Raw genomic sequence first — 130,401 nt, forward strand, 5'->3', positions numbered from 1 at the left:
GAACAATAGTAAAGTGTGAGGACAACATTTTGGGTCCTAGTTGTGGCCAAGCTATCTGGAGAATTGTCTAGTCAAAAACACAGTGGAGTATCCACATCTTTAGATCTTTTTGGAAGGTGGACAAGGTGGGTGCTAGTCTAATCTCCCTAGGGAAGGAGTTCCAGAGCCGGGGGCCACCACCAAGAAGACCCTCTCTCTCATCCCCACCAACCGTGCCTGAGACGGGGGTGGGAACAAGAGAAGAGCCTCCCTAGATGATCTTAGAGATTGTGTCAGTTCATAGGAGGAGATGCGGTCATGAAGATAGGCATGTCCCGAACCGTTTAGGGCTTTATGGATAATAATAACCTATGCATGTGCTCACAAAACTATTTCAAGAACTCCTGTGGTTTTCTTTCCTTGAAAGTTGCTTTGGTGAGTTATTAATTAGTTTAGCTGGCTAATAGTTTGTTGTTCATTTAGCTATTTCTGAATTTCTCCCTACTTGAGAACAAAAAGAAATTCAATTGTGGTGGTCTGAGAATATTGAGGGTGTCCAAAGTACACACTTTGCAAAGTGCCATATTTGCAACTATACCATGGAATATATTACAGAACACCTCCCACTTCCTCTTTCAGCATGAAGCAAATACGGCAGACAGGTAGTGCAACTCAACCCCATGAGATCAATGGCCAGTTTGACACTTCTCTGGAAAAGAAGGGTAAGGGGGCATTTTGGGTGCCTTGCCTTCCATGGGACTCCGCAGGGCTCTGGGCCTGAGTCAGGCTATGCTTCCCATTTGGAGCTCTCTCTGCTTGACACAAAAGAGAAATAGCACCAGCATGTCTTGGTTTGCATCTTTTTTAAAAAATGTGGAACTTAATTGACAGCAAGGCAATGCTGTTCCTCATTGTGGCAAGGCCTCCTGTTTCTCAGCAGGCTTGCTTGTAGGACTGAGCTGCACTGCATTAGTCACAGCATTCATTGTACTAATATCTGTGGGAGTTAATTGCGGAAGCCGTTCTGTTTGCTTCCTTGGGCGCTGAGGTACATTCAGTTCAGGTGTGATCAACATAGCCACAGTTTGTACTGAGCTGTTGTCTCATGCAATTTGAGTTTTTCTGCAACCTTTGATGGCAACCCAGGGTCAAACTGGGGGCACCCAGCTCCCTGGATAGTTCCTCTGTGTAGTAGTGGCATCTTCCTCTTTCCTTCAGTCTCTTCCAAAGAAGAAGGAGGCCAGATTCATTTGTCTGTTTGAATCATGTTGTACAGGAACCTGTGTTTTGAATGAGATAGAAAATAATATTTAGAAAACAAAAACATTTCAGATCCTATCTGATCAGAGCAAGCAAAAGCTGGAGAAAAAGTGTACATAGTGTATGTAGAATATCCTTGCCTATGGTGCTGTGCTTGCAAGCAGCTGAACATGGGAGGGTATGTCAAAAGAGAGATAAAAATGAAACTGGCACTTTGGAAAATTGTAAAATTGAAATTTCATGTGCTTCAAATGCTGGATAGTTTTAGCAGTAAATTATCGAATACAAGAACGGTTTAAGGTAGAAATGGAGAATATTTGACTCCCCAGGTGTTTTGCCGACAATTCCCATCAGAAACACGTCACTGGCAATGTTAAAAAACCTTGGGGTGTGGTCTAAAAACAATAATAAAATGAAAGCTCCAATATCCATTATAACACTGGTGCTTTTCTCCCTTACTGAGGCTTTCAGAACTAATGTAACCTCAATGGGGGGCAAAAAGAACCTGAGGGACCACTTTCAGGGGAATTAGGTGGAGGGAAAGTACATTTAGTACTCCTCTAGCCTGCTGGACCCTAAATCACCCCACTCTGTTATATCAAAAGAAGCAGAATGTATGTTAGCCTTGGAAATTATTCTTTTGGGGAGTTTACCTCAATTTATGCATGTGCTAATTACTTTTCTAGATTGGACCTTCAGAATTCTCACCCCCAGAAGGAGCAATGGCTGTACAGTCTGGAGAATTTGGGGAGTTATCGTTCAAAGAAATATTTTTTTCTGAGATATGCTTTTGATCATCTACAGAAAAAGTACAACCCTGGTTGAAAACAGTGGCCACACTCAGGAATCATGCCAAACAACAGTGTAAATGCAGTGTTTCCAACTCCAGTGTTGCTGAAACACAGTTTGTTACATTTGTCTGAATTGAGAAACTATGGGTTAAGTCATCTAGAATGGTAGCTCTCAATACTTTTTTAATGTGTTTCAAAGTATTTTAACTGTTACTTTTTAATATGATTAACATTTAATTCTGTTTTATTGTTCATGTATTTTTAGGTTTCATATTGTAGTTCATTTGGTTTTTCTATAAGCTGCTTTGAGTCTCTTTTGTATTTATTTATTTATTTAGCAATTTTGTATACCAGTCTTCTCCCCTCTATTGGGGGACTCGGGCTGGTTTCCAACAATAAAATCACAAAACAATCATTAAAAACATCATATAACATATTTAGTTAAAACGTTATAACAGCAAAATGCATTCACATAATAACAATGGTCAGTCCTCATAGTGAATTTGTAGTCCATCATTCATCGTCATCTATCCAATCACAAAAATATTGATTCACTCATCGAAAGCCAAACCCCATAACCAGGTTTTCACCCATTTTCTGAACGACAGAATGGAGGGGGCGGTTCTGATCTCCAGTGGGAGAGAGTTCCAGAGTCGAGGGGCCACCACCGAGAAGGCCCTGTCCCTTGTCCCCACCAGGCACGCCTGAGAGGCCGGTGGGACTGAGAACAGGGCCCCTCCAGATGATCTTAACAACCTAGATGGTTCATAGGGGAGAATACGTTCGGACGGGTAAACTGGGCCAGAGTCGTTTAGGGCTTTATAGGTTAACACCAGCACTTTGAATTGTGCTCAGAAGCTAATTGGCAGCCAGTGGAGCTGGCGCAACAGAGGAGTAGTATGCTCCCTGTACCCTGCTCGTGTTAGAATTCTGGCTGCCACTCGTTGGACTAGCTGGAGCTTCCGGGGCAGTCTTCATAGGCAACCCCACGTAGAGAGCGTTGCAGTAGAGACAGAAAGCAGGGTATAAATATAATAATTATAATTATTGGGGGGGGGGGGGAAGTATGGATTGCCAGTGTTGCAATCACAGGTGTCAGCAAGATTGATGAGAAGCAACTCAAAAAGCTTACTTGATATGAGGATTTAAAGATCAAACTGCAAAGACTCTGGCACAAGCCAATAAAGGTGGTCCCAGTGGTGATTGGCACACTGGTTGCATTGCCTAAAGACCTTGGCCTGCACTTAAAAACAATCAGTGCTAATAAAATCACCATCTGTCAGCTGCAAAAGGCCATGCTACTCAGATCTGCATGCATTATTCGCCGATACACCACACAGTCCTAAACACTTGGGAAGTGTCCAACATATGATCCAATACAACAGCCAGCATAGTGATCTTGTTTGCTGTGTACTAATCCTGTTGTGTATCAAGTAATAATAAGAATATTATTATCCTCACTACCTCTGAAGATGCTTGCCATAGATGCAGGCAAAACGTCAGGAGAGAATGCCTCTAGACCATGGACATATATTTATTTATTTATTTAAATGTTTTGTATACCGACCTTCTCACCTCTCTTGAGGGACTCAGACTGGTTTCCAACCATAATATCACATACAGTTATTACAACCATAATATCACATACAATATCACATATAGCCCGAAAAAACCTACAACAACCCAATAATAAGAATAATTGAACCTATGGCTGATTGCATTTGACTAAATCATGGTTAATCATATAAACAGTTTATTATTTTGAACAGCACAAAGAACTATTATTAACTAGAACTGGAAGTTCCTCCTTGCAATATTACAATTGGAAGGAACCTCAAAGGCCACCTAGTCCCATTCTCTGTTCAAGCACCTGTGGGAGGTGGCCATCCTACATTTGTTTGAAATTCTCAAATTAAAGGAGAGTGCATTACCTCTGTTTGTTCCCCTGGCAAGCACATCCTACTGTCAGAGGATGTGAGGTGAAGAGAGGTGCATGAGCTTGAGGCTTACTGCAGATCATTATGGCTGATTCACATCGTGCTAGACTTTGGTTTAACCTGACACTTCGCTGGAGCTAGCAAGAGTTGTTGCCCTCAAACCTGAAGAGGAAATCTAGGCCTGGAAAAGTTATTCCCATTCAAGGCCCTGGTCTCCGCCTCCACTTGCCCATGAAAGTGCCAGTTTGGATGAGCGTACTTGTCCGCTTAGAAGTAAGCAACGTGTCTTTCTAGTTCAAGCCTGAGCAGATGTGACCTACATTTTTTGGCATTGGGAGCAGCAAACAGGAAATTTGGAAGGAGCTCCAATAAATTAATAAAAAGAGGGGCAAAGGATTTATTGAATTAAGCATGGAAATGACTAGCCCAATCAAATCATCATCATCATTCTAAGCCTCGTGTAATGTAATTAATGCATCATTGTCTCTAAAATTTCAGCTTTGAGAGTGACACAGAAGGATGCATGGAAATCAGATAACCTTGTTATTGGCTCTGAAAGGGATGTTTAAAGAAAACTGAGTGTAGTTCAAAGAAAGATCCTCAAGTTCAGAAACTAGATGTGTTGGTCTTATAGTCAGCAAGCTGGGCAAAGAATACAACTGAGCACTGACTATTTACAAAGAATTAGTTAAGGCCTTCAGACTTTGAGGTCAGTGGGACAAGCAACAGTGCTCAAGCATATTGTTAGATTATATGCTTGCATCTTAAGACAAGTTCGCATTAATGTGCTTACAGCTCGAATTTGGATGTGTTTATATAATTAAAGTATCCTGGTGAGATAAACCCTTGACTGTTCTCTGATTTGTATCAGATTAACCAAAAGGAAAAGCACCTCGTCCCACAACTCTATAACAAAAATATGCAATTTTTTTCTTCACTGTGTGCATTCAAATTGATCTGGGTTGTGTGCGAGACTGAGAACTTGCCTTCTATAGAAGGAAGAGGTCAATTTTTGAAGACCCTAATTCTGAAAATTTCCCTTCTCTGTAGTTCCTCTTATTCATTTTCAGTGGGCTGGAGAAGATGTGAAGGGGAGTTTTTTTTTCTAGACACCAATATCATGATGATGATAACGATGATGATGATGTGTGTTTTCAAGTTTTAACATAATTCAACATATAATTGTATAAACCTGTTAACTGTTCTATTTCACAGTAATCACAAACAATATTATATGAGTTTTTGTACAACCACTCTGAAATGGTTTATAACTTTGTAAGTACCTTTAAATGTGTTTTAACATATGATGTTTAATGGATATATGTGTAACAAATGTTGATGTATATAAAAAGTGCTAAGTTTATAACTTTGCAAGTATCTTCAAATGTATTTCAGTATATGATGTTCAATATATATATTTGCAGAAAATTCTGATGTATATAATAATTTTAGTCCATGAGAGGAAGGCCTGGAATAAGTCTGAAACTGGTCGTGGACAGCTGATTCATATGCATTCAACATAAGAAGACACGGCATTGATACCATTTCAGAGTGACCATACAAAACCTCATATAATATTGTTTGTGATTACTGTGAAATTGAACAGTATAACAGGTTTATACAATTATACATTGAATTCTATTATTTTCTATTTTTTATTTTCTGTTTAAGTGGGGTATTTATTGAGCTTACTAACTCAGGAACCCATTCATGTTGTATTGCTTTCAAGTTTTGTCTGGCATATAATAACTCTAGGTGAACCCATCACAGGGTTTTCTTGAAGCCGAAATCAGCTACCCACTTAAGGAGTGTTGTGGATCCGTCGCTCAGCACACCATGCTACCTTTTCAGCCAGATGATAAAACGCAAACCAGGTCTGAAGGCAACAAACAGATATTTATTAACTTTCAGACCTGTCTGTCTGATACAGTCCCCATTCAAAAGATATTATATTCCCAAAAGACTCCCCACCCCCACCGCCGATTTGCTTAGAAATTATCAAGCCAGGATTCGGGCTTCTATGGGCTGGGATCTCCCACTGACTGGATGGAGTTTCGCCCCTGGTGGGAATAATAGAAAGCTATCATTTGTCCATTTGAAGTTGAAAACATTCAGAGCGCCCACCCAGACTTGGGCTTAATCATATAGTTTAAGGCAATGTAAAGAGTCCATTTATTTACTGTATTTATATCCCACCCTTCTCACCCTGAAGGTGACTCAGAGCGGCTTACAGAACACATATACGGCAAACATTCAATGCCAATTATACAATTAACAAGGACAGACAACACAAACAGAGGCAAAGGCAGTTTGTTCCCATCTTATTTCCGGCATCTTGAAGGCTGTGCTCGTCTCCGGACAATGGGGGAGGGGGGTGTACTGTCACTCCATCTTCTATGCCAAGGAGCTTTCCTCCATGGTAGGATCATATGAGTATACAAAAGGAGCCAGCCTCAGAAACAATGAAGAGGCTTATGTAAATATAGATAACTGAATGGAAAACCTATAGAACAATACAAATTATATTGAAGCACAGTTCATATTGATATTCCTGAAACACCTGGATGTTTCCCTGGAGACTGATCTCGAGTGCATCTTAAGTGGGATCTTTTCCTGTTTGCTATGCCTCCCTGTGGGGATTTTCTATCAGCAGGACACCAAACCTGTTTGCCAGTTTTACAAACCCCAACATCATATGGTTCTTCGGTGTGCACTGAATGACACCCGTTGGTGCTCCTGCCAGTGCATCCCAATTCCAGGTAATATAACACATATATATAGGAACACCCCCCCCCCCCCCCCCCGTTCATGTTGTTAAGATTACATGCTCTGGTTTATAAGAATATTTATAATCCCTGCTCTCTATAACGGCGTGTTTCATTTCTGAAAGCATTTGACTCACTTTAAAGAAATTACTCAAAATGAAGCACCAAGCCTGGCTTCAGCCTGCTTCAGCACAGAGATATGATGGCATCATCGATGCACTTTACTGACTGGAGAGAAAGAACTCTTTCAAGTCGGCCACACATTAACCAGTTAATGCAGCTCTTTGTTGTCATCTTGAAAAGGTCAGGTCAGCCAGTTCAAACCAACAATCCCCCCACCTCACCCCTGCCAACCAAATCCATTTGTAGCTTCTTACAATGAACTAACTTAACTCAGCAATCTAAGCTTTTAGGCTTTTACACAATATCAGTGCTAAGATGCTATGGAGAAACGATTGCCCTCTATTTATGACTTGCCACAAAGGTCCTATAATTTGTAGCCAGGAAAGCTAACAATGAGGGATTATGGAAGCTGAGGTCGAAATAACATCCTGGAGGGCCACAGGCTTACATAGGAGTAAATCCCACTATATTAAATGGGTTAAGTGTGTATTATATTGTAGACAAGTGAAAAATCAGTGTAGGTCCCTAATTGATTAGTACCATGCTCGTTCATATTCAAAGAGGAGTAGGAATCATGCTGTTCTCCAGATGTTTTTGAACAGTAAGTCCCAGCAGCACCAGACAAGTGGGTGAGGAATAATGGGAACTGCAGTCCAACGATGTTGGAAGCTGCAGTCCAGCAAGTACTGGATAGTCACAAGTTTCCCATCCTTATAACTAAATGATAATGGCTATTGAGCTGTATTTCCAGTTTTAAAAATCTTGTGTCCTAGTACCCTCTGTGGTTAGTTAGATATAACAGAAGAGAACTCAGGGCTTTGTTGTAACACCTCACATATAGAATGCCCTTCCAAAAAAGTTACCTCACAGCACCCAAACTACCATCTTTTCTATTTGAAAATCTGTTAGGGCCCTTCCACACAGCCCTATATCCCAGAATATCAATCTCACGCTCAGATAATATGGGATTTTCTGCCTATAAATATAAATTCTCAGATATAGGACTGTGTGGAAGGACCCTTCATATATAGGGTTTTCAAACTGCTTGGTTGGCAGGAGCTAGAGCTAACGCCTTATCGTGAAAGTTTAATCAGATATACAATTGTTTAGCCCATTGCACCACCACACCCCCTATATCTGATTAAACTTTTTGGGGTTAAACAATTGAACTGTTCAATCTGCTGACCTAAAGGCTGACCTAAACGAACCCATGGTCACCCAGTTAGTTTCCATAGCCAAATAAGGATTTCAACACTGGTCTCCCAGTATCCTAACCCAGCACTCAAACTACTACACCATACTGCTTTCTAAGGCCTACTTATTTATTCAAAATATGATTCAGGTCTCACCTTAATTACAAACTCAGTGTTGATCTGGTTCATCATTGAGATAAGTTTGCAGAAGTTTCACACTTCTAATTCACATGTATGATGGGAAATCTAGTGTTTTTCTCTTTCCTTGCTTATATATATACTTCCTACGTGTTTGTTGTTGACCACGCGGTTGTCTGCTTAAGGGTGGCCTGATTGCAAACCTATAACTTGATAGAGGCTTTCCAGCTCCTTTTCCCTAAATAATTTACTTTTCAAGCAGGCAATGAAGAATGAAGAAATGTGAGAAAAATGTCAACGCACTACATCATCTCATGGGCAGATAAATATCTTCATCCTGATGAATAACAGCTGAATGGAACAATTTAATTCTGTACTATTAATAAGATAGAACTATTATTATCAATTATGCATAGTATTCATAGCAAAGCCCAACAGAGACTTCGAAAGCAGAAAATGGAATAGCTAACATAGTAGCATACAGCTGTCTGTTGAGAATTATAGCTCTTTGAGCCTGGTGGTTCTTGGATGGAGGTCTGACAGAAAAAAAAACCCCAAAGTTTTGGAATGGTTTGCAAACCTTTCATTAGGAGGATCTTCCCACTTTTCAGTTCTGCATCTTGACTCTGAACTCAGTTGCTCTCCTGCACATAGTCTGCAGCATTTTCCCACAACATGCATTAGCAAAACTGAATTATTACTAATTTATACTGTCAGTGCAAAGCAACTCACAGAAGTTCAAATAGGTAAAAGCAAATAGCAGAAAGCCATATATGATATGTAGGAAATCAGGAGTTAGGTAAAAAGCATCCATTTATATTTTTAAAGACTACAAATTGAATACTTGGAAGAATAAAATTGTCACAGATGTGATGCAGCAAAAATTCTAAGTTAGCAGAAGATGAGTCTTCCAGAAGAGTCCATTCCGAAAGTGGGGTATCACAACTAAAATGTTGGAACCTGTATTACTTCTGGGCATTTGTTGAAAATCTCTCAAAATAGGATGGTCAAAGATTGATGTTTGGCCAAATTCGCCAAACGACAGCTCCCAGGATTTCTGAGCAGAATGGCAAATGGCTTTGTGGGCTCTGAGATTCTGGAATTATCATCCCTCCCCCACAGGAAAGCAATTTTTTCAAAGTCTGCCTTTGACACTTAAAGAGCAGGCAAATATCCCAAAGTTGGAATTGATCTGGCATATCATCTTGCCTGGTAAGTGTAAGACTGTGGTCCTTGACCCGATAGCAACTTTGTGTCATCTTACCATATTGCATTGAAATTTTAAAATAGCATGTTCAGGGATTCACTCATGATGGTTGTGAAATTGTATTAAAATGGTTTTGCTGAAGGCTTTCATGGCCGCCGGAATCATTGGGTTGTTGTAAGTTTTCAGGGCTGGATGGCTATGTTCCAGAAGCATTCCCTCTTGACGTTTTGCTTGCATCTATGGCAGGCATCATCAGAGGTTGTGAGGTCTGTTGGAAACTAAGAAAATGGGGGTTTCCTAGCAAAACTGTGGAATGTCCCGGGAGGGAGAAAGAACTCTTGTCTGTTCGAGGTAGGTGTGACTGTTTCAGTTGGCCACCTTGATTAGTATTTAATGGCCCAGTAGCAACTACCATGTCAGACTATACAGAGAAGACATGGCACCCCACAAGCATGTGGAAAATTTCAACAGAAAAGAAGAAATCATGAAAATGAACAAATTCTGGCTATCAGTATTTAAAAAACTCTAAAATTATAACAGTAAACAAAGAACAACACTAAAAAAACAGGGGAAATGCAGACATCTAAAATTTTGTAGCATTTTCCTCTTTGCTTCCCTTAGTACATTATATTTTTCCTTTACTATATTACTTATTTCCCTTTTAATGTTTTTCCTCTCAATTTCCATATCTATTCTCCTCATTTGAAATATTTCCTCTTTTATTTCTTCTTTTACTGCTATAATTTGTTTGTACAACTCTCCTGCCACTTTTTTTCTCTTCTCTCTGATATTTCCTAACCCCTTTCGCAAATGAATTGTCCTGTTCTCTAATTCTCTCCCTCCATCTATAGTTGTTTGGTCTTATAGTCCAAGATCTTCCTGTTATGAGTGCAACTAGCACCCACTCTGGGGGCTCTTTCACACAGCCCTATATTCCAGAATAACAAAGTAGAAATCCCACATTATCTAAGTGTGGACTCTCGGTGGTTCCAGACAGCCCTTTATCCCACAAACATCTGCATTAAAATAACACGGATGTTTGTGGGGGGCTATCTGCACCCACGCCAAAAAGCGCACACTTTCTGGCATGGGTGTCCAGACATTCTCTCAGGACTAGCCTAAGAGAATGTACGGAGGCCCTACCCCCCCCCCCAAGCCCCTAGACCCCTTAGAAAAGTAGTAAAGACTTACCTATCCTCCATTAGAAACCTCGGCAAGCTCTCCCAGCTTGTGCCAGGAGAGCGGGGGGGGGGGGGGAGGAGGCAATTTTCCTCCCTCCTCCCCCCCTCCTGGCACATCATTTCTATGTGCCAGGAGAGCTTTCCAAGGCTTCTAATGGAGGATAGGTAAGTTTTTACTACTTTTCTAAGGGGTCTAGTGGCTTGGGGGGAGGGGTGGGTATTCGCACAGTTTATTGGGCTTATTTAGACCTGGAAGTACTGGATTTATCCCATGCCTTCCAAGAAGGCGCAGAATAAATCCACTAGCAAATTAACAAACCTATTAATTCGACACAAACCAGGCTATTCCTGGTTTGTGCTGAATTAATGCAGGATTGCCCAGAACGTTGTCTGGACAGCCCCCTTTTTATTGCGGAAGTTTCCACAATAAAGGGGCTGTCTGGACAGACCCTCAGATAATCCAGTTCAAAGCAGACATTGTGGGATTTTCTGCCTTGATACTCTGGGATATAGAGCTGTGTGGAAGGGCCCTGGAAGAGGAACACGAAAGTGCATGATTTGAGGCTGGTCTTTCAAGGGTAAAATGAAGTCTTAATATTTCCAAAGGGGTAACAATACATCAACGTGCATGTTATTTCCTTTGAAAAAAGAGAAGAAAATAAAGTCTCCACCCCATAAACAAGAAGGAAGGGCTGGGACCAAACATGTTTACTAGCCTGCGGGAGGTCACAGTAATTGTTTTTCCAGCTGAATTGCTCTGGATTATCAGCTGCCCCAGCCCAGTGCTCTCTGACTGGGGACCCTTTGTTTGAAGCATCCCAGCTTCTTCATTTAATAACATGCCACAGCCTTCCAGGAAAACACAAAGGAAACACCATGTCTGCCAGGAAAGAAGACCTGTCCTAATTCCCAAGGAGGCTTTTTTTTTTTCATACAGTGATGCCCCCATGGAAATCCAGTAAGAAAAAGAAGTAAATTGGAGCTGGGATGCCACTCTGAACAAACATAGTGTGTCCTTATTCGGTCAAGTGAATTAACATGTCTGTTCCTTTACTGCATGCCTGTAACATGGTGTCACATTTATTCACATATCTTATGTATTTCAGACAAATTTATCAGCAGCTGGTTTAAGAGAGACATTTTATTTGCTAGCTGATGCTGATAAGATGAGACAGCAGAGGGAATCAAACCTGAGGGGGAATAAAACCTGAGGACTGCAGAAGCAACTACGAAGTGTGTTATAGAAAATGTGTGTTAGAGCACTCTCTCTGCATGTATGTGTGTGTATCTGGACCCAAGGTAAGAGTAAGTTCACTGGAACCAATGGGGCTGGTGTTTTTTAGTAACTCAGAAGCCATGGGTTTACTTTAGGCATCACCAAAGGTAGACTCAAATCAGGTTTGATTGAATGGTTTCCATCAGTGGAGAGGGAAATGGGTTAACCCCCCCCCCCCCACACACACACACACACACTTCCCAGCCGCCCCCAGGCAACCTCAAAATCTAGTACAAAGCATTGAGGGACTAAAGGGGACTGAAAGCAGAGAAAGGACTCCAATGATAACAGGATGAGAAAGATCGGTCACATAAACAGACATCTCCTTGATTTTGCCCTACATGTAAATCCAATTCTTTCTTTAGAAAGCCCTGCTTTCCTCAAAAAGAGCAAGAAAAATAGTGGTCAAATTGATATTAGTAAGTTAAAGGTTTTCCCCTGACATTAAGTCCAGTCGTGTCCAACTCTGAGGGTTGGTACTCATCTCCATTTCTAAGCCAAAGAGCCAGCGTTGTTCGTAGACACCTCCAAGGTCATGTGGCCAACATGACTTCATGGAGTGCTGTTACCTTCCTGTTGGAGCGGTACCTATTGATCTACTCACATTTGCATGTTTTCGAACTGCTAGGTTGGCAGAAGCCGGGGCTAACAACAGGAGCTCACCCTGCTCCCCAGATTCGAACTGCCTGAGATATTTTTATGTGATCCCAGGTATATATGTATATAAAATAGGTATAAAAACCAAACATTTATGGATAATAAATCAGCATCTGTAAGTCTTGCTAAACAGGATAATTTTCCTTCTTGTAGAGTACAGCTGGAGCATTTTGGCAGAGTTCACTGTAAACACTTCACCATAATTCATTGTAAACACTTGGATTATGTGATTTTAACATTTTTATTAATACTAGCTGTACCCGCCATGCATTGCTGTGGTCAACCATCCCTCCTTTCTCTGCTCCTCTCTTTCCCTCTATCCTTCCCTTTTTTTCTTTCATTTTCTCCTTCCTTCCTTCCTTCCTTCCTTCCTTCCTTCCTTCATTCCTTTTCCCCTCCTTCCCTTTTCTTTCCATTCCTCTTTCTCCCTTTTCTTCCTTCTCTACCTATTCTTGACTGCAGCTCCCAGCAGTCTTCCTGACTGATCTACCTACCTATCTATATCAAATCAATCAATCTATCTATCTATCTATCTATCTATCTATCTATCTATCTATCTAATCTATCTGGAGGATTACTGGGAGTTGCAGTCCAAGAATAGGAAATTGGAAATATGCAGGGATTGGGATGGTCTCAAGTAAATCCAAGGAGAAGAAAGCTTGCAGCTTGGAGGCAGTGCATTTGGATCATGCTTCTCTCCTAAAGGGCCTGGTCTAGGAAATGCTGGGAGCTGGAAGAGAGTGCGGCTATGCTATCGTGTGTTTTGTTTGCCGGGGGGAGTTGTTTTTGTGCATGCGCTGTAGCATCTTTTTGCTTTTTTTGGCCTTTTAAGTCCCTTCTGTTGTGTTTTTCAGTGTTTTTATGAGTGATGGTCACTCGTTGGCCTGATAGGTGTATTGTGTCTGAATTTCGTGTCAATTCATCCAATGGTTTTTGAGTTATGTCAATCCCACAAATAAACATTACATTTTTATTTATATAGATGTTTTTAACTTCACGTTTTCATGTTTACATGTTGTTATGTTATGTTATGATCTAATTGATATTTATGTTATTGTTGTTTTATGTTAGGTTTCATATGTATATGAGGCATTAAGTTTTGCCATAAATATGTTGGAAACCGCTTTGAGTACCCCCCCCCCCCCCTGGGGTGAGAAAAGCGGTATATAAGTTAAATAAATAAATAAATCCATGTTGTTGCTAGCAGATTTGCATAAATGGATACTAATAATAAATTATTATTTATTATTATTCAGAAACGTTTTACTGTTGGCAATTTTATCATGACCCCAACATTGAGCTCAGGGGAACCCACTTGGGGTTGGGACCCACAGTTTACGAAGTAGTGGTCTAAAAGAAGGAGTGATCAGCATTATTCTGATGGGAATCTCAGAGAATCACCAAAAAATGTCCTGATTCGACACAGAGGAAAGTGTTGTGGAACTAAAATTGGTACCTACATTTATATGTTAATATTATTTTCCAAGAAAAGCTTGAAAAGAAAATTGCAATGACTCCTGCATATTTTCCCCTAATTTTAGTAATACCTACTGTTTTCATTTCATTTCACTATTGTGTGATCTTCGACAATGATGCATAATTTCCAGCAGGTCTGTTGCTAAATTAAACATACAACACTTCTTTCATTGACAGAATGAGTACTACATTTTGTGGTTGACTCCCAAAAAGAGATGGCTGCTATAGAGAGTTTATCTCCAGTCTTTTTCAAATTAATCTCTCATAAAGACATTTGCATAATGTGGCAAATTATTTTAAAGCAAACTTCCAAAGTTCCCAAAGTACTGTATTTTCTGGCATATAAGACTACTCTTTAGCCCAAGAAAATATTCTCAAAAGTCAGGGGTCGTCGTATACGTGGGAGTAGCCTTATATATGGGAGTCGTCTTATACAAGGGGGTCGTCTTATACACAGGGAGTCGTCTTGTAGAGCGGGTGCTGAAACTTCCAATTCGGATTGGAGAATCTGTGATTGCTGCATATGGTGGGGGGAGCTCAAAAAAGCCAGTGGCCACGTCCCTGCCATATGCAGTGACTGTATGAAAGCATTAAGGGCAACGCTGTACAAGTACGGTAGAAGAAAATCCATTCATCAGGATTCGTGGACTTAAAGTGGTCCTGATGGTGAGGTGAAGGGGCACCTCACCGGGAAGGTGTAAGAGAAGGGCAGAGCAAGCTGCAGGCGTCCGGGGTGCTCGGGGTATGAAAAAAAGAGATAGAGTGGCTCTGGGTCCAGAAAAACACACCTCTTTTACCTGTCTGGCCCGCCCTTGTATCCTATTACCGTACCTCCTCCTCTGCCTTTCAGAGCTCGTTCCTGAAGACTGCAGGTGTGCATGTGCGAGATCTGAGAGGCAGAGAAGGAGGTACAGTAAAAGGAAAATTACCATATTAAAATCAAATCTTATGCTTTTTAAATTTTTATTTGGTGTGCTTTGGAAGAGGGGTAGTCTTATACGGTGAATATAGCCCAAACTCTATATTTTAACTGGAAAATTTGGCGGTCGTCTTATATGCCCAGTCATCTTATTTGCTGGAAAATACGGTAGTTCCTGCAATAATTCTAGATTTGGTGATGAATTACTTCCAAATATTTCCCATTTTCCTACAATTAAAAAAGCCCTCTTCTTGAAAATGTTGAGGATCCCTGGTCTAAGGTACGGTATGTCCTCAGTTTTTGGTCATTTTGGCTTCAAGTGTTTGCTCAGGCTTAATTTACTCTTGGATCTATTTAGCTATTTCTTTGGCAGTGCCATGTTTCAAATGTGTGGCCAACTTTATTCACTGTCCAGCTTTCACAGCCATACACAGAAGTTGGAAAAACTACTTAATTACTTTACTTACTTAGACGATCCCTTGTAGTCCGAGGATGATTGTCCTCCAAATGTAGTGTCTTGGCAGTGGGTCCGTAGGTGGCTGTGGAGCTCTATTCTTGATCCGCATGTTCGCCTGCAGTGAGAACATCTGTTTCCATGTGGAAGGCAGTCGTGGTCAGGGTTCGCTTAAAGCACCTTTCTCTTGGCACATTTCTCCCTTTCGCCCTCCATTTGTGCCTCTTTAAATTCTGCAACACTGCTGGTCACAGCTGACCTCCAGTTAGAGCGCTCAAGAGCCAGGGCTTCCCAGTTTTTGACGTCTATGCCACAATTTTTAAGGTTGACTTTAAGCCCATCTTTAAATCTATTTTCCAGTCCACCAACATTATATTTCCCATTCTTGAGTTGGGAGTATAGTAACTGCTTTGGAAAAACTATTGCATGGATGATCCTGACTTTATTATTCAATGATATATCTTTACATGAAGGAGCTTATCTAGTTTGTTCATAGCTGCCCCTCCAAGTTTTAGCTTTCTTCTGATTACTTGTAATCTCCATTTTGATTAATGACTGAGCCAAAATATAAAAAAAATCTTTAACAGTTTCAATGTTTCAGCTGTTTCAGTTTCATCGCCCACTTTAAAGTTATGTAAATAATCTGTGAACACATTTTGTTTTCTTAATATTCAACTCTTCTTTGGCATTTTCCTCCCTAATTTTCATCAGCCGTTGTTCCAAGTCTATCTTCTGCTGGTAATATTGTGCCATCTGCTTATCTTAAACTGGATATCCTCCAACTGTCCTGATGCGACATGAACAGTTACAATTAATCTTTTGTTGTTCCACTTTTTCAGCTGCTTTTAAAATGTCCCAGTTTCATTCTCCCCCTTCAATTTTCAGAGGAGACCAGAGAGGAACTGGTGGAAATTTTCCTTTTCCATTACACTCCAACAAAAGCAAATGGCAGCTTCGCTCCTAGCTTGCCTTTTTTTCCTCATTGATATTTTTACCTTCTTGACCATACAAAAAAAAGTTATACAGGTCAAAGTTTTCATCAGTGAAGTGTGGGAAAATGTGAATTTGCTGGTGTTCCTTCCCACTATTTTCTCACAACTTTCCTCCAAATTGAATCTTCCTTTCTATGTGATATGTCCAGTGTATAAACTAAACAGATATAGTGGAGTAGCTAAATATTTGTGTTGTCCATTTGAGTAGGCTCAGGTCAAATGTCAAGTACTGTCTACCTAGGTGGTACTTTTCACCTTTTTCTTTTTCTATCATCCACTAGTATATTATATTTCTAGCAACAGGGGAGAAATTGATTCTTTTTTTTTTTCATTACACAAAGGTGAGGCTGTTGCCAATGCCTTTCATTTTTCTATATGGATGAGCTATACTCTCACATAACTATGTTCAGATTTAAACCTGGAAACATAGTGGTAGAGTTGTCTTTCCAGTTCCAGATACTAGATATGAAACAAAATAAACTGAAAACAGACACGAGCATTTCAATTTAGAGAATATAAATGTATTTTATCTATTACCAAAGTATATACAAGATCTACAGTCTTAATTCTCTACTTTTGGCTCTTCTGTTGTCAAAAAGTCAACCCACACATATCAGGGAGATATCTGGTAGCTTATGGAAAATCACAGTATTGCCAGGTCTTATGTGAAGAATACAAAGGAGTGGTTTTAGTTTGGGGATAGAAGCTAGTAGGAGCTGTTGGAACAACTACACTGTGGAATTAATGTAGTTTGGCACTACTTTAATTCCCTTAACTCAATGCGTTGGAATCCTTTTACATAGTCTTTATCCTTTGCCAAAGAGTGCTGGTGCCTCATGATACTACAACTCCCATGATTCGATAGCATTGAAGCATGATATTTAAAGTGATGTCAAACTGTATTAATTCTAAGTATAGATTAGGGTTGTGCACAGATCCCATTTTCTGTGGCACATGCAGCACCTTCAGGAGCACGTAATGGAAAGCCCACTCCCAGTACAAAAATCATCTAGACACAAAAGCAAGTGGGAGCTGATCCTGGCTCCTCGCATGCTTTTTGTAAGAAGACTCATTTCCTTGGAAAGTGTGTGTGTGTGTGGTGTGCAGGCCCAGAATGTACACATGCCTGCCTGCAGCCAAACCCCTCCTCTGGAGTAAACTTACCTACTTGCTTTTGAAAGTGTGTGTGGTGTGCAGGCTTAGAAAGTGCGTGCACCTGCCTGCAGCCAAGCACATCCTCTGGAGTAAGAGAACTTGCCTTCTTGCCTTGGAAAGTGCATGTAGTGTGCAGACCCAGAAAGCACACATGCCTCCCTGGAGCCGAGTGCCTCCTCTGTAGTAAACTTGCTTCCTTGCCTTGGAAAGTGCATGTGGTGTGCAGACCCAGAAAGCACACATTCCTGCCTGCAGCCGAGTGCCTCCTCTGGAGTAAACTTACCTCCTTGCCTTGGAAAGTGTATGAAGCGTGCAGGCCCAGAATGCACGTGCACCTGCCTGCAGCTGAGTGCCTCCTCTGGAGTAAGAGAACTTGCATCCTTGCCTTGGAAAGTGCATGTGTTGTGCAGACCCAAAAAGCACACATCCCTGCCTGCAGCCAAGTGCCTCCTCTGGAGTAAACTTGCCTCCTTACCTTGGAAAGTGTATGTGGCATGCAGGCCCAGAAACCATGTGTGCCTGCCTGCAGGCAAGCACCTCTTCTAGAGTAAGAAACAGGTAAGAAACCTCCTTAAAGCATGCAACTACCTCCAGCTGAGTGCTTCTCCTCTAGAGTAGAGCTTAAATGCCTAAAATGATGGGAAGGGGGCCTGGAAAGCCCCCCCCCCCCACCATAATGGGCTGATAGAAAACAGATATCTGCCCTCCTGATTTCGAGAGATTCTCAAGAAATGGATCGGGGGGCCCACCAAAAGCCAGGACATGAAATGGGTCAAGGTTTATCCGCTTCACAAAAGCCTAGTGTAGATGAACCCTGAGTAACTTTGTCAGGGGCCAGGGCTGTGTTTTTCTAAAGTCACACACTGTTCTATTTTTTAGGAGGTTTTACTAAACATAAGTTGAAGCCAAGTGCACATAGTGCTATTTCCCATGAAGATTGAGCATAATCAGTGGCTCCCAAAAGGGTCACACCAAAAAGTCACTTAGGAGATAAAAATGGAATGTGGGGATCCAGCCTGAAGCCCAGTTTATGAGTTTTGTTTCATTCTCAGTGTGGATTAAGAAATGGTAGCAAACGACACTTTCTACTGCAGTTTTGAGAACAACTGTATATTAAAATTAATGGTTGAAATGTGTAGATGCCCAGTAGTCTGTTGGTGCATGTTAAATAGAGAAAGGTGAAAAATCCTTTTATTTCAAGCAGTCAGTATGGCTATGATGTAAAACAAGCAGCAAGAGCTTTTCTCTCACCTGACTGGAAACATGGAGCCAGGAAACTCCCCCCAAGCCGTCCAAAAGACCCTTCCTCCTTCACAGGGTTATCACCAAACTATATTCGCCCCCATCTACTAGACAGGGATTTCTAATTCTTTCCATATGAGTGCTATTTATTTAGCTTACTGACTAAACCAGCTGCTCCCGCCTATAGATATGAACCTTTAAAGTCAGGGCCGAGGAAAGCTTCCCTCTGCTTCCCAGAAAATGCATAAAACGCTCTTTGTGAAAAGAGCTGTACGCTGGGATTATACAGCCGCAGAAACAGGCATCCAAAGAGGAAATGAAAATGAGCTTTGCTTAGAAGGGATTTCTGTTGGATATGTTATTTTCAGTATGGAATTCTGTTCTTTTCTTTCTTGCCCGGGTGGGATGGTGAGGAAGAAATAAGGGAGTTTTGGGGATGTTATCACTGAAAGAACCTAATTAAATGACTGGAGGAAACTTGTGGAGGAAACTTGTGGAAAAATAAATAAATCGGATATTTATGACTGCTTGTCTTTCATGATGAATCTGGAAGACTGTTCCTTGAGAAACTCAACACACATGATTTAAAATAAAACAAATTGAATCAGCAGTCTCAAATGCACAATTCTGCTTCTGCCACCAACAGTTGGATGCAACCATTGTGCATTGGGTCTTTTTAAAAAGATACAAAACACTGCTCATGCGTAGCACAACTTCCAGCTGTTAGATATCAACACAGTGCCAGCCAGAAGGTATACCATAGGAGATGACAGCTCAGAAAACAGCTCCAGAAGACTCAAGGAAGCAAGACAAGTCATACATTACATGGAAATCAAAACACAAGGGAAAATCCAGGATTGGTTGCTGTCTGGCCATCAAAGCATACAAATAAATTAGGCAACAAATCAGTTATAAGGAAACCAAGTAATATACACAGGTTTCCTATGCAACATGCTCCCCTTATCCACAGATTCGATATCCACGGTTTCACTTATGTAGGGCCCTTCCACACAGCTATATCACCCAGAATATCAAGGCAGAATAACCCACAATATCTGTGGCCCCTTCCACCCAACTGAATAAAATCCTACATTATCTGCTTTGAACTGGAATATATGGCAGTGTGGACTCAGATAACCCAGCTCAAAGCAAATATTGTGGGATTTTCTGCCTTGGTATTCTGGGTTATATGGCTGTGTGGAAGGGACCTGGATTATCTGAGTCCACACGGGGCCCTTCCACACAGCCCTATATTCCAGAATATCAAGGCAGAAAATCCCAAAATAACTGTTTTGAGCTGGGTTATCTGAGTCCACAATCAGATAATGTGGGATTTTCTGCCTTGATATTCTGGAATATAGGGCCATGTGGAAGGGCCCACTGCCATATATCCCAGTTCAAAGCAGATATTGTGAGATTTTATTCAGCTATGTGGAAGGGGCCGCAAACTCCAAAAACTATCCCACAGAAGCATTTGTAGAAGCATTGCACCTCTCTAGGGGTGCCTCTACACTGCAGAATTAATACTTTTTGACACTGCTTTAATGTGATGGAATACTTGGATTTGTAATTTTACGAAGTCATGCTTCTGGCCCACATATAGTCCAAATATAGAATTCCCTATTATCCACCATTTCAGGTGTCTACAGGGGTTCTTGAAAGGTATCCCCATGAAAAGGGGGGTCATATGGCATTCACTCCTCAGACTAAAAGAGCTTCATCTTCAAGAATGTACAGAAATTTTTCTTTTGTCATTTTTAGATATTTGTGCAATGGGAAACCATCTCAAAGACAACACCTTTCCTTTAAGCAATGAAAGGAACAGACACATACCCCAAAGAATTACAAATCCTCAAAAACTATTTTCATTTGCAATGAAATTTAATTACATTTCTGATGTCAGAATGTTGTGGACTGGGATTTTATTTATTTATTGCCCTTTGGTCACAGTTTAATGGTTTTAACATAATTGTCCTGATCCACTTAACCCGTTTTATGAGCTTCCAAATGCCTACAAGGGTTTCCAGCAGTTGCTTCTGCCTCGCAGCTGCTCTTTCCTAAGCAGAGCAATCTGTTTTTTAAACCTGGGAAATTAAAACAAAAAACTTTTTGCAACAAAAGTATGCTATTTTTCAGCCAAAGTTTTGCTTGGATTTCATTGTCATAATCTCTGGGCTCTGCAATCAACAACTTTTAAACAACGACAAAAGAACTGCCTTTGGCAGGATTGTACCTCATGTTATTATTATGAAATAATTTATATATCTTTACATTATTATTTAGGAATATCCCTGATAAAAGATGTTCCAGTTCCATGATAGCTCAAGAAAGGGCTGAAAAGGTTGCAGGACAATACAGACTAAAACTTCTGAAATTTAGTAGTCATACTGGCTGGTGGATTCTGGGATCTATAGTCCAAAATAAGAATATTTCCAAGATCTGAACTGAACCAGACTTGGAGTCAGAGGAGAGCTTGATACTATTATTGGCTTCAAACTACAGGAAAGGAGATTCCACCTGAACATTAAGAAGAACTTCCTAACTGTGAGAGCTGGTGGAGGCGCCTTCTTTGGCAGCTTTTAAACAGAGGCTGGATGGCCATCTGTCAGAGATGCTTTGAATGCAATATTCCTGCTTCTTGGCAGGGGGTTGGACTGGATGGCCCATGAGATCTCTTCCAACGCTATGATGCTATGATTCCATGATTAAGCTAGTAGGCCAATAATTGCCTGCGTCCCTCCACATTTGAAATATAGTGGCATCTACCCTTTCTCTAGTCTGCAGGGACTTCACTTGTTCTCCATGAATTCTCAAAGATCATCAGCTGAGATTCTGCCTGAAAGTTGCTATAGCTACTTTGGATGTAGTTCATCTAGCCCTCATATGTTTGAATTCATTTAAAGTACCAAGGTGCTCCTACACTAGCTCTTTGCCAATTTTAGGTTGCAACTTCCTCACTGAATCATATTCTATTTTCATCGACTTGAGTGCTGTTTTCCTGTTGGGAAAAAGACAAGCAATTCTGCTTCCTCTTGTCACCTGTTACTGCACTTTCCTATCTTCTCCACTCAGCAGACCTGCTGCTTTCTTGTTCTTTCCCTCTTGCTCTGACCATCAGTGGAAAATCTCTTGTTTTATTTTTAGACTGTCTTACAAGCGTTAGCTCATTTTGAGCTGAATCTCTCCTGACCTCTTTAACAAAATCGGCTGCTCGTTTGTATTTTTCTTTGGAGAAAAACAAAAATACCAGCCAAGCCCATTATAGATTTCCCATGTCTTATCAAATTGCCAGTGTTTTTTAAAACCTTTCTCCTATTGTTTGTGATTGCTTTGATGTCTTCTAAATGAATTCCATTATGCTAAGAATGTGTCAAAGCTGAGTCCAAAAATGTTTTAGGGTTTTTTGTTTTGGAAGGGAGACAATAATTTCCAGAATCCCCAGTCAGCATGGCCAGTGGCTGGGGAATTGTGCGTATTTGTTTTACCTATAATATTTGTGCTGTCGCACGCTGGGCCTGTGCATAAGACTGTAGACAGGGCATAAATTCTGTGTGCCCAACGGAACTGCCTCAGATTAAAGGCCCTTCGATTTCCTTAAAACAGAGTCTTTAGACTGCTTAAAGGTTCAACAATGTTCTTTATTAATGAAAACAAACAGGTACTTTAAATCTTTCTTAACAGTCTATTGGCTCTCTCTCAATCTTGTCCACAGGGAACAGGCACTATCTTCACAACTATAATTTAACTAATGGGGAAATCCTTAACTTCTGATCTGGGCAGTCTGTCTTTGCCTCTGTTGGCGTGGAGCCTCTACACCCGGTGCCAACTGCTTCTGGCTTCCGCAAGTGACCCTTACCAAGCAGAGCTTTGTAGACTTTCAGGGAAAAAAGAAGGAATTCGGGCTTCGGTGATGGTTGACTGAAGTCCCTCAGCGAAAGAGCTGTAAGGCTGTATAATCCTCGGCCAAGCTATGGGACCTTTCTCCACTGCCAAGCTGTATGAAAGGCTTTTCTGTGTGGACTGGCCCAAAATGGCTCCTATTCCCTATAAAACCCAAAAAGGGGACAGGACCAGGGAACCTAACGATAATTGAAAGGTGGCTTGCCCTATGATTGCAGCCAAAAGAAGCCACCTATCTGCAGAGTCTCTGAAACTTAGGACTACAACAAACATTCAATGCAAATGTATTGTGCTGTACCTGCACAATATTCATATTGACAGAAGAATTCTGAAAATTGTAGTCCTGCCTATCACTTCAAAACCGAGTTTCTGTATATTGTCGAAGGCTTTCATGGCCGGAATCACTTGTAGGTTGTAGGTTTTTTGGGTTGTATGGCCATGTTCTAGAAGCATTCTCTCCTGACATTTTGCCTTCATCTGTAGCAAGCGTCCTCAGAGGTTGTGAGGTTTGTTGGAAACTAGGAAAATTGGGTTTATCTGTCATATCATATATAAACCCAATTTTCCAGTTTCCAACAAACCTCACAACCTCTGAGGATGCTTGCCACAGATGCAAATGAAACATCAGGAGAGAATGCTTCTAGAACTTGGCCATACAACCTGAAAAACCGACCACAACCCTGAGTTCCTGTGGTTGCTTAACATCTACAATCTTATCCCCATATTTGTCTTCATATCTATGACACCTACTCACTCTTAGATAGTCATGTACCCTCTGCATAGGTACATGGCAGGACTGCTGACTGAAAGGTTGGTGATTCAAATCCGGGCAGCAGGGTAAGCTCCTGTCTGTCAGCTCCAGCTTCTTGTGCGGTGATATGAGAGAAGCCCCCCACAGGATGGAAAAACATCCAGGCGTCCCCTGGGCAACGTCCTTGCAGATGGCCAATTCTCTCACACCAGAAGCAACTTGCAGTTTGTCAAGTCACTCGTGACACAAAACAAAACAAAACCTGCTGCATTCATCTGGAGTGTCATTTAAAACTCCTAATACTGTCTATTGAATTGAACAAGTTCAACCAGTAGTTTACCATCACTAGTATATGTTTTTAATGTCAGGCCTGAGCCTTCTTTAAGGAGGAAGAAGAGGAATACAGAACCTACAAATAACTGAAAACTTTTCCTTCTTGTTGAGTTACCCAAAACAACCTCCTGAAATCCTTTTTAAAAGTACTAACAATAGGATTAGCCATTCGCAAAATGAGGTCTTCAGTACATGTCAGACTACAATTCCAATTTTTCCATATGCTATAACATGCTTCATGGTAGGAGCTGTACTCCAATGTTGAAGATGTGAAGTTGGCAAAAGCTACAGTACTAGGTGGATGCACTGGATAAAATATATTTACATTTCACAAGGTATAAATGGCTGGATCCAGTTATTAATTCTAACTTGCAGTCAATGGAATTGACATAAGTGTGGTTTTACCAAATTCTCCTTGTTGAAATTGGTTTATTGGTTGGTGCTAACTACAGGTTTTTGGCCCAGCAAAATTGACTAAGAGTCAAAGGTCTTCTATAGAGGCCCTGCATTCTGTCTCTTCAGTGGGCACCATATTCTGTGGGAAGATATGGGAGAAGGGTTTATCTGTTGTGGGACTCTGTGTATATCTACACAGTAGAATTAATGTAGTTTGGCAACATGCAATGGCTCAATGCTGTAGAATCATGAAAGGTCTTTAGTCTTCTGTGTCAAAGAGGACTGGTGCCTTCCCAAACTACAAATCCTATGATTCTATAGCATTGAGTCACAGCAGTTAAAGTGGCGCCAAACTGCATTACTTCTACAGTATAGGTCAGGCATGAGAAAACTTTGCCCTCCAGGTGTTTTGGACTTCAACTCCCACAATTCCTTAAAGCCTCAGGCCCCTTCCTTTCCCCCCTCAGCCACTTAAGTGGCTGAGGGGAAAAAGAAAAGGGCCTGAGACTGTTGGGAATTGTGAGATTTGAAGTCCAAAACATCTGGAGGGCCAAAGTTTTTCCATGCCTAGTATAGATGCACTCCTTGTTTGTAAAACCCTCTTCACTCTGAGGCCCAATGGACACCTATATCAGTTTCATTCTGGCACCAAGTCAAGACATGACTTTTATTCAAACTAGGGAGGCATTACTAATTCTTTCCAAAATATGCACATGCAGAACAGAGTACAGGGTTACAAACTGTGCTGGATGGGGATACATTCCTCTTGAAGGTTTGCATCTTAGAGTCCTCCTGGACTCATAGCTGAGCCTGGAACCTCAGTTGTGGCAGTGGCTAGGACTGTGATGGCAAACATATGACTCGCGTATCAGCATTGACATGCGTAGCCATTTTCGTTGACATGCAGCTGCATACAGAGAAGTATGGGGCGGCATACCAAGAAGTATGTTTCATTCTCGGCTCCTGCACAACGAGGTGCAATAGCCGAGGATGAAACATTTGCTGTAGTGCAGTGTAGACACTCTGTGCAGGAGATCTGTATGCCAAAATTACAGAATTCCAGCATAGAGTGTCTAGTTCTGGGACTTCTGGGTAGGCCGTTAGGGGATCTGGGTAGGCCGTTAGGGGATCTTTGACTTCACTTCCGGCTGGCGGAGCAGGGAGCAGTGGAATGCTGTGGGGGACGCATCTCTGGGGGGCCTGTGATTGCCACTACCAGCAACCACATAACCACAGCAACCATCATCCAATCTACTGTTCTGTGGTGTCGTGGATTTCTAATTGACCATCATTACTGAGATAAGTGAGGGGGAGGCGAGAGCATATGCTATGGGTGCCATTTCCCACCATTAGAAATAGTAGCAGTTAGTAGCGCTTACTTGGGCTTGAAGTGTACAAAATACCAACCTTCAATTGAAGATTTAATCAATGAAATTCAGCAACAAAAATAGTCACAAATAGGCAGGTTAGTTAAAGAATTTCCCCTCCCCCTCACTTATCAAGACCAACAAAAGAAACCAACTGACTGATGAACAAAGAAGTCACTAAGCAGGTAAGTTAAATAGTTTTTGGTTTGTTAAGTACAGTTATATATTACAATCATACATTTTTGTTATTTAAACTATGAATATCATGAAATTATGGTGTTTTTTTCCCCTCAAAGTGACATTCCACCCAAGTTATGCTCCTTTTTTTGTGAATTTTGACACACCAAGCTCAAACGGTTGCCCATCATTGGGCTAGGGGGCTTTTGCACAATTGAAACTTGTGCACCTGTTGTGCCCGTACTTTGAGAAGTCAGACCATGGTAGTCCATACTCTTTTTACATCCAGGATGGACTAATGCAACACGTTCTACGTGGAGTTGCCTTTGAAGACTGTTCGGAAGCTTCAAATAGTCCAGCGAGAGGCAGCCAGGCTAATAACTGGGGTGGCATACAGGGAGCACACAACTTCCATGGCTGCCTGTTTGCTACCAGGCATAATTCAAAGTGCTGGCTTTGGCCTACAAAGCCCTAAACAGCCCCGGCCCAGTTTACCTGTCTGAACTCAGTTCCCTTTATGAATCACCGCAAGGACTAAGATCTTCTGAGCAGGCCCTGTTCTCTGTCCCGCCACTGTCACAGGGGTATTTGGCAGAAATGAGAAAGAGAGGGGGGGGGGCTTCTCAGTGATTGCCCCTTGGCTATGGAACTCCTTTCCTGTTGAGACTACATCAACCCCCTCCCTCCTGTGGAGCAGAAAGATGGTAAAAACCTTTGGGACAGTGCAATAAGGCAATAATACGAAACCTACTCCACAGACCAGAGTTGGCATGGTGTTTTGAGATGGTTTAAAACACTTGATTTTAAAGTAGATACAATCTGATTGTAGTGTTTGTGTATATCTTTAGTTATTTTGTGTTCTGGCATGGAATGCTTGCCATGTATACATTGTGCTCCGCCCCGAGTCCCCTTCGGAGTGAGAAGGGGGGAATAGAAATGTCTCAAATAAACAAATAAATAACGGTTTTAAAGTCATTGAACATTTTAATTTTATTTAAACTTGTTGAATCGTTGGCTGTTTGTAATGGTTCAATTTACTTTAATCACTTCAAATTTGAAAGCATGGTAACTGTTGCATTAAATGTATTTGTACATGTCCTTAAGAACCATGATATAGCGTGGGAGATAATTTTTTCAAATGTAAAGTTTTGAAAAAACAGAAATCTGATAGTGTTAACCCTGTAGCTATCTCATTTACAAGAAACTGGATTTGCTTAAACCCACAGCAAAAGAAATTTACTAGTTAAAGATAGTTACATTTCTGCCAGTGAGAGTGACTGGTGACCCTGAAAGAAATGTAGCATGTATTCCACGGGATTACTCAACCTTTGGGACTGATTTAAGCCTTTTGAAGGAATGCTACTTTCCTTCCTATGTAGCAACTTTGAAGTGAAGCCACAGAACTGATTAGTCTGGAATGTTGATTGAAGGGTCTTATTTTAAGAATGGCTCCAGTTACTCTGTCTTCAAAAGATTAACAGTATTCGAACAGGACAAGTAACCAGAATGTAACAGTTTTATTTTAAAATGGAGTTACCTAAACAAAGGGACAAAATTACACATACCCATGGTCTTGCACATTTTAGAGGAAAAAAAATCATTCATTTCCAAAACAAATAAGTTTCCAGAAATTAAAAGATTTCTCCCTTTAAAAAAGTAATTAATTATGTATCTCAATTATGCTAATTTGAAGTAAGTTGAAATGAAGTTCTGAAGTTTGGATTACTGCAAAGCCATCCCAGGCAGACCCCATGAATCCAACAAGTGTCGCTATTCCAGGAACAGAAATACAGAAATATGAACTACTAGCCGCCCCCTGTCATGCATTGCTGTGGCCCAGCCTGTGTATATGTGTTTTGTGTGTGTGTGTGTATTTGTGTATATGTGTATTTATGTGGTTGTGCACATATGTTGTAATGTAATGTATTTTTTTTTTGCTTTTTAAGTCTCTTCCACTGTGTTTTTCAGTGTTTCCTTCTGAAAATAATGAGCCCTCCTCCGTAAATTACCTGCTTCTCTCTTTTATCTCGCCCGAGTTTTTAATTAGTTTTAATCAGTTTGTCTTTTAATCATTACATGTAGTCCACCCATTGTTACTGTGCTTGTGTATATTGTAATTTTTATATTGTTATGTATTCATATGTTTTATGCAACTGTGTTATTGTTTATTGTTCGCGTTTTTGGTTGTGTTTTGATTTTTCTTTATTGTAATTGTCATTTGGACTTGGCCTCGTGTAAGCTGCTTCGAGTCCCCATCGGGGAGATAGTGGCAGGGTATAAATAAAGATGATGATGATGATGATTATTATTATTATTATTATTTGTGTGATGGTTACTCATTGGCCTAGTAGGTGTCTTGTGTCCAAATTTGGTGTCAATTTGTCCAGTGGTTTTTGAATTATATTAATCCCACAAACAAACATTACATTTTTATTTATATTTACATTTTTTTGGGTTGCTGTGAATTTTCCAGGCTGTATGGCCATGTTCCAGCAGCATTCTCTCCTGACATTTCACCCACATCTATGCCAGGCATCCTCAGAGGTTGAGAGATCTGTTGGAAACTAGCCAAGCGAGGTTTATATATTTGTGGAATCATGTCCAGGGTGGGAGAAAGAGCTCTTGTCTGCTTGAGGCAAGTGTGAATGTTGCAATTGGCCAGCTTGAGTAGCACTGAGTAGCCTTTCAGCTTCAAAGCCTGGTTGATTTCTGCTTAAGGGAATCCTTTGTTGGAAGGTGTTAGCTGGCCCTGATTGTTTCTTGTCTGAAATTCCCCTGCTTTTAAGTGTTGTTCTTTAATTACTGTCCTGATTTTAGAGTTTTTTAAAATATTGGTAGCCAAATTTTGTTCGTTTTCATGGTTTCCTCCTTTCTGTTGAAATTACTTGTGGATTTCAATCACTTCTCTATATAGTCTGACATGGTGGTCAGACTACAATTGCAATTGCAACATTGACACTTGCCTCAAGCAGACAAGACTTCTTTCCTCCCACCCTGGACATTCCACAGATAGATAAACCGCACTTGCCTTATTTCCAACAGACCTCACAACCTCTGAGGATGCCTGCCATAGAGGTGGGTAAAATGTCAGGAGAGAATGCTTCTGGAACATGGCCATAAAGCCCAGAAAACTCACAGCAACCCAGTGATTTCAGCCATGAAAGCCTTTGCCAACATATTGGTTTTTCTGCTTGTCAAGGAGCTGTTAAAGACATGGGCTATTTATTCAAATATAAGAGACAGCTCTGTGGATGTTCAATCTATTTTATAGGTTCCCCAGTGGTATTATGTAACAGCGTCAACGGCGCCAGCAAAATATATTTGTATTGGGACTCTACTGAGGCGATACCATGATTCATTTGGAAATGTTTTCATTCAGAATCTTCTTTAAGAAACGCCACCAGGTTATTCAAGGGAATTGCTGCTTTATGGGTATAGAGTGCCGTGGTATTACATCTTTATTCCAGTGGCCTATCTTGGGAGAAAAATAGGGTATAGATTAAATCAGTCAGACAGTCAAATCTTGGATTTTCTTTTGCAATGGAAGGTTTAGTTCCCTTTCTAAATAATACTGGGAATCTTTAATTAAAAATTCTTACACAGCATTTCTTTAAAAGTATCTTCTCATTGGGTAGCTGAGTTATCATGGTAAGATGGCTGTGTGCTCATAGACTCCATAATATGGGTGCTAAGGCTTCCAGGCCCTAAAACTAGGCTGGAAGGCAAGCCCAATGAGGCTCCTGAGACCTCGTGGTTTATCATTCTCTGGAATTATCAGAAGAATTATCCCACACTAAGAAATACATAGAAAGTTATGATCATTGAGTTCACTCATGAATGGGAACTTACTTTGGAGTTTATATTGAATATACGAGGGACACTTTTGAGTACACACTGTGTTTGAAAAGTCTTCATTTTTATGTACATTTCAATGACAATGGTTGGGGAAAGTTATTTGCTCTTCACCCTGCAAGTAAGCGCCATTAGTAACAACCTGCCAGCTGGTGTTGAGCCTCTCCACCTTTAAAACAGTTCCACAGTTTCGGCCACAGTGCTGTCATGGGTGCAACGAGCCAGACCTTGAAACTGCAAGGCCATTAAATGCTGATCAAGGTGGCCAGTTGCAACATTAACACTTGCCTCAAACTGACAAGAGTTCTTTCTCCCAACCTGACATTCTGGCGATCAGTATTTTAAAAACTCTCAAATCATAACAGTAAACAAAGAACAACACTCAAAAAAGGGAATTCCAGACAAGAAACCATCAGGGCCAGCTAATCATCTCCCAACAAATGATTCCCCCAGACAGTAAGAAGTCAGACCTTGAAACTGCTGGGCCATTAAATGCTAATCAAGGTGGCCAATTAAAACATTCACATCTTCCTCAAGCAGACAAAGTTCTTTCTCCCACCCTGAAGATTCCATAGATATATAAACCCTACTTTACTTGTTTCCAACAGACCCCTCAACCTCTGAGGATGCCTGCCATAGATGTGGGTGAAATGTAAGGAGAGAATGCTTCTGGAACAAGGCCATACAGCCTGAAAAATGATCAGCACTTTTTTTCTGTGTCAGGAGCGACTTGAGAAACTGCAAGCTGCTTCTGGTGTGAAAGAATTGGCAGTCTGCAAGGACGTTGCCCAGGGGATGCCCGGATGTTTTATCATCCTTGTGGGAGGCTTCCCTCATGTCTCGGCAATGGGGAGCTGGAACTGATAGAGGGAGCTCATCCGCATTCTCTCCGGATTCGAACCTGTGAACTATCGGTCTTCAGCCCTGCAAGAGTTTAAGCCATTGCACCACCAGGAGCAACCCACTGCTGCCAAGCTATTTATTCCTTACCAACATAGCAAAATTAAATTATTTTTAAAGAATATAGAATAGGTCCCTTATGAAAAGAAACCATCCACTTAAGAGATAACAAGTCCCTATCAGTTTCACTAAACTGATGAGAATTTTCTCATACATTCCAAGCTAAGCTGTGGCAAACTGAAATAAATAACAATGCCTCCCATTACTTTCTCTATAGGTTTTTCTGTATGTTTGGGAAACCAAGCTTCTCTATGCAATCTGAAACAAAGGAGTAATAGTCCAAAGCGTGGAAGCAAAAGAGAGCAGATTACACCACCTTGTGGTGGCATTACTAACAAATACACCAGCATGCTCAAAGAGGACACTGATGGTTTATGGGACATGTGAAGTAAACTTGTAAAGTCAGAGTTAAATTACTCTTACATTAAAATTACTTCTCACGGAAGATACTGTTCTGAATTGGTTTCAACATCTGCATCTCAACTAGTCTCTAAACTGGTTTTCTCAGGTCCATGATGGTAGGCCGTGACTGTACTACCACCTCAGTCTTACTTAGAGTAGATCCATTGAAATCAATGTGACTTCATCACCAGAACTCAACTGCTTCTGTCCCGTTGACCTCAATTGCTCTACTCCAAATAGAATTAATATTGAATTTAGACCACAACCCAATAGTAGCAGTGTAATTTGATTTAGACTAATGTTCACAACAGGGTATTTCGTACTCTGGAATCTAATTTGGAGAATACTTTTCTGTTTGATAGTCCGCATGCCCACCTAGTCCTAATTTTTGATAGAAGTTTAAAACATTTACACAGGACTTCCTTTTTACAGGGAACATATGTATATTTGTGTCTTGTATATGGCAAAATTGTGTATTGTATATATTTTGTTTTATTGTAGTACCCCACTTTGAAATGTTTAGATCAGCCCATTATTTAATTTAGATCAATCTTTACTATATTTTCTGAAATTAAGGCTTAGAGAGCAAGCTCTAAACTTTCTATACCTATGGGAGCAATTCTCATGGTTTCAACAGCATGCATCAACTATGTCCTCTCCAGGAATTGTCTAGGTCCACTAGGTGATTTTATGGGACACTTCTGCTGGAAGTTGCCATAAAATCTAGGACTTAGCATACTTCTCTGGGAATTTTCTATGTTCTCTATGGCTATCCTATGGTAAATTTCAGCAGGTCATTTCACTATACTAGAGTCACCCCATTGAATCAGGATGAGTTACATAAGTATTGGCTCACTGATCAACATTTTGGTCTACTCTAGTGCAAATGAGAGTGCCATTATGGTGTAGCAATCTGCGTGTTGGACTAGAACTCCGGGATGCCAGAGTTCAGATCCCTTAACCAAATCTCTCTCTCTCTCTGCCTCAGGGATTAATAAACCTCATTTGCAGAAAGGTTGGCAAGAAAACTTGAAGTCAGAGTCAACTTTGGGGCTCATAACAAGATGTGGAACTTACCAATAAGACTCAGGTCCTAAAATTTTAGTTCCATGTTCAAATATTTTAACCAAAAGGAAAATTAAAGAACACAGAGTAAAATTTGTAAGATTCTGGTTTCTAAATCAAAATTGTTGCAGCTTTTAAAATGTATGCACATGACGGTCTTACAGGAACTTATTTGTAAACAAGACTCATCATCCCCCAAAATGGGTTCTTCCCCCCCCCCCCCCCCACTGTGTTACAAGCAAGAGGACTCAGCACCACAACACTGAAGGGATGATTCAACTGCTTTGCCAATAAATATTTTCCTCCTACCTTCTTAAAGTCCACGCACAAGGTTGAAATTAATGCAGAAATTCTTGGCTTTGAAACAAGCTTTTAGTGATGCCAATAGCGGTTTTAAGTGAGGTTGCTCTGTGCTCGCTCTATGCTTGGAGAATTGGAATCATCACTAGACTGCAAGGGCATTCACTACCCTTTACATTTAAATAATACAGTGTCAACTTCTAAAATAATTATTTCAAGACAGGACGATATAAGACTTGGAACCACGGAGAAGAAGATTGGGAAGTCAGAAAACCCTTTCACAACCTCTATGCCCTCTCTCTTTTTTCCTCCCCAGATACCCTTTATCTTTTCCCAAGACTTTCCCAACCCTCCCCTATCCAGCACGAGCCCCGGACCCTAATCCTCTAACCCTTTTCCCACTTCCTTTTCCCTTATTTTACCTTACCCTCATTTCTTCTTTTGTTTTTTATTTTTTAATCAAACAACTGTAAGAAAAACCCTTTAATAAAAATTATTATAAAAAATAAAATAATTATTTCCCTTATAGCTCTAAGAATCTCTCACTTTTTTAAAGAAACATCAAGTTGATTGTGAACTATTACTCTAGCAAGCCTCTACCAACTACATAGGCTTGAGCAAAAGGCAAAAAAAACAACACACACACACACACAAAAACAACAACAACAAATGGAGAAGGCAGGATAAAAGTAGTTGTAAATATGGGGTGAAAGAATGAAGAGGAAACACCAAGGCTGATAAAGTATACATTTGGATTTTTTCAGTTTTGTTCGTGTGTGTCTTTTCTCGGTTTGCTGGAGTTATGAGTTTGCATTCATAGACATGTGCCTGAAAACACCCCTTGTGTTTCTATCAGGGAGCAATCTTGCATCTTGTGGCCACAGCTCATGTGGCTGAGATATACACCACTCATATAGTCTTCTGGCCACACAGGTGTGAAGAGGACTTCTACATTGTGTAGCAGTACATGATAAAAATCTTAGCTTTTAAAAATATAGAATGGAATAACTTTGTCATTGTACATTGTACAACGAAATCAAATGCTTTCCCTAGCACACATCACAAAAACAACTCCCAATTTGCTCCAATATGCTGCATTGTAACTTTTATGTTGTAATCTCCAAAGTAAGTCTCATGTTCTTCTATGAATGCAGAGCTCCTTCTTATAAAGCCTCCTTAGCAATCTGCACGGAGGACCTTTAGCAATATATATATATATATATCAGTTGCATATCCTGCACTTTATCCCATGCCCTCTCTCCATTATTGGAGCTGGCACTTATTTTATTCCTAATGTTTACAGCTTGGCCATGTTTACCACCAGTTGAAGTTTTATATGTGCATGTGTTTTATTTTATTGTATTTTATATTGTACTCACTTTTATGTTTTGTTTTTAGGCACTTTGTGCCATCTGTAAGCCACCCTGAGTCCCTTTGGGGAGATGGTGGCAGGATATATGGCCAGTGTCCATTGTATCTTAAAGACTGTCTCTCCTTCTACCATCATTGGATGTCGCCACGACCATCCCAACGCGATTTGCTCTATATACCGGGTCCTAGGGAAGTGCACTTGGAAAGCACCATACGCAGGGCCTTCTCTATTTCTGCCCCTGCCTTATGGAATTCCTTGCCTCCCTATTTGAGAGCCATGCGTGACTTAGGGCATTTTATCCTAGCACTTAAGACCTGGCTTTTTACTAGAGCATTTGACCCATGTTAATTTTAATATTTGTATGTATTTTATCCTGTATAATTTCTGCAATATAAATCGCCTGGAGCATTTCGGATGGAGGGAGATTAATAAGTAATTAAAGATGATGATGATGATATAAGAATATGAATAACTGTGAGATCAAGACTTTTGGGAGTAGGTTTTGATAGTTTTTAATCAGTTTTATTGTTTTCATTGCTCATATGTTTTAGCTCTTTTTATAATTTGATGCGGTGTGTTTTATTATGTCCATCTGGCACTGAATTTTGCCAGAGTTTTCTAAGCCTCCTTGAGTCCCCTGCAAGGTGAGAAAGGCCAGGCAAAAATGAAGTAAACAAATAAAGTTGTTATTACTATTACTATTATTACATACACTGAGTCCTTTCATATAGGGATGAGAATGTATGGCTTACATGTATTTATTTAATTCTAAGACACACATTAATTTCAGTATCATCAACAGAAAAAGCTCTGTCTCTCCAAAACCTCCAATTCTAAGGTGCATTCTATTTACATATGTGTTTATAAGGGGGGGGGGGGGAGGGAAATGTCTTAAGAGTTGATGAAACACAGTAATAGAGGGAATGAATGTAATGTATAGTAAGCCTATGTGGGGTTGCAGGTCATTCTCATGTTTTTTCACCTGAACCATTCTTAGGCCTTGGTGAGTTTAACCACCAGGTCAACAGGAAATTTATGATTATGTAAAATGAATATGCAGGACTAAAAAGCAGAGGGACATTTCCTCTGTCCCTTTGCAAGGAATATCATAGAAATGACTATCGCAAACCACTGTACTAGGTTACACATTCATTACCTTCCATCAATGCTCTAACAAGCAAATGTGTGACCATACTGAAAAACATTGAGCTCACCTTGAAATGTGTCAAAAAGCATCCCTTCATGAGCTGCCAACTTCAGAGCATCCCATCAGGTGACATTTAATTTTGATAATGTCTTTAAGGGTCTTGAATGATTTTTTAAAATATCCTTTAATTTCTATCCGATTTTAGTTTTGAATGTGATTTATACTAATATTCCACATTTTATGCCATGCACTGAGTTCAAGGAAGAAAAGATGGAGCAAAAATTGAAGGAATGAAATGTGCCGCCTCATTTCAAATTCCCACCATTGGATGACATTACCATCCTTTATGATAACCTTTACATGGGATTAGCTTTATAACTGCAACCTTCAAAAACCTACCAAAACCCACTCCCAAACCTGGAGAGCAGTACTGAGGACATGAGACCATTCCTTGTCCTGATGTTCTTCTGACTCAAATGAGATTTTTTTTTTCAGTGGGAGGCAGATAGCTGTAGGAAAAGGAGGACTTGCCCCCTTCATTTCTCAGGTTATTTTACCATCCAAATTAATAACAACTATACAGCGGGCTATGCTCTGATTTATATGTCTCCTAAAGTTGGATCTGTTTGATTCAAGACCTTTTCTAGCTTCCTACTGTGGATTTTAAAACTTTTCAGATTTTGCATGCTTCAGTTCAATATAATTGTAAAAGTGGTCTAGGAATTACATAAATGCTGAATAAATGAGTTGAGTCATCATTTCCAATTTTTATTCACACTACCAAGACGCATCTTACCAAAACAACGTGAGAACAAACTGTTACAAATGCTATAATAAATGTGTTTAGTTGTCTTGAAGCTGCCACAGCACCTTTTGTTTTGTGAGAGAAAAGGTAAAATGTCTGCTTGAGCTTCCTGCTTCATGACACCTATTAATACAACAGTCTATTTCGCAAGGCTTCTCTTGATGAATGGGGGCTGGTTTTAAAAAAGAAAACAAGAGATGAAACCCTATGATGCATCTGAATTAAATGAACAGAATGTTCTATAACATAATAAGAAATCTAATGACTAATGCCATCCCAGGTTATTTGAAACATAAAAGCTATTCAGCTTTAGCAGACCTCACGAAGCTTCACATTCTGGAGGATGAGATGCTTATCAATAAGCACCAAGACTTGCAATAAAGAAGGTCTATTTAGTTTTATATCTCTGCTCAATTATAAATTCCCATTTTTATTGAAACATTGCTGCGCATTTCCATTTATTCAAGTCTCTTGATTTCAAAATAACAATAGAAAACAATCCTTTATATCATAAAATTACAAAACTGAGCTTAAGTTCTATAGCATTTCTGTTACTTTATTTACAAAGATAAAAGGCGAAATCCAATTTCAGTCCTGGATTTGAGATAACCCATAGAAATCAATCAGTATTGCTTAATAAGTCTCATTTTAATTGCTTAATAAGTTTCATTTTTGTCCTAACATAGCTGCAGTTAGGACAAAAACTGGATTTAGCTCAATGTATTACTTGAAAAAGAGGAAACGCAAGGTTTCTGACATGCCCAGGTTCTTCTGGAAGATTTAAACATTATTCTTGCATTATAGAGCAAAGGATGCAATAATTAAATCATTTGAACAATTTCTGCTTGAGTAAAAAAAAACTTCACAGATGAAGGCTCAGGTGACATCTATATTATATCTAAATGTAGACTAAAGAGCGGTTATCATACACAGAAGGTTTAAGTACCGTGCCATTGATCTCCAGGCATTGATCTCCTAAGACCCCTTAGGGCAAACTTCAGCCCTCCAGGTGTTTTGGATTCAACCTCCACAATTCCTAACAACTTACTGACTGTAGGAATTGAAGTCCAAAACACCTGGAGGGCCCAAGTTTGCTCATGCCTGCCTTAAAGGTTCCAGCATCCTTGAAGGATAATCACATTTTTTCTTAAACTGACAAACTGATGTCACAAACTATATACAGAATCAAAAGCAGAAAGCCAACATGAACACTGAAAAAGATCTCAGTCATTCAGGAAATTAAAGAGATTTTTGATGAACAGGATCTCTGAAGAATCTCTTCAGTTCCCCAGAAGTATTTTCCTTCCTGGGAAACCTGTATTTGCAGCCTGCCAGAGACTGAGCTATATTCTGAGTTTTTAAGTGGCTAATTCTTTCAGTGATTCAACAAACTCCAAGGAGTATGTGTCATCAACACCAAAGTTATGTAACAATATTAACATTAGTAAGGTTCATGGTCTTTTTCAGCCAATGTTATGAAGAGATGCAAAACTTGATTCAACTACAGACAACCGTTGCTCCAATGCTTTCAATATTGTTTCTGCCTGTTAAACAAAAGAAAAGAATTTTATTTCATTATATATTGCTCGATGCTAAATAATAAAGAATAAAGCAGGATTCTGGACACTGGGGGAGTTATTTACTCTCTGAAGGCCAAAGTAGCCGATTTCAAGATGGACATCAAATGCCACTTCATCCAAGCAAAACCCAAGCTTCCAGCACCAACTTGGACAAAAACTCATTATGGCATTTATGAACCATTTCAAGCAATGTGGCTTGAAACAACAACAAAAACTGCCAAGAGTTGATATTCTATAGCTACCAAAAACATTCTAAGTAATGCAATTGCAAAACAAAGTGAAGTGTTGTTGTGAAGGAGAATATGTTACTGTAACAATCAAGTGAAATTTGGACAAAGATTCCGCTATTGTTTTTATTTTGAACTAAAACTTGTCAGGTTATGTTAATGTGCCAATCTATACTACATGTCACTGGCAATATTCCTTTGGACAAAATGCTGGCATTAGTTAATGCCACCATGCCTAACATTTAACCATACCCTATAGCACGCAATAGCTTCAGTCTCAATTTCTTCTAGATTAGTTGTTCATTTTGAAAAATGAGCCCTGCCCCAATATCTGTTTTATATTCAGTATGCAAACTGTTTCATGTTTTTATCACAAAGTGCAAAATTCTTGTATATTCCGCAGCTAATGTATTGCTTCTTTAGGTCTCTCCGCTAAGGAGGACTGAAGGCAACAAGAGGAGTCTCTGCCACATCTTAACACACTGTCCGAGGCAAACAAAACTACCTCTTTAGAACTAGATTTTTATGTGCAGATCTTCACCCCATGTATGCACAAGCTGAATCTTTTATTTCTTCCCACAGTATTTGTTAAAAAGTGCTACTGGCATACTTCGCTCAATGGTAAGTTTTAGAAAATAATTAGCTCTACATAATTCGTTTCATGGGGGGAGGGGGAGAGAAAAATGCAAACATAAATCACTAGCTTACCCTTCCTAGTGATTCTTCTAAACTAGCTCGACTTTCAAGGGTGAGAGGTTCCTCATCAATTTCAGCTTTCTGTTCTGAGGATCCTAAGATGTAACTGAGGCAAGATATGGTTAAAAGTAGCATCACAATCACACAATACAAACTTGAAATTAAACCAACTGAATAGTCATTTGCTAGTAAATAATTACATTTATAGCAGAGATACAGAAAAAGTACCTATTATATCAGAGGTGGAAATAAGGGGGTCTTCGAGAAATTGTTACACTATAATTCCCAACATTCATCTCCAAAAGCCATGCTTATAAGATCCGATGGAAGATGCAGCCTAATATCCAGAAGGTTGCATTAATTTCTTGATCGCATTAATTTCTTGATTGTTGGGCCACACCTCCAGGACTATAATATCTAAGTGGCCAGATTCCCTATACTTCATGTAACACCTCTGGCAGAGCTGGAATGAACAGTATAATCATATGGCAGACAAGGAAATTAATCCCATCCCAATATTTAGAGGCAAATATGGAGTATTTGTACTATCTGCCACTTACTAAGGTGAATCTCCCACAAAGAAATTGAGGGTTATCTATACAGAGTTGGATTGGCAAATTGCTATGACACAAAACCATAAATTTCAGTGTTATAATTGGAGATAATGATTAGTATTTTGCAGCTACAATGCCTAAGACTAATAGCCATTGAACAATGAACAAAAAAAATGTCCCAGTCCTTGAACAACTAGAAGACTTTACTAATGAAGTGCAATAGTTATGACAATGCACCCTCCTATCATTCATGTTTTAGTTTTTTTCATCCAGAAGCAAAACAAGAATTTTAAGAATTATTACATGCTATTAAAATTATAGTTAGCTCTAATAAAAATACTTACCTTGTTTTATAAGTACAAAGGATTGAAATGCCAGCAAAACTAATGAAAATTGATTGTTTCCTAGAATACACATCTAAGAAGTATTTAAATAGCCAGTAATGAAAGTATGGAAACTACATTTGCTTCAGAAAAGGCAGCACATGGCACAGTATTGTCTTTTCTTTAAAATACATTTTAGTTATCTATTATCGGCAAAGATGCACTAAGGATACCAGAAAGGGCAACAGACAGATGTTTCTTTCATAGCTGATTCTGATATCATCATCTGTTATTAGTATAGGCCACAAAAATGAAGTAGTGCCTTGGGAAGAGCATTAGCCTAAAGAACAATTCTCCATAAATTTAAAGAAAGGAAAAATGCATAATTTTCAAATGTCATGCAAGGAAGAACCAGCTTGAAAGAGTTCTTACAATTTAAATACTAATGTTCAATATATAAAAGATAACTGGGCAAGTACATATATCTAGAAAACAGAATGAGTGCTTTTCTCACCTGTCTAGGGAGTCAACATTCAAGCAAAATAAATCTCGTTTATAGTCCAGATGTCTTGGTGTGCATCTGTAAATGCTTCCAAGTGTCATCTTGCATCCAGAGCAAAACAAGGTTTCAATCATGCTGTAAAACAAAATCTTTAGCTTACATTTCAAAACATGCCTACATTCTACTTCAAATATTTACGAAGAAATGAAAGAAATAGTATCAAGGAATAACAGCTGAATCATCAATTCTTTCTCTACATTTTACACATAATATATATTTTATTCTCATAAAAACCCTGTGAGGCAAGTTAGATTAAGAAACAGCAATCAGTTTCAATTCAGCCGTCGGTAGAAGAGAACTTGACCCTGGGTTCCACCAGCAGGAAAACATAAAAGTTTAACATTTTGTACTACAACTTCCAGTCTCCCCCAGCCACCACAGCCACTGGCCATTAGTCATGAGCCTGAAATTTGTCCTATTCGTTTCATTCGTGTTTCTGTTTTGTTCCGTCCATTCAGATGGCATGAAGTGGAAAGGCCCCTCCTGAAACGAAAATGCAGTCAATACAGAAGATAGACGGGCCTACTTTTTGGATGGATTGTGTGGGGCCTGGCTTGGCCTGCAGCCACGCACTGAGTAAGGAATGCTCCTTACTTGGTGCTCAGCTGCAGGCCCTGAGAGGCCCGGATGCGTAGGCCCATAGCCTGCACCCATAGGCCCAAAGCCCGCACCTGTAAGTGAAGCTACCACCCCCCCCCTCAAATAATGAAAATGAAAAAGAAAAAAAATCTGACCTCTCGATTTTGGGAGGCTCAGATGAAAACGGATCAGGGTTCCCACCAAAAGCCGGGACATGAAATGAATCAAGGTAAGTCCCGAATGCACATGACTACTGGCCATGCTATCTGAATGTTCTGGTATTTGTAGCCCAAAATGGTAAAATGTGAAACTTTAATCAGAAACTCTAGTGGCTGTATCATACTAACTTCTATTTCAGGGATAATTTCTTTCTTCTTAAATATGTACACAAAATGGTGATGGGGTGCACAGATTTATGTGTCTATATTTAACAAACAAAGCCTAAGAATGTTGCCCTAACATGTAGGTAAATATAAGGATACAAGCATTTAGGTTTAGAGAGAATGGCAGAAATTTATACACACTGCATCCATTTCAGTCCACACAATTCAAACAGTCACAAAAGCCACCTATGGTTTTAAGGACAAAGCCCATACAAAACTTGGCTCAAAAGAACCAGCATGAGTCTCTACACAATCTCTATTAGTTTGCACAATCGGTTTAAGTAAAAGATTGATCTAAAATAATTTATTTCCTGCTTGAACAGAAAAATTACTATGAAGATGTTGACTGCTTACGTACCAGCCATATTCACCTGCCTGGGTCGAAAGTTTTTGCTCTTTGTCCACAGAGACATTGAGGGTGACACCTGAATTATTAAAGACACAAATTAGTAACAACATTGAACTGTCCTCATAAATATACTAGATTTGCATAGCTTCTGGGTCATAAAAACAGACTGCAGTGTAGTATACTGAATCTATGAAAATATTTGCATCCCTTTGGCTGGTAAAGCATCACTTGAGAGATACTTGTAACGTGACTGCTATTATTTTAAAAATACAGTGCAATTCTAAATCTTATGGGATCTAATGGGCAGAGGTCTGCTGAAAGAAGTGAACATATACCATGGTATTAATGTATATGCACCTTAATTTCTCTAAAACAGCTGGTTGGTTTTACAGTATGTTCCCATCCTGCACTGTACCTGCATCTGATAAAATGAGCAAAAAGAGCAACAATCCAGAAAAGTGTTTGCTATAATAAAAATGTTGGTAAAATGGGCCCTTGGTATTCTCTGGGGTTTGGTTACAGGACTTGTGTGGATACCAAAATCTGTGGCTGCTAAAATCCCATTATATAAAATGGTGTGCTAAAATGGTGCCCCTTACACAAAATTACAAAATCAAGGCTTACTTATAGGAATTTTGGGGGATATTTTGAGGCTATGGATCATTGAATCCATGGATACCAAGAATTGACTGTACATAAATACGGGGCTACATTCATTACCTGGGTATATATTTGTGTGTGTGTGTGTCTGTGGCTCCTCCTTTCCTTCCTCCGTTTTCCTCATATACCTTCTTCCTCTTTCCTTTCTTTTTCGCTTGCTTTCCACTCTTCTTTCTTTAGAATTTTTGTTCCCTTCCTTCTTTCCTCCGCTCATATCTTTTCCCCTTTCCTCTCTTCCATTTTTTTCTTCTCCCCCTCTCTTTCCCTTCTTTTTCTTTCTTTTCTCCCTTCCGTCATACACGTTACCTAGCAACAGCCAATCCACTTCACTTCCTTCCTTTCCCAGTATCACAATGGGCCACTTCACCTAGCAACATCAAAAATGCTTTGGTTCTTTTCTTTCTCTCTGCTGTGGGTCCAAAAGGAGTGAATTTTAAAAGACTCAACCCCCTCATGGACACCATGAATATGGACATGCTTACACAAAAAATGTCAATTATCCATTATAGAACTGACTGGAGTAAAGTTATAGAATTCATAAAAGAAGAAAACTCAGGAAGTTATATTATTAAAACATAAACGAAACTCAACAGATCTGTCTGTGAATCAGATGACAAAACCTAAACAAGACTGAGGAGAAATCAAGGAATCTGCAACCTGGAGAGACCTGGAAATCTTTTTTTTCTTTTCTTTTTTTGAGTCAGTCTTTACTGCTTCTTTAACTTCCTATTTTTCCTTTATTCACATTGTTCCCATCTTTTTATGTAATGAGATAAAACTGCCCCCTTTCTTAGGGAACTACTATTCTCAATAAAAATAATTTTAAAAAATTCAACCCTTCAATTATGTGTGCCAAGTTTGGTCCATATTCATCAGGCCATGTAGGAGCCTTTGTGGTGCAAACCAATCAACATTTATAGCAGCTTTTTAATATACTGTATAGAGAGATTACTTTTTAAACTGTGAGTTGATTTGGGTTCCAATCTTGGGGGGAAAGTAGGGTATAAATAAATAAATACAAGCAGTCCCTGAGTTACAAACAACAGATGACTCATAGTTAAGAACAAGGGTGAGACAGCAGTAAGGGAGAGAAATCTCCTTCCAGGAAAGGAAATTAACTCCTGGAAGAGTAGATGGGTATAAATAAACATCATCATCTTCGTCATCATCATGATGGAAATGGATATTAATTGGAGTTATTAATTGGGGTTTTTAATCTGGTGCTATTGTTTATATGTACTTTTGCTTTAATGTAATTGTTTGGGACTTGGTCTCATGTTAGCTGCCCCGAGTCCCTGGTGGCGGAGTATAAATAAAGTTTTATTATTATTATATTATTATTACAAGAGTTCTTTCTCCCACCTTGGACATTTCACAGATATATAAACCTTACTCTCCTAGTTTCCAACAGACCTCACAACGTCTGAGGATGCCTGCCATAGATGATGATAATAATAATAATAATAATAATAATAATAATAATAATAATCTTTATTTCTACCCCGCCACCATCTCCCCGATGGGGACTTGGAGCGACTTACATGGGGCCAAGCTCGGATAGATGTGGGGGGAATTCTTCTGGAACATGGCCATACAGCCTTTAAAACTCACAGCACCCCAGTAATTCCGGCCATGAAAGCCTTCAACAACACAACAGCAAAGAGTCTCAATGTGTTTGAATGACAAGCATATTTATCATAGCACAAGTTTTTATGTACTACTAGCCGTCCCTTGCCATGCGTTGCTGTGACCCAGTCTATGTATGTGTGTTTGTGTGTGTATATATACATACATGTGTATGTATATACAGGGTGAGGCAGCTTAACTTCCTTTTTTAAAATGCGCACCAGTTGGTTGAAGATGTAGCGGAGCGCTAGTAGTCTCGTTTGAGAGGCGGGAGTATAAAGTTTTGTCCTGACAGTTCAGTCGCCATCATGCGTTGGAACAGTGAGGAGCGTGCTTTTGCCTTTGAGGAATATTTTTTGAGCGGATTTGGAGTGGCTGGCCCGCTCTCCAGATTTGGCCCCTTGTGATTTTTTTCTATGGGTTTTTTTGAAATCCCGTGTTTATGTGAACCGTCCAAGGACCCTACAAGATTTGAAGACCAACATCCAGGAAGAAATTGCCAACATAAAACCTGCTATGCTGGCAAGAGTCATGACAAAAGCCAGAAATCAGTTTACTCAGTGTATGGAGAATGGGGGACGTCATCTACCTAATTTGATCTTCAAAACTACGTAAAACAAAACTTTAGGTATTCATCTATATTACAAAAAAATAAAAATTTCTGATTCATACAATGGGTTTTATTAAGTTTTGAAAAAAGGAAGTTATACTGCCTCACCCTGTATTTGTGTATATGTATATATGTGGGCTTGTGTGTATATGTGGGTTTGTGTATGCGTTGTAATGTGTGTGTGTGTGTTTTTTTGTGGTTTTTAAGCCTCTTCTGCTGGGGGGACATGAGAGAAGCCTCCTCGCAGGATTGCAAGACATCTGGGTGTCCCCTGGGCAATGTTATTGTAGACGGCTGATTCTCTCGGTCCAGAAGCGACCAGAAGTGACTTGCAGCCTCTTCTGCTGTGTTTTTATGAGTGGTGGTCAGTCGTTGGCCTGATAGGTTTATTGTGTCCAAATTTGGTGTCAATTCGTCCAGTGGTTTTTGAGTTATGTTAATCCCACAAACGAACATTACATTTTTATTTATATAGACTAGCCATCCCCTGCCACGTGTTGCTGTGGCCCAGTCTGTGTATATGTGTTTTTGTATGTTTGCATTTGTGTTTATGGGTATATGTGTGTTTGCGTACACGTATGTGTGTGTGTGTGTATGCATGTGTGTATGTTGTTTTGCACATGCATTGTAATGTATTTTTTAATTTATGGCTTTAAAGTCCTTTCCGCTGTGTTTTCCACTGTTTTTATGAGTGATGATCACTCGTTGGCCTGATAGGTGTATTGTGTCCAAATTTGGTTTCAATTCATCCAGTGGTTTTTGAGTTATGTTAATCCCATAAACGAACATTACATTTTTATTTATATATATATAGATTATTATTATTATTATGATTAAGAGCAAACCTACAGACCCTCTCTTGTTCGTAACTTGGGGACTGCAGGAAGAGGGAGGGGGGAGGGGGGGCTGGAAAGGGCCTCTTCGTGTCGTGATCCTGCCTGTGACCCAAGCGAGGGGAGGAAGGGCCTGGCTCTCTCCCCGAGGCCCACCCCGCTGGCGCTCACTGTTGAGGAGGACGCAGCCGCTCTCGTCGTCGTGGGCCTCCCAGCTAAGGCTGTCCCCCACGGGCCGCTTGCAGCCGGCGCACAGGAACACCATGGGCGGCTCCTCCGCCTCGCCGTCGGGGCCCTCCCGCTCCCCGCCGGGCGCCTGGCTCTCCCCGGCCGCGGAGAAGGTCGACTCCTCAGGAGCCAGCGCCGCCATTGCTCCGTCTTAAGGCGCGCACCAGCCCACCCGCCAGCCCGGGCGCAGCCACGCCCCGCCCCCTGCTCCGCGCGCTCGTAGCGGAAGTCAGGGGCGCCGCTCTAGCACGCACACTCGCTTTCCTCCCTGGGTTGCCAGGCGACCCTCCTGGGAAAGGGTGCCCCTTTTCTAGCTGGGATGTTTAGAGGAGCGCCAAATATCCTTTGGGAGAAATGGCACCCTTGTTTATTCCTCAGCTGGGCAGTGTGTCCCTTATAAGGCTGGAAGGAATCATAGAATCAAAGAGTTGGAAGAGACCTCATGGGCCATCCATCCCAACCCCCTGCCAAGAAGCAGGAATGTTGCATTCAAATCACCCCTGACAGATGGCCATCCAGCCTCTGTTTAAAAGCCTCCTAAGAAGGAGCCTCCACCACACTCCGGGGCAGAGAGTTCCACTGCTGAACGGCTCTCACAGTCAGGAAGTTCTTCCTAATGTTCAGATGGAATCTCCTCTCTTGTAGTTTGAAGCCATTGTTCCGCGTCCTAGTCTCCAGGGAAGCAGAAAACAAGCTTGCTCCCTCCTCCCTGTGGCTTCCTCTCACATATTTATACATGGCTATCATATCTCTTCTCAGCCTTCTCTTCTTCAGGCTAAACATGCCCAGCTCCTTAAGCCGCTCCTCATAGGGCTTGTTCTCCAGACCCTTGATCATTTTAGTCGCCCTCCTCTGGACACATTCCAGCTTGTCAATATCTCTCTTGAATTGTGGTGCCCAGAATTGGACACAATATTCCAGGTGTGGTCTGACCAAAGCAGAATAGAGGGGTAGCATTACTTCCCTAGATCTAGACACTATGCTCCTCTTGATGCAGGCCAAAATCCCATTGGCTTTTTTTGCCGCCACATCACATTGTTGGCTCATGTTTAACTTGTTGTCCACGAGGACTCCAAGATCTTTTTCACACGTACTGCTCTCGAGCCAGGCGTCCCCCATTCTGTATCTTTGCATTTCGTTTTTCCTGCCAAAGTGGAGTATCTTGCATTTGTCACTGTTGAATCCCTCATTATAAGGCAGGCACGGGCAAACTTCGGCCCTCCCTCCAGGAGTTTTGGGCTTCAACTCCCACAATTCCTAACAGCCTCAGGTCCTTCCCTTAGGGCAGTGTTTCTCAACCTGGGAATCGGTGTCAGAGGGGTTGCCAAGGAATATTAGAAAACACAGTATTTTCTGTTGGTTCTCTCTGGGAAGTTTGGCCCACTTCTATCCTTGGTGGGGTTCGGAATGCTCTTTGTTGTAGGTGAACTATAAATCCCAGCAACTACAATTCCCAAATGTCAAGTCATGCTATCCCTCTATTCTGCCTTGGTTAGACCACACCAGGAATATTGTGCCCAATTCAAAATCATAAACAACTAATGAACAACTGCTAGCTATGCAGTTGTTCATTAGTTGTTTATGATTTTGATTGACATAACACACATGGGATCCTAACAATGGCACAACTATGGCACAAGTATGGTCTATTGCTCTCTGACCATGACTGTATCTTATCTGTTAGTCTGTTGCAAAGATGGCTTCAGAGCGACTGGGAAACTTGGGGATTTGAACTAGCCACATGCTAGCTGGTTTTGTCTGGATTTACTGTTATCCTTGGATAGTAACTTCTTCTTTGGAGCACTGATTTCTCAAACAATCAGCATTTTCTGTGAACATAGGCCTACTGCAGAAATAGGCCAATATGGCGGTAACTCATGATATATAGGCATTGGGAACATCTCTGAAAATTCCCTTTTTTAAACCATGTCCCCTCTACCATGAGGAGTGGCTTAAAGAGCTGGGCATGTTTAGCATTCAGAAGAGAAGGCTGAGAGGAGATATAATGGCCATGTATAAATATGTGAGAGGAAGTCATAGGGAGCAAGCTTGTTTTCTGCTTCCCTGGAGACTAGGACGTGGAACAATGGATTCAAACTACAAGAAAGGATATTCCATCTGAACATTAGGAAGAACTTCCTGACTGTTAAGAGCAGTGGAACTCTCTGCCCCGGAGTGTATTGGAGGCTCCTTCTTTGGAAGCTTTTAAACAGAGGCTAGATTGCCATCTGTCAGTGCTTTGAATGCAATATTCCTGCTTCTTGGCAGAGGGTTGGACTGGATGGCCCATGAGGTCTCTTCCAACTCTATGATTCCATGATTCAAGGTATATTTCCCCAAACCCCACCAGTGTTCACATTTGGGCATATTGAGTATCCGTGCCAAGTTTGGTCCAGATGCATCATTATTTGAGCCCATAGTTCTCTCTGGATGGAGGTGAACTACAACTCCAAACTCAAGGTCAGTGCCCACCAAGTCTTTCCAGTACTTTCTGTTGGTCATGGGAGTTCTGTGTGCCAAGTTTGGTTCAATTCCATCGTTGGTGGAGTTCAGAATGCTCTTTGATTGTAGATGAACTATAAATTCCAGTAACTACAACTCCCAAATGACAAACTCAATCCCCCCTCAACCCCATCCAGGCCCGTAGCCAGGATTTTGATTCGGGGGTTAGGGTGAGTTTGATGGTGGGGGGGGGGGGGGCTGAGTTTGAGTGAAAGAGGGTCTATCCTAGCAAACCTTTTGTATTGTTACCCCGATACCCCCATGCATATGGGATATATTGAGCATGGTGATTGGGTCATGATATGAATAAACATAACAGCATAAATAATGTACCAGTAAGGCCTATTCGCAGACCCCCATGAGAATTTGGGGGGGGGGGCTAAAGCCCCCCCCAACCCCCCCCCCCCCCCGACTACATGCCTGACCCTACCAGTATCCAAATTTGGGCGTATCAGATATTTGTGTCAAATTTGGTCCAGGGAATGAAAATACATCCTGCATATCAGATATTTACATTACGATTCATAACAGTAGCAAAATTACAGTTATGAAGTAGCAACTAAAATAATGTTATGATTGGGGGTCACCACAACATGAGGAACCGTATTAACGGCTTGCGGTATTAGGAAGGCCGAGAAACACTGCATTAGGGAAAAGAAAGGACCTGAGAAGCTGTTAGGAATTGTGAGAGTTGAAGTCCAAAACAGCTGGAGGGTCCAAGTTTGCCCATACCTGTTATTATAATAATAATAATAATAATAATAATAATAATAATAATAATAATCTTTATTTATACCCCGCCACCATCTCCCCGATGGGGACTCGGAGCGGCTTACATGAGGCCAAGCCCAAACAACAAATTGCAACAGAGTAAAACCGAAAACGCAAACACGAACAATAAACAACAACATCATAATTACATAAAATATGTGAATACATAACAATATAAAATTACAATAAGCACAAACACAGTGACAATGGGGGGGGGGGGCTACATGTAAGGGATAACATTTAATGACTGGGAAGTCCATTGACAGCAGACTCTCAGTCCCCTTCCACACATCTGAATAAAATCCCACATTATCTACATTGAACTGGGATATATGGCAGTGTGGACTGAGGGCCCTTCTACACAGCCCTATATCGCAGAATATCAAGGCAGAAAATCCCACATTATCTGTGTGAGATCTTGGCAAGTAATTATATATGTACATATATACCCATGATGAAGTAGAGGTCATTGTAAACTGGCTTCGGAGGAATGCAGAAAATGCAGATAGTATTAATTAGGTATTTAAATCCTTGCTGTGTTATAGATTGCAAATAAAAGAGAATCATAGCTTGAACTTTGGGAAGGGATGATCTTGTGTTATTTGGCACCAGGCAGATGTTGTTGCTTGTTGCCGGCATGAAGGTCAGGCTGAGTGGTTCTGGAATCCAGGCATCCTCTAACAACCTGTCAAATAAACATTATTTACATGATTATACAAGCCCAAGTAGGATTTAACAGTATTGTGTGTCAGGGGTAGAGTTTTCAGCTGCCTGGGATGTTTTTGCAAAATGGCTAACAGAACTAATATATCTGATTATATTTGGTCTTATGAATATTACATGGATTATTTAGACCCAATTCCAGTTGATGCAAGCAAGCTGAAGGCAAACAGACGTAAGTATGTTTCTTTTCTCTATCTGTGAAGCAATGTGGTAAAATAATTATAACTGAAATGAAAGTGTAAACCCTTCTCCCGTATTATTACATGATGTAATAATGTTTGAAAAAATATATTCCTAGTTTGAAAGTGTTATTTCCTGTGGTACTTCTTTGAAAGAAGTTGTTATACTCCAGAAACTTTGTTTTTCTGGCTGCCACAGACTAGGTTGAATTGGTTGAGACTTTATGAGATATTCATTGAAAAGCTATAGCAAAATATGCTGCAGGATGTCTACAAAAACAAAGTTTTTGCAGTTTAATAAATGTTTCCCATGTGTTTTTTTTTTAAAGATAGAACCGCTATTGCATAGCATACTGTCTAGGAATGGAGTCAGTTCAGGAAAACTGGAAATGTAGCAAAAGGTAGATCTCTACCACTACCTAAGGCTTGGGACCCTTCCACACAGCCCTCTATCCCAGAATATCAAGGCAGAAAATCCCACAATATCTGCTTTAAACTGGGTTATCTGAGTCCACTCTCAAATAATGCGGAATTTTCTGCCTTGATATTCTGGGATATAGGGCTGTGTGGAAGGGCCCTAAGCCATTACCAGAATTATGTTTGCAATTGGTGATCAGCTACCAGGTGATTGCACCAAAGACCGATGTCTCTATAAACTCCATGTGATTAATGCTATGATCTTGTTTCTTCTGCCATATCCCTTTGTGGCTGTTACACATATGGAAACCTATTTCTGCATGTGGATTGCTTATTTGGTTTGTAGATACTGCATTCATGTTAAATAATCATTAGTTAACATTTAGTAATAAATTAAATATCCGATCCTATGTAGAATTTGGTAAGACTGATTTCTATATATGCATTCATATTATTGGATTGTAAGAATATTTACTGTTTTTAACTTTTTATATTGTATCCAGAGTTACAGTGCAATTATTTAGATCTCTCTTAAGAGTTCAGTAGAGTATACACAAAGGCCGTCTTAAGTCAGAGCTGGGAATTGTGTGGCTTTCCAGATGGCATTGGATTGCAACTCCCAGCAGCCCTACACAGGATAGTAAATAGTGACGAAGTCCTGCAGAGACAGCTACACAGTTCTCAGCTCTAAGGTAAAGCATTGCAATGTTAGTTGTGCTGGACTTAAATACAGTGAAGTAAGTGAGCCTTCATTTAGTCCTATTTCACTGGGTCTACTCAGAGTATAATTAAGTTGTTCTCCAACCCAGTATTCTTATTTGTATTATGAAATTACTCTATTAGAACATTTGGATATGTTTAAACTTTATTTAAAAAGCAATTTGATTCTTATTGAAAATTGCATTCAGACAGAATCTTTAGACATCTCTTACATCCGTCTGAACACTATAAATTACATTTTGATTTTCATTTGAGAAGTTCTATATTTTTAAAAGTAGTATTGAAATGTAAGAAGTATTAGAAGAAAAACTTATTAAAATAGTTTTACATGCAATAAGATTTATAATTGTCACATTTATTTTTGACAGATTCGATTATCATAGCTTTTTGGATTGGGCTGGCATCTTTTGTGGCATTTCTCTTTTTCATTTTGTTCTACATGTCGCAGTCTGATTCTCCACTGGGGAAGTAAGTGTTTTCACGGATCATGAATCTGTTTCCCAACATTTAGGAAAAGGTTATACAAGGGAAGGAGTGCTTGTTCCTAACTCAGAAATGATTTATGGATCCTGAGATGATAATCCAAACTTCAAATTTAGTAGAATGGAAAGACATAATAGTTTTTGTCTGGTTTAGTATCCACTAATCTGTATTGTAGCACTAATGGAAAGAAATGTGCTGCATAATTTTTGTCAATGTCTACATTAGATGCATTTTCTTTCTCAAAAGTGCGACAATACCCCTTTTCATATCAAACTCCTAAGGTAATTATTCTAAGATAATGTATAAAATACATATTATCTGATGGCTTAAATATGTTTTCTATGTCACCTGTTAAGTTCATTTATTTTGAATTATATCAAGTATGGTCTTTAAAATTAGACAATAACTTAGAAAAACCAAGCAGCAAACCACAAGAAAATGTGCTCAGTAATGCAAAAATTGTAATTCAAACATATAGAATGAAAACATGACAGGAAAATTACATCAGGTATAGGAATCATATGGGCCTCTAGATGTTGTTGGTTTGATACTCACAGCATCTCTTATCATTGACTATGATGGCTTTGACTAGCTGGTGGACCATATCATTCCCACCCCAGGTTAGAGCAACTTAAGTCAAATTTTAAAACTTTTTTTCCCCTCCACTTTCATTTACTTTCTGTGAAATCTTAGCTGCTTGGACTGAGAAATCAATTATTTTTAGACAGCAAAGAGATCCTTGATTTGCAATTAACTAATGCAGGGATTTGTCATTCAAAATGTAGAAGTTTGCTGCTTTTGGAAATAAAAATTATGCTGATGTTCCTCTTAATTACAACATTTCAGGAACATTTTACATTGAATTGTTGAGAAAAGAATGCCTACCTGCCTACTGTCACATTCCCATACATGAGGCATTTCTAAAGGCACATTAATATTGCAGGTGCTTATATGGCCTGCCATTTCCAAACAATAAGGATCAGGAAACTGTGGCTCTCCATATCAGCATTTTGAGTTCCCACTGACCTTCTGCTGCCATATATTTTACTAGCCGTCCCCTGCCACGCGTTGCTGTGGCCCAGTGTGTATATGTGTTTTGTGTGTGTATATATTTGTGTATATGTGTATATATGTGTGTTTGCATATGTGTGTGTGTGTGTAGTTTTGTGCATGCATTGTAATGCATTTTAAAAAAATGGCTTTCTAAGTCTCATCCGCTATGTTCTTCAGTGTTTTTATGAGTGATGGTCACTCGTTGGCCTGATACATGTATTGTGTTTAAATTTGGTGTCAATTCATCCAGTGGTTTTTGAGTTATGTTAATCCCACAAACAAACATGACATTTTTATTTATATAGATGGGAGACTATTATTCTCCCATATTTGTTTACAGGAATCGAAGACTAGAGAAAAGATTTCTGAGAAATTATTCAAAGAATATCCATCAAAATCTTGGCACAAACCACGATAGACCAACTTCTGATGACAACAGAGTGGAAGAAACTGAAGGGATCTGCTCAGATAGTAGGTCACCATGTCATAGTCTGAATAATATGGTTTGAACGTTCATCAAAGTTTATACAAAAAATATATTACAATAGAAGTTTCCTAGAAGGAGCTTCATTAAGAATAAGTAATCAATTTAGTATACTTGTTTGAAAGCAGAAGTTGCAAAATGACACAATCAAAATTACCTAAGGTGTACAGTGAAATGACAATTTTTCAATTTGAATCAGAAGCAGATTTAGAATAATAAGCATGTATGAAATCGGTTTCATTAATCCCCCACAGAACAAATATTGCTAATTTCTTCCATTGTTACTCAATGTTTTGTATAATATAATCTGTTCATGACAGACTACCCTGGAAATATTTGATTGCCTGTCCTAATTTATTTTCAAAACATTAAATGGAAAAAAATTGATATGGATTTTATTTTTATTGGAATATGCTGCATTCTTCCTTACTTGTTCTATCATAAATGCTTTTAAACCATTTAAAGTTACTTTTGTTTTTAATAGGTGAATTGAATTTATTACAATTGAGTTGAACTGCATTCTGTCTTGATCTGTGTTGTGAATTGTCTTGGATCTCACATTAGAAGCTCAGCTCACAAATAAATGAAATAAAAGTAATGAAATGTTACCCAGCTGGAGTATGTGATGTTCTGAACCTTTGTTTATCAGAGAAATTATGGTAAATTATGGCTATGTGTATAGTGCATAATATGGGTATAGATCCCTTTTACCCCACGAAACTCCCTTTCCTCATCTTCTAACTCAAACACAGGCAAACTTTGGCCCTCCAGGTGTTTTAGACTTCAATTCCCACAATTCCTAACAGCCTACCGGCTGCTAGAACAAGTTGAAACCCATAATATCTGTAAGGCCAAAGTTTGCCCATGCCTGTTCTAACTGGAAATTGTTGATTATTTTGGGGTTTGTTTTTATACCTTTGGGATAATAGGAGATGGTGAAGGAGCACTAGGGAGGTACAGGCTTTCCGTGTCAGGTTGCAGCAGTGTGTTTGGAATAAACAATGCAAGAAGCTTAAGTTATGAAAGAGTAGTATAGACCTATGAAAGAGTAGTATAGGTTCTCAAGGTGTGCTCTGTGAAGCCCTTTGGGGCTCCACGGTTCCCTCCTCCCTCCCTCCTCCTCCTAGCTTTTCTTGCTCTTTCCTGTTCCTCCTCCTCCCCCATGACCCTTGCCCTCAAAATTCTTTTTTCCTCATTGCCCAAATATTTTCCCCTCACCTTCCTTGCTTCCAAAGCCCCATTTCCTTCCCAACACACAGGGGGTGCTTTGATTGTACATTTCCTGCATGGCAGAAGTGGGGGGTTGGACTGGATGGCCCCTGGGGTGGCTCCTATTGTTGTTGTTGTTACTATTACTACTACTAGTAGTAATACTACTACAAAGGCTGGATGGCCATGTGTTGAGGATGCTTTGATTGTGTTTTTTCTGCATGGCAGAAGGGGGTTGGACTGGATGGTTCCTGGAGTCTTCTAATGAAATACTTCTACGTTTATGATGGTTTAAATTGTTCTTCATTTTAAATATTGTTTTGTTCTCTATCTTTTTTCGAACTACAAACAAGATATGTGCAGTGTGCATAAGAATGTAACTCTGAAGGAATGTTATTTTGATGCAATGCCACAAGTTTATTTTACTATTTTGGACTCTGCTGAACAAGAGTAAATTTGCTTTTCCTCTTTTGTGTGTTGCTCCTGTGTCTTTGATGGACAAGCTTCTGTATTAACTGTAATAGGTTCTACTGGCAATGTTATACATATCTGAAACATGGGCAATAACAAAGTTAAAGGAGGAAAAACTGGTGATGACGCAATGAACAATGGAAAGAAGGATGTGTGGTGTGACAATAAAAGATAGTCAGCAGTAAAGAGCTGTGTCAAAGAACCAGGATACATGGCATGGTCAGTGAGATCAATGAAGCAAAAAGAAGTTGGGCAGAGCATATAGCACAAACAAAAGACAACCGATGGACATGGTGACTGAAGAACTAGATACCAAGAGACCACAAGTGGCCCTTGGGCAGACTTCATACTTTATGAGACAAACCAATTGTCAGGCAAGAAATGGAAAAGAAAAGTACAGGTTCGTATATTTTGGCAAATGATAGATTTGTGTGAAGCCCAAAGGAGCAGATCGACGACAAATCAAATAGAATAGAACAGAATAGAATAATTGATGGGAAACTGCTTTACAAGCTGGGTATTTTCTGCTGTTTTATAAAAATTGTATAGCATATATCCATGTGTGATTAAAATAGCATCTTTGTTCTTATACAACCAAATATGTTTACATTACAGATACAATTTAATTTACTTTAAGGAAATAAAAATGATTTTTAAAAATCTAAACAGTTTAAACCTAGAAAATATTGCCTCAGCAATTGGATCGTTTTATTAATTTGCTGCCTTTAACACAGTTTTTTCCTCCTTGGGGTGTGCTGTATATTTCAGTTACAGTTATTTATCACCACACTGACATTCCTTGAGAAATAGTTATTTATAATTTATAATAACTGAATAAGTAAACAAATAATTGCAAGTAACTTCCAGGCTAGTACAATATAGCGGCTCATGCTATGCTTTTGTAGCAGTTCAACATTTATTTAGTTTTCATCCAAAAATTCCAACTTCAGGCATTATACATTGTTTCTGTAGCAGCCAAGAACAACATAATATTATAAAAATGGTCCTAAAATCCAGCTTTGACAACTTCTGTAAAAATTAAAAGAAAAATATATTTAAAGTACTTTAAAAGGTACAGAATTATTTTAATGTTGCTTCTTTACAAAATATATGTTATAAATACAAAAGTTATTTCCCGTTGGTTTCCCACATAATTTTAACTATTAGACAGTATGATACATTCAATAAATTCTTAGGACTGAAAAATGGGCAGTGAGTAGAGATCTTTGCACAGAGAAACCACTGGTTCTTCACATTCCCATATTTCTTGATCCTTGTTTTGTTTACTGGCTGTTGCTTCATGTATTAATTTGATATGATTTATAAACATATCTGGCTGCTCTGCTCCCAGCCAACAGTCTCCAATGTAAACAGAAGTGAGAAACATGCCTGCAGCTAGGAAAGAAGATAGTCATAATCAAATTCTAGTTTTTAGCATTTTATTTTTCATACTTTATTTGTTGTTTATTAAAATATTTATACCCTGTCCTACTTCAAAAGATCTTAGTGGTTCTTACAGATAAACTGAACAAGTTAAACAGATAAAATCAATAAAAATAACCAAAATAAACTATATATAAAACATCAAAATGAGTTTAAAATACACTGCATATTTTACATAACAGTAATAGCATTATTTTTTTTTGAAAATAATTTTTCACTCTAGGAACCACCATTTTCTTTCCCCATATTCATGAATATTAATTGATATTCATTAATATTCATATTAATGAATATGCAGGATATTTAGAATGTACTGTCTGACTAAAAATTCTAAAAACAGTTACACCAGAAACTTAACCATATTTGCCAGACCTAGACAATTGATTTTCTCTTCCAAAATGTAATTTCAGTAGAAGACACTGTTTTATATCACTAATGCTAATTAATCTGTTAATACATTTCAGGAGGATATTATTACATTACAATAAGGGGCAGATTTCAAGAAGTGTTATGCGATAAGTAGAAAAGTGCATTTTTAGTTTCCATACTGATTTCTTGCTGAAAGCAAAGTAAGTTACCTTTCTTCATTGTGTCCTCCTTTGTCATCGCAGAAAGATAGAACTTCTTCATAATTTCATGAAAATCCCCTTTGTTTAATTCCGGAGAATCGAGCAGTTGAAGCATGATATCATTAAGCAGAGAGAGATCACTCAGTTCCACCGTTTTGTCCTCATTGCCCTTCCAGATGCTGTTGTAAATCTTAAATATACAGTTTCTCAGAATTCCATCTTTAAGAATCATCTCTACCACTGTGCTGTTTTGTAATACACTCTTTTTAAGCCACTTGAATGTCAAAAGTACATCTTGTACATTAAGGGTGCTGTCAATATTGGACTTTACTAGCCAATTGAATACTAAGTAAGCAATCTTATATGTCAGATCCGGATTACTATATCCATTCTGCTCTTCTGAATACTTTTCTGGTGTGTCAAGAAACACAGGCTCCCAGTGGACAAGTACAGATCTTAGAACTGATCTGCAGTCATCTAAATGCAATTGCTTCCTGTCCAAGGCAGTTTCTGTTTCAATTATATTATTCTTCTGAGGAAGTCGTAATGATGTTCGGAAAGGCATCTCTGGTTTCTTTTTTTCTTTAATATTTCCTGTACAGGAAAAAAAAAAGAGGGGTGCAGAAACCTCAAATAATTGAGAAAATCAAAAAGGGGACTTTTTGGAGAAAGGACATGAATTAATAATTTGATAATGAGGCTGAGAAAAACAGATTTAAGATAACACTGTTACACAGAACCATTTTCTAGCGGACTGTGGTGGTAATCTAGAAAATTTCGGTTACATTGACTCAAAAAGATAAATGCCTCATCACCAAAAGTCCAAATGTGAGCTATTGTCTAAAGTGCAGATGGGTTTTTACACACAACTTATTTTTGGACAGTAGAAATTATCGTATTCAGATAATGAGTTGGTCATTCAAATTCTGGTATCCGGTAATGAACCAACTCAGCCACAACTTTTTGTGATCAAGCCTTTGGAGAACCCATGCAGTAGATAGATATGGAATTATGTGCAATGACTATTGGAACAGCCCAGATTACGATTGCAGACAGCGTGGTTAATGGTGCAGCTATTGTTTTAAATGTTTTAAAATATTTTAATGCATTTTATCATTCTATTTTAAAATGTTTGTTTTAATTTTGCATTGTTTTAAGGCATCAAATAGTTTCCTACATGTAAAGCCGCCTCGAGTCCTCTCCGGGGTTGAGAAAGGTGAAATAGAAATGTCGTAAATAAATAAATAAATTTTGAGGGAGCTGGAATTCAACAAATGTACATCAGTTACTCAAAAAAGTAAAGAAAATGTTGTTTATTGTACTTTCTCCATCAACCAATCCAAAAATTGTTCAAGTACTTCTTAAAAACAAAATAAGAAATAGGTTCTTGTGGGGATTTTTGGGCTATAGGGCCATGTTCTAGAGGCATTCTCTCCATGTTCTAGAATGCCTCTAGAACATGGCCCTATAGCCCGAAAAAACCCACAAGAACCTAGTGATTCCAGCCATGAAAGCCTTCGACAATACAAAATAAGAAATCATATATCCCTCTCATTAATGTTCAGAAAAGGAAGAAAGTGATTTGTTGGACTCCCACTGGCTTTGTTTTATTTCAAAAGTACATGCCAATAATGTCAAATGCCACTTATCAGTTTAAACCAAAATATGGATGGGAAGAAGTTATACTAAATGAAAAAAAAGCAGAAAGACAGGAACTGCAGGCTGAACATGAAATAATCCAAGTTTAATTCATTTAAATGCTTCCAGGTGTTGCAATAGGAATCTAAACAATCCTACAAAAGTCAATGAAATGTACCTTTCTTTTCAAAGACATAGTCATGTTAGTCTGGAATATCAGTATGCAGAGATTGTGTAGCCAGCTCTTTAAATATTAACTGAAAGTCTGTTTTCTCAGATGCATGATCCTATTGACTGTATTATGCACAATTGCATTTAAAAGATATACCTTTTTAAAAAAAATGATGTTATTAATTTTTATTTCCTTTCAAACACTGATTGCTTTAAGTTTCTGGCTCCTAGAAATTTTCAAAATTATTTGCCTGATAGTCACAATTCAATATAAATCAATAGCTTATATTAAACCAATGGCATTTTTAGAACTTACTAAGCAAGTCTTTAATTTGGTACTGTTGTGCAATTAGTTGCAGATTATCTTGAAGTTCCAAATTTTTGCCGATGATGCTCCATTTGTGCAAGAGCAGCAGGACATCTTTGTTGGACAGGACATGCTTGTTCACAGTAAATCTGCCCATTTCTCTGAAGGCCTCAATGACCAGAGCACGGTATTGTAGGACAGAACTTAATGTGCTGAAAAACTGAATCAGGTTAGGAAAATCCAAGCTGGCCCTGTTTCGGAAAAGAAAAAGAAAACAGTTTAACTTTGCAAACTAAAGGTGCGCAAAATGCAGTTTGTTGGCTACATACAGCCTCCACGTTTCCTTGTGGGGGGCGGTTCTTGTCCCATGTAGCCCAGGAACACCCCTGGCCTCACAAGAATGCTCAGGTGAGCCTTTTGAAAACATATGATTCTAGAAAAATGTTAGAAGGGAACCCAAAAACAAGGCAAAATGACTCCTAGGCTTAGAAATGCCATTGACCTAGTTTTTTGGGAAGGGAAATGGCTTACTATTGGGAAGTAGGGCGTACATAAAAAGTAATGTGCTGGCACCAGTTTACACACACACATACAGATAATATAACTTTATTCAACTTGTATAAAGTCACTGTTTTTTCTTAAATAACTTTTGTCATGAAGCAAGTGAACATTATATTAATTCCTGCCCCAGACCAAAATAAAGAAAAAGAAAGAAAGAAATTGAGGAGATCAGTTGTAACAAAGGAATGCAGTAAAATAAAAATGCTACTGGGTTCACTTATGCTTTCTTATGAAAGCGCAATCGCACTATTTTTTTAAATACAGGAGTTCACATGCTGAATGTGCACCAGTAACGCATCAATTTTCATACTTTCCAAAACCCATTTTTCTGCTGTGAGAATACAAAGTTATTCAGTCAACAGTACTTACATATTTCATACATATTCTTTTTGTCTGAGGTCAATTGCCTATGTCTCTGCTGTCTGACCATATTGTATTTTAAACAGAAAACAAATCAAGAAAGATCGGTCTTAAGGGAAAATTTATCAAGGACCAAGATCAGAGAACTAAGGCTTTAAAAAATCTATTCCATTGAGAAGTCACAGACTGAAAAATTAACTTCAACAGAGCTTTTCCTCTGCTCAGAAAAGTATTTCAACACTAAGGCCATCTTGATTATATTTAGAAACAAAAACAAACATGGAGTACCCAAGGCAAGCTTCAAGTGAACACAGATCAGTACACTGCTTAGGCCTTGGAAAGATAAGGTCAATTCAGCAAAACTATTTCACAATATTCTAGATAAGCCAATTGGAAGGAAAAAAAAAGATTTGCTGCCATTCATAATGAAAAACAAGGTGTTAATTATCAGGGATTGCAATAATTAAAAACAGTATGGAAATGTTTAATGTTAAATAGTAGTACAATTGCATGACACCTTTGAAAATAGGATACCTACCGAATGTGTTTAAGAAGAGTGATCAAAATGTGGAGAAATTCACTGATGAACTGGAGGGGAAGGAATTTCTGATTCACCAGTTGCTCCTTATTGTGAGGCAATCTAAGAGCCTTTAGCTTATCTCCCAAATTTGTGACCCAAAGACTATGGACTAAGGAGATTATTTGATTTAACACTTTGTTTTCTAAAAACCTAGGAAGTATATAAATAAAAATAAATATAAACTTTTTTTATTTACAGACTCATTCTGTCTTGTTTATATATACTTCTACACATGTGTGAAAATATAAATATACATTATTTCATAGTAAAGAGATCTTTTGAAAGAAGATTATTCTTTCAGAGCTTAAGTTCACAAACAGAACTGAAGTTCACAAAATATTATCTTTAAAGATTTTGATTCCCCTTTAATCAATTGATGTAAAGAATTAGACTGAAAAAAAAGCTTTAAAACACACATCAGGATTCTAATGAACATTTATGCCCCCAAATCTGCAATCTGAATCTTTACAGTGTATACATTAGAGCAGGGGTGTCAAACTCATTTTCACCGAGGGCCACATCAGCCTTATGGTTGCTTTCAAAGGGCTGGCTGTAACTGTAAGATTATATAACTATATCACTCTGACAATGAAATCCTCATGGGCCACATAATATGACATGGAAGGCTGGATTTGGCCTGCAAGCCTTGTGTTCGACATATGTGCATTAGATAATGCACTGTATAGTGTAAAAGATGCTATGAAATTAGACATTTATGCCTTATGAAATCAAACTTCTGATAACTCTCCACAATCTGCTTTAAATGTGTGCAGAATCCTCAAGACAAGGAGTGGAAAGGTGCAGATGGAAAGAGAATAAGGAATTCCACTTGGGAAGGCTTTAACCACAAATTTAGGGCATGCAAGTGGTATTTTAGGAATTGGCAATGCAGTCATGAAAAGGAAACCATGTTAAGTAGCACAACAGAAGGGGTGGAAATTGTATGGTCATCCAGACTTTGGAGAACTGCAACTCCCACAAGTTCTAGCTACTGCTGCAAAAAGGGAAAAAGGTTTACAACCGCAATGTTTTATCGATGCAAGCCCAGAAAGTGTTGGCTGCTTATATAAGTGTTAACTGTAGCAGTGGAAGTGAAGGTTTTGTCAGCATGGGGAAAGGGTCTCATTAGAGTAGAATCATAGAACAATAAGAGTTGGAAGTGACCACATGGGCCATGTAGCCCAACATCCTTCTGCCATGCAGGAAAAGCACAATCAAAGCAAGTAGTTGGTGTACCAGCTGAATCTTATCCTTGAAAACTGCTTGGCAACATCTGGGTGCAATTTGCTTCAATTTAGATTTATACAGCTCCTTGTGAATAAAGTCTTCTGAAGTTACTAAGTGGAACAGCTGTGTTTCAGTAGCACTGGACAATGCCATAGGAGACACCACTGCTAGCAATTTGACCTTTACGGAAGATGTTAGCAGATACTGATTTGATCTTTAAATCAGAAAACATGGTCCTTTCAATTTAAAATTTTGAGAAGACAATAAAAAGATTGGGTTGTTGATATTGGATTTTATTTGTTCCCAGAAACTATTTAGGCTTTTAAGGAAATATTATTAAAGTAAGTTGTTTAGTTACTATCTTATTTCATTCCATTTCAAGGACATTTAAAGTGTTACATCATCCCCTTGCGGTAAACAAGGAAAATGGAACACATGTGCATCAATAAAATAGAATGCTTCTTCTAAGAATGGTTCAACAAAATAAGCTAACATAGCAGATTGCTCTTGACTCCTTGGATGTGTAATAATAATTTTGCAGGTCCATCTTAAAACATAATACTTTGTGTCATAGGAATACCAACTTCAGAATAATGTCTACAGACTGAATTTTCAACAAGGTCAAGGATTTGAGAACAAATTTTGAACTCTGCTGTGAACAATCGCTCTTTATGGGGATTGTAAAAAATCTCTATATAACAGAAGTGCGTAAATGGCTTAAGGTTGTTCTGACTGCAAGCAATGACCTACATCAGCAACAAAATTACCTCACGTGTGTGTTCATTTAAAATGTGCAAAAAAAAAAAAAGAAAGAAAGAAAGAAAGAAAGAAAGAAATGAGGTATCTTGAATCTACCTTTTCTCTAGGACAGATAATATCCAAGTTAAAAGACTATGATCTCTTATGAGAGTATAGGCCGCTTTTGTGATATATGCTGCATTTTGGAGTATTTGTAGAATCTGGTACTAGAAGACAAAACAACAGATAGTAACTTAAGAAATAATAAAAGAATCTGTAGTTCCTTAAAACTAACCAGCAAGTGGTTGTTTACCAGTGACAAACTGAATCAGTCATCAAATAATCTGACCCTGAGGTTTCAAAAGTTAGAGGTTGCATCCAACTGTGTCCCTTTGCTAAAGGAAAGCTCCTTGCTCTATGTAAGCAAATAAGTGAAGCATTCTGTGAATAAATGGTGGAGAGGGGCAACTTTTGCCAATTCCTTTTTCTTGTGGGCTTCATTGCCCTCTTTACTCCCCCACTTCATTCCAATCCAGTGGAGAAGGATGAGGAGGCAAAGAGGCTTTTCTGTGACCAGCTTTTCTGTGATCAAAGACACACAATCAAATGCAACCCACAATATCTGGCAAGATATAGGACATTTTACTTTAAACCTTATAATTACTGTATGCACAGCATAAATCCCCTCTTTCTAACCAAAAGATCAGGTTGCATCATAATTAGAGCAGGAAATAGAGAAGCAAAAGCTAATTCGTCATGAAAAAAATACGTTTTCATTCATCTCCTTTTCAAGAGTACATAATAAAAGGTTTTTCTATCATAATTAGAATGTTCCACATTTTGCACAGCAATTTTCCATTGATACAAAAGCATAATCTTTTTAATTATTTCACGGCAAAATACCACCAGAAAACTGTTTACAATACCTTTCTTTCAAATGAATACAACATGAACATAGTATACAGTGGTAATTTGTGAGCCAACTTAGGAGGGTTACTTCGAAACGGCGGAGGGAGTCAACCCCCTCATTCCATAGTACAGTGCCTTGGTGCCATAATGTAGAGTAGATTTACAAGAGCAGCTGATGACTTCTATTATACTTCCAGTTGTTTATGTAAGTATACCACAACCTCTTTGCATCTAACGTTTTCAACAAGTTTAATATGTTTTCATTTGAACAGACTCCTGAACTCTATGTGAGAAAGTATGGTTCTCTCCTTTTTAGAGTTTTGAGTTTTCCATTAGTACATAACATATACAACACAATAAGCAAATTACAGGGTTCTATTTATTTCCTGTTTAGAGAGCCAATGTGGTTTTAGAATTGGCATATTTCTTTGGAAACTAGGGTTCAAATTCTTGTTTGGTCCCGAAAAGTCACTGGGTGACCTTGGACAGTCACACTCAGCCTCGGAGGAAAACCATGGAAAACTCCCTCTGACTAAATCTTGCTAAGAAAATACTGTTACATCCACCTTGAAAGAATTCTTCTGTTTAGCTGATTAACACTCTTCATAGCCTAATAAGCAAAACTATGCAAATCTATTCCAAGTTGACATCACATTATGCTCAACAAAGATTAATTATGGAAACTGCAGACTTTCAAAACAAACCTAGATATGATTTACAGAAATAATAATCAATGACTCCGTCAACAGATTTTACAATTTCTAATACACAGTAAATGCTAGAATACTCTGTACAAGGTATCATGCTGGCCACAGAAGTGAGAATACTTGACATGTAAAAGCTAACTGGATTACTTTCACATATAACTGAACAAGAGTAGTTTTAATGTTGAATTAATTCTCTATTACCTGCGTGGCTTCATCACACAATGGGCTATGGAAGAATGACAGGATGACATGGAAAATTCTCTGGTAATCATATAGCTCATAGCAGGGTTTGTCTCTGAGTCCTTCGCTAATAATTGCTAGGGACCATTCACGTTCCATTTTGTGCTGCAACATAAAAAGGAAACAAAGCATTTAGAGAAACAAATACAAAACAAATAAAACATGGTGGACGACGGAGAGGCTTTTAGGACCAGCGGGCCTCTAAATTTAGTAAATTCATAATAACGGGCAGAATGTCTTGGAAGCAGCACAGATTTTGCATGGATCCTGCATGGACCGGCACAATCCCAGTGCCTTCAAGGATGGTAGGACCGAACTCAAAGCTGACAATACTGACCTTCTCTGATGAAGTCCTAGCAGAATCCATTGGTACAGTGACATTAAGTAGATGGTAATGAAGAGTGCAAAGCAATGTGTGTAAAGGTTTTGAAAAGAGGCCTGTTCTGGATGGCGAGATCAGCCATGTTGATCTGACCCAGTACATCCGTGATGGCACATGGAAAAAACCCGAGGATCTTTGTGTGGGAACTGTACAAAGCTTTTGCAGGGAGGGGGCTTAGGGAAGAAATCTAGTGCTAGACATTTTCAAAGTTAGAGGCAAATCAACATTATCCACATTTCCTTATTTTAATTTTTTTAAACCCTCCATTTGCATTATGTTTTCAAATAAACAGTGAAATGGTAGAAGAAAAAAGACAACTTAATGTTTGTCTAAGGCAGAGGTTCTCCACCTGTGGGTCCCCAGATGTTTGGCCTTCAACTCCCAGAAATCCTAACAGCTGGTAAACTGGCTGGGATTTCTGGGAGTTATAGACCAAAACATCTGGTTGAGAACCACTGGACTAATAATTGTCAGAAGAGCATAAAATACATATAACTAAACAATTTGTGATCTTTTGCAATGCTCAGTATATAGCACTGAAGATCTTGAGTGATGCCTTCATCCATAAACTTAAAACTTAAAAAGAGGTGTTCACTGCAGCAGATAAATCAACATACAAAAACACTGAGTTTCTGAGACACACCTGACAGGTACAAAATTTTTCATTACATTCCAGATGCTCTAAATTTCAATCAAAAAGCGTTACTCTCTTTAGTAATGGCAGTTCACACAATATACATTTCTAATTACCTCTAAATCAAAACTGTAGAAAAGTTGAAAAAATCCTGGCACTTTCTTCAGATCTAAAAATTGGTGAGACAGCAGGAACTTGTTCAGCTTTGTATACATGTGTTCCTCTGTGGGAGGCAAAAGTAGAATGGTTATTGTAGCATACAGATTGTAGCATACAGTGAGCAACCTGGCTGCCATCCATTGGACTGTTTGAAGCTTCTGAATAGTCTTCAAAGGCAACCCCATGTAGAGTACATTGCAGTAGTCTATTCGAGATGTTGACCACCATGGCCAAATCTGACTTCCCAAGATATGGATGAAGCTGGCACAAATCTTTACATACTGTATGTTTCTTATTTTCCTATGAACTTCTTGTTGATCTATTCCACAACAATCCATTCCTAAATCATTAGAGTTTATTCTTGAGCATTTGTTAGAGGCATTGAACTGCATCTACAAAACATTAAGCCACAATCAATTTACTAATCTTTAAGAAAGCACGAAACACTTAGTTGTTTTTGCTGAAATAGAGTGACATAGCTGCCTCTCATGAAACTGTTAGCTCAACCTCAAAGTCATCCTTATCATTTAAAGAAATAAAACATACATTTTAAAAATCAAATAAAAGGTTATCAAAAATATTCTTCTCTTGTAAAGAAAAGATCAGAGGAAAACAACGTAGCTTCTTTTCTGTATTACCTGGATTCAGCATTTGCTGAGCTACTCTAGATATATAGAGTGTCAGAGGGAAAGTAAATTTCAGATTTGGTTGTCTGATTCCATTTTGTACAACATCCATAAGGTAGAGCAACTGCAGTATTAAAGAAAGAGAGAGAAACAATTAGAAAGCAGGTTGCACGAGCTCGGCAATTGCTCAATTACGCTAATGAAATCAGAGGTTTTTAAACATCAGGATTTTCTTTACAGGAAAAAATATCCTTCAATGCATTGTGTCCTCCATATGTTTGGAAATTAAAATGAAATAACTCAATCTCAATTCAAACATAAATATTATAACCCTGAAGTAAGATAAAAGAAACCATCCCCACATTACAGGAAGGAAATAATAAATTAAATATTCAGATTCACTCATATGATGTTGTACACATACACTGAAAATCTGGAGAACTTCCTGGGTGAAGGAAATTGTACAACAAAATAGAAATCAGACATATAATCACATGTCAATAGAGGAAAACGAGCACAATGGAATCTAAAGAGGTGCTTTCTAAACTGGGCAAATATTCAAATGGTTACATACAGCAGCTGGTGGGAATCCTGCAGCCAGTTGCTAGGCATCATATCCATTGGTGAGGAATGCTGGGGGTTGCAGTTCACAAGTATTTGGAAAGCTGTATGATTGCCATTTCTGGCATGCAGGATGCTGGAGATGCTGCAGTAAGCAGGACTCAATTTTCATTGGAAACGGTAAAGTTTCCCCCTTTACATTAAGTCTAGTCATGTCTGACTCTGGGTCATGGTGGTGCTCATCTCCATTTCTAAGCTGAAGCGCTGGCGTTGTCTATAGATGTCTCCTAGGTAATTCGGCCTGCATGACTGCATGGAGCGCTATTACTTTCCCGCCGGAGCGGTACCTATTGATCTACTCAAATTTGCATGTTTTTGAACTGCTAGGTTGGCAGAAGCTGGGGCTAACAGTGGGAGATCACCCTGCTTCCAGGATTTGAACCACTGACCTTTTGGTCAGCAAGTTCAACAGCTCCACAGTGTAATCCACTATGCCACCGGGGCTTAAAAGAACTAAAATGTTAACTTCTTCTTACCTGTTTTTGTTCTCGAAATCGAGCCCCTTCCAGATGAGAACGAAAAGCATTCAGGACATAGTATGCTGCTGCTCGCATGTTAGGATCATAGCTGCTAAGGGCTGCTACTACTAGGCCCAGAGCATTGACATCAACAAATTTCTGGCAGGCGACCACACATTCTATGGGGAAGGAGGAGGGAAATCATTTTAAGAGGTTTGCAACAGCAAACGCAAAAGATAATGCCTTTACAGATAAGTTGTAGATATGCACCTTAACATTACAGCACCTCTTCTACAGATGTAATAAAGGTCTGGGTAAAAAATAGTTCTCTTTGCTGTATTATGCTGGAACAAGGCAAAACTCAGTGTAAAATCACACTGAACTGCTTCAATTGAAGTGACTGTCCTCCCCAAGTCAAAGGACGTAACCTATTTTGCACCTAATTTCTAATGTGTCTTGTACTCTAACTTCATATGTAGCCCTATCATTCATTTTCTTTTTCCTCCTCCTATGATCAATGAGACCAGGTATTTTATTAGAAATGAAAACGGATCACTTATAACCACACCACTGTACATGAGGGGATTATTTTTTGTTATGTATCTTCAAGTGAACTTTGGTTTATGTCAACCTTATCAAAGGGTTTTATTGAGAAAAGGTTTGCCATTGCCTATCTCAAGGTTGAGGGAGTGATTTTTTTCAAAGCCATCAACTGGGTTTCCTAAGTGGGGATTCAAACCGTGGCATCTAGGGTCCTATGTCCAATATTTAAATCATGATTCACGATGAATACAAATAGCTAGAAAGGTCTTGTATTCATGCCTATGTGTGGAGTAGTTATTCCAATCCAAGCAAGTGATTGTGAGCCCAGAGCAGTTGACAGCCCTGTCTCCGTTACAATCCCTCTGCCTTTTTGAGAGGGACATTGTGTTGACAAACAAAGAATTTTGTTCTTTCTTTTATGAAGAAGACCTAAATTAACTAGCTGAACATTAATGGGGAAATCTGAATATAGATCATGGAAGGAAACAGTTACAAGAGGATCTGTCATTTAAAAATGAAAGCAACACTGACCATGCAAAGTAAGAAGTTTAATTCTTGTTGGACGTGCTGTTGTTTACAGAACCTTGGAGAGCTCAGAGGGGAAAGCGGTTGCGATAACTATTCTAAATATTGCCAGAGGGATCTCTCCAAGCTCTGCTCTTATTTGTTGTATAATTTGGAGGTTTTATACACCGTGGTGAGCAATTATGGAACATTTGCCTGCAGGGTGCTGCTGTAACACACGCAGGAAGTAAAAATATAACAGAGGTCCTTCAGGCCACCTGCTGAAACAACCCAGGATGTTAAGGATTGTTTTGTAGGTCGTGATCAGAGTGAGGGAAGTTGTAGTACATTCAAAAGCTTGCATAGGAACATAATTTTTGTAAAAAATAATTATTTGCATAACAAAAGAAAGCATTGTGGCATACAGTGAGTGCGGGGAAGCTTTTGTGATCTGATAAATAGACCAAACAAGTTCTGTAATTTGGATGGCATTACTGAAAAAGACAAAATGCAGGAAAGATAATTTGATAAATACTCAGCTTTGGCTGGAAATGGGATTATTATACCTGGAACCTAAGCTATAGAAAAGTAACGTTTTCACATCATATTCATAAAACACCCAGTGAAAGGAAAAGGTAAAAGTTTTCCCTCAATATTAAATCGAATTGATTTTGACTCTGGATGGTGGTGCTCATCTCCATTTCTAAGCCAAGGCGCTGGTGTTGTCTGAAGACACCACGTAAGACATGTGGCTGACATGACTGCATGGAGTGCTGTTACCTTCCAGCTGGAACAGTACCTATTTATCTACTAACATTTGCATGTTTTTGAACTGCTAGGCTGCTAGAAACTGGGGCTATCAACAGGAGATCACCTCATCCCATCGATTCGAACCGCCGACCATCTGGTCAACAAATTCAGCAACTCAGCAGTTTAACCTGCTGTGCTACCACGGCCCCCAGCTGCTAACACCCAGCTGATCAGAAAAGAATAGGCCTGGGAGACAAAAACTAAATGTGAAAGCAGAGACTGCAGTAATAAAACTACTATTCTTCCCACCTCAAAAAGAAAACTAAAATAGAGGGGAGGGGGGGGTGCAAAATCCTCCATGAAAACAGGATATGAAAAGAAGCTACGTTTTCCAAAAATAAGCATGGTGGGAGGAGACTGACAATCCAAAAATGGAAATCCCTTGCCCCCTCACCAGATGGACTCGTCAGGTTGGGGGGCTAAAAACTGTTACCAGCCCACTTACTTTGAGGACCACATGCCCCAGACAAATGTGTTGACTACACAATGTCTCAATCTTTCCTCATACATTCCCTTGGTAATTATGCCTGCTGTGCATCTATCTCAAAACACAGCTTGTATGACATGTCCCTTGCCAGCAGCTCTCTTTTAATTCCATGCTTGTCCTCAGTCTTCAACACCGCCAATTCAAAGTTGGTAGGATTGGGCTTTTCAATACCCGGAGAGCCTTCCACCCCCTCAAAATCAATCCGTGGTCAACCAATATTCCTCCAATCATGATAACCTTTACATGGCATTCTATCTAGCCATCCCAAACTCCTGTACCCAGAACAGTACCAGGGTAGGACAAGGGACCTTGGAAAATTGTAGGGGAGCAGAGGAAGAGATTTCACTATTAATGATAAGTGAAGTGAGAATTTTGATTGGGAAAAAGAGGAAATCAAGTAGATGTGATTCAAAACCAAGAACTCCCAAGTACATTATGGTTGCCCTTTGCAATGTACTCCCAACACAGAACACTGTAATGATGCCACATGAAGTCGGCTTTCTTCTTCAACAGATTGCAGACTCTGATGGTTCTTCAACCACCTTAGAAAATCCGCCTCTGCCCTACCCTGTTTACAATTAACTTATTCCCCTTAACAGATTTTATTTTTAAAAGAACTGACTGAGATGGTTTCATACAACCCTGTGATTAATTGACATTTACATTAATGTTGAAAGTTTAAAAAGACAACTTTTTTCCTGGTCAATTTTATATTTGATCTCTGCTTATTAAAACTATTTACACTTCCTTTTAAAGGAGTGAAATTATCTGTTATGGTTAGCCATCTGTTTTAGGAGATATCATTGCTACTGGGCAAATGCAAACCAGATGTCATGATGTAGTGTTTACTCAGAAAACAATATAAAGGAGCAGCTGGAAAACTTGCTGAGAATGAATAGCCCACTAGTTTTCATACATTTTATAAATATGCATGGCTAAGCAAATGGATAGAAAGAGTTTACATTTAAACCCCTTTCACATTTTCCCCAAAAATTAAAACCAAATTTTTAAAGTGCTTGAGGTCTGTATCCATTGATCCATTGATCTCAGGAACTGAAAATGTGATAGCATCTGCAACCACACAGCATACAAAACAGCATACAAAACAACTATTGTGTGGCCATTAATAGTGTGTTTAGGACCAGGATGGTGTAATTTAACTCTTTAAAACCATGAAACACAGCATACAAAACAACTATTGTGTGGCCATTGTTGTGCTACATGTTCTGGCTTTAAAGTACAGATAGAGCCAGCCATGATATCATGAGATGGATAACACAGCAACAAGGAGAAATAGGTTAACAAATAACGAATGTGAGATCAATATCACATCCTTAACAATTTCAACACCAATCTTTTGGAAGGTAATGGATTTGTTAATAGATCACAAAGAGAAGTGATTACTCATATGAGAAAGGTGACTATTACTTCTACTCAAAGGAAGGGGAAGAAAATAAGTCCCGACCTGAGAAGCAAAGCACAAGCAAGTACTTTAACAAAATTCTAAATAAATCTAAAATTTGACTCTGAGCTAAAAGTAGTGTGATTTATCTGGTTTTCTGGAATGAACCACTCATATACTCTAGAAGACTAGTACATGTTTATCATACTTACATACCATATATACTTGAGTATAAGCCAACCCGAATGTAATCCAAGGCACTTAATTTTACCACAAAAACACTGGGAAAACTTACTGACTCAAGTACAAGCCAAGGGTGGGAAATGCAGCAGCTACTGGTAAATTTCAAAATATAAACGGATAGCAATAAAATTACATTAATTGATGCATACAGCTTCTCCTGTGCGCCTTCCTCTCCTCCTCTCTCAGCACAGAGATCCAGCTGGGCTGCTGTGCCGAAAGGGGAGGAGGCACTCAGCTGGTAGAAGGCCTGCAAAGGACTTCTTTCAGCCCCATGCCTTCCCGCCAAGATCCTCACTCGAGTATAAGCCAAGGGGGCATTAAAAATGTGCTGAAAAACTAGATTTATGCTCAAGTATATACAGTATTTGTTCCAGACATTTCAAGAGACTTTCACCCCCCCAGAAATCTAAACACATTCTTTTCATGGAGTCTAATGTCTACAGATTCACATTGCCATATGCCATGACAACTACTTCCAATACCTGGTCTCAGCAGTTCACTGAAGAGCTGAAGGAGGAAACATGGGTCATAGAGATCCTTCAGAGAGATATCATTTTTGCCTTTGCTTATGAGCTCCGGTTCTTCCTAAAACACAGAGCACAAATCAATGCATTAGTAATTTTCAAAGAACTGTAGTCGCTATAATTATTCCCTCCCAGAGTCTAGCATATAAATACTGCTAAACATTGAAGACCTAGATAATGACTGCTAAAGCTCTGTGTTAACTGTTGCTATGGTTTTGGGTTCTGTAGACTTTGTTGGCTGACCTGCCTACTTCTTTCTTCTCCAAGAAACGTGTTTATAATGTTTCATCAAGAGTCAATGCAGTCAGTCAGTGAACTTTGCATAGGAACTGAATGATTTATTCCTTGATAATAAATTATATTGTTGGTTCAGAGTATGAAACCTCTTTCAGTCCACCAAGAGGCATTTTTGCAATTCAAAGCAGAATATATGCAGGTTGAGTATCACTTATCACAAATGCCTGGAAACAAAATGTTTGATATTTTGGATTTTGGAATACACATAAGATATTTGGTAGATGGGCTCTGAGTCTAAGCATGAAATTCATTTATTTCATGGTAAACTGAAGGACATGCTATTTTAAAAATAATGCTGTACATGAAACAAAGTTTGTGTACAGAGAAACTATCAGAAATCAAAGCCACCCATTTGAATAATTTTCATTTCGGAATAGTCAACCTCCATAGTCATCATGTTAAAAGAAAACCAGTTAAGAAAAAGGATCTTACATAAAATCCACAAGATGCTACCATTGCCATGATCCCACTTGCAAGAAATGTGACTGTGTATTGTTGAAGGCTTTCATGGCTGGAATCACTGGTTTTCCGGGCTGTGTGTCCATGCTTCAGAAGCATTCTCTCCTGATGTTTCACCTGCATCTATGGCAGCCAGCCTAAGGGGTTGTGAGATCTATGTAGACATGTCCACAGATGCATGGTATATGGCGAGAGGATCCCTCAGCAAAGGACAATAAGGGTCCCTCCACCTCTGCAAGAGTCTACCATATACCATGCAGTTCTGGACACATCTACATGGGACCACCAAATGCAGCATTGCCCAAACATGAATCAAGGAACATGCAAGGCACTGCAGACTACTTCAACCAGAGAAGTCAGCCATAGCAGAGCACCTGGTGAACCAACCTGGCCACAGCACATTATGTGAGAACACAGAAATGCTGAACCACTCTAACAAACCACCATGTCAGGCTACACAGAGAAGCCACTGAATTCCACAAGCATGTGGACAATTTCAACAGAAAGGAAGAAACCATGAAAATGAACAAAATCTGGCTAACAGTATTTAAAAACTCTAAAATTTGAACAGTAAATGAAGAACAATACTCAGAAACAGGGAAATTCCAGACAAGAAACAATCAGGGCCAGCTAATCACCTCCCAACAAAGGATTCCCCCAGGCAACAAGAAGCCAGACCTGGAAACTACTAGGCCATTAAATGCTAATCAAGGTGGCCAATTGAAACATTCACACCTACCTCCAACAGACAAGAGTTCTTTCTCCCACCCTGGACATTCCACAGATACATAACCCCCTTTTCCTAGTTTCCAACAGAACTCACAACCTCTGAGGATGCCTGGCATAGATGTGGGTGAAACGCCAGGCGAGAATACTTTTGGAACATGGCCATACAGCCCAGAAAACTCACAACAAACCAATGTTTCTACCGCGTATCAATAAGGGCAGATACATGCAGTCAAGTGAGGACACCTCTAGCGCCAGAAGATGCCGGTGCTGGGGGAAATTGAGAATGGTCCGCATCATCATTTCTCGGTCCAGCAGACACAGAATTTCCTCCATGCTTGGCTGCTGCCACAATGACTTGCCCAAAATCTTGCATGCCTTGTGATGCTCCACAGCAGCTGGGCCCCAAAGTAACTGGACTCTGCAAATCACATTGGGAGAAAATGTAATCCACATCTAACTTTATATATGAAGGCAAGAAAGCAATTAGCGAAACCAGCTTGACTTGTGCATGGCAGAATCGGTTCAGCTTTTATTTTCCATTCTTCATTTATTACTTAGGAACCCAAAGTTCCAATGTGTTTCCTTGACAACCTTAGTTTTCTTTCCAAAGCACTTTAGAACAGTTTTATAAAGCTACATGCAATTCTAATGTATTTATTATAAGCTATCTTCTAAATGAGAGAAAGGCTGCTTAATGGGTTCTACACAAAATCTTGAAAGCCTGCACAACATATCAACAGAATCAGTGACAGCACACGGTTTTGTGCTTTTTTCTAATTGCTACAGTATCTTTGTTTTTCAAATGAAAGAAAATACTTAGAAATAAAGGATGCTTCTTAGAATCTATTTATATTGACCAGGCTTCTTATCTAAAGGACAAAGGAGCAGAACAAGACAAATGTCTGGACAGATTCCCCAATTGTTTGCTCTTAATAAAACATGGTCATTTCTATAGCATAGGACAAATGTACAGGAATGAGGACCAAAGGCTGTTGATGTTATTGGTGTTAGATGTCTATCAGCTTGGGAATCTAAGCAGTGAAATAATAGTATTGACTCCTCTATGATCAGAGCTGCTGACAAGCATCGGTTCCATTGCATCCTCCCACTGAAGGAAGTATGTTCCTGACTGTGTTCTCCTGATGGGACAACATGAGGAGGTGGCTTTGCTGCTGATCTCGGCTGCTCCTGGGAGAAACAAATGCTGGAACTATCTACCTACAAAGAGTACTTTCCTTCATGTTGGGAGAAAGGAGAATGTTTCCTGACATCCAGACCTGGAGTAAGACCAGCAGACCTGCCCTTGCTTATGCATGGGATGCAAGGAAGATTCTAAAGCAGCTTAAGATAAAGGTAAAAGTTTCTCCTTGACATTAAGTCTAGTCGTGCCTGACTCTGGGGGTGGTACTCATCTCCATTTCTAAGCTGAAGAGCTGGCGTTGTCCGTAGACACTTCCTAGGTCATGTGGCGAGCATGACGGCATGGAATGCCGTTACATTCCAGCAGAAGTGGTACCTACTGACCTGTTCACATTTGCATGTATTCGAACTGTTTGGCAGGAGTTGTGCTAACAGTGGGAGCTCACCCCTCCCTGGACTTGAACTGCCGGCCTTTCAGCCAGCAAGTTCAGAAGCTCAGCAGTTTAACGCACTGCGCCAGCACGGGACCCTGATAGCAACCTATATAAATCATATTATTATCTACACTAGGCCTCTTCAACCTGCATTCCTCCAGGTGTTTTGGATCTCTGTTTTCAGAGAACAAAAATGGGACTAAGGACTCAGTCTTTATGAAATAGGATCATACATCTATGACACAGAGAGAATAAAACTCAATTATTTTACTGCTATACCAATGCAAGAATAAGCCTTAAACACAATGCAGCCTATGATTCTTAAAGGATGTTCAAGCAATCCCAGGCTTCACTTCCTACTACCATCAAGGCAAGGGTCTAGGAGAGGATTTCTAGAGAAGTCAAGCTGCTCCCCTTCACTTCACTGGATACGATTAATATGCTTAAGAAATACCTGTTCTTATACACAGGTTCAATTGTACACACTTTGTGTAATACTGACTGGATGTGGAATACTAAGGCCAGTAATCCATAGCAAAAGCAAAATGAACACTTTATCCACCTGACATAATGAGCAAAGTAATAATCAACTAACCTGAAGTTTACAAGACTTAAACCATTCTTTTCATACAATTTCAGTAACAGTAGTATCTTCTGGTCTGAAATAAAGGAGAAAAACGTATCAGCATAAATTGGATGCAACCAAATTTTCTAAGCTTTCGGTGCAAAAACGTGGATTACTTGACTGCAACATTAAGCACAAGGCATCCTTCAAACAGCTCTCATGACCCAAACACTTGTCATGTGACACCATTTCAAACGCAGTACTTTTCACAGTACCGGTGGTGCAATGGGTTAAACCCTTGTGCTGGCAGGACTGCTGACTGAAACGTTGGCAGTTCAAATTTGGGGGGCAGGGTGAGCTCCCATCTGTCAGCTCCAGCTTCCCATGTGGGGGACATGAGAGAAGCCTCCCACAAAGATGGTAAAACATCTGGGCAACATCCTTGCAGATTGCCAATTCTCTCACACCAGAAGTGACTTACAGTTTCTCAAGTCGCTCCTGATACACAAACACACACACACACAAATCTAACACAGGGATAAACAACTTCAGCAGGTCTGGAAATAAATCCTGGAACCCTCTGCGGGTACACAAACTGCCAAAAATCCCTAAAACTATTGGGGGAAGGACAATGATCAGAAATATAGAGAATTTCACTACTGGTCTTGAAGACCTGTTGCTTGTTTATGTTAAACCATATACAGGGACATATTGCAGCCTGCTTAAAATACAAATTGCCACTCTTAGATGCTTCTGCAAACTACAATAAGAGCTGTCTGGGGAGTCTGGAGGTTTCAAGGATTACAAAAAACAAAAACAAAAAACCCAAACAAAAAACAAAAAAACAGAAGTTTCTCTCTGCCCACCCTTCAGCCCACCCCTCTGCCCACCCTTCAGCAAATAACATCAAGTGATTGGGATGCACCTGTGGACCAGAACTAAGAATCACATTTTGAAATATAAGTACTACTAGATGTAGTACATGTACTACTATTTGTAGCACGTATGGCATGTATGGCCCTTTGTTCCTATTTTACCTGATTCACAATCCTAACATCCATCTTCTTTGGGCTTTCGAGTATGGTGCTGTTGAGTTACCACAATTGCTACCCTTTGACCTAAACTACATCACTGGCCACATCTACACTGACCATTTAATACAGTTTCAAGCTAGCTTCAAACTGTGGAAGTGAGACAATAAACTCCCACAAAAGTGCATGACAGAATGTGCGTAATGCACATTAGTGTTTTGGGCCTCAAACTGGTTCCAGGATTTCCAATGTAGTCATCTGCTATCTCCAATACTGAATTAAAACTACAGTGTAGACGAGGTCTAAGACCCAACTTCCCTTTTCCCTTTCTTTTTCTTCATGCTCATTTCTGAGAATGAAGAAAGGAGTGAGAAGGATTACTTTTACTGAAATCCCTAAGTGTACATATAAAGGAAAACCTTTCACTTTTAGTTCACTTGTGGCCACTTTCAGGAACTGCAGCTGAATATGGCACACTGCATAGTTTAACCACTCTGTTATATATTATGATTTTGTTTAGAAGGGAAAAAAGCCAAACCTATTTTATACAACATGCATTACCTTTAAGAGAGCAAATATACTTACCTAAAATGCTCAGTGTTGCACCATAAGCTCCAAGTAACACAGAGAAATGGCCACTCTCACACACTGCAGGGCAGCATTTCACCAGAGTCAACAGGATGTCCACTAATGCCTCTGAAGCAAAAAGGAAAAGACATTTTCTTCACCTTCCAAATTACTTAGCTGTCGTTTTGCCAAGCAATTTGAAAATATTAAAGTTGTTCCAGCCCTGCCCTGGAACATCACGGCTGGAAACAAGGGCTAGCTCAAGACCTGCTGAGATGAATGGAAAGCCACAAGAGTGCTATTGTGCCCTCTTGTACCGCTCCCATTAATTTCAGCTGAAAAACCATGCAGGGGAACTTCCTAGCAGATAGCAATTGCTGAAAGGGGCATGGAAAGCACATTATGACTAACGTTCCATAATAATACCTTTTACCATTTTTTTAAAAAAAGGCTGGCAGGTATTTTTCCTTCATAAAACTTGTGTTCTTCTAGGACAAAGAGAACTTTTATTTTAAAAGCTAAAAGGCAGAGTGCAACACATTACCCACTTCTATTCATTTATTGTGCAGAAAGAGACAGAAATGGCCTTCTGTTCACTTCCTCTTCCCAGGTGGTTAATATGAAAACTTCACGCCTCTGTTCCTGTGACAATTAATGCTTCTGGGTCAGAACTAAACAATTCAGGGGTCCTTCTTAAGTAATGTCATGGAATCTTTTTTCCATCAATGTACATTGCTAGGCTATTCCAGGATCTGGGATAAGAATACATTTATTGCCTAAGCTTGGTCAAGTTACTTTTCATGATTCAGTTCCCCAAAATGGCTAGATAACATGGGATAACTCTGGCTATGAATATTTCCTTAAAGGAAGAGAGAAACCCAACATTATTAGGATTTAATTGCCAACAGCAATAACCTAGTGTCACTAAAAGCCATTCAAAATCAGTATGTTATTTCACGTCTGTTGAACTGTAAAACAAAAAATGTCTATATAAAACTGCCAAATTAATAAGTAAAGGTAAAGGTAACGATTTCCCCTTGACATTAAGTGTAGTCGTGTCCAATTCTGGGGGGTGGTGCTCATCTCCATTTCCAAGCCAAGGAGCCAGCATTGTCCGGAGACACCTCCAAGGCCATGTAGCCAGCATGACTGCATGGAGAGCCGTTACCTTCCCACAGAAAGGGTACCTATTCTACTCACACTTGCATGTTTTCAAACTGCTAGGTTGGCAGAAGCTGGGCCTAACAGCAGGAGCTTACCCCATTCCCCAGATTTGAACCGCCAACCTTTCGGTCAGCAAGTTCAGCAGCTCTACGGTTTAACCCACTGCGCAACCAGGGGACCCTTAAATATACAGCCAAATAGTATTTCTTTCTGTGTTTTAAACTAAGTTCATCTACCATTAACACAATGCAAAAACAAATCTATATTTAGAGATAGCATTTCAGCTGACAAAGACATCCAGCGCAAAGATACAACGGCAATTGAGAACAGCCACATTTTAAAAACAAGATACTAAAAAACCAAGCCTTTCAGATATAGCAGTGCCAAAAACCTGTAGGTGGACTACTTAACTGAAAGTATGAACAACACATTTGAAAGGCATCTAGGTGATAAACGGAAACCAAAGGAAACAAAAGCGACATACCTTTTGAATGAACATTTGTGTCATCCTCCTCCTGTGCCCTCAACATTATTGACAAAAATAAGGAGTGCTGCGTGATCATCATGTAAAGTACTGAAAGCTTGACTAATTTCTGACTAAGAGAGACTTCTTCCTTGTACAACAAATTTATGGCTCCATTAAGAGTTTTCAGAAAGGCCCGGTCTTTATAACGGTGCCTGCAAGACAGATTTAAACGATTTTAAGGGAAAGAGTGCACTCCACTTGCAAAACCAGAGCAGAAAGGATTACTTCCTAGATTCTGGGCTACCAAACTGTACTGTTTTACAAACACGGATTGAGTACCCTTTATACAGAATCCCAAAATCTGAAACACTTTTAAACAAGCATTCTTTAAAATGTTTCCCTGTAACCAAATTACAAGGCAGGGATGGTGAAATGAGATGGGGTTGCGTTCTGTTACTCATGGACTTCTACAAGATGAATCATGTCAAAAACCATAGCAAGGCATTCAGATCCCGACTGAAACACCAGGTGGAGCCTTAGACCCAGAACCTTCACAAGCCAAATCAGACCTATGGGCCAGAGCTCAATCACTCCCTACATCTCACAATAAACCCTTACATAAATTAAAGGACAAGAATGTTAGCATTGTCTGTTTTGTTTAGTGGATTGAAATGGAACAATTGTATCTGTGATGTTCAGACTACAAGTACACAGACAACCAAAACAATATTCCAATAATTGGCACATTGGCTTAGCCATCTGAATTCAACATTGTCCTCATACCTATGTAAACAATCGGTTGCTGTGAGTTTTCCAGGTTGTATGGCAATGTTCCAGAAGCATTCTCTCCTGACGTTTCACCCACATCTATGCCAGGCATCCTCAGAGATTGCGAGGTCTACTGGAAACTAGGCAAGTGGGGTTTATATATCTGAGGAATAATGTCCAGGGTGGGAGAAAAAAACTTTTGTCTGCTGGAGGCAAGTGTAAATGTTGCAATTGACCACCTTGATTAGCATTGAATGGCCTTGCAGATTCAAAGCCTAGCTACTTGCTGCCTGAGGGAATACTTTGGAGACAATGCTTCTGGAACATGGCCATACAGTTCAGAAAACTCACAGTAACCCAGTGATTCTGGCCATGAAAGCCTTCGACAACATATGTCAACGATGTAGAAATGCTTCATAAATATATATCAAATCATTAGAAAATATGATTTGTACCATCAGAACTCTTTTACTCTATATACATGTAGGGAACCACTAAAAGACTGCAAAGTATATGACTTCACAACAGAAAATGTATGGACTATTGCAGGTGTAAACATAAACAGGCTTACTTGAGCCCCATCTTCACAAAACTATGCCAGTCTTCTGGAGCCACTTCAGTTGTTGAATTCTGGATAGGAAGGAAAGAACAATGCAATACTGAAATATATGGTGGCAAAGTATGGGTGTGGGTCAAGGGATAAAAGCTTAGAAACTACATACTCAATTTTCCCATTTAAGTTTTAAAAAAAATACTTTGGATATTTCACACATGCACAACAGGTTGAAGAATGAATTTACTCCAAAACATATGACTTGGAAATTATAGTCACGCTTCCAATTTATATGAATTACATTTTTACTTTGGAGAAAATTCAGTTACAACCAATGGGACTTTTATTTATTTTGTTTTTTAAAAAAAACATATTCAGTATTATTGGTGTCCCTCTAAACTAAATTATGTCCAGCCAACTAAACAAGTTTTTTTACATGCAAAAAAAAAAAACCAAACAAAAACAAAACAAAACCATAGAAATGTTTTGTAAAAAAAATTGAAAGTCCCAAAATCCACCAGCCAACATGGCAAATAGCCATATTTGATGGCAGATTCTAAAATGTATAGGCAAAGGTAAAGGTTTCCCCTTGACATTAAGTCCAGTCATGTCCGACTCTGGGGTCTGGTGCCTATCTCTATTTATAAGCCACAGAACCAGTGTTGTCTGTAGACACCTCCCAGATCATATGGCCAGCACGACTGCATGGGTCGCCATTACCTTCCCACCAGAGTAGTACCTATTGATCTACTAACATATGTGTATGTTTTCGAACTGCTAGGTTGGCAGAAGCTGGGGCTAACAGCAAGAATTCACCCTGCTCCCTGGACTTGAACAGCTGTCCTTTTGGTCAGCAAGTTCAGCAGCCCAGCGGTTTAACCTGCTGAGCCCCAAAATAAATTTTCCAAGCAGATTTGCAGGCTTCTGCATGTGGACCAACACACACAATATAATCCCATGTTTCCTCACAATGTCAAGATGTTTAGCCCTGGGAAATATTAAAACAGTAATGCTAAGAGTAGAAACCTTTTGCTTTCAATCATTTTGAATAATGGAGCCAGGCTCGGTAATCTTATGAACCTCTTCTGTGATTTAGAACTCCTTCTATCATTGCACATTCTTATGAGGAAGGCATTTATGTATAATAATGTTGAAAAGCATGAAGTTGTCCTAAAATGTTAATACACCACAGAGACATTTGAGGAGTGCCTTTCCAGCAGTTAAATATGCAAAGCTGAAAACCAGTGGAGCATTTTTGCACAACAAAATTACATGTCTTCTTCTGCACACACCACAAAACAACACATCCATCCCTCCACACCACCACCACACAGCCCCCAATGCCGCATCAGCACGAAATGACAGAATTCAACATAGCTCTAGGATAGAAGTTATCAGTGTGTTGGTCCTTGTCTTTGTCACCCTGTACTGTCTGCCAGATGGAAATCATTAAAAAATAAAGAATATGCCAGGTAAGATGGATCCCCAAGAATGCTATGAGTTTTCTTAATGCAGCAGGACTTATAAAGTTCTTCCAAAGCAGGGAGAGGGCAACTAATGATTCACTGTGCAGAAGTGGTGACCCTTTGGAACACCTTCCTATCTGCCACTGTGCAGCTACCAAACCATGCGTAGATGCAGTAGGTTAGGACACTCTCTATAGTGATAGAGTCACCAGCCATTTTTCATTCACTTGGTAGTTCCTTAGGAGTCTCAGGCAGTACAGTCCCTGCTGGGCCCTCTTCATCAACACTGCCATTTGGGTGCCCCAGGTCAGATCCTCCATCACAGTGACACCCAGGAACTTAAAACTTGCCACCTGCTCCACTTGGCCTCCATTTATGACCAGGAGCTGAATTTCTGGTCTGTTCTTCCTACAATCCACTATGAGCTCCTTGGTCTTATTGATGTTAAGAACCAGATTATTGTCCCTGCACCACAAGTCAGCCAATCCATAGGCAGACTCATCCCCTTCAGAGATAAGGACCACCACAGTTCTATCAAATTTGGTAATGAAGCAGAAATGTACTGATGGGTAGAAACAGGAGTAATGTTCAGAAAAATGGCCTTAAATAACGAATGAATGCATTCATCCTCCCAATCATACTGTCAGAGTTGATTTCACATCTAAGGCTACAGTGGGAGAGAATGAATGCAAAAAGGAGAGAAAATGGGGGAAGTGCAAGTTACCACCCACTTGTTTTTTTTTTCTGTTCTCTTTTTTGTGTGTGGCCACTATGCCAACAATTCCCTTCAAAACCCAATTCTAACAAAAATGCATATCATTTGAAAGAGAAAACAACCAAAAAGTAACTTGCTTGGTTTATATGCATGTACCACCACCTCTATGCTATGACTAATCCAGAAACTCCAACCAGAAGTGACTTCGAGTTATCATTTCTAGCTGAAAATAGGATGGTGTTGCCTGCCGTGGGAAGTGAGGGAAAAACACTGATTATTGCTTCCTCTTACATTTTCCACTCCTGTTTTTTATGTTTACACATGTATATCTAACTACCTGAACATATACACCCCCCCCAGTGGACAAATAATTGAAGTTCACTGCATTCCTTAGCCAGATCAACACAACACTGCACTAAGTTATGGTGTGGCAAACTTGGATGGGAGTCCTCACTGCTTACCAGTAATTTCTCTAGCCTTGACAGCATGGAGTTCTCAATTTCAGGGCATGTTTCATGTGTTTTGTTATTGCTGTAAGCAACAATCAACCATTTTATACATGCAGTTAGCAGGTGTTTCTTCCAGGAATGCAACTTCTCTGCAGAACTCTCCAGGGCTCTTGATACAGCATCAGCAATCACCCAGCTAGAGAGATTTTTTTAAAAAAGAAATAAAATCATATCTACATTTTTATTTTACCATCTTCTTTATCTTGAGGTGAAAGGATGCTCTTGAGGACCATACTTTCCCCACTGAAAAGATGCTATTGCTAATTGGCCTAGTAGTCAATGCTAACATTGTTTGTTAAGAACTCTGGAGTTGCACCGTCTTATGAGTGTTGTGCCAGGCTGTTCAACTGAGTATGAGAGGCTGGAATGATTTCTAGCTCAGGAAATCAACTGATCAGTCACAAACACACTAAAGGTCTGAAACTATATGAAGCAGTTCTGTGCTTCCTTCTTTCAACTCTGATTTAGTGGTAAATAGCAGCTTGCAATTTCATCCAGTTAAGCAAATGATGATTTTCAAGAATCAGCTTGTTCACATTCAAACCAGGATTGTAAATACAGCTCAAACCATTGTTTGCAATCTCAGTTTGTAATCTGGATGTGGCCATCTTGCAGATTTTCAGAGATTGCTAGACTGTGATTCCCATAATCACTCACTGGCTTTGCTAGCTAAGTATGACGTGAGCTCCAGTCCATATGCATCAGGCATCCTCAAACTGCGGCCCTCCAGCTGTTTGGGCCTTCAACTCCCAGAATTCCTGAATAAGATTGTTAGGGCTTCTGGGAGTTGTAGGCCCAAACAGCTGGAGGGCCGCAGTTTGAGGATGTCTGATATACATCCTGTAGACTAACAGCCACCTAGCTGAGTTTAGGTTTGAGATAATAGTACTGAGAAGGAAAGAAGGCCACTGTAAATTGGTAAATGATATAAGATGAAGAAGAGAAGATCTACAAGAGGACAGGACTCATTCATATAGTGCCAAGAAAACTGAGATTTTGCTTAAATTTGCCCTCTTTCCAACAAATGAAAAAAGACAAGGTGGAAAGAAGACTGCAACTCTTCTACTGTTAAACCTTAATAGAAATAAACGGACTGTATATTGACTCTTGCTGAATCAGTAAACCCCAAATTAAAATGTATGAAGTTACTCAATCTATTGACAACATCTTAATCTGGTGCTTACTGACTCAGCAAAAGGCAATACACTGTCAGTTTATTTCTATAAATAAGAAGTGTGAAGATCACACTTACTACACACACTTGAGTTTTGAATACATTCTTGTTTGTGTTAAGTAGTTATTATATGATTTTGAACAAGGTGGAGACAATTTGGAGCTCAGAAGGCCACAGTACACAATATTCAAATGTTTAGAGCAGTGGTTCCCAACCTTTGGTCCTCCAGGTGTTTTGGACTTCAACTTCCAGAAATCCCAGCCAGCTTGTCAGCTGTTAGGAATCGTGGGAACTGAAGTCCAAAACACTCGGAGTACCAAAGGCTTGGAACCACTGTTCTAGATCACTGTAGAATGCTTTTTTGGGAAAACAGAGTTGACATTGAATCATTCCCAGCCACCTTGGGGTCATTTTGAGTAGATGTGTTTAATTTCCTTTTTACCATAATTTCCTTCCATGAAAGGGGGGGGGGGGGGGGTTGAGTTTTTTTCAGGGATGTGAGGTCAGGGGCGGGAACAGGGTGAGGATCTCAAAGGTCACACTGGACCATCCTTTGGATCACATGAGGACCACTGGCCACAGGCTATTTGCCCTTGGTTTACACAATTACAATGATACTTTCCAACCTCTTGGGCAATCCAAGCACAAGTAGAGTTTTGTTTAATGTCTAGTTTTCGAAGTACCTAAGCTTTGTGTGCCCCACACCCACTTAGACAGAAAATAAATAGCCTTACTGTTCATGGCTTTTTTCTTTTTCAAGAACTGCAGGCAATTTCTCCATTAGAGTAATGAAAGTATCTGTTTTGGAAGACGGCAGTAACTTGGAGAGAACATGACACTCCTCAGCGATTGGTTCTGATGTTGAACTCATATTCAGAACAATACCTAGCAGATCTGGCCACAAAATATCCCTTAAGACAGTTGTAACAGCCGAAGAGACTGCAGGAAAGAATAGTGAAAAAGAGGAAAAAATCATGAACTCGCAGACTTGGAAGAGGCCACAAGGACCATGCAGTCCAACCCCTTGGAACACATTCAGATCGGCATTCAGTGCCCCTTTAAAAACCTCTTGACTTTCTCAGAAGTCATGCATTTCACAGGTCTGTAGCACAGTTTGAGGAAATATTTACCTGCAAACCCTGTTAATAATTTAAAGTATTTGATATAATATAGTAAATAAGGACTTAATGTAAAAAAAATTGCTTGCTGAGACAAGTATCACAGCCTCTGGTGAGATGCCATATCCAATCTTCTTGGAAATGTAATTTTATAGGGATTTATACCACATGGCTCCATAAACAGGCCATAGCTAAGAGTTCCTAGTATGATCTCCATTAGATCACACTATAGGTGTTAATTTTCAAGCCTAAAAACAAAATTTAAAAGTAGAACACCCTGGAAAGGTAACCTGCAATGAATAAGCTGAGCTGAGCCATTGTTAACAGCACAGGAAATTTTAGAACCAAAAGCCCAAATATTCTTTCACTGTCACCCCAAACTCTACTTTGCAAAATTAATAATACTCTCCCCAATGACACAAACCTACTACAACTACAAACAGCTAAATCTGCAAAGCCCATAAATCAGCTGCTGTTACCTTTTGACAGCCGGATGAAACATCGCTGCTCTTGACAATCCAAGTATATACTGACAAGTGGCAGGAAAAGACCCACATTCTTTTTCAAAAGCTTGCCTGTACCACGCTTCAGACACCACAACTCAAACTGCAACAAGTGAGTCTGACAATTTTGAATCAGCAAAGCTGCAATGGCAAGGGAAGTTTCTGTGTAACGATTAAGGCAGAAGAGCAGGACATTGACACCAACAGCTTGGGAAAAGACAGGTTCCTTCTGTATCACGTACAAGAAGACCTTTTCAAGCTCCTCTGTGATGGCTGTGGTCAAAAGAAGACCCATCCCTACAATGTGTTCTCTTGAAAGGAATTGGTCTTCTTTTAGGGATCCTCTCTGGTAGCTTTCCATGAGAAGCTGGATCAAAACCTTTCCATAACTACTCAAGTACATTTCCTTTTCAGGAATAGTTTCTGATTTCTTCTTGACCAAATTTTCTTTGGGAAGCTGCAGCATAGCCAAAACAACTTCTTTTAGCTGTGGTGTATCCATGTAAGTGTGCAGCTCTTGCAGTGCCTCCATCTGCAGGGATCTTCTGAGATGCACCTGGGACCCTTTTTTACTAACAGTGTGCAGTTCTTCTAACACTGTTTTAGTGATAGTATTGAAATATTTGGAGAGGACATCAAGTTGATCACTGGACTGCAAGAATGAGGAACCCATCTGCAATAACTCAAGAATGCCACAATTCAGTCGAGCGGAGAGCAGTTTCACTTTAAGGGGATTCAAATTATGAGGTGGAACAGAATGCTTTTCCACTGCCAGAAACCAATTCTCCAACAAAGGATTTTTGAAGACCACAGATAGTAACTCTTCTAGTATCTGTAACACAGGTAGATATAACAAAAGTCATTACCAAATGGACATGAACCAAACATTCATGGATTAGATTATGACCATGGACAAGTTCTATGCTTTGAGTATATTATTGATTTTTACACACCAAATATATTTTCTAGAAGAATATATAGTTTATAAAATTAGCAAACAAAGCACTTTAGTAATAAAACTAAGGAAGTAGAAGTATGTATAGTGACTGACTGCAGTTAGTCTCTGACTTTCTTATCACCAAATAATTGGCTATCTCAAACAGCTGCTCTTAAGTCTCCAGGAAGTGGCTATCAAAAATGGAAGAAAAACACTGCTTCTGCAGAGAAGAAAACTGGATGGAAGTGATAGTGGATACTGGGTGAATTTGCAAAACATAGGAAATGAGAGATCTGTATGGTCCTTCCTCTACCACTGACAGAGAACTTGCAGCAAGAACAGCAAAACAAACCACAGAGTTTGACACAAAGCACAGCTACTGTTTTGGCTTGTCTCCTATCAAACTAGGATCCAGTTTAGAATTTGTCGGTGGGTTATATCTCGTGTTTGTTGGAACAGAAAGAAACCAGAGTGGTAGCTATGTTTGGAATCTCCCATTTTATTTTAACATTGTGCTTCCAATAAAGACCTCACTGTTTGCTTAAGCGCTAATTAAGCCAGGAGTATAGCAGTTCCATGGCCATGCTGCACAAACCAGGTTTACACAAATCTACACATTTTCATTTTTAATGTTCAGACCTAACCAACTTTTTAAGAATGTGAAAAATCATTCCACTTCAATGAGGAGAGACTTTCCATTTCTCTGGAGAAAGATAATTTGAATAGACAGTGTTTCCTATCTATTGGTTTTACACCTGTAAATAATTATGCTGAATAGCTGAGGAATTCGTTTCAGCCCCAAGGTCCATGCAACCACATGGAAATGTTAATACCTTATTATTTCCAGTCTCAGCTGGCATAAGGAAGTCTGCATCCACAAAAAGATCAGATTCAGTTTGGGTGGGTTTTTGTTCCTGCTGATTACAGGATTCTGTCTCATCACCTTTATGCAGCAGCTTCTTCAACAGGTCCACAAAGAGGGTAAGAAGGGAAAGGCCAGATTTTTTGTCAAACTGTTGGAAAAGAATTATGTATTTCAGAACAAATTAAAAAAAAAGGCTCAGGGAAAGGAGTGAGCAAGGAAACCACATTTTTGCCCTACATTAAAACAGCTACACCTACCATTATATATGTGTGTGTGTGTTTGGAATCTGCCCTGAGTCCCTCCAGAGAAATAGGGCAGAATATAAAAAGTATTATTATTATTATTATTATTATTATATTGAGATTGAGATTGAGAGAGAGTCCTGAAAGTTTCGTAAATTAATTTCAGTGGATAGTTCCACACTGTAATATTTTAAGCCTGTGTTAAATGGGGCTACACGTCCCCTGAAGACACAAGTTTACAGTTTGGGGGTACTCCTGGACCTGGCTTTGAACCTGGAGATGCAGGTTTCTGTGGCAGCCATGACTGCTTTTGTACTTTTAAAAGTTGAACATATCTGTACATATACCCAAACTGGTAACTTGTATACATGCAACAAATGAGTTTCCAGCAGCATGTCCTCTGAAGATGCCAGCCACAGATGCAGCCGAAACATCAGGAGAAAATGCGGCTAGAACACTACCATACAACCTGGAAACCACGGAACACCCCCGTGAAAGCCTCTGACAATACAATGTCAAGTCTGCTTATAAAAATATGCAGGAAGGGGAATATAACATTTCTTACACTGCTGAAATTCTCCACTGTAGTTTTTAAGTATAGCAGAACATGCTTGGATGCCAGCAAGAGTTGCTGAGTCTGGAGTTTGGAAATAGCTTCATTCAGCTTTTCTGTGATATCTTCTTCCAACAGAAGGGCAACACCTTTTTGATATGTATTCTTCAGCAGGGAGGAAAATGAGGAACCTGATGACAAGACTTCAGCTACACACTCACTTCTGGCTTGCTGCAACTGGTTAGCAAACAACACAATATTCCAAATAAATAAATAACGAAAAGTATGGTTTTATCTATGATTTAGTGACATAATAAAATACAAAGGTAACTAAGCATAAATCATAATACTAGCTCCCCTATACTGACTCAAATTGACCTCTGTGTCTTTCATTTCAGATTTAATCACCTCAGGGTTTTTGTGTGTGTGGTAGTCCCACAATTCACCAGATTTCTGTCTTTCGAACTAAGTAAAAACATTTCTTTTTAACCTGGCTCTTAAGGAATTTATCTGGATTTAATGGATCTTCCTCTTGTTGTCTATCACTGCTTATTCTAATAATGCCACATATGTAGTTTTAATGTCACTCTTTTCATATTGCAGTGTTTTTAAAATTTTAAACCATGTTATTTTAATTTTCTCTCCAAATGTTTCAGTACAGCAGTTTCTCAAGAGACTTGGGTATTCTGCCTATAAAGCGACCTGAACAAATGAGGGCTAGATGTCAAAATAATTGCCTCTGTTTCTAAAAATGGAGGAAAATGTACTGCTTTGCCTTGTTTTTGTGTCTAAATTGCTTCAAGCCCAGGATAAGCCCTTGATGTGCATCAAACCACTCTCCACAACTGTCTAAAACTCAGATTTAACATTGCAAAAATAAAATAGATCTTTAATATTCTCTTGTCACATTTCTTTCCCTAAAATGTCTTTTAACTGGTATGTCTGGTGAAGAAATATATTTTGCTCTTTCTAGGTTAGGTTCCAGTCACTCCCCCCCCCCCCCCCCCGCCCAAAAAAAATCCACTATGGTTTTCTTTATTTATCATGTCAGGAGCAGACCGAACAGTTGTGTTGCATTTTTTAACAAACAAACAGACAAAATACAAAGTTTGCAAGCTTGGTAGTTGATTAAATGTCCTTTGACCAGTAGCTGGCCACTTGGAGTGTCTCTGGTGTTGCTGCAAGAAGGTCCTCCATTGTGCATGTGATCCACTATGGTTAGAGGCACAGAACCCCTCTGAAGTGAAAAACTTTGAATAAAGAAATTGTTATTTTCTTTAACCAAGAAAACACTTCTCTAGGAATTTCTAGGTTTTCCAGCACGATTCTATGGTCAACGCTATTGGAAGCTGGCCATAGAATTGCAAGAGAGAATCTATCTAGAGATTCCTAGAGATGTGTGGAGGAAGTTGACCAGAGTCATACTGGAAAACCTACAGATTCCTAAGAGAACATTTTAAATTAAATCCACAAACAATCAAGTCTGCAAATATGGAGGGATAATTGTTTATACATATGATCTCAGCCTAGAACTGTTGTATTTGGAAACCATATCCATCAGACCTGGCTCACGTCAAATCATAGAGTCCTAATACATCACTAGTGATTGGAGTGGATACAACACTCTAAAAGTTCCATTGAGAGGAAAGTTCAAATGCTATAAACACACTGGAAGACAATACACTCAGGATGTGTGTTATCTCTCTATTGGTGGCACTATGAAAGGAATTAACAACAATGTATACAATTTGGTACAATTTTTATCTTTCTCACCAAAGCTTCCTTAGCCTCCTGTGGTATCCATAGACTGTAGTAATTGCTGAATTCAAAAACCTTAGGACAGACAGAATGCAGACCTTTATCGTAAAGCTGAAACATTAAGCACAGAGCTAGAGGGTCTCTTTGGGAATGTAGGAGGTCTGTGAAAACAGCAATGAGATACTCCACTATGCTTTCTCCTGCAAAGAAATAAAAAGAGGGGGAGATGGCATCTTGTGGTTTCTTAAAATACTTAAAAACCAAGCACCAGATCGCCTATTCAGAGAGAGAGTAAGATTTTCCTAATTTAAAAAACCAGTACTGTGCAGGATTATGACTTGAAAACAACTGGAATACCAATGCAGGCATATGAAACAAAAGTACCATCCCAAAATGAGGACTAAATCTACAATTCAGAGCACCTGCACTTTTGAGAAATTCAAAAACAGACAACTTAAGCTCTGATGACACCTATTACCATATTTGCAACCTAATTTCAATACAGCCAACACCAAAAGAACAAAAAAAACCAAAAACAAAACATAAGCTACACCTATGATTCAAAGATGCACTCCATTTTTAGATATGATTAAAGGATTGGTAATATGGACGACGAAACTGGATCACGATTTTAGTCAGGAGATGCATTGGATTGTTATTGATGTGCAAATATTGTGTACCATGCTTTTATGGTTTTAAATTGTATACTGTTGATTGTTGTATTTTGTTGTAAACCGCGTTGAGTCGCCGGCTAGGCTGAGAAACAGCGGTATACAAGTATAGCAAATAAATAAATAAATAAATATGTTTATCTAGGAAAAAAGTATTAGAATTTAAGAAATACAGTAATTTCTAGGCTCTAAAAATAGGGTCAAACCAACAAGCTTTAAGAGTAGTCAGGACATGGTTGAACCAGTGATGAAGGAAAAATTAAGGGAGGATGGAGATGCTTTGAATTCAAAAGATATCAGGGTCAATTTCTGCAGTTATGGGACATGCCTCCAAAGGACATCTCTCTAAAAAAAACTAAAGAACCACAACAAAATTAAGTCAATATAGATAACACTGGGCTACAGCAAACCAAAATCTAATTTCAGATTTGTTTTTCCTACGATGGGATCATAGCCCCCTCACTAGCTGAAGTACAATAATACTGCCTTTCGTTTGCTCATCAAACTCCCTTGCTGAAGGGCTTCAAGGAGGTAATTCTGAAGGAAAAGAAGGTTCAACTCCCTCAAGTTTAAAATATTTATTTATTTACTGCGCTTATATACCGCAATTCTCAGCCCCAAGGGCGACTCATAAACAAATATGGGTTATTGTACATGGATCGGAATTGTCTAGTGGCTAATATTGCACTGAAACTTGGGAGGTCTAGGTTCAAGTCCCCAATCACTGACTGACTATCATAGAATCATAGAATCATAGAATCATAGAATCAAAGAGTTGGAAGAGACCTCATGGGCCATCCAGTCCAACCCCCTGCCAAGAAGCAGGAATATTGCATTCAAATCACCCCTGACAGATGGCCATCCAGCCTCTGTTTAAAAGCTTCCAAAGAAGGAGCCTCCACCACACTCCGGGGCAGAGAGTTCCACTGCTGAACGGCTCTCACAGTCAGGAAGTTCTTCCTCATGTTCAGATGGAATCTCCTCTCTTGTAGTTTGAAGCCATTGTTCCGCGTCCTAGTCTCCAAGGAAGCAGAAAACAAGCTTGCTCCCTCCTCCCTGTGGCTTCCTCTCACATATTTATACATGGCTATCATATCTCCTCTCAGCCTTCTCTTCTTCAGGCTAAACATGCCCAGTTCCCTAAGCCGCTCCTCATAGGGCTTGTTCTCCAGACCCTTGATCATTTTAGTCGCCCTCCTCTGGACACATTCCAGCTTGTCAATATCTCTCTTGAATTGTGGTGCCCAGAATTGGACACAATATTCCAGGTGTGGTCTAACCAAAGCAGAATAGAGGGGTAGCATTACTTCCTTAGATCTAGACACTATGCTCCTCTTGATGCAGGCCAAAATCCCATTGGCTTTTTTTGCCGCCACGTCACATTGTTGGCTCATGTTTAACTTGTTGTCCACGAGGACTCCAAGATCTTTTTCACACGTACTGCTCTCGAGCCAGGAGTCACCCATTCTGTATCTTTGCATTTCGTTTTTTCTGCCAAAGTGGAGTATCTTGCATTTGTCACTGTTGAACTTCATTTTGTTAGTTTTGGCCCATCTCTCTAATCTGTCAAGATCGTTTTGAATTCTGCTCCTGTCCTCTGGACTATTGGCTATCCCTCCCAATTTGGTGTCGTCTGCAAACTTGATGATCATGCCTTCTAGCCCTTCATCTAAGTCATTAATAAAGATGTTGAACAGGACCGGGCCCAGGACGGAACCCTGCGGCACTCCACTTGTCACTTCTTTCCAAGATGAAGAGGAAGCATTAGTGAGCACTCTCTGTGTTCGTCCACTTAACCAATTCCAGATCCACCTCACCGTAGTTTTGCCTAGCCCACATTGGACTAGTTTCCTTGCCAGAAGGTCATGGGGGACCTTGTCAAAGGCCTTACTGAAATCCAGGTACGCTACATCCACGGCATTCCCTGCGTCTACCCAGCTTGTAGCTCTATCGAAGAAAGAGATCAGATTAGTCTGACATGACTTGTTTTTGATAAATCCATGTTGACTATTAGCGATGACCGCATTTGTTTCTAAGTGTTTGCAGACCACTTCCTTAACAATCTTTTCCAGAATCTTGCCCGGTATCGACGTGAGGCTGACCGGACGGTAGTTGTTTGGGTCACCCTTTTTTCCCTTCTTGAAGATTGGGACCACATTGGCCCTCCTCCAATCTGCTGGAACTTCTCCCGTTCTCCAAGAACTCTCAAAGATGGTTGCCAATGGTTCCGAAATGACTTCCGCTAGTTCCTTCAATACTCTGGGGTGTAGTTGATCTGGCCCTGGGGACTTGAACTCATTAAGAGCGGCCAGGTATTCCTGAACGACTTCTTTCCCAATTTGGGGTTGGATGTCCTCCAAACCCTCATCCACTCCATCTTTCTGACCTTCATTACAAAGTAGATAGGAGTACAGCTATGTAAACCACCTTGTGGGATACACCTGTAATGAACAATATATGAACTTCCACCACATCTGTTTCAAGTAAGCAAATAGAAAACAAAAAAGAACACATCACCTATTCTTATTTCACAAAATAATTTCTCATGCTGTGTATATTCTTCTGAACTGAATCTTGGAAACTTTTCTAATGGTGTTAAGAATTAAAACATTAAATGTAAATATCTGAAGAAAATACCTCTGTTTTCATCATTCTCCAGGAGCAACTTATTCCTGGTTTCTAAAGAAGCTGGGACAATAGCACTGAATGGAAATGTATTAACAATCATGTCTTCGTTTAAAGAAGTTCCAATTTCTTCATTAAAGTCCTCATTGCCTTCCACAAGGACATCAATCATATCCAGAACATCTAATTCAAAAATGGGAAATGTTTAGCTTAAGAAGACAATTGGTTCCAGACACAAGAAAAGATTCATTAGCCAAGATGAATGTTATTTTAAATTGTAAGTCGCTCGGAGCACCTTGGTGGAGAGCGACTAATTAAGAAATAAAGTTAAGAGAAGATGAACAGGACTAAAGGATTCTTAAATCTTAACACTACACAAAAGGAAAAAGTCTGCAGAAATTCCATGCATAAGAATCCTTAGCCAACAAGCTCATGACATGTTAAGGGCAATCCAGTAATACTCTTAAGAACAAAATGTTATGTTATGCTTCCAGAAAAAAAGTTGCTTTACAATGTCAAGGTGTGCACAAAATGTTCTTGGCCCTTTTGGCTGTTCCTGAGAAACATTTTAATTTCAGCAGCCATTTCTAAGTATCTCAAATATTCTGTAATGGAGTGTCATGAAGGTTTTAAATAATAGTCCTATACTTTGGGATCTGTAATTAATGCCCACTGGACTTAATGCCTTGACATTCACAGGATTACAATATTAACAACATATATTTCAGTAAGTGGTCTGTTTTTCAGAATTCTGCCTCTGCAAAATCCCCCAGAACACTAATATAAAAGCTGCAGAATGAGCATAGGACATACCATCAATATGAGAGATCGGAATGCTGATATTATCGATGTCTTGTTTAAATAGGTTGACTTGAAAAACACTGGCTTCCTGGACAAGATCTGCGGCCTTATCTGTGTATGGATAAGGGTTGGTCACCAGTTTAACCAAGATCTGCAAGGAGGAAATAACATTCATCATATGTTCTTCAATATAAGCCCTGTTTACATGTTCATCTCAATGCGAGGAGGGTTAAATGGAGTTCCCACGTAAACTATACTCTTTGAATGCTTCTACACACACCTGGCAGCATTGGATACTTTTCCATGTTTATTGTAAAAGTTTGAAGAATGCCCTGCCAGTGCAGATGGACTGAGATCTGAAAGAGCTAAATGTAAAAAATGCCTCCAACATTGCTGCGTGGGGGGGGGGGGGGGGGTATATGGGAAGTAGGGCTTATAGTTGCCCCTGTGTCCCCACAGTCATGTACCCCTCACCTGTTCAGATGAATATCTCACCACGGCTATAACACAATAAGAAGGCACAGAAACTGAGTAGAAAATCCACATAGGTGTACAGTGCCAATGCCTGAGTTCTGTTTGGATGTCTTTGTTACCGAATTGTTTTATTGCTAAAGAGGCAAATTTTAAATAAAGTATCTAAATGTTCCTCTGGGAAGAACTGCCCAGGTGGAATACTACATTTCAAGACATGTGTGTTATTTCCCAAGCTTTTATAACACACACTTACTTACAGATTATACTCAAGGGTGCAAACTCCCAAATGTCCATGTGTACAAATCATACTGATCACTGGATACTGCATTTATAGTCTGTTTTTCAAATATTCTTTGCAATTAAACATTTTAGAGCAACCTTCCTTAAAGGAATGGCCACAATTTCGCATTGACATTTATCCCAAAAATATATCCTCTGAGTGAGTTGCCAGCAAACAGAAAGAATCAACCCCATGTCAAGCCCCATAGCCTAAACCATAGATATCACATAAGAGAGTCTTGCTTTCTTGTACACAAAGAGAGAAATCTGCTTGTTTTCAATGGTAAAAATGATATTTAAATAAATTAATATTTTGTTTTATCATCTTTATCCAGTCTCATTCTGCAAAGAATGAATATTGTGCTCCTGGGAATCTGACAATAATAGCAACTTTCTTCTTAATAATCACCGAGATGACTGCAAAGTCATCTTTCTTGGTCATGCTGTGCTTGCCTTGCATGCTAAGTTTCATTACTGTCTCCACAAGAAAAAAAGAAGCTGTATATGCACCAGAACTGTTCAACAGGAGAATTAAAGTTTACATACCCTGCTTTCCTTTTTCCATATGCTTTGTTCGCTCTGCAATAGCAGAGCAGGAGAAAAAAGAGGGCAAAAGACAGCCTCCTTCTTTTATCAAGACTACCCACTATAGTGGAAATTTCTAGCAAAAGCTTTTTCCTTTAAACTCATTTCTTTTATTCCCACTTTCCTGTCTAGCAGATGCTACTTCCCAAAATTCATTCATTCATGAAGTTTTTTTATTGTTCTATAACAATTAAGGTAACACATTTATTATAATAACTGTGACTAAATGGTAATACATCTATTATTATGATGTTCTATAGTAATAGATGGTAGCATATTTCCACTAAAGCTGTTCTTGGAATTATTCATCTGACTAATTTGTGCATTTATTACCTTTTCCAAAAATTGAATCACTGCTTCCTTTTTTGAGTCTACTGTGTTCTCCAAATGCTCAAGCCATAATTCAAGTTCTTTCCAGGTATACTCAAATACTCCACTGTCACGCAGAACCTGTTTTTTTATAAAATAAATAAATAAAAATCATTATATAAAGATTTCAGGTGCTATTTTTGTACTGCAACTCTCATTGTGGTTACCTGGTTTAAAGTAGGAAAAAAAGAAAAGATGGCAGGTGCCTTTTAACTAATGGCACTCTATTTTTTTTAAAAAAATGCTACAGTTAATGGAATTCAAAGTTATATAAAAGCCTACTTACAATATATAACCTCATTCTGTTTCTTTATCTAAACCAGTAATGGTTCATGTATGTGGTTGGACTGCTACTCTCAATGTCCCTTGTAAACTGGGGAAATGGAAGCTACAGTCCAACAACATCTGGAAAGCCACATATTTCCCAATAACAACTCAGATGACCAACCACGCAAGAAGCTTTCACAGATTCTACCTATCAATCCTAAGAAGAAGAAATTCATTGTTACAACTGATCCAGAGATAACATCGTTTGCCCCACTCTAGCTAGAGACCGATCCATTTTTCAGGAGCCTCTTGAATTTGGGAGGACAAAAATCCATTTTGATCCAGGAAGTTGGAAGATTTATTTTCAATCTGGCCCATTGGGGGGGGGGGGGTTCCCATGCTCTCCTTCCGTCATTTTAGGCATAGTTTGTCCTTATATCCTTCATTAAGAACTGGATTAAAAGCATCAGAGTTAAGATACTACTTTTTCTGGGTTTGTTTGTCCTTATATCCTTCATTAAGATCTGGATTAAAAGCATTAGAGTTAAGATATCATTCTTTCTGGGATTGTCTGTCCTTATATCCTTCATTACGACCTGGATTGAAAGCATCAGTTAAGATACCACTTTTTCTGGGATCCTTTCCCTTCTGTCTTTAGAGGAGACCTGTGTTTAAGGCAAGGGCTTAAGAAACCGCGCTTCACAGGATCCTTTCCCCTTCTAGCAGTTGCCTCCCTCCCAGCACTTCACATGTAACCAAAACAAAACAAAAGTGGCCAGTTATCAACTGCCACTGTTCTGTTATGTTATGGCTGAGAAAAAAATGGTGGCGGAGCCCACGCTGTTATGGGCATCCAAACCAACCAAAGACCATTTTTGAAAATTGATCTATACACAAGCCTAGTGGCTGTATGAGGGGTTGCTCTTCCTCCTGCTATGTACTGCATGAGCCTCTATTTCACCTAGACAATGGTGATGATGCCACTGGGTGGGTGGAAGCTCTGGGGAGTATTTATTATTTATTTATCGTGTCATCAGCAACCATTGTATTACAATTCTGACAGAGCAAAACAAACACACCAATTAAAAAGGAAAAGGAAAAGAAAACACACAGATTTTGCAAATTTGGTTAAATGTCCTTTGACCAGTATCTGGCCACTTGGAGTGCCTCTGGTGTTGCCACAAGAAGGTCCTCCATTGTGCATGTGGCAGGGCTCAGGGTGCATTGCAGCAGGTGGTCAGTGGTTTGTTCTTCTCCGCACTCGCATGCCGAGGATTCCACCCTGTAGCCCCATTTCTTAAGACTGGCTCTGCATCTCGTGGTGCCAGAGTGCAGTCTGTTCAGTGCCTTCCAAGTCGCCCAGTCTTCTGAGTGCCCAGGGGGGAGTCTCTCATCTGGTATCACCCATGAATTGAGGGGAGTCTCTCATCTTCTGGGGAGTAGTGACAGTGGAACGGCTGCCAGGAGAGGAGAAGGCATTGATGGAGTCTCCAACTTCTGCCATAACATTCATGGAAATGTTTATCCCTAGAGCTGCTGCTTGCATACATCAGGAGAGAGATGAGTAGGATGCAGAGGTGGATGGAGAAGCATTGGTATGGGCTTGGATTCAGCTGCAACAGTCAGATTCAGGCACCTCCCCAGGAAGATGAGACCCTGGTAAAGTGGTAGCTGCACTGTTGCAGTCCACGTGTATCTCTGTTTTGCATGAGCAACCAGCAGCAAGATGTTGCCCTCCATGTGTCGTTTTCCCTCAACTGCACTTGCTTGACTTTCCACACCTGCCGCTTGTCTGTGTTGCTTCCCTACGCCATTTTTAATACAGACTTGTAAGCATTGTCACATATTCACAGTCTCTTTCATTCTCATGAGGCTTGCAGTCTATGCCTCAAACATTTAAAACTTGATTTCCATAGGCAACATGGTCTACATAAACCCCCCTAATACTAACAGCAACTTATAAGTATTCACAGCCTACAACTCAATCCAACAAAAAATGCAGAAAGAATCTGGAAAATTATAAATAAATTCACTTTTTGAGAACAGGGCAAGCAAGCAGTGAGTGGTATATTCTTAAGAATAGAAACAGACATTCATTTATATTTCAAACCCTAAACCCAATATTCCGAAGTGTATTCGATATCATTCTACAGCTTCCCTGTATGCATAAATATATTGGCACAAATTAACAGATGAAAAACCTCACCTTAATAATCAGTTTCTTTGTTGATGCTTTGAGCTGCAAGTGGTTGCTTGTCACAAACATTTTCAACAGTAAATAAAATACTGATCTTTCACCGCAAACTTTGTCAGTCTCCTCCTATAAGAACACATTTTACTGGTTACACTTGACACAATAGTTCAATATCTCTCCACCAATAAAGTGTTTTAATTGACAATCTGTACTGAGAACTAAACTGCTCAAAGGGTTGAAGGGCAAACTGAAAATCTTGTACTGAAGTGTAATTTAAGGCAACTCGCTTCAGGGAGGGAATGATGATGTTACCCAAGTGTTGCAATTCCCAGCAGGCACAGCCAACACAATCAGCAGTAAGAAATGTTGAACATAGCTGCCCTGGTCACTTTGAATACAATATGACTCTTGTATCTGAAGGGTTTACTTTCCTGAACATATAGTCAAAAGCAGAAAGTGGATACCACGTATCCTCTTGAAATAAAGTACTAATGCCAGAAGTTACCACAGAGTTGTCCCTGGATGACCAAAAAAATTCCTAGAGATATATCCATGCAATTAGCACTAAATCCAGCCCTGTTTATTTTGTAACATTATATTGTTTACGGTAATTTTTTATGGCTCTAGCCCTTGCTTCATAGAATAAGAAACTGCTTTAAGGCTTGATTTCGAATGACCCAGGCTACTGTTCTGTTGGGAGGAAAAGGGAACTCATCACTATTATTTCCAATCACTTAAGATAAGGCAAAGGCATAGGAATATCATAACAACAAAGCAGATAGCCTACACCTGATCTTTAAAAAAGAGACAGAAAGACAAATGCCACATATGCTTACCTGCATTTTGAACCAGGAAAACTTATTTGCAGGCAGTTCTAGCGCCACCATCAGAATGTGATGTTGCAGAACTGGGGGGATCTCATGGCGCAGGCCCTTCTCAGTGACAATGCCTATGGTTGGAAAACAATATTGCTTTCTATTTTTTATATTTTCTTTTTATATTTTCATTTTATTTCAGGTGAAATGGTATTCTGTCTTCCAACAGAGCACAGAATATGGAATGACAAATTAAAACTGCAAAAATAAATCAAGGAAGAGGGGTTTTTTTTATTTAGAACAGCACATAACAAGGATCAGACAGCCTGGGAATTTTTTGAAGTAGATCTGCACCTAATATCTTAAAGTTAGTTTGTGATCATTTCCTGGGAAGAATAATACCAAACAGAAGTAACAATAATTGAATGCATAATTATAATAAAATATTTTAAAATGATTTAAGACACACCAGTTAAAAAACAACCAGCACCCTACTGAAACAAATCGGCAAACAAGTAAGCTTAAAAGTCTAAAGTCTATCTGAATAAAAATGTGTTTACTTGCTAGTAGAAGGGTGATAAGGTTGAAATCACCCTGGCTACTCGAGTTTACAGTGTACAAAAGAAATAAATCTTAAGCAGGTCTAACAGTTATTCAAAGCATTAGGCACTTGTCTTTGTTTGTGAAATCAATTTGGTTACTCCTTTTGAAAAGGAATAGTAGAATTGACATAAGATCATTACATAAAATCTGAAAGATAACATAATTGCTTTGTTTTTCAGAAGATATGCAAGCTTATCTCTAACACTGTCAACTAAAATTTATGTTTCTTTAAATTCCTAGATTATCAGTGTTAACAAAACCACAAAGCTTCAAAGACAGGTCTATTTAGATTTATATCATGTTTTCGACATTGCTTAAATCTAAGACAAGGGGCTTGCTGGTATATTGTAAAAGAATTTAAGCAAGAGCTGATTTGATAGAAAATCTACAAGACATTTCTATCAAATATCCAATGTACATCAGATAGTTTCCTTATACCAGGTCAGAGGACTGCCAATGTACACCTGGTTGGTAGTAGTGATCAAGGTTTCGGGGGCAGCAGGAGTTTCACATTGCTTGCTAACTAATCTTTTCAGCTGGAGATGTGAAAAATTATACATGAGAATTTTAGCAAGTAAAGAATAATTTTAAGCTTACTGGAATTACCTTTTATTAGTTTGCTGAAGTCAAAGTTGCTCTGTGCTATCAAGTGGGGAACCACTTGCTGATAAAGGCAGATAACATGAAGCAAGACAGCCTTCAAAAGTGTGGTTTCTGCATCGTCTGACCCTATAAAATGTACAAAATATATTTTACATTTTAGTTTTGTTACATTTATCAAATGCAGAGAAGTGGGATAGTTCTCTAATAAAATTATAACAAAATACAGTATTGTTCAGAGCCCCCGGTGGCACAGTGGGTTAAAGCACTGAGCTGCTGTGCTTGTTGACTGAAAGGTCGCAGGTTCTATTCCGGGGAGCAGTGTGAGCTTCCGCTATCAGCCCTAGCTTTTGCCAACCTAGCAGTTCGAAAACATGCAAATGTGAGAAGATCAATAGGTACCGCTCCGGCGGGAAGGTAATGGCGCTCCATGAAGTCATGCTGGTCACATGACCTTGGAGGTGTCTATGGACAATGCCGGCTCTTCGGCTTAGAAATGGAGATGAGCACCACACCCCAGAGTCAGACATGACTGGACTTAATGTCAGGGGACAACCTTTACTTTACAGTATTGTTCTATTCTTTGTAAGCCGCCCTGAGTCCCCCCTCGGGGGTGAGAAGGGCGGGGTAGAAGTAATCTAAATAAATAAATAAATAAATATTATCCGGGCGGAGGCCACAAGAGGGCATTAGATAGAGAAGGGTAGTCTATAGAGGGTGGGTTTGAAGGAGGAAAACCATTTCCCTTGTTTTTACTGATTATTCCCCCTCCCTACTTCCAATTTCATAAACACAACTGTGACATGGGTGGGGGAAATAAGAGAAAAACAGGGGCTGGGGTGGATTTACTCCTTCAAAGCCCCTTCTCCCCTGTAAAATGGACTATCTTCTCTGTCTAGTGCCCCCTTGTGGCCTCCACCTAGATAATGGAACAGTACCCAAAATACAACTGAACCTCCATATTTGGGGATCTGACTTTTGCGGATTTGATTTAAAATGCTATCTCCAGGAATCTCTAGGTCCTCCAGTGCCACTCTGTGGTTAACGTCTTTTATTTTTATTTTATTTATTTACTGTATTTGTATACCGCCTTTCTCAGCCGGCAGGCGACTCAAGGCAGTTTACAGGCCAACAATTCAATGCCTACAATACCATAAATACAATTAAAAACATTAACATATAATATAAAAACCATAACAAAATCCATAAAACAATAAATCATTAGCATCGCCTTGTTAAAAACATTGTCTTCCAAAGGATGACTACGGAATCACTCTGAAGGACCTAAAGATTCCTAGATAGCATACTTCTCTAAACATCTGTAGGTCCTACATGCAATTCTATGGTCTTCTGGCTACTGAGTCACACTGGAGGATCTAAACAGGTGTTCTCTCAAGTTCATTTTTTAATTTGTGTTTTTTCCCCACTTTTGCAAGGTCCTGAGCACCTAACTACAGAAATTGTGGACAGCTGTCTGCAATATGTTTTCTTTTCTTCTCAGAGGCATAGCACATTATTGAGAAACAGTGGCCAATGGCCAAGGATGATTTAAAAAGTAACCAAGTTAAACAAGTATCACAGAGTTAAAACTACAGATTCAGTCTCATACCCTTTTCTGATGCTTCAGTGGCACAACCATCAACCCTGATGTAATAATTTTGGATAGAAAAATGCTGCACAGTGAGGCACTAAAACAGGCATAAGGGAAAAAGCAACCCATGGTCTGCACATAGCCTTCAACCCCTTTGAAGATACCCTCAAACCACCCAGACCCTATTTTGAAAAAAGAAGAACTTTGTATGAAACCATGATGCAAATGTGGCAACCTGATCCATTTCCCTCCATAAGCTCTCAAGCCCAAGAAAACCCAAACAGCAACCCCCACATGACATATAATCACATTTGGCCATTCGCTGTTGTCCACAGGGTGGAGAGAAATATGGCATCAACTCTCAATGCAGTTGCCCACTCCTGCATTAAAGGATGGGGTGAAATGAATAGGTAAGGAACAGAGAAATAACAGTAGTCTCACCTGCCTGGTGGATTCTAATGTTATATGTGTATTAAGAGACAACTACTTTATAGTTCGACAACCTTAGTTGCCCTTAATAGCATATTACTTCTCATTGCTTTATTGCAATCCTTTTTTTCCTGCAGGAAGAACTAAAGCTGAGATAGCATTTGTTGGTGTTATATACCTTTAGGTCAACTCCAATGTATGGGGAAACCTTTCAGAGGGTTTACTTGGAAAAATACATTCCTCTTAAGCTAAGAGAGGCTGAACTCAATGGGTTTCCATGGTTGAGTAGGGAACTGAACCCTGGTCTCTCAACATTCAGCCCACTTCACTGTGCTGGCTTGGCTCTAAATTTAGATCGGGGAAACTTCTTCAGTAGGGAAAAGAAGTAATAGTTTTGTATGCAATTTGCAGTGAGCAGAATATGCACAGGCCAGTCTGACTGTCTGACAAAAAGATTTCTTGAAACAGGAGCTCCATTTTTAGAACATTATTAGGTGCTGTTAAAAACATCACTCCTACAAGAGGTCATTAGCAAAATTTGCCTTAAAAAAACAGAACAGTGCCACTGTGATTCATCAGATATGATTCATTAATAGTCGCTGCTCTCATGCACACTAGATAAGATGACTAATTCTTTCCTACCATGCTCTCCATTTGTTTCTTTGACCTCAGCCATTTCCTCCACAATAAAAGAAGCATCTTCCGCAGTCCCTTTCAGCCCACCTTGTTCCCTCTCTTGCTTTAGAAGCGACTGCCAGACGGCTACTATGTTCGTCATATCTGGCAAAAGCTACATTTGAGAGAAAAAAAGGCCGGCATCAGCTGACAGATTACACAAGAGGGCCATTCCAGTATGTCTGTGCATAATTATTTGCAAAGCAGAAGTAGAAAAGAAAGACTTTGTCCTACAAAGACATATGAAAACTTGCCAAATATTACCCTTATTAAAAATAAATATTTAGGTTTTCCTGAAAGGATATTATTTATTTATTTGTCGTGTCAGAGCAACCAGTCCATTATATTACATTTCTAACAGAATAAAGTAAACAAATAGAAAAATACAAAACTTGTGAGTTTGGTAGTTGGTTAAATGTCTTTTGACCAGTATCTGGCCACTTGGAGTGCTTCTGGTGTTGCTGCAAGAAGGTCCTCCATTGTGCATGTAGCAGGGCTCAGGTTGCATTGCAGCAGGTGGTCAGTGGTTTGCTCTTCTCCACACTCGCATGTCGAGGATTCCACTTTGTAGCCCCATTTCTGAAGGTTGGCTCTGCATCTCATGGTGCCAGAGCACAGTCTGTTCAGTGCCTTCCAAGTCGCCCAGTCTTCTGTGTGCCCAGGAGGGAGTCTCTCATTTGGTATCAGCCATTGGTTGAGGTGCTGGGTTTGAGCCTGCCACTTTTGGACTCTTGCTTGCTGGGGTGTTCCAGCGAGTGTCTCTGTAGATCTTAGAAAACTATGTCTAGATTTAAGTCGTTGACGTGCTGGCTGATACCCAAACAGGGGATGAGCTGGAGATGTCTCTGCCTTGGTCCTTTCACTATTGGCTGCTACTTCCCGGCGGATGTCAGGTGGTGCAATACCGGCTAAGCAGTGTAATTTCTCCAGTGGTGTAGGGCGCAGACACCCCGTGAGGCAGCTTTTGCCTTTCCTGAAGCCAGCTTGCTGTGGAATCAGACATGGGTCTATTTTTTCCATAATTCTATGCAAAATAAGTATCTCCAGAACTTTGTAGAGGTGGCACAGCAGGGAGATTGGTCTGCAGCTTTTTGGGTCATTACGGTCTTTGCCTGGCTTCAAGATGGCGATGACTCTTGCTTTCCTCCAGATTTTGGAGATCTGACAGGATGCCGTGCAGTTGTTCATCAGCTCCAGCAGCCAGCGCCTTGCTTTGGGACCAAAGTTCTTGATTTGTTCCATCCGTAGATCATCCAGGCCACCTGCTTTGCCATTTTTACATTTATTGAGAGCCATGTCCAATTCAGTAGGTGTAAAGGGTTCATGGAGGTTGTTGTTCTCAATCTCTGGTTGCCTGGCTATTGGTTTCTTTTCTACTTTGATGGCAAAGTTGGGTTTCCCATTCTTCAAGATCTGCCTTTATGTTGGCGTGGGTATTAGTTTGTGAGGGGTCATTGCTCAACCGTCTCAGCAGCCTCCACGCCTTCTGGCTGCTCCTGCCCATGTCGGCCTCTGTGATCAGCTTGATCCACTGTTCTTTCTTGGCTTCAGAGATGGAGGACACAATGCTCTGCGCTGCCTGGAGGGTTTGCTCACTAAATGGGTCTTCGTTGTGGAGCCTGTAATAGTTTTCCAACAAGGCAGCTGTTTCAGGGGTAACGCCCTGAAGGTAGTTGGTTCTGCAGCCTCTCGGTATGAAGGCCCGTGAGCAGGTTTTCACGATTTCAATAAACTTGCTTGTGGTTGCTTCTGGATCGAGAATTATTGAAAGGATATTAAAGACAGTAACAATGAGAGAAGAACAAATCACAATTGAAATGCTGAAATCTCTCAAATCTCAAGATTAATTGTTCAAATAAATTGGATGGTTTACTCAGATGGATGTTTAATTCAATGGTTCATTTGTGGAGATAATTACAAATAATAATAAATATTTTTAATCTCAAGAGAATTTTTTTTCTGTGGAAGGTTTATTTTTGCTCCTCTCAGCTGGTCAGAAGCAAAATAAAAAGTATAGACCTTTTAATGTCAATATTTCCATTGGTTTCATAGCAACTACTAATATATGCATATCCTTCCTAGTCTGTATGAACTATTTAAAGAAGAAAGTGTTTAATTCAAATGTTACAAGTTAAAGAAACATTATTGAGCGTTCAGAAATTCAAAATGCTATGGAGCTTCAGCTTTGAAAAATTGAAAAAAAACCTTCTTTATTTCTAACACAGCACACAACTGAAATGTCAAGAAGCTACAATTATCCTAACTCTTCGGAGTCGTCCAATCTTTCATTCAGGCTTTCATGCTCAAATCATCCCTGCTACATAACAAAATCCTTAAAATAACAATAGAACTTTAACATTCTACCCTTCATCTATTAACATCTTACAACCATAGAGAACTTCAAACAATATACTACAAAGGTAAATACAGGAAGCCCCCACTTAACTGATGGGTTAGGGACCAGACCGCTATCAGAAAGACGAATCCAGGTTATTTTAATTTGCAGAAGCATTTGGGCAAGAAATATAAAGAACATACTATATGTCACTTTTTTAAAAAAAGAGCTTTTAAAAGAGCTTTTGCACACATGCAAAAATGATTCAAGGAGGTGCTCCCTCTTTCTATGGGCAAACCTTAGGACCATGTCTCTAAAATGCAGTCCTATGCAAACCTCTTTGGCAAGAAGAACTGATAAAAGAGGAAACCACTCCTCAAATTAATGTAATTTTAATTTGCAAGCACTGAAAGAATAAGTCACCAGAAAGCCATCAAAATACAGGTGAAACTTATACTCTTTTGAACATTTTAGATACAGAAAAAGGTGGACAGTTTTCTGAAACATTTAGTGCTCCATAAATCTTGCTCGGTACCTTGCTGAGTGCCTCCCTGTATTGCTGCACAAATTCCTGCATGACAGATGGAGTATATATTTCGGACTTCTCCCATATCTTCTCACTCAGACAGTACTCCATGTTCTTCAGTGCTCGTTTCAGAACAACTGATAGAATTGAAAATATTGTGTGTTTCACTGTTTTACTGGCTATCTAAAATAAAAAAGAAATACCCTGTTATTGTGCTTACAATTCTTCCACATTTAATCAATGTACTTTGAATTTTAAATACAACAACATAATGAAAATATTGAAAACAAATCCGAAGATAATCAAGAAAAAGTTCAGAGAAAGGAGTGATATAAAGGTCATTGGATGTCGAATAAGAATGCAGAAACCTAAAATGAGGCCTACAGCTAAAACATTTTAAGAGACTATATGCATAGTGCCTTACTTTGGGGCCCAAGATATTATTTTTCCAAGGGCCCAGAGGATGGTGATATACTCAAAAATGTGGTAATTACTAACAAATTATTTCACTTCTATAACTATTTCGAGGCTGTACTTGCCAGCAGTGCTTTCTGAAAAAGCAAACTATTTTGCCCATCCAAAGCTGTTTGCTTTAAGTGAAATATTTCCTTCCAGACCTGTGTCCAATCAGGATTTGAGGGCAATGCACAATTATATTACAATGAATAAAATCAACAATGTATAATTGATATGGCACAGGGCTTCCTACACATAATAACATAATTTTATAAATATCAATTTATAAAATATATATTAATGATAAACTAGTGGGGTGACTCAGAGATTTGCCATGGGCCAGGTGTTGTTTAACAGTTTGATAAATCACTCAGGCACGTTTATCAAATTTGCAGAAGACATCAAATTAGCTGTGAGGTAATTATCCCAGAGAACTGGATCAGAATTCAAAAGAACCTTGACAGAATGGAGACCTGAAAATGAATTTGAACACTTAAGATGTTAACATGTTGTTGATACAGCCCAGAATTTCATTGCCTTTTCGTTTGGCTGCTACTACATGCTGTTGACTCATGTTTGGATTTGGTCTACTAAAACCGCTAGATCCTTTTCACATGTGCTGCTTTCAAACTAGGTATTACTATCCTATATCTTTGCATTTCATTTTTCCTGCCTAGAGGCTGGTGGACTCTATCTTTGGAGGTATTTAAACAGAGGTCGATTGTGCATCTTTAAAGAGTACTTAATATTACACTTGAAACAAAACAAGCAATGGTTACAAAAATAAAGGTATCTTTAAGCTTCAAGATACTGACTTTCTTTAAACCATGGTAAAATTGAACTATGGTTAGTTAAAGCAAGTACATGTCAATGTTTGTTATGGTTTAACTTTTACACTGACAGAAAAATACTTCCAAACTCATTGACATGCCTGAACCAGAGGTGGGGGAGCATGAGAGTCTAAGGCTTGCACAGCTTTCTCTTTGTAACGCTAAAGGACATAAATGTAGTAAATGAGTTCCTACAACTGAACAGTAAGGAAACAGCAAAGGACTAATTCTGACAGATTTTTAAAAGTTCTCACATTTAATCCTTGGGTGAACATAGCTTTATTGCACACTGCAGGAATGGTTGTCACCATCACCATAGAAAGCAATCGAGGAAGTGGAATGAACTCTGTGGTTTTAAAAGCATTGGAAATTTCTGGCTGAGCCTCATAGATCTGAAAATTCAGAAGAAGAAGAAACAACTTTTAAAACAATACTAATGAGACTATGAATGCTATAATCAAGGGGACAAGGGGAGGATGACTGGCAGGTTCTTAGGTTGGAGCTATGGGGCCAGCTGGAAAAGGGATCCATCACAAACATCTATGTTCAAAAACTATACTCCAAATTTGGCAAAAAATGTTAAAAGACAAAAATAAACAAATATGAAGGGAAAGAATTCTTCTGAGGTTTTTTAAACCTGCCAGACTCTTGTTAAAGTGTGGGAATCTTTTTCAGAAAAACTGCACTCCCACTTGCTATATTTCCCACCAAATCTAATATTTATACATCTTTGTCAAATAAGAGAAGTATTTTGTTAACTAACTATCTTAGACCTTATTTTCACCCAGTCACTTTTGAGATTGTAAGAGTATCATCCATATAGTCTCATAATCTCTGATAACCAAATGAAAGAAATTAATGCAATACACCGATAGCATCCTTTAATTCAGCAGGAGCACTGCTTTCTTATCATATCTTTTTCTTTTAAAAATAACTTTTTAAAAGTTATTTCTTTTAAAGGATTTCATTTTAATATTTAATAAGATACAACCACTGTCTAGAATAGAAAATATGCATGATCATGGAAGGCTATGAATCAATGCTGACCTAATTTATCTCACACTGGTTAAATAAAAACATATCAGCCACACATTTTTGACACTAGCAACACTTACTATTAGTTCAATTTATACTAGCTAGATAATCTTGAATCCAAAATGTATCAGCCACATAACTGTTTCTTTAGCAACCCACACAGGGGAGCCCTGGTGCAGATGCAATGGAAGAGTTCAGTAAATACAGTGAAAGATAAATCATATACTGTCCATGATTAAATAACCTGTTTTAGTTAATATTGTACTCTTTCTGAAGCAGTCAGAGCAGTTAGCAACTAAACAAAGTAAAAGGGTACAAAAAAGTAATTGCTCAACTACAATGTTCTTGCTTACTGTTTAGTGTGAAAAATGTTTACATTACACACAAATGGAATTAATTGGATTAGGATAGTATGTCAATGTGGACCTTATCTGGAGAGTATTGTGCCCGCCTCACTTATTCATGCACAAACTGACATAGAGACCACTGCACTACTGATATGGGGCTGGTTTCAAAGGCAGTGCAAAAATGACAATGAGTGCAAAATGCAGTAATTTAAGTATCAGTACACACAGGCAGTAGGATCATGCATAAGACTGCTCATTCCTGATACAGAAGAGAAAGTATAGAGGTTCACATCAAGGAAATTAATTTAATTACTAGGACTGTAATCATAGCAGAAATGTTGGTAACAGCAATTCCTATGCACAAATAGAACAGTTTATATAAAAATCATACCTTTCTCAATAATTTCATGTTGTCCAGCCATGCTGATTTTAGTCTGGGAACAAAAGAATACTGGGACTCCTTAAAGTATCTGTTCAGTAAATCTGGGCACACTTTGAAAATGTTCATCATAAGATCAGCCACCATTTCATCCTCCACAGCAGTCTTCAAACTCAAGAGAAAGCGCAGGAGCACTAAGTTCCCTCCTCTAATAAAGGCAGATTTTGAGACAAAAATAATTATTGTAGTATCAGTTAGTTTACTATCATAACAACAACTGGCATCTACTGCAGTCACATGAGATCAGATACTAAGATTTTTTTTTTACTTTTTAAGGATCAGACTCCATAAGTTTCATATGCTGCTTTTCAATTTTTTCTCCCTTTTGAAAGAAACATGTTAAGCAAACTGCAGTTTGATAAACAGATGGCTACATAATGGTGGAAATTGTGCAGCCGTTTTGATGTTGCTGAACTACTGCTCCCAGCACGTCTAGTCAGCACCATCCATGGTGATGAATGCTGGAAGTTGAAGTTCAGCAACAAAAGACTGCTGGACAGGTCCCACCCTTGACTTAGTCCTAGTGAGAGTTACTGAACCCTGTGGAATACACACTTCACTTCCGACTTTCAAAGTTCCCTCCAATTCGATAGACCTACTCTAGTTGGGATTAACAACTGGATATAGTCCAGAGGGCCCCTGGTGGCACAGTGGGTTAACCACAGAGCTGCCGAACTTGCTAACCAAAAGGTCAGTGGTTCAAATCCAGGGAGCGGGGGTGAGCTCCTGCCATTAGGCCCAGCTTCTGCCAACCTAGCAGTTCGAGTAGATCAATAGATACCACTTCTGCAGGAAAGTAATGGTGCTCCATGCAGTCATGGCAGCCACATGAACTTGGAGGTGTCTATGGACAACGCCGGCTCTGTGGCTTAGAAATGGAGATGAGCACCACCCCCTAGAGTCAGATAAAACTAGACTTAATGTCAGGGGAAACCTTTACCTTTAGTATAGTCCAGAGTCCAAATTCTTCCTTGGATGTATGCAGCTTGTGATGTCTCATTACAATGAGGGATTACATATAGCAGGCCCTTAGTATCAATTGGGATTTGGTTCCAGGAACCAAAATCCATGGATGATTAAATATTATTATGTACAATAGCATAGTAAAGGATGTCTCTTATATAAAATGATAGAATAAAGATCTGTTTTTTTGGAATTTTGGTTTTAACATTTTTCCAAACTGTGGATAGTTGAATCTGTGCATGCAGAATCTGTAGATATGGAAGACCTACTATATATGCCTCAGATAACTGGGAAAATTTGTTATTCACGAAGAAAAACAAACAGTAACTGCCTTTAGATGAACATCATTTCTTTTGATTTGAAAGAAAGATAGCCTGTTTCAAATCTGACCCAGTAGGAGGTGACAGTCCAGATATTGCACTGTTTTATGCCTAACTGGGAATTCCCTAAAACTCTTGAAGTTTTGTTATTTTTTTCTCAGCTTTCTATTTGATATTCTATTTTTAAGCTTTTCTCTATGAACAAAAGTGTGTATAGGACAATTTTAATTACACATATAGATATAAATTATCTCTCTGTAAAGAGGAATCATTCTTTCTCAGAGGGCTACTGCATGACCATCCAGAAGCACAGAAGTAGAGGGCTAGGTTGGAATGGACACTATGGGTCATACAGCCTCAACTCACTGCTAATCCGGAAATCTAAAATATCCTCGACAGGTGCCCATCAAAAACCTAAAAGTTCTCAATGAAGAGAGGTCCATTGGAGTTTTTAAAAGCAAAGCTGGATACCAGCCTATCAATCTTATTCTCCTCATCTATTGCCACTAACAAAATAGCTATCATGTCAACTCAGCTCAGAAACACTAGGGAGAATTTGAGACAAAGAACAAATTGAGATGGGATGAATGTCTCAATTGTAGTGAGGCAAGAATCTTGATCAGCATTTTCCCATAAGAGCAATGCATATATAAACACTTCATGTTAGTTTATCAACCACTGGACTCTTCATATCTATCCCTAAAGAAAATGTTCTACTTTTAATTATATTTCTCTTTACAATATTAAAGGGGAACTATGGCAAATATACTGTTACTGTTCCTCACATGCACAACAATTTATGTACTTATAACAGTTTTCATCGGATAAATATGCAATTAAATATGGCAAATTGAAATGATATAGCAGTAGGAGATAAAATAAACAAAATCCAAAAGGGATATTGCTTAAGGTGGAACTGACAATGTTACACCATGATGAAACTTAAATACAGAGAGGAGGGCATTCAGACAGATATCAGGAAAATATCAGTTCAAAATTAAAGATCTTACAGTTATCTTCTACATTTCAAAAAAGAAGTTATAAAATGACCGGTCCCTAACACCCTTAGCTGAAAACCAAAGCAGATGTGACTTCAGAGGTGTAGTGAATAGACTGAGCCTTTGGTATCCTTTGAGAAGCAACTAAAAACCTACCTATGTAGGCATATGTAGAACCAAATGCTTGAAGATCTGGCTTTACCAAAAAGGGAAAGGTTTTGTGGATATGGCTTTAAACTCTGGGTGTGACTTTTTAACTCTGGGTATGGCATTTAATGTTGTTGTTGTTTTGTTTTTTTACTGCTGCTGTGAAATGTGTTATATTGGTCTTTGATTATGATTTGTTTTCTGATTTGATGTTTATACTATTTACCTGTATTGTTTAATTTATTGTTTTTTTTCTATGGAACTGAATTGTTGCCTTTTATGTTGTAAGCCACCCTGAGTCCCCATGGGAAGATGGGGTGAGATTGATTGATTGATCCACTGGATTTTGATTACAGGACCCCTCAAAGATCTATAGATGCTCAAGTCCCATAATAAACAATGGCACAATAAAATTGTATCCTTATATAAAAAGGCAAAATCTGTTTGCTTTCCATATCTATATATCTACATCTATATATATATTCAAGCTGTGGATGGTTGAACCGGTGGCTAGAATCTGTTAGTGCAGAGAAGCAATTGCAACTAGTTTTATTTTAATTTTTTTTTTACTCTGGAGTGAATACAGAGATACCTCACAATCAAGATTGGAAACTTTACACAGACTGGTTTTGTGATGGGAAAAGAGAACACTTCTTTCTCTTGTAATTCCAATCTGTGCAGTTCCAACCCACCAATCTACCTGGAAAAAAAAAACAATGACAAGGAAACCCAACATTTTCAAAGACCCTTTGCTAGGCAGGCTTTCACGAACTAAATGTCATTGGGAAAATATCTGTTTAACTCAAACCAAAGAGTCCCATGCCCTTTTACAAATCTAACAAAGCAAACAAAATTGCTTTGGCTTCATATGCAGACCACAGGCAATGGCCTGTTCAACACTGTACTAATGCCCAGTCCCTAGTGCAACAGGATTTTATTCTGTCTTTATGTCCTTTGCGGCATATGAAAGCCTACTTTTGAGATCGGAGAACATATACAACAGTAGCTCCCTTTCGGTTCCACTGATGGAAACATCTCTGCAAGTAGAACAACCCTACTGAACTTTTGTCCATTCTTTGCTGAGAGAATGAGAAAAAATGGTATCGGGAGAACAGTTGGGGAGCTTCCAAATCCAACACCTCGAGGATAAGACCTGGTCTTACAAAGATTGCTTTTTGGACTACAATTCTAGAGTCAATATGGAACTGAGTCCAAAATATCAACTTTTTAAAAGCACTGGATGGGAGTATGATCACAGTCCATCCCTGAAGCTCTGCTTGTACATAATTAAAACATTCTGAAAACCTTACTATATCACTCCTTCTTCTCTATATGGGGTTCAGCATACATAGAATACAAAATAAGACAAAACAGTACTGTACCAAATTTTGCTTTGAATCTAAGCAAGCTGAAAATAGTAATAAGGAAGAGGAGGAAAGAAAAAGAAGAGGTTAAGTACCAGATAACTTGAATACCTTCCAGACGTGCCAAGACTTGGGTCATAAAAATTAATTCCATGCTTCAGAGAGCAGCAGAGATCCATTAAAAAATTATGAACCAATTCTCTCACTACCACTTTTCCTGCTTCCTCTGGATCTTGTGATGCCTGCGCAGAATAGAAAGTTTAAAGAGGGGATGTTGGTTAAAATCTTTATATCCACCCTTTCTCCAGACATCTCAGGATAATGTATAATACAACCAATCTCAAACCTTAAAACAATATTAATATTTTATAATGATTTTAAAAGATATAATATATTAAACAATTTAAATAATTTAAATGGTTTAATAATAGTAATAATATTTCTTACTCTTCTCACAACTCGAATTCTACAATGAATTCTAGTAATGTAAGTAGGAGGTTTCCATTGTTAAAATTAATTAAGTCCCAAACCTTTTATGGGAGATTCTTAAGAATTGGCCAAAAACATTTCACCATATTTGTATTAACATTTCATTGTAGTCTGAGGATTAAATGTGTGTCTTGCATGTCTTAAGTGCAAGGAAGCAGAAAATAAAAACTCATGGAGTTTCTTTTGTATTCACATGCAAAATAATTCACAATCACTTAAAACCAAACATCATTTTCCCAAATATGTATTTATTTATTTACTGTATTTATGGCACCAATTAAATAATAATAGTAATAGTAATAATAATAGGCCTGCACTTAAAAACAATCAGTGCTGACAAAATTACCATCTGTCAGCCGCAAACGGCCATCCTACTCGGATCTGCATGCATTATTCGCTGATTCATTACACAGTCCTAGACACTAGGGAAGTGTCTGATGTGTGATTGAATGCAAAAGCCAGCATAGTGATCTTGTTTGGTGTTCACTAATCTTGTTATGTATCAAATAACAACAACAAAGAATGTTATTTTTAACTAGCCCTATCTCCCTGAGGGGACTCGGGGTGGTTTCCAACAGAAAAATGGCAAACATTCAATGCCAAAGATGAATAATAACCAATACACAACTAAATTAAATAAACAAAACAATATAAGAACAACAAAACAAGATATTCAAATAGTTAAATAGAACTTAATCAATCCAAATCAATCAAGCATGCAGCCACATAAGGATCATTTTTTTTGGTCATGTCAGGAGCAACCTGAGAAACTGCAAGTCGCTTCTGGTGTGAGGGAATTGGCCGTCTGCAAGGACATTGCCCAGGGGTCGCCTGGATGTTTTATCATCCTTGTGGGAGGCTTCTCTCATGTCCCCGCATGAGGATCTGGAGCTGATAGAGGGATCCTCTCCCCGGATTCAAACCTGTGACCTGTTGGTCTTCAGTCCTGCCGGCACAGGGATTTAACCCACTATGCCACTGGAGGATCTAATAAAGCTAAAATACTTTAATAAGAACTGCAGCTCAACAAGCCAGGGTAGGTCAGCATGTTTCCAGTTGAAAGTATAATACATGATGTACCAGTCCTCCTCCTAAAGTTAAAGCGTGTTTTAGTTGTTTTTTAAATGAGAAGAAGGTAGGGGGCATTTTTACTTCTTTGGAGAAGAAGTTCCAGAGGTGGGAAACAATCACAGAGAAGGCCCCCTCTCTCACCAGTCACGCTTAGGACAGGGGTGAGAACGAGAGCAGGGCCTCCTCTGCAGACCGCAGTGCCCGAGCTGGTTTGTAAATGGGGATGCAGTTTGTGAAATAGGCTGGTCCCGAATTGTTAAGGGCTTTATAGGTAATAACTTATCACAGTTAGAAATTTACTACCTAAAGCTGGGCCTAGTCAGGCATTCTTTTTTTACTTCTTGGATTAAGAGACAAGGAAACCTCTGTCAGATTTGCTGCAAGAGGAGTAAAACAAAAGATGGTAAGGACTTGCTATACCTTCACATCTTCAGTGTCAACATCAGCAATTCCATTCCAGCGGTAGAGTGAAGCAATGTGGCTCAATACTTCTGCAGTAAAAAAACGTACTTTCTGGGTCTTGCTGATATTTTTATTCTGAACCACCTAGGAATAAACAAAATTCATGCTCACATTTCAAGAATAAGACAGATTTTTAAAACCAGGTTTTATTTATTTAATTATGTTCTAGTGCATAACAAAAGTGCTGAAAGATCTCAAGTTACACTTCAGGGCTGGCTACAGGAGTCATTTTATGTCACTAAAAAGTGTCGTAATATTTATGTATTGAAGGAAATATCTCAAAGAATAAGAAAAAGACATACATTGTGGTTTATCTTTTATGTTTGGCTACGTTTGTTTTACTCTTCTGTGGCAAGTTTTTAAGCTTTGGTTTACTGTACTTTGATTTATCTACATGCAAACATTAACAATGTTTCCAAGAAAGGGAAACATTCTCATCTTGGTTTCTAAACACTGCTGTTTTGATGACAGATTTGTATCTATTTATATTTTTCAGGACTTTTTCCTACTTTTGGAATACAGACATTACTGACAGATGACATCATTGACCACATTAGAAGATCAACAGTGGAATGAACATTTGTTCTTAGTTTTTAAACTATCATAACAACTTGCTGTTTCTGCTACAACAGACTAACATATTTATATGTCTAGAAAATGCATTCTTTTGAAGTCCCAAAAGAGGCTATGGAGGAATTTACTTTCAAACACATCATAAACAATTAAATTTAATGCCTTCAGTATTCTTTTTCCCTCACCATACAAAGGATGCTTATATATTACATTTAATAATACATAAAAGTGGGTGCTTGCAACACTAGTGTCTTTGTTGTCTAAAACTCAGCACAAACAAATTTTAGGTTCCTGTCTTTAAAGCATTTTGTAATCAGTCAATCCATGGTAGAAATGCTGACAAACACTAAAATGCAGCAAAACATTAAGAAATTGGTAATTGGATATTTTTTGAAAAACCACAACAAAACTATTTGAAGAACTAAAAGAAAATATTACAGATGAATCCATTTCATTACATTCATCAATACTACAGATGAAGCCATTTCAAGGGTGTACCTTAGATGCCAATGTGGAAAGCAGAAGACTAATTGTAGAAATCCGATCTTCCTTTAAGCCAGTTCTGAAAATATCTGGAATAAAATCTATAAGCCATTTGAAGATGTTAAAATCATAATAGGAAAACAGTAAGCATTTTAAAAATAACATCTGTTTCACTGAACCTTATCACTGATATATTAAAATATGTTGCAGTCTACAAGGGAAATCAAAAGGGAACAGATATAAACACAACAACAACAACAACAATAGGTTCTTGTGGGTTTTTTCGAGCTATATGGCCATGTTCTAGAGGCATTTTTCCTGACGTTTCGCCTGCATCTATTGCGGCTTACATCTTAAAATCATACAAACAACATCCCAAATACATCAATAATAAATATAAACATTATAAAATAATTAATTTAAACCCACACTGACTTCCAATTAACCTGAAACATTGGGAAGACACTCTTGAATTGTTCCTCTCTAGAATGGACAACAGATTGTCTCATTCATTACACACTGTAGCAATATCTCGCATGCATTTTTATCCTTGCACCTGCCATTCACTATTCATGTAAATAGCAACCAAATCTTCTGAAGGTTTCACAATTTTATCCCATTATACACTTTGCCAATACGAATCCTAGGCAAATGAATCTGCACAGCCCCCAAAACCTCTATCACTTCATTTAAAAACCTTTAATATCCCAAATAGGCAGAATACTGGAAAGAGTGAAAAATACCTTTTAGCTCCAGAACATTGACAAGGATTGTATTATCACCAGCAATAAAAAAAGAAAGAGCATACTGGATATATGCCATACGGACATCAGGTTTGCCCTAAACAAATGTTGAGGCAATAAATATAGGATAAATGGGATTAGTAACTCATAACTCTCTTTAAATGCAATCCTAAATACAACAATACAGATTACAGCAGTCCATCAGTCAAGTGATTATTCAGATATTTCTTGTATATGTTTAATAAAGCGGTCTGTCATTCACTGCCTCCAAAGTGGTGGTATGAAGAAGTACAAAAAGTAAGCACAAGGAAAATACTAGTTCCTTCTTGGCTCCAGCCTATGATATTTCTGTACCAGCAGTTTCTTTTTGTCATGGGCTGCATTTAAGTATTAATCACTGCAAAGTTAATGTTCAGTCTGTGTGTGGTTGTGCCTTTAAGTCCTCTGTCAACTTTGGTGACACATTAAATTCATATTTACTTGGGCAAAGAATGCTCAGAGGTAGTTCTGCCAGTTTCTTCTTCTGAAATATAGCTTACAGTATTCATTAGTGGTCTCCGATCCAAGTACTAAGCAGGATTGTTGTTGTTGTTCATTCGTTCAGTCGTTTCCGACTCTTTGTGACTTCATGGACCAGTCCACACCAGAGCTCCCTGACGGTCGTCACCACCCCCAGCTCCTTCAAGGTCAATCCAGTCACTTCAAAGATACCATCCATCCATCTTGCCCTCGGTCGGCCCCTCTTCCTTTTTCCTTCCATTTTCCCCAGCATCATTGTCTTCTCTAAGCTTTCATTTCTTCTCATGATGTGGCCAAACTATTTCATCTTGGCTTCTACTATCTTTCCCTCCAATGAGCAGTCAGGCTTTATTTCTTGAAGTATGGACTGGTTGGATTTTCTCGCAGTCCAAGGTACTCTCAGAACTTTCCTCCAGCACCACAGTTCAAAAGCATCAATCTTCCTTCGCTCAACCTTCCTTATGGTCCAGCTCTCACATCCGCAGATAATACTCTATAAGCAGGATAATACTCTATAAATTCAGGAAAACTACACTATATGAGTTTGCAGTATGCAGCAAAGAAAAATGGAGCATATCTGTCCATTTTCACTCTAGAACTCAAATTGTCACACAATTCAGGTCAGTTTGGTTATACAGTGAGGAATTTATGAAAACACCAGGAGTGATAAAGGAATGGTTAAAAGTTCCTGATCGCCAGCTGAACTTTGTCCAGTCCAGCTACTTTCTGGAAAAGTAGATTTGGGAGGGTCAAACCAGGAGATGCTAGCTGTTTATTCACACATAACAAAGGAGACATCGTAGAATTCTAGCCTGTCATTTTCAAGGAAGTGGTGCCTACATTTTTTTTTTTAAAAAACTATGTAGCTTAATGTTTTCTCACAACACATCAATTAATACTGCTAATATCTAGAAGAACAAACAGAAATAAAATAGATGACTGGCTTGTTAACTCTTACTGTGCATTGGACATAGAGAAAACTATAATTACAGAGTAATCAGTTTACAAATGTGTAGATTTACTCTTACCTTATAATCTCTTTTCTTTACTAAACTAGGTAGGAATTTATTATTGAAATCAAAATGGGTGTAGACATCCCTTGCAGCATCTGGCCCCTGTGTTACCATTGCTGACAGCAAGGTGAGACACAGACGAGAGAGTCTATACAAATACAGTGGGAGAGAAGATATTGTTTAAACAATGCACAGGCAAACACACCAGAGAGAAATTAAAAAGTGTGACTTGACATCCAGGAAATGAAGGCTGTTTTCAGCTAAATTAACCATGGCTGAAGATATATGGGAGGAACATGCATTTTGGGTATTCTTGCTTTCAGAAGAATGGATTAAAATTGCAGACAATGTATTTTACATTAAACTACTTTTCCAGGTAAAGTCTCCATTCAATTCTGGTTTTCAAAGCTCATTTCAATGTTGTGGCCACCATTTCATATTGTGAAACGGCCTGCCACTGCAGCAAATGTTTGGATGCCATGAAATACAACAGCCTAAGTCCCCAAATAGAGAAGACTAATTTAATCAACTGAATATCATCACATATATAAAGCTCACTGTTTGAATGGGTCTTTTCTCATTGGAGCTAGCATTTTGTTGTAGGCCAGGCTTAGCAACTGAATTGGGGGCCACTTTTTGCCCCCCCCACATTCCCCCAGAAGACCACAAAATATGTTTCTAGAAAACCAGAAGTGCGATCATGTCACTTCCAACAAAAAACTGGCCATAGTTTCCCTATTTCTGATTTAGACCAGATCAATTTGTAGTGTATTATCAATGATTTTATCACAATATGCAATACTTCAAAATGTCCAATGCTCTCTCTGAATTTTGTAGCTGAAGAATCAAGAAGCGAGTATCCATTCATGTCTACTTTCTCTGCAGCTTTCAACATACACAAATAAACACGTATGCAAAAAACATAGCAAATTCAATGGTTATTCACAGACTGGCATCTGTTTGCCCTCTGTCCAAAGCAGAATCTGATAAGGTTGTGCAAGTACAACAACCCTGAAAAAAACCACCATCCTAAATAAAATATACTTTGTGTTCTTCTAAGATCTCTTCTATGGTCTAAGTAAGCAGAGTAACAGGCAATGGAGCTGTTGTTTCATGGTGTGTTCAGAGAAAACCTATTTCAGATTTTGCACCTTTGTCTTACAGCAGACTTACCGATGTCCTTCAGAATACAGAGCTGCATAAATTAATTTCATGTATTTATTGAGCATCTTCTTAACAATATTCATTCCCACAACATGAAAATGGGACAGATCGCTTGCTGTTCGCAGCAAAATAATTTCCAGAGCTTGGAAGATTAGGAGCATCTGCAACATTGAAATATATATATATATTTCTTTTTGTAGTAAAAATTGAACAAACAGACAATATTACTAAAAGGGTTGAGGCCTCATCCTAAATAAAATATTCTTTACTGCAACACTAGGTAAAGTTGCAAAAATGCAGCAAAACATAGGTTCCACCCCCTGCTATAAACTTTAAATCAGAACATAGAATATTAAGTGAAATTTTGGAAAGGAAAGCTCCTGTTGGCATTCAGGACAGAACTGTGGACTGCAATTGTACGGAATATGAATATAAACAAGCATATCCAGTGTTGAGAAAATGTAACCAAAGTCTTGAAACTGGTATACAATTACAAAGAAAGTTGGGAAACAATGGAATAGAATCCTGAAAGACAAGATTAAAAAGTTGAGTAGCAACTCAACACATACCCAAAAGACAACAATATAAATTTCAGAAGATCTAAAAAGAACTGTTAAGTGCCTCACACAGATTCTTAATGCCAACAATCTATTCTAACTTAGATTTAAAAAAAAAATAATAATACTGGAGTACACTCCCAAGTACACATTTGATTGTATGTGACCAAAATACTGACCTCACTTTCAGGGCGTCTTTCACCATCCAGAAGTTTTAAAATTTCTGCACATTCAACAGAAACTTTTACGTATCCCTCTACGACATCATACCGTTCTCCTGATGGTAAACATTTAGCTAAAGACACAAATGTTTCTAAACCTGGAAAAAGAAGAACAAGTCTTTTTCATTAAAATTATCAGCTTAATAAATAAAGAGGGTTTTTTATCTACAGATTCATACTTGGCTCAATTTAAAGATGATTTAGTTTATCTGGATTTTAACTTGAATCTATGCTCCACAAAAGGCTGAGTGATGTACATACTGTATGAATTTTTAAGTTTCTTATTTATTTATTTATGGTGTCAGAAGCGAATTGAGGGTACAGTTTAAATATATTTAAAAACACAAACAAAGTTTAAAACAGAGATTTCACTGCCTTGGTCCTTTCATTATTGGCTGCTACTTCCTAGTGAATGTCAGGTGGTGCAATACCAGTTAACCAGTATAATTTCCCCAGTATTATTTATTTATTTATTTATCGGGTCATCATTCCATTGTATTATATTTCTAACAGAACAAAACAAACAAACAAACAGATACATGAAAACACAGATTTTGCAAACTTGGTAGTTGAGTAAATGTCCTTTGACCAGTATCTGGCCACTTGGAGTCCCTCTGGTGTTGCGGCAAGGAGGTCCTCCATTGTGCATGTAGCAGAGCTCAGGTTGCATTGCAGCAGGTGGTCTGTGGTTTGCTCTTCTCCACACTCGCATGTCGTGGATTCAACTTTGTAGCCCCATTTCTTAAGATTGGCTCTGCATCTCGTGGTGCCAGAGCGCAGTCTGTTCAGCGCCTTCCAAGTCGCCCAGTCTTCTGTGTGCCCAGGGGGGAGTCTCTCATCTGGTATCACCCACGGATTGAGGTGCTGGGTTTGAGCCTGCCACTTTTGGACTCTCGCTTGCTGAGGTGTTCCAGCAAGTGTCTCTGTAGATCTTAGAAAACTATTTCTTGATTTAAGCCGTTGACGTGCTGGCTGATACCCAAACAGGGGATGAGCTGGAGATGTCTCTGCCTTGGTCCTTTCACTATTGGCTGCTACTTCCTGGCGGATGTCAGGTGGTACAATACCGGCTAAGCAGTGTAATTTCTCCAGTGGTGTAGGGCGCAGACACCCCGTGATAATGCGGCATGTCTCATTAAGAGCCACATCCACTGTTTTAGTGTGGTGAGATGTGTTCCACACTGGACATGCATACTCAGTCCAGTGGTGCCCAGTGGTGTGGGGCAAAGACATCCAATGATGTCTACTATTGACCTGAGGCAACCCCATGAATTTCACAGGATTTTTAGGCACCCAGTGTTTTGAGACGCACATCCCCCCCCCCCCATTTCTAACATTAACACAGCCCAACTGAAGCCTGTAACTTTAAATGGGTCTCCTCGGAAGGAGGGTACCCCCGGACCGCACCAAAGAGGATCCGCTACCTTCTCAGTGAGACTTTCAGGGAGCCAATCCAAGCGACCGATAAAATGTTAAAAGAAATGATTTTCCCGTCCAAGAAGTTGAAGAAGTGGCGACCGAGGCTTTTATTTTGCGATTCAGCTGAAAAGGATGCGATTGTAGTGATCATTCACCTACAAGCATGGTTATACAGAGTTTTGGAGGCATCTTTATACATACAGTAAGTTCCGCAATCTTGAATCTCCCGCCCGCCTTCCCTCACCCGGCTTGGCTGTGATTGGTGCTTTTATTGGGGGATAAGATACAATGTCAGGGCTTGGGGAAAGTAAAGGAAAGGCATTGAGGCTTGCTCGTCCCTGCCTGGGTTGGCTGCTGGAGGCACATTTCATCAGTTGATTGCAATTGCGGAGCCCAGGAACTGTGGAACTCTCCGCTGCAGTTTTTATACCAATTTGAAGGCGGGGGTCTCTGCAGCCCTCGATGTCACAACAAGAAGGCATATTGGTTTTTAGGTCTGTTCCGGGGATTATTTAAGGGACCGAAACGTGTGTTGAACAGCGTAAATCTTTCATCGACAGATTCTTTGGCAATCTGGGAGCTGTGCATCTAACAGGCCTTTGCTAAAGCAGCTGAGGGGGAAAGGGGCCTGAGGCTGTTAGGAATGGTGAGAGTTGAAGTCCAAAACACCTGGAGGCCCAAAGATTGCCCGTGACTGATCTACACTGTAGAATAAATGCAGTTTAGGTGCGCTTTTGACTGCCGTGGCTCAGTGCTATGGAATCCTGGCAGATCTTTCGTTTTCCCAGCCAAAGAGTGCTGTTTCCTCACCAAGCTACAGATCCTAGCATTCCATAGACTTGAGCTATAGCGGCCCAAGTGGTGTGAAACTGGGTGAAACAGATTCAAGGCGAGATGCTGCCCGCTCACCCTTGATGGCGGCGCTGGGGGAGCGCAAGAGGGCCTTGAGCCGGGCGCCGGTGAGCTCCTCCTCCTGCTTCTCCTCTTTGGCTGCCTCATTGTCCCGGCGCTGTTTTTGCGGAGGCTCCTGGTCCCTTTGGGCCGCAGCCGGGTTTTTGCGCTTGGCGCCCATGGTGAAAACAGCCAGCCACACCGGAACACGCGACTCCTCTCCGCCGGAAGTGGTCCTCCCGGCTTGCTCTTCCCTCGGGAACCTGCGACGCGAGGAGGGTTCCTAGCTGAACACGTGACCGACGCTGAGCCGATAGAAGATCAAAAGGCGGAGTGTTATCAATCAGCGGGCCCTTCCACACAGTCCTATATCCCAGACTATCAAGGCATAGAATCCCACAATATCTGCTTTGAACTGGAATATATGGCAGTTTGGACTAGGGGCCCTTCAACACAGCCCTATATCCCAGGATATCAAGACATAAAATCCCACAATATCTGCTTTGAACTGGGTTATCTGAGTCCACACTCAGATAACGTGGGATTTTCTGCCTTGATATTCTAGGAGGGCTGTGTGGAAGGGCCCAAAGCTTCAAAAAGCTTGGTTTCCCAGGCTTTGAAGACTTCAGCTCCCCAAATCCCCGAACAATTGTTAGGCAGCTGAGGCTTCTGGGAGTTCAAGTCCAAAACACCTGTAGGACTAGAGTTTGATAATCACTGGAACAGGCCTCCTCAAACTGGGGCCTTCCAGCTGTTTGGCCTCCAAGTCCCAGAATTCCTGACCATTGAACAAACTGGCAAGGGCTTCAGGGAGTTGGAGGGCCAGACATCTTTGGGGGGGGGGGGGTGCCTGAACTGAAAGAATGACTATAGAACTGTCATTTTTATTTATCGTGTCAGAAGCGAATTGAGAATACAGTTATAATGTATAGATAAAGCAAAAAGAAAGTTTAAAAACTTGGCATTATACTAAATGTCCTTTGACCAGTAGCTGGCCACTTGGAATGCCTCCGGTGTGGCGGTAAGAAGGTCCTCCATTGTGCATGTGGTAGGGCTCAGGTTGCATTGTAGTAAGTGGTCTGTGGTTTGCTCATCACACTCACATGTCGTAGACTCCACTTCGTGGCCCCATTTCTTAAGATTAGCTCTGCATCTCATGGTACCAGAGTGCAGTCTGTTTATCACCGTCCAAGTCGCCCAGTCTTCTGTATGCTCTCATCTGGTCTCAGCCAATGATTTGAAGTTCCGGGTTTAGTCTGCCACTTTTGGACTCTCGCTAGAACTGTCGTGGCTCAATGCTATGGAACCCCAGGAGTTGTAGTTCAGTATGGCACCGGAACTGTTTGACAGAGAAGGCTAGGTATCTTGTAAAACTACAACTCCGATATTCCATAGCCTTGAACTCATTTAAAGTGCTAGGAGCCCCCGGTGGTGCAATGGGTTAAACCTTTGTGCTGGCAGGACAAGTTGGAGGTTTGAATCCAGGGAGAGCAGGTTGAGCTCCCTCTGTCAGCTCCAACTCCCCATGCGGGGACATAAGAGAAGCATTCCACAAGGATGGTAAATCATAAAAAAATATCTGGGTGTCCCCTGGACAACGTTCTTGGAGACGGCCAATTCTCTCACACCAGAAGCAATTTACAGTTTCTCAAGTTTCTTATGACACGAAAAAAAATTAAAATGCTGCCAAGCTTGAAAAACTACAACACTCATGATTCCATAGTCTTGAACTCATTTAAAGTGCTGTCAAGCTGCATTCATTCTCAACCTCTGATGCCGGACTAAGTGCAGTTTCCAAAGTGAATTCTAAATTATCAAATTGTTAGGATTATTAATTATTATCATCCTGCCATTTGCCCAGATTGGGACTCAAAGCTGCTTATAAGTTAGAAGAAGGCATTAAAAAGTCCATAGGATACAAAGTTAAAACACGATTAAACAATGAAAAAAGGATACAAAGTTAAAACACAAACTATTAAAATATTTAAAACACACACTAGCAAAATTTTCAATACCCAGTGAATTGTATAAGTCAGGCTTTAACCAGTCTCACACATCAAATGCCTAACAGAATAGAAAAGTATTTACTTGTCTGTAAAAATAAACCAGAGGGGGTGTCTAATTCCTATGGGAAGTTCTAGGACCTGGGGGCAGCCATTAAGGCCTCATCTTCACTGACATATAATGCAGTTTGAAACTGCATTAGATAGTATAGATGGCACCTCAGAAGGCCCTTGAAATCCAGCATGACAGCCTCTTTCCTTCCCATGGTCCTCTTTTTAACTTTTCCTGTCCTATCAGGAAGACCTGTCACACTTTTCTCCAGTTTGTTGCTCTTCATATTTTGTTGCTCTTCATATATCTTATGTCATGGGGCTCCCATGATGCCCAGTTCCAAAACATACATTCTTTGCATGTAAAGACTAATTTCTCCCCAGAGTTGGCCCAAAACAGCGTGCACCATCAAGCTGGGTAATAATCATGGCCAACAAAATTATTTTGGCCTCTTGAGGCAGACAATCATGCAATAACCATTTCCCATCCCTGGCAGTCAAAATGCAGCAAAACATACATAATTTGCAGGACCTACATGACCTTCAAACAACTGCCTACCTGTCCATTGATAACGGTTGTTCCTCATGTACTTCCATCACTCTTGAAGTGTTTAATAAACACTATGCAACTCATATTGTTGTTGTGAAAGTGGAGTGTTACATAAGGCCAATTTCGCGAAGCTAAGGCTAATGTGAGCCAGTGGTTGGAGGAAGACTTAGTCTTTGTGCCATTTGACCTCATCTAATCCCATCATTGTGCCACAGCATATTCAGACATATGCTTAACCTTGATTTCCCACATCTACATGGATGATAGCATCCTTATATTTCCATGTAATTAAAAGTTGCAATCCTAAACTGCAGAACTGGCTTCTGAATTTTGATTTAAAATGCTCAATATAACATTGGGTATCTTAGAGTACTATTTTGACACTTTATCACAATTTCTAAGCCCTGGTGTTTCTCAGCCATTTTGCACTTTACTACCCATTTTCCCTGGCCGCTGACCAAACTGGCTGGAGTTGGCAGGAGTTGTGAACTAAAAGAGCTTGAAAGGACTGTTCTAAAATTTTATGGTAGTACAGGGCGCTTTTCGAGATTTATTGTGGTTTAAAGGGGTTCTATTATCATACAAGCCTGGTGCTCTCAACCTTTTTTATTGCTGAATTCCTGGAATGTGTTGTATATTTCAAGTCTGTGTAGTTGGTTATAGTTGCTTATAGTGGCTATTTATTTCCCTGTAAAATAATCTACAAACATATTGATAGTTACATTTCTTTAAGCAGCATTTAAGAGACATAGTTCACTATTTTGTTTTAAAGGTCTAAGGCTATTATTAGCACTATCAGTGTCAAAGCACTCGTGTATCTAAAGTTTAAAGTTGCAAAGCAAATGTAAATGCAACACCAGTTAAAAAGTGCATTCCATTGTCCTGTCCCTTTCCAGCAGAATGGACACATACTTTGGATCTTCATAATATCAATTGTTTCCCCAGGCTATCATTAATGATGAGTGACAATGAATGGTTCCAGATGAGGCTTTCATTGTGCGATTGCTCTGTCTGCCCCATTCACAAACTTTTATGAGAAGAGGGGAATTCAGATGTTATTGTCTTTCACATATAACCTTTTTGTGCTTTCCCTTTTCCCCCCCTCACTACAGAAAACCATTAAGGAGAAAAGGCAAACTATATATGCAATATCTGGTAATGTTAAGACCCATCTGCCTGCAAGCACCAGTGTGATCTTCCTTCTTATGTAGTATTTTCTTGCTGCCCATATTATTAATATATTAAAACAGGAAAGTATACAAACTGTTTGACTATAATATCACCGTGTTTAACGTAGCACAATCTAACAAAAGTACAAAAAGTACTTTTAATATGATTTTGCTGGGGAAAATAATGGCACGATTGAATATCTTTTAACAGTGAAATCAATGATATTTGGTTTATAGAGTTGAATTTAATAATAATAATAATAATAATAATAATAATAATAATAACTTTATTTATAGACTGCCCTCTCTCCTCGAGGGGACTCAGAGCAGTTTACATACAAAAAGGCAAACATTCAATGCTGCAGTTAAATTAACACAATTCAAAATGATACAAAATGACATCAGTATACTTATACCTAAAGAGAAAATAGAATTAAAATTAGAATAATAAGGAAGAATACAAATATTTGAATAAAAGATTGTTATGCTAGTAAAACATAAATTACACTAAAAAAAAGATATACCCCAAACAATGAAATGACTAAAATGCATAAAAAGTGCCTAACATCAGTTGTAATTTAAAATATACAGTAGCAGCCATACAATGTGAATAAATTAGCCAGTATTCCAGTGAGATTGGTTTAAGATGTGCTAGATTTGGCCAGAACTAGTAGTTTAAGATGGATTGTATCTGTAAATTCAATAAAAATGTGAATAAACTAAAAAATTCAGAAGTGCTATTAAAAATCTTTCTGCATCTGCTATCCTCATACAATAAAAAAGGAAAGGGCTTTCGTCTTACAGTTGAAATCAAAATAAAGACATTTTAATTAGACTACCAAGGATCTGATGTAAATCTGTCATTAAACTAATGTGTAGCCTATTCCTATTCCAATAAAATAGGGAAAATATAAAAAAAATGGTAGGAAACATTGCAAACAGTTAATTTTGAGCTTTGGCTGCATCTTCCTGAAATATGAAAATTAGACCTAACATCCAATAGATTTAATTAAAGTTTAGAGTTCTAATGTCAGAACTTCCTCTCCCAATTTAAAAGGGAGAAATCCCTGCTTGTCATTATATTTATTCAAAGTTGTTTCTGAAGGGTAATTTGATTTTTTTTCTCATCACAACACACTGTGTCTTGCTTAATACATCACAGAACTACTTCAGCTTGTAAAAAATACTTTATAATGTAGTGAAAAATGGTAGTGATAGGACTTTTCCTAACAGAATTGTAATATTAAAGAAAAGTTACTTGTAACTGGATTGAAGTGTTTATTTCCATTTCCATAGAAACAGCAGCTGAGTCTGCAAACATGACGTGCCTAGTTTTAAACAAGGACCATATAGCTATTTTTTAGACTGCTTGCTTTGTTTTATCTAGCCTGACATTTATTTCCATAGAAACAGCCAGAAATGTCACCAGAGTTGTTAAAACCTTTGCTATATATGTCAAAATGCAGGAAATAAAACTTTTTTTAAAATGTTCTAACTAGTGAGGGGGGGAAATCTCTTTTCTCCTATGGCTGGATTTAGATGGACATACATTCATCTGGCAAAAAATGGGATTTTTAAAAAAAGCTGAAGATGCATCAGAAATTGTAAAGACATGGTGCAATTAGAGATTGTAAACATTGCTATTACGATGCTGTACCAGTTTTAAACTAACATTCACTGAAAGTCTCTAGTTGCTCCCATTTTTTTTCAGACTGTTGCCTTGTTTTTATAAGGCAACAGCGACATCAATTTCATTTCTGTGCAATATGTGACCTGCGTTTTTAACTGGGGGGAAATATAAATTGAATGGGAGACCAGTCAAGATAACATTAGATATATTATGAAATGCAATCTACTTTATGTATTAATGTACAGTATTTATAGGCTGATCTATTGTCATAATGTCTCACAAGAAGTAACAAAATAGTTTAACTTTCAATATCAAGAAAAATGGCAACAAAATATCAAAAAGGAAAAAAAATATAACATTATAATAATCTTAGCACCAAGAGCCCCCGCTGGTACAATGGGGTAAACCCTTGTGCCGGCAGGACTGAAGACAGACAGGTCAGAGGTTCGAATCCAGGGAGAGCGTGGATAAGCTCTCTCTGTCAGCTCCAGCTCCTCATGTGGGGGCATGAAAGAAGCCTCCCACTGGATGTAAAACATCAAAACATCCAGGTGTCCCCTGGCCAACGTCCTTGCAGATGGCCAATTCTCACACACCACAAATGACTTGCAATTTTTCAAGTCGCTCCTGACACACACAAAAAATATATTCGCACCGAAACAGATTTTAAAGGCTGGGAATGTTTTTCATCTGGTGCCAAAATGGTGTGAATTCTCCTTATGAAAATTCTAGACAGTTACTATGTACATTGCTGGTACTGTATATTGAAACTACTTTTTGTTCTGTTTCTCTTTTCACAGGAAAATAAAGTGATGTCAGCAGATAAAACACCAGTGCCTAGATTCTGAATTGTGATTTGTTGACACTAGTTAGGAGGACTCTTCTGATTTTGATCACAGAGTGAATGTGAGCTAATGCCCCTGGCTTCTTCTGGCTCCTGGCCAGTTAGTTTTAACTTCTACAGGGATGATATTCAGGTTGTGTTATAGCCAAATAGTTGCTTCAGAATTCCTCTTTAGCTTTACTCTTTTTATATATATATTAGCAATTTATGATCTGTGCCACAATCTGTTCCCATCCCGCTTTTTCAGAGAGAATAGAGCTTCTCCATCTTCTGCTTCCAATTATGTAGTTTATCTGGTTTCTAGAACTGCCCATCCGATGATATCTGTGGGTGCTTCTATCGGTCATTTACTGTAGTGTGGGTTTCACGTCAGTTTGAGTGAGTCCACACAATGCACGTAGGCCGATGCCATTTAACTTAATGCAGCTGCATCCCAGGTTATAAAAAAACACAGGATTCAGAAGAGAATTTAGATCTTCCCCTGTGTTGGGGAAGTGCGGACAACCATCCTGGATCCTGATGCAGGATTGTAGATCACTGTCTCCACAGCCATCTGGCTCGGACAGCCCAGGGAAGTGGATGGCTATCTCTTCCTGTCCTCTACAACCCAATTTTCTCCAGAAGAAAGAAAATCCACCTACTGCAGGGTATGTAACCTCTTATTTATGTTTCCATACCATGTGACTGGCAAAGGAACCTAGGAAGAGTGACACTCCCTTCATTTTCCCCCAGGTTTTTTTGCCAGTCAAAGAGCACAGAACCAGGAAGAATAGGCTGCATACCATATGGTTGGAGATTTCTTCTTCTCCCCTTTGTGGCCTCTGCCCTGATAATGGAACAGTACCCTTTTGGGGGGCCCTTGGAGGCGCAGTGGGAAAAATAAAAATCTCCAGCAAGCATGCAAAGAATGAGGAAGTACTTCATCAGTGTCACAAATGCACGGTGAAGCGACAGCTCCCCTGGTGGCCAGAATCCCCTCATGAAAAAGGTGGAATGTTAAATAGCCTCTGTGTATCTGTCTATATGTTGTGTTTCTATGGCATTTAATGTTTGCTATATATATGTACATTGTAATCCGCCCTGAGTCCCTTGTGGGGTGAGAAGGGTGGAATATAAATATTGTAAACAAACAAACTAATAAATAAATAACTGAACTGCTGAACTTGCTGACCAAAAGGTCATGGTTCAAATCCGGGGAGCTGGGTAAACTCCTGCTGTTAGGCCCAGCTTCTGCCAACCTCACAGTTCAAAAATGTGAGTAGATCAATAGGTACCCCTTCGGCAGGAAGGTAACGGCACTCCATGCAGTCATGCTGGCCACATGACGTTGGAGGTGTATACGGACAACACCGGCTCTTCGGCTTAGAAATGGTGATGAGCACCAACCCTCAGGTCAGACATGGCTAGACTTAATGTCAGGGAAAACCTTTACCTTTTAACCTTTGTTTTTAAACTGATTTTATTGTAAACCACTCTAATGCCCTTTCCACAGAGCTGAATAAAATCCCACATTATCTGCTTTGAACTGGAATATATAGCAGTGTGGACTCAGATAACCTAGTTCAAAGCAAATATTGTGGGATTTTCTGCCTTGATATTCTGGGTTATATGACTGGGTGGAAGGGCCCTAAACAATTCATATGCAGAGTGAGATGCAAACCATTTTAATAAATAAATAAATAATAAAGTAAATAAATAATAGAATCCTGGAGTTAAAAGGGACCTCATGGGCCATCCAGTCCAACTCCCCTGCCAAGACACAGGAAAATCACATTCAAGGCACCCCCAACAGATGGCCATCCAGGGCCCTTCCACACAGTCCTATATCCCAGAATATCAATGTAGAATATCCCATGATATTTGCTTTGAACAAAGTTATCTGAGGCCCCTTCCACACAGCTGAATAAAATCCCACATTTTCTGCTTTGAACTGGAATATATGGCAATGTGGGCTCAGATAACCCAGTTCAAAGCAGATACTGTGGTATTTTCTGCCTTGATATTCTGGGTTATATGGCTGTATGGAAGGGCCCTTAGTCCACACTCAGATAATGTGGTATTTTCTGCCTTGGTATTCTGGTATGTAGGGCTGTGTGTAAGGGCCCCCAGGCTCTCTTTAAAAGCCTCCAAAGAAGGAGCCTCCACTACAGTCTGGGGCAGAGAGTTCCACTGCTAAACAGCTCTCACAGTTAGGAAGTTCTTCCTCATGTTCAGGCGGAATCTCCTTTCCAATGAGATGCCTTTCCATTCATTCCAGGATAGGACGAACGTCACAAATAAACCAGTCCGGCCCCATATCTCGTCCAGGTTTGTTCTGAATTGGATGCTGGTGAGAGACACATGGCTCAGGGCGAGGGAAGGGCGCGCGAGGGGCAGCCCTTCTGCGTGGTCCCTTCCCACCCATTGGCTGGAGCGCGCGCGGCGGGTTCCGGGCAGGGCGCGCGCGCTTGAGGAGCGGGTTGTACAAGGACTTGTGATGGGGCGCCATCCTGCCAGAGACTTTTCCAGGCGGGACACATTCAGTGGCAGCCAAACCCAAGGAACGACGAGTCAGGAACTGGGCTGAAGCGGGAGAAGGGGGCGGCAGTGGGAGGAGTGGCGCACTGGAAGCTGGAGGCAGCTCCTAGGGCGCATCTCCACTGCAGAATGGATGCAGTTTGACACCACTTGAACCACCATGGCTCAGGACTATGGAATCTCTTGTGGTTTGGCAACTGAACGACGTTGCACCCCGCCTCGAGCCTCGCGGAGAGGGGGAAACAATTGATCATGATGATGACGATTGCGTCTTTAACTTTTTCTGCCTAAGAGAGCTGGTGTCTTAACAAAGTGCAACTCCCCATGATTCCATAGCATTGAGCCATGGCAGGTCATGTGCTCTCAAAGGGCATTCCTTCTACACCAGGGCATTCCTTCTACACCTTCTACGCCAAGTTGGGGCCTCCCTCCAGGTGTTTTGGACTTCAATTCCCATAATTCCTAACAGCCTCAGGCCCCTTCCTTCTCCCCCTCAGCCGCTTAAGCGAAAGGGCCTGAGGCCTGGTTGTTGTGAGTTTTCCGGGCTCTTTGGCCATGCTCCAGAAGCCTTCTCTCCTGACGCTTCGCCCGCATCTATGGCAAGCATCCTCCGAGGTTGTGAAGTCTGTTGGAAACTAGGAAAA

At 39.4% G+C, this 130,401-nt stretch overlaps 3 protein-coding genes across 5 annotated transcripts; 1 reads left to right on the forward strand and 2 right to left on the reverse strand.

The window, feature by feature from the left end:
* Nucleotides 1-35,514: 35,514 nt before the first annotated feature.
* Nucleotides 35,515-44,974, reverse strand: MIS18A (MIS18 kinetochore protein A). Of its 2 annotated transcripts, none has more exons than XM_060770435.2 (5): nt 44,726-44,974; nt 40,835-40,901; nt 39,467-39,589; nt 38,088-38,181; nt 35,515-37,116 (listed from the first exon to the last, which is right to left on the reverse strand). In XM_060770435.2, exons 1-5 carry the CDS (start codon nt 44,922-44,924, stop codon nt 37,036-37,038), a joined length of 564 nt encoding a protein of 187 aa, XP_060626418.1. In that variant the 5' UTR covers nt 44,925-44,974; the 3' UTR covers nt 35,515-37,035. The 2 variants fall into 2 exon arrangements, with proteins under 2 accessions (XP_060626418.1, XP_060626416.1); XM_060770433.2 differs by having other exon boundaries at nt 44,711-44,974.
* A 3,038-nt stretch (nt 44,975-48,012) lies between these two features.
* On the forward strand, nt 48,013-52,454 carry MRAP (melanocortin 2 receptor accessory protein). The gene is made up of 3 exons (XM_060770432.2): nt 48,013-48,950; nt 50,463-50,562; nt 51,971-52,454. Exons 1-3 carry the CDS (start codon nt 48,845-48,847, stop codon nt 52,137-52,139), a joined length of 375 nt encoding a protein of 124 aa, XP_060626415.2. The 5' UTR covers nt 48,013-48,844; the 3' UTR covers nt 52,140-52,454.
* Nucleotides 52,455-54,673: 2,219 nt separating this feature from the next.
* Nucleotides 54,674-121,239, reverse strand: URB1 (URB1 ribosome biogenesis homolog). 2 transcript variants are annotated; one of them, XM_060770430.2, is made up of 39 exons: nt 121,012-121,239; nt 118,642-118,781; nt 117,915-118,066; nt 116,757-116,889; nt 115,210-115,306; nt 114,482-114,567; nt 113,369-113,494; nt 111,500-111,630; nt 107,549-107,744; nt 106,030-106,167; nt 104,499-104,672; nt 101,596-101,743; nt 98,940-99,062; nt 97,752-97,864; nt 96,928-97,041; nt 94,419-94,535; nt 92,760-92,898; nt 91,959-92,129; nt 88,666-88,850; nt 86,905-87,129; nt 86,066-86,245; nt 84,272-85,127; nt 83,409-83,613; nt 81,453-81,636; nt 78,829-78,887; nt 77,508-77,701; nt 75,878-75,988; nt 74,292-74,355; nt 72,366-72,540; nt 70,596-70,698; nt 66,143-66,303; nt 65,058-65,169; nt 64,377-64,483; nt 63,206-63,349; nt 61,506-61,615; nt 59,382-59,573; nt 57,932-58,173; nt 55,816-56,400; nt 54,674-55,189 (listed from the first exon to the last, which is right to left on the reverse strand). In XM_060770430.2, exons 1-39 carry the CDS (start codon nt 121,172-121,174, stop codon nt 54,987-54,989), a joined length of 6,858 nt encoding a protein of 2,285 aa, XP_060626413.2. In that variant the 5' UTR covers nt 121,175-121,239; the 3' UTR covers nt 54,674-54,986. The 2 variants fall into 2 exon arrangements, with proteins under 2 accessions (XP_060626413.2, XP_060626414.2); XM_060770431.2 differs by lacking the exons at nt 113,369-113,494; nt 114,482-114,567; nt 115,210-115,306; ... (2 more) ...; nt 118,642-118,781; nt 121,012-121,239 and having other exon boundaries at nt 111,484-111,569.
* Between the last annotated feature and the right edge of the window lie 9,162 nt (nt 121,240-130,401).

The sequence above is a fragment of the Anolis sagrei genome, chromosome 3 (assembly GCF_037176765.1).
Source record: "Anolis sagrei isolate rAnoSag1 chromosome 3, rAnoSag1.mat, whole genome shotgun sequence".
Lineage (NCBI taxonomy): Eukaryota > Metazoa > Chordata > Lepidosauria > Squamata > Dactyloidae > Anolis > Anolis sagrei.

Excerpts from the sequence above, each read along its gene's own strand:
- URB1 (XM_060770430.2), bottom strand. The coding sequence starts at position 121,174 with ATGGGCGCCAAGCGCAAAAACCCGGCTGCGGCCCAAAGGGACCAGGAG. Across the intron at positions 72,541-74,291 it reads TTAAGTCTTGTAAACTTCAG|AGTCCAGTTACTTTGGGGCC; the intron begins GTTAGTTGATTA and ends TGTGATTTGCAG. Across the intron at positions 58,174-59,381 it reads ACTCTTCTTAAACACATTCG|GGCCAGCTTGGATTTTCCTA; the intron begins GTAGGTATCCTA and ends TTTCCGAAACAG.
- MIS18A (XM_060770433.2), bottom strand. The coding sequence starts at position 44,924 with ATGGCGGCGCTGGCTCCTGAGGAGTCGACCTTCTCCGCGGCCGGGGAG. Across the intron at positions 40,902-44,710 it reads CAACAGTGAGCGCCAGCGGG|GTGTCACCCTCAATGTCTCT; the intron begins GTGGGCCTCGGG and ends TTAATAATTCAG. Across the intron at positions 38,182-39,466 it reads AATGTTGACTCCCTAGACAG|TTACATCTTAGGATCCTCAG; the intron begins GTGAGAAAAGCA and ends ATCTTGCCTCAG.
- MRAP (XM_060770432.2), top strand. The coding sequence starts at position 48,845 with ATGGCTAACAGAACTAATATATCTGATTATATTTGGTCTTATGAATAT. Across the intron at positions 48,951-50,462 it reads CAAGCTGAAGGCAAACAGAC|ATTCGATTATCATAGCTTTT; the intron begins GTAAGTATGTTT and ends TATTTTTGACAG. Across the intron at positions 50,563-51,970 it reads TCTGATTCTCCACTGGGGAA|GAATCGAAGACTAGAGAAAA; the intron begins GTAAGTGTTTTC and ends ATTTGTTTACAG.